We start from the raw sequence: 144,179 nt of genomic DNA on the forward strand, positions 1-144,179 counted from the left end.
CCAGAAGCCTCAGTATGCTGCAAACGTGTGAAGCAAGCTGGGAACCACGCCACGTAGTCGCACTCGTGCTTCCTACAGCCAACTGAGCGAGTTTGAGTGGAGCCAAATTGAGGCCTTGCGAGAGGAGATATGGTCGTTTAAGAGAATTACCACACCAGTTGGAGGTGCTGCGTCAGTTGTGCAACGATGCTTATATCTGTGGTCACGTGAATGTACACACATCCGTAGACGGGATTCGGGCCATGTAGGCAGCACAGACACCCGCCAGCAACCTCGTACTGTAAGTGCAGCAGGGCAGCACAGTTACCACAGCACAAATAAGAGGGGTTGTCAGCCCAGAGTTGTCAACATGAACTGTTGCGAAATGGTTATTTTTAGTGGGACTACGGGCACGCTCACCTCTAGCCCACCTTCCACTCATGTTACACCATCGACGACCAGTTCGACTGGTGCCATAAGAGCATCATTTGGAAGATGAAATAGCGCACCTTGTCTGAGGTGTGGATTTGATCTGTTATTCTGTTATTCTGCGCAACGGATTAATCTGAGATGTACCCTTTACCCTGTGGCTCCTGCAAGATGCAATTTCCACCCTCACACTACTTCAGAAGTCAGACAGACGCTCCTGACGTTCTAAAGAGAAATGCCTGAAAAACTTTCAGCAATAAATATCTTCTGGAGTCGTTCGCTGTAAGGAAATGACACAAAAATTCACAAAATTTCTTACGTTACTAGTGGGATACTTGGGTACTGGGGTAGTGCTAGTTAGTGTAAGAAAAACATGAAACTAACGAAAGTTATTATTTATTTTGCAAAAATTCTGAGAAATCACAATGGCACTTTTAGTTATGGATTGAACAAGTTATATCCTGGTTCTTTTCGGAATGTGAAGTTACCTCTCAAGGATAGGATTCGGTAATGAAATTTCTATACAAAGTTTAAGATAGTTGTTCACTTGGTAGAATGGCTGAGAGGCGCGCCTACTCAACTTGAATAATTATCCTTTAGAATTTTGCTAGGTACAGTCAAGGCTGTCGCGTGTGAAATGCAGTGAAGTGTACTGTTGTGGTGGAAATATGGGGCTCGCATAGCTGTAGCGCACAATACTGTAAGCTGCGATGACCGCTGTCTGCGCTGCTCGCTGCTGACAAATAAGATAACTCTCGTTCTATCTGGATTGACCTTCGCCAATCAAACTCTCCCTATGCCTTGATGAAGTCAAGGATTCCTATTCACCCCTAGTCTAACTACTGGCGTGGTACACTGGTCAGATAACCAGTCCACCCCGATGCCACTCAAAAATTCGCTCGCAGGCGTTTAACTATAACTCTGTCCGTTCACACCGCATAATAAGTGTGTCAGCCAACACAGTGAACAACACCTAATCGCAAGGACTCAATATAGAGTAGCACTTCGATTCACTCTTGACAGAGGTGCTCTCCCAGTGAAGTACTGAGGAGAGACTTGTTCCTCGCTCCAAGAGCGGCAACAGAACGGCGCCTCTCCACTCCAGACATGAAGGGGTACATCTTTCGGTCTCTTCCATTATTCCTTCAGCTCAAGGCGTCAGAAATATCGTCTGCCAATCAGCAATGTTCTTCTAAAATGGGGGAATGACATATCGTGTATGGCGACCAATCCGGAAACCTGTAGCATTGGCTTTTGGCGTTTGCTGTCTCCCTGTGGAAATCTCTGAAACTGCGTGCTATGGGTAAAGAATGCATAGGCTGGCCACTCCCACACAATGTAGCGTAATTTGCTTTTAAGCCAAACACAGGGTTGTTCCCCCCTTTCACTCGGGCCCACGCTGTCCGCTACACAGGCGGTCACTGGCCGACATAGGCTGGGTTGTCCTCTGAAAGGACCGGCCTCCTGGTGTGTGGTCTACCTCTCTCGAACTAAAAGCTCCTGACCGTCGTGTCTGGAATGTATGTGTGTACGCCAGCCTCAAGTATTTCAACCACGGTGCACTTGTTATTTGCATATCGTTTACATGAATTCATAGAACATTAACTTTATCTTATCGAGTTTGGGTTCGAATGAAGCGTCTTGATGTGCGGAATATGATTGTGAGGGCGGAATGTGTAAGCAATGCCGGCCGCGGTGGTCTCGCGGTTCTAGGTGCGCAGTCCGGAACCGCGCGACTGCTATGGTCGCACGTTCGAATCCTGCCTCGGGCATGGATGTGTGTGATGTCCTTAGGTTAGTTAGGTTTACGTCGTTCTAAGTTCTAGGGGACTGATGACCACAGCTGTTAAGTCCCATAGTGCTCAGAGCCATTTGAACCATTCGTAAGCAATGAAGGTCAGGAGACCACGATGCCTTACACTTCGTCTTCATTGATGAAAGAGGATTCTGCCTGCATGTAAGTGATGGTTGTATGACCGTATGACGTAGTCCTGGTAAGCCCTGTCTTGTAGAGTGCATTGGTCCAAGATACATTACCACACCCCAGCCCTTATGGTCTGGGATGCGATAAGCTACATTTTACATTCACTTTTCATATTTCTCGAGGGGCCACTAACCATACTATGGGACTAGAAACGATTCGTGCGACTCGTCAACCAACAACTCTTATAGAACTACGTGAACAGGTCGAGCAAGCGTGGCATAACGTATCTCAGGATAGTATTCATCATCTGTAGGAGCGACTAGATGCCAGAGTCAGCACCTGTGCTGCCGCCCTTGGAGGCTACACCGTGTATTAATACGGGTGTTTCAGCTTCGGTCAATACCCGGTACCTCAGAACCACTTGTTTTATTCAACTGTACGTGTAATCATTTCATATAGTTCATACGCACCCAATGAATCTTGGGCGAATTGTAAACTCCTTAAACAGTGCACTAATTTTTTTCCGGCCGTGTATTATTGGTCTCGCGCAGGAGTCTGCAGCTGTACACGACACCCGCGGCTCACTATGCCCCTTGCCCTTTATCTGTTTCATAGAGTCCGCATTCATATTACGTGAGACGCACATTCGCTATGTGGCCCAACTCTGCTGGCTGTGATGGCCGACGAGATCTTAATAGAATAAGGGACACACCCTAAACTTTGTATAAACTGAGCCCTCTGGCCCTATTTATTGGGTTTTACGACGTGTCTATTTCTACAGATACCTTAATACTACTGTCCCAGAGATTTGACATTCGAACCACGATACTGATCCCACCGTATTTAATTTCACGATGATATTCGAGGCAGTGATTGGCAACAGCTGATTTTTTTAGCTGTTTTAGTAGGATGTGTTGCTGATGGTTCGTGCATCCCTCCTCGACTGTTCTAGTGGTCTGACCCACGTAAGAGATGCTACATTTGCACAGTATAGGCACTCAACCGTATTTCAGAGAACTAGATTGTCTTTATCGTTCCAAAAAGACATTTATCATTGTTAAAGGGAGCGAAATATACTGATGTAATGCATCTACTGTTCTTTCGGGATACTGGGCCAGCATGAAGTAGATAAGCGATTAATGGCTCCTCTTTCTTTGCGATAGTCTCAACCTCTTTCTCAGGCATTCTTGATTTAGACTGCAGCGTCCGCTCAGTCTGACGCTCTGAGTACCTATTTCTTTGCTACGCTATTTGTAGATGATTTAATGCTTCGGCGAGGCTCGTATTGTGTTTCAGCTGTATGGACCAGAGTCTTTGTCATCAAAATTGTGTGGAAAGGATGGTGATGGCTCTACAACACACATTTCCTCCGAATAAAAACACAGTACATTTTCAATGATTAAAGACACATATAATGATAGCCATACATATTTTGTACGCCCTTCACTATTGTTTTTGTATTTAAGTGTAAATGAAATTTAATGAATCTTACAAATTTGTTGTAATATTTCATGTGACTTTAATTGTATGCAGTTAATATGTTAAGACTACGCTTTGGCCAGTCAGGAAAAGCTTAGTCTGTGCAAAATTTTTTAACGAGAATGTGACATGTGAAAGGAATCATTCGATGCGTGGAATCGGTAATGTAATGATATATGAACGAGGACGTGTGATTTAGTTGATGAAGAGAGTGGTAATTTCACAGAAAGGATGGCAGTTTCCCTTGTGATAAAAATCAGAAGGGTATTCGTGGAGGAGAGAATTTCGGTGGTAGGCCGGAAGAAGTAGTCTGAATACTGAGAAATGAGCGGAATGGAGACGATCCCAGAAAAGCATCGTAGCAACGGTATGGAGTAAAAGACGATGTTTCGAGTAGAAATACAGTTAGATATTTTCAAGGAATAAGAGGAGTCGCAAGAGGCGAGGATAACAAGAAAAGAAGACAGAAGAGCTAAAATTTCAAGGCAGTAGAATTTGATGATGGATCGACACCGAAGAACAGGATATCACCAAGACTTCAGATGTACGAGAGGAACTAGTCGCCATTACGAAACGCGATTATATGGAGAATTCGCTGAGTCAGTGTGCTGAATATTATCAGCATTACTTTGGTTGAGGAGAGACGGTGAACTACAGTAGCAAAATGGAAGGCGTTGGTATTCGAAAGAGTGTACTGTCAATACATTTGCTATTGTTTATCTTTATGATGCGAAGATCGAAGCGTAAGTTATTTTTTACAGTGATAATATTAATAAAACTCACACCACTCTGCTAAGATACCTTGTTGCATGGGAATATTGTTGGGGGTATTTCAGCCATAGCACAGCCCAGTTACATTGCCCTTTTACAAGAATTCAAAAGGTTTAGAGAGTGAGAGTTCTATGACAGGATGATGCAATGGAACGGCGATATGAACTATTTGGCATTTTTAAATTAATTTATTCAACCATGCCGGCCGGCGTGGCCGAGCGGTTCTAGGCGTCTGGAACCGCACGACCGCTACGGTCGCAGGTTCGAATCCTGCCTCTGGCATGGATGTCTGTGATGTCCTTAGGTTAGTTAGGTGTAAGTAGTTCTAATTTTTAGGAGAATGATGACCTCAGATGTTGAGTCCCATAGCCCTCAGAGCCATTAGAACTATTTCTTTTTATTTATCCATGAGACAGCACCATGCCAAATTGCCTTCTTCCTGTAGACCAATGAACATTATCCACACAATGACTCTAGCGATTGTCAGGTACAGTGCGAGCATCCCACGTGAATCGAGGAAAAACTGCTCTGATTTATCACAGGCACTGAATCCTGTTTCCTCACTAAACATTTGTCTCGCAACAGACTCTCCACGTGAACATTAACCGAAGTTAGACAAACGTAAATGACAGTGAAGATGAAATACAATTATCCAAAAGAATAATAGTTTGGAGAGATATATTTTATTTTGGGCTCAAACTTAAATTCTCTCGCCTTCACAAGTTGTTCTCAAGCTAGTTAAGCTGACCTTGAAAGCATACATGCTTTACTATGAAGTGCTAAATTGAGCAACTATTTCTGCACTTTAGGTAACGGACAATTTTGTAATTTCGAAATAGTTTTGCAAATAAATACATCTGCATTAGTTCAGGCTCATAAATATTCAGCGAAGGTCAACCTTATCTGGTATATCCACAATCACCCTCAATAGTACCGATATATTGATGAACAGCCCTGTTACGAACTTCAGTTAAATTATAAATTAAAGTCCAGATTGTTCAAGAAATGTTAGTAATTAAGTTACGTTTATACCTGTATACTCTTTTTTTTTTTTTTTTTTTGTCATCAGTCTACTGACTGGTTTGATGCGGCCCGCCACGAATTCCTTTCCTGTGCTAACCTCTTCATCTCAGAGTAGCACTTGCAACCTACGTCCTCAGTTATTTGCTTAACGTATTCCAATCTCTGTCTTCCTCTACAGTTTTTGCCCTCTACAGCTCCCTCTAGTACCATGGAAGTCATTCCCTCATGTATTAGCCGACGTCCTATCACCCTGTCCCTTCTAATTATCAGTGTTTTCCACATATTCCTTTCCTCTCCGATTCTGCGTAGAACCTCCTCATTCCTTACCTTATCAGTCCACCTAATTTTCAACATTCGTCTATAGCACCACATCTCAAATGCTTCGATTCTCTTCTGTTCCGGTTTTCCCACAGTCCATGTTTCACTACCATACAATGCTGTACTCCAGACGTACATCTTCAGAAATTTCTTCCTCAAATTAAGGCCGATATTTGATATTAGTAGACTTCTCTTGGTCAGAAATGCCTTTTTTGCCATAGCGAGTCTGCTTTTGATGTCCTCCTTGCTCCGTCCGTCATTGGTTATTTTACTGCCTAGGTAGCAGAATTCCTTAACTTCATTGACTTCGTGACCATCAGTCCTGATGTTAAGTTTCTCGCTGTTCTCATTTCTACTACTTCTCATTACCGTCGTCTTTCTCCGATTTCCTCTCAAACCATACTGTGTACTCATTAGACTGTTCATTCTGTTCAGCAGATCATTTAATTCTTCTTCACTTTCACCCAGGATAGCAATGTCATCAGCGAATGATATCATTGATATCCTTTCACCTTGTATTTTAATTCCACTCCTGAACCTTTCTTTCATTTCCATCATTGCTTCCTCGATGTACAGATTGAAGAGTAGGGGTGAAAGGCTACAGCCTTGTCTTACACCCTTCTTAATACGAGCACTTCGTTCTTGACCGTCCACTCTTATAATTCCCTCTTGGTTGTTGTACATATTGTATATGTACCCCTACTTTTTTCAGAATCTCGAACAGCTTGCACCATTTTATATTGTCGAACGCTTTTTCCAGGTCGACAAATCCTATGAAAGTGTCTTGATTTTTCTTTAGCCTTGCTTCCATTATTAGCCGTAACGTCAGAATTGCCTCTCTCGTCCCTTTACTTTTCATAAAGCCAAACTGATCGTCACCTAGCGCCTTCTCAATTTTCTTTTCCATTCTTCTGTATATTATTCTTGTAAGCAGCTTCGATGCATGAGCTGTTAAGCTGATTGTGCGATAATTCTCGCACTTGTCAGCTCTTGCCGTCTTCGGAATTTTGTGGATGATGCTTTTCCGAAAGTCAGTTGGTATATCGCCAGACTCATATATTCTACACACCAACGTGAATAGTCGTTTTGTTGCCACTTCCCCCAATGATTTTAGTAATTCTGATGGAATGTTATCTATCCCTTCTGCCTTATTTGACCGTAAGTCCTCCAAAGCTCTTTTAAATTCCGATCTAATACTGGATCCCCTATCTGTTCTAAATCGACTCCTGTTTCTTCTTCTATCACATCAGACAAAGCTTCACCCTCATAGAGGCTTTCAATGTATTCATTCCACCTATCTGCTCTCTCCTCTGCATTTAACAGTGCAATTCCTGTTTCACTCTTAATGTTACCACCGTTGCTTTTAATGTCACCAAAGGTTGTTTTGACTGACAATCATATCTTTTTCGATGTCTTCACATTTTTCCTGCAGCCATTTCGTCTTAGCTTCCCTGCACTTCCTATTTATTTCATTCCTCAGCGACTTGTATTTCTGTATTCCTGTTTTTCCCGGAACATGTTTGTACTTCCTCTTTTCATCAATCAACCGAAGTATTTCTTCTGTTACCCATGGTTTCTTCGCAGCTACCTTCTTTGTACCTATGTTTTCCTTCCCAACTTTTGTGATGGCCCTTTTTAGAGAAGTCCATTCCTCTTCAAGTGTACTGCCTACTGCGCTATTCCTTATTGCTGTATCTATAGCGTTAGAGAACTTCAAACGTATCTCGTCATTCCTTAGTACTTCCGTATCCCACTTCTTTGCGTATTGATTCTTCCTGACTAATGTGTTGAACTTCAGCCTACTCTTCATCACTACTATATTGTGATCTGAGTCTCTATCGGCTCCTGGGTACGCCTTACAATCCAGTATCTGATTTCGGAATCTCTGTCTGATCATGATGTAATCTAATTGAAATCTTCCCGTATCTCCCGGCCTTTTCCGAGTATACCTCCTCCTCTTGTGATTCTTGAACAGGGTATTCGCTATTACTAGCTGAAACTTGTTACAGAACTCAATTAGTCTTTCTCCTCTTTCATTCCGTGTCCCAAGCCCATATTCTCCTGTAACCTTTTGTTCTCTTATTTACGTACAATAAAGTCGTGCTAAATATCTTGAAGCACAACGATTCGGTTGAGTTCAGAGAAACAGTTGTCTTTCCAGGTAGTTATAGACAGTGTTTCAGAAGTGATTGTCAATAATTAACACATGGAAAGTACAGGCCAAAAGTAGCTAAAAAGCTCCAATAATCATGGGTCGACAAATACAATGGATTTTCTGTTGCGGTTCATCAGAGTTTAGTAATCTACGTAAAGTAGGTGTTCGAAATTTTGTCTAGGCGTCTGAATAGCAATATTAAACTCGTCTCCGAAATGAGTGCGAAATCTCTCAGGCAGTCATGGGGAATTCTGTAAATGCTGGAAGGCTGCTTCAATCCGGAACCGTAATTCCTAAAGTGAGCTGACCTCGGTAGCGTAAACGCGGCTTTTGACATGACCCCACGCACAGAAAACCATGGGATTTAGATACGTAGATCTTGGAGGTCATGGCACAGAAACTTTCTACCTGTACAATGTTGATCACACGTCCGAGTTACGAGCCGGCGCACTCGTAAATGAAAATGTGCGGGAGAACGGTCATGTATGAACCTTATGTTATGTTGTTGGTCCAGTGGGCCATCATCAAGCACATCTGGAAGTACAGTCCGCAAATACCGCATTTACTGCTGTCGTGTTACTCTCTGAGGTAGGAAGTGTGGTCCATTATACAGTCGTCGAGCAGTCCTGCCAAGACGTTCAGTGAATAACGCTGCTGATTTCGTGATATGTGTGTTGCATCAGGAGTGATATCAGCCCAGCTGTGACAGTTATGGTAGTTAGAAATGCCGTCACGGGTAAATCCAGCCTCATCTGTGGACAGAATACTGCTTACAAACAGGGGATTCAGGGTACATCGCTGTTGCACCCATTGGCAGATTTTCTCTCTAGGAGGGAAGTCTGCTTTGTTGAGGGCTTAGACTCGGTGGAGATGATAGGGACAGAGAACTTGCCGGGCCTGTACTTTCCATGTGTGAATTATTGACCATCACTTCTGAAATACCCTGTATAAGCATATGTCAATCTGAGATCATATTTATACTTCTTTAGACGTTAGTGTAAATACGTGCATGTGTGTGGCTTATGATGCCTGTCATAGACAAGAGCACTGCCGAGGCTGGCGACGTATAAATTCAGCAGAACCTTTCAAATGGTTCAAATGGCTCTGAGCACTATGGGACAACTTCTGAGGTCATCAGTCCCCTAGAACTTAGAAATTCTTAAACCTAACTAACCTAACGACATCACACACATCCATGCCCGTGCCAGGATTCGAACCTGCGACTGTAGCGGTCACGCGGATCCAGACTGTAGCGCCTACAACCGCTCGGCCGCTCCGGCCGGCGCAGAATCTTTATTCTCATGCTGAGTTATTTTAGTGTGAAACACATTGTTGTAGTAAGTGGTAGCAGGTAGTAATTCTAACAAACATTACAGTAATTCAGAAGTACGAAAATTTGGTGGAGTGTGGTTAAGCAATAATTTCAGTAGCAGTACATAATATAGGAATATTTTTATTAAATTTTAATCGTTTACAATCAGTAGTGAGAGAGACAGATAGTGGTCATTTTGAAGGGATTAAATGGTATTTCAGCGTAATTTATTCCAGAACTCACCACAGTATTCGACACGATGTTATTTTACCAGGCATGTAATAGCCAGTAATTATATATACAATGACAGGAAAAAAATGGCAGCATCAAAAAAATAATTGATGTAGAGTAATGAAATTTCGGAAAAACGTTTGTCTAGGTAACAGTTAAGTAAATCACATTGTAAGATCTCAGCTTAATGTAAGCATGAGATAAGTCTCTGCAAATGTAAAGTGCTTGTACATTAATAACCGCCAGAATGTTGAATTCAAGCATGCAAACGTGCATGAATTGTGTTGTGCAGGTGCCGGAACTTAGATTGTGGGACGGGGTTCCATGCCTGTTGCACTTGGTCGCTCGCTACAGGGACTGTTAATGCTGTTTGTGGATGATGCTGGTTTTGTCCTCCGGTAATGTCCCACATGTTCTTTATTGGGGACAGATCTGGCGATCGAACAGGTCAGGGAAACATGACCAATACTCTACAGAGAATGCTGGATTACAACAGCAGTATGCAGGCGAGTTTTTATCCCGTTGTAAAACACCCCCTGGAATGCTCTTCATGAATGGCATCACAACAGGTCGAATCACCTGACTGACGTACGAATTTGCAATCAGACCGCGTTGGATAACCATGAAAGTACTCCTACAGTCATACGAAATCTCAGCCCAGACCATAACTCCAGGTGTAGGTCCAGTGCGTCTAGCAAGCAGAGAGACTGGTTGCAGGCCGTCAACTTGCCTCCGTCTAACCAACACACGGCCATCACGCAGAACCATGTCTCATCAGAAAACACAGCACATCTCTATTTTGCCCTCCAGTGAGCTCTCGCTTGACGCCGTTGAAGTCACAAATGATTCTTGTTTGTGGTCAGTGGAGTGCAACGTGTATTGCGGTTCGCTCTGAGCTGCCCTTGAAGTAACCGACTTGTAACAATTCGTTGTGGTAAAGGGTGCCACCTGCAGCTCAAACTGCTGCTTAAGATGCAAGTACCACGCGCCAGAGCGAAGCACTAAACACGATGATCTTCCCTCTCGGTAGTGCCACGTAGCCTTCGGACCCTTGTCTTCTTGCTACCGAACATTCTAGTGGCCATCGGTGCCAGCAGTCATGTACTGCGGCTACATTCCTACCAATATCGCAGAAGGAACATCCAGCCTCTCGTAGCCGAATTACACGACCTCGTTCAAATTCGGTGAAGCGTTGTAGCCTTAAAGGCATTCTTGACTAACATCGTCTCACCACGCCCAGTCTCAAATGTATCTAACGCTCACGACCATAACAGCGTGTGTTTAAGGCAGCCCCGATTTTCATGCTCGTTCTGCCACTAATCGTGGCACTCGTATGCTACTGGCACGAAACCTGACTAGACAGCATCTTTCAGATGCAGAAAGATGTCTACAAAGTTCCGTTCCTGTCGCACAACTGCTCCTTCTTTTTCATCAGTGCGTACTTATTCACACTTTTTAACTGTAACTCGAGGCGTGGAGACATATACCTGTGAGCGTATGTATCCTACTTACACTGTGACACAGCGATGTCTATCTAGATATACATCTACACACATACTCCGCAAGCCACCTTACAGTGTACGGATTCTACAATAAAGACCACATATACAGGTTGTTTGTGCTATTTTGAGACAACTAAATATTTCGAAAATGACACAACGTACGATAAGAATGTCTTGGTCGAGATGTTAATATTAGTGAAGGGCACGTCTGTCTGTGTTACGTAACTGGCCACCTCCCAAAAATCCCTCGTGCCTGCGCAGGGTCAACTTCGTGTTACAAATGGGAACCGCCCCCGCCCTCCCATTCTTGCTGCAAATTCGGATACGTACGGTTTACTCAAACCCTTGTTTTCCATTCATTGTAGTTTGTATTGTCATCGACAAATATCAAGGGTGCCAGTTCTTGCAATTAAGAACCGACGCATCTGCTTCTACATATCATTTACAATGTAAACGTAAGTTTTTTTGTTGTTATGGTTGTTATTTATTTTTTCCAATCTCTGGTTAGACATTATATTTAGTGTGATAGTTTTCTGTTCGCATCGGAGCCGGCCGAAGTGGCCGCGCGGTTCTGACGCTGCCGTCTGAAACCACGAGACCGCTCCGGTCGCAGATTCGAATCCTGCCTCGGGCATGGATGTGTGTGATGTCCTTAGGTTGGTTAGGTTTAACTAGTTCTAAGTTCTAGGGGACTAATGACCTCAGCAGTTGAGTCCCATAGTGCTCAGAGCCATTTGAGCCATTTTGTTCGCATCGGGATGCTTGATTCCTGCCTCTCATCATTGGGTTCCTCATTTCGGTGAATATCTATGGCAGGTGCGCCAGTCACTATCACTTCACGGTCATATTACCTTAATACAATGGTTGTGGTCTGTATTACGCCGGTAGTAGCGTAGCGGCCAGCGCGAGAGTTAAGGCGGGAGCCACCCTGATAGCGGGGTTCGACGGTGGCCAGAGAAATCAAGCATTTCGATGGTTTGTGGACTCACAACAATGAACCCCGTAGGGAACAGAAAACTATGTTACCATACAAGTAGCGTATTTACCAGAAATGTCAATATTTAACTGTACAATTTGTACTGTACAATTACATTTGCTCCACTCAAGTAACATTTGAATATCAATATAAACCGTTAGAACACAAAGATTTACATTTACATCGCAAATGAAATGTAGAGTCAGATTCGTCCGTTCTTAACTGCAAAAGCAGGCACACTCAACATTTGCTGATTACAGTGCCATCTGCCACGCAGGAGAGGTGGTTAGCAGGTGTCCAGTTGTAGCACAGACAGATTTACTGACGTTAACTTCTCAGCAAGTGCACGTCGTTTTCGAGGTATTTAGATTTCTCAATTAAAATCAAACATCTGGTATATAACCTTCCAAAAGTTCATAATATTCAGAATTTTTTTAGGGTACAGTGTACTTGCCGACTTGAATATACGCCTGATTTTACAAGAAAAGCTAATAAAAATAATGAGAGAGAGATAATAACAATAAAATGTGAAGCAGAGGGAATGAAAAGAAAAATCGAATGGAAAAATTGAGAAATTTGGCATTCTTATAAAAAATATCTGGCGGCAACAAGCACAGAGCCAATTTTTAAGTAACTCGAAGGTCAAGTGTCAAGGGTACTCTAGGTCCAATTACCTTTGCATGCTAGCTTAAGGAGCGCCATGGATACTAAAATGGACGGTGTACTAAAGTATTTCTGCTTTCAGTACTTTCGGTGTGGTACTGAAAAAACAGTCTCCGTTATAGATGTAGCATCGTATCCAAAGAGAATTCGGCTTCGCAAACGGAGGCAAGCTGACGGTATAATAGATCTATTTACTTCACCTTCTATCCTGCCATCGGACCGTTCCCTGTCTCCATCGCACGTCACATTGTCGTATGTCATGTCCTCCAACGTCATATCCTCGTATCCTGGGTTTGTATGCTCTCTTTTCCCTTTGTTGCTTCGATCTACTATTGAAAGTTCATCATACGGAACTACATCCAAAGCTTCGATTTTTTCAGTAAGCTATTTAAAGCGGGTCGAGATTAATGTTAGACCTAATGTCTTTGGCGTTTATTTTTCTGAGAATGCTGCTGGAACTCAACACCGTAATGTCTCTGCACAGCCTGGACATTACACTGCTTGCCTGGACAGTTAAAAGACATTAGTCGTGCAAATAAAGATGGCCCCTAAAGTTCTGGAAAGGCACTGGATACCTAAATTATAATAGTGATGATATATTAAGCCTCTAAATCTCTCATCAACTGTAGAGCATTATTCATAACACCCTCTGAAGATTTCTCATGTATAAAGCCATATTAAGTGACATTCATTCCATTCCATTTTCGTTCCTGTGAAGGTAAAACCTCTTATTGAGCACTTTTCCAAATATTTGACTGTAAAAATTTACTAAGCAAGTGAACGTTCAAGATTCTGCTTGGACAGCGTCGTTATTCTCCATCATTTTCAGTGTTATGACTTCAGAACTCTATAAAACGCACCACATTGCTATGATGAGGAACGAGAAATTTAAATACATGAATGTGTTGCATTAGAAAGATTTGAATCTTCAGACACTTTCATCTAAAATGTCGGTAGTCCTAGATTGTCTGCTTCTTCTTTACGTTCTTGATAACAATTTAATAGAAGCCGGTAGACTAAGAAAACTGAAGGGAAAAACAATGAAATCCTACTTCTTTTTTTAGAAAAGGAAGAATAAATGAAACTTATTAGGTGCTATGTAGAAAGCACTAATATGACAATACGTCACGCTTATCGTTGATGCTGATATTGTAAGGTACTTGCAGAAGAACGAACTTTACGTAATAAATGAACTACTACTTGGAGCAGGGGCTCAGAAAGAATGAGCGTATTGCTGGGAACGAAAATGGAGGGCAGAGCGCCGTTCTCCACGTTATCGCCTTCTACGTCGTGGTCCAAATAAGAAACTCAATTGCAGCAGCTTCAACACCTGTTCACGAAACTCGCCGTAGATTGCACTGTTTTCTCCAGGAAATTGCTTCTGCTCCTCTGTTGTATGAGGAGGTGCTCTTTGGCGTTCTCACCGACAGGGCAATCTCTGAGTTACGTGTAACTGAGATTGAGTACACATCCTACCAGATGATTTATCTAACGTAATAATCTCCAAGGTATTGTTAAATATAAATTGCAACACAGCTGACACGAAAAAGCACCGAATGAGAACGATTCAAATCCGGTTCTAATATGATGGGAAGTAATGAATCACAATAGTATCAGACACAAACAACAGACTGTTCTGCATTCAGAACCTGTATATTTACGCCGTTTGACAGTTTTGTGATCATGAATAGACAGTTGCACTGAAATTTACTTTCAGTTACATTACCATGCATCTCACCATGCCGAGGCGGATGAACTTTTTCATTAGTGATGTAGGTCTGAGAGATAAATGTCCACCGTAGGTTTCCAAAAAATTGCTGAACGTTGCTGGCTTCTGCCAATAATGTATTGGTAATAATTACCCCATTAATCCACCCTTCATGCATTTCCTATAGTTAGAGTTTTTAAATATAACGAAGATTCATTAATTATAATATTTTCTTGAACAGACGATATAAAGCTTCATACTGTTTCCACAGCAGGAAAGCTTAAGCAGCAGATATGTCGTGCTATAAAGTGGAACAGCTGGCTACGTGCAAAAATATATTCGACGCAAATAAAGTGACGGAAAAAATAGCAACACCAAGAAAGAGTTGTGCTACATAAACGAAAGTTGTTAGGTGTGCATCTACATCTGGAAGTTGATGTCTATTCAAATTTCGTCCTAGTCGCACAACACAGGTGCTAGTAGCGCCTCTATGAGCATGCAAATCAGGTTTTCTTTAAATACACACTGTAACGGTCGTGAGTGTTACTCACCTTTAAAATTGGTCGTAGTTACTTCATGCTAGTCAAGAATTCCTTTAAGGCGACAAACACACCATTAACAACCTCTCACTGAATGTGAACGAGTTCGAGTAATAGGGTTACGAGAAGGTCGATTTCCCTTTTGCTATACTGCAGAAAGACTTGGCAGGAATGTAGCCACTGTCCATGATTGCTAGCAGCTATTATTACCAGAATGTACGGTCGCAAGAAGACCTGGTTTCGGACGGCCGCAAGGCACTACTAAGAATGAAGACCACCTTGTCCGATGTATGGCTTCGGTGCGTCGTAATGCATCTGCCGCAGCAATTTCAACAGAAGTTGGCAACACAGTGCCACAACGAACTGTTACAAATTGGTTACTTCAAAGGCAGCTCCGAGCCACACGCCCTGTAGCGTGCATTCCACTGATCCCAAACCACTGCCATTCGCTACTTCAGTAGTGTCTAGCAAGAGCTCAATGGGGTACAGGATGGAGATGTGTTTTCTAATGAAAGTTGTCTATGCCTCGGTGCCAGTAATGGCCGTGATCGGTTAGACGGAGGCCGTTATTTCTGGTCTGGGGTGTGATTTCATGACAGCAAGAACACTCTCCTGGTTATCCCACTCACCCTGATTGCAAATTTGGGTTTCAGTCTGGTGATTCGACTTGTGATGCCATTCATGAACTGCATTTTCAACAGGATAACGCTCGCCCACATACCGCTATTGCAAGCCCACATGCTCCACAGAGTGTCGACATGTTGTATTGGCCAGCTCGACCAGCAGATCCGTCTCCAGTCGAGCATATATGGGACATCATCGCACGATATCTCCAGCTTCATCGACAAACAGCATGGAATGACTGACCAAGTGCAACAACATGGAACACCATCCCACAAACTGACATCCGGCACGTGTACAACATAATGCAAGCGTGTCTGCTTGCTTACATTCAACATTTTGGTAGTTACACCTGTTATTAATGTACAAGCATTTCACATTTGCAATGGCTTTCATCACCTGTTCAAAAATGGTTCAAATGGCTCGAAGCACTATGGGACTTAACATCAGAGGTCATCAGACTTAGAACTACTTGAACCTAACTAACCTAAGGACATCACACACACCCATGCCAGAGACACAATTCAAACCTACTACCATAGCAACAGCGCGTTTCCGGACTGAAGTACCTAGAACCGCTCGGCCACTGCGGCCGGCTTCATCACCTGTGATATTGCTATGTGAATCATTTAAATATGTTACCTAGACAAATGTATTCCCGAAATTTCGTAACTCTTCATTAATTATTTTTTGGTGGTGTGATTTTTCCGTCAATGTGTAACAACGAAAATGCAGATAAAATCCCTTCTGCATCATCCAAAATTTTCGTCGTTTAATATCCGTTGATAACTTGGTTGTACTCCTGAATGTGTAAGCTTTATTACAAAAACTATATTTAATAATTAATCGATGTAATAGTGCATTTGTTTCTGACTGTACATAATTGATTGTAATTGTAATGAAAGTATTGTAAATTTCTGGTAATAGTCAAGGGAACTTTAATGAAAAGTATCGATAGCAACGACTAAATGGTAGTAGCTGTGCCGTTGTTTATCTTAGCGTATGGAGAATCTATGTCGCGTTGCGAGCAGCGAGAAGGCAGAGAAGCCTGAGTCATGAAAGAGTGCGAACGTGTTTGTTGTGCGCTCCTGCAGACGCTGTGTGCAGCTATGCTCGAGCCCATGTAGACGCGTCTGACTCATTAACCCGCGAATATGGAGCGAACGATAGGAGTGGACGGGCGGAGGAAATTGCAGTCCAACTATTGTCTGCCCCATAATTATCTGTCGCTCTGAAGACGACTCGGGGTTCTTGCCGAACGGCAACAGCAACAACAACAACGGCTGCTCAACATTGTCGTTCGCTACATTTTTCGTCGGCCGCACAACTACAACATCGTAGGACTTTTAAGTGAAAAACTGTAAACTTATGTAGGCATTAACTAGGAAAATTACCTTCACGAAGTGTGGCTAGCCTGAATAATAACCTGGAATAGTTCAAACTTGTAGGGCACCTGAGTAGTCATTTTCCTCAGACTGTATTACCAAGCAGGGTCCCTGTTCCTTTCCATGCAATCGCCGAGTGTCGAAAGAACATGAAAATTGATTAAGAATTTGCTGCCAGTTTTGTGTGTTTGCTAATGAACAGTTTCAGTCTAATTTTATGCCTCAGTAACTATTTATTCTTGTATCGCATGACAGAGGCTACTTAAAGTAAAGTAAAATTTCACTGACAAAACTAATGACTAAAGATACAGCACAAATTAAGAGTGCGCAATATTTCTTCTGTATTTACCTTAGCGAGTGAATTCTGCTGGCTTGGTATGTATTTACTGTTATTTTAAAAGTAAAATCAATTGCTGTTTGCTCAAAGTAAATTTAATTCAACTTTTCAATAGTCAAAAGTAAATAGCTTGCCTCTTTCTAAATTTTGCATTACGTTACGCTGAGGTAACTGAAAGTAATTTGTTTTACACAACAAAGTTCAAGTTAAGCCAGTCATTTATTGAACCAGTAACTCGATTTAATTTTACTTTCAATATTTATAATTTCAAAATTAGTAACTCAGTGCTTTCTGATTCATTTATTTTCTCGTCAGCTGTTGTGTTGTGGAAAAGCGTGACAACCTTCTGTTGCCTCGCCAGTGATTATTTCTTATATCTCTTTTGTCCCCTTCTTCCCCTCTGTGCCTTTCGTGAGTATTGCCCTATATTTCACTCATTCCAAAATTATCATCAGTATTTAGCTAAAATTTAGAATAGATTCTTCCTTCAGAAGAGTCTTTTGTACACTTCCGTCCCACTAACCGGTGTTATTTTCCTTCGGTAATGATAGCCTTACTCACCGTAAAATTTTATTAGGCATATGCGATCACGGTCAGTCATAGCGCAGTCCAGTAGGACGATTAGGAAGGGGAGGTTACAGCTGTAGGCTGGGTATAATCTGTAAGGCGGGTGCAAAACAGCCATTGCTTTAATTATTAATATCAATAACAATTCATTTTTATACAGAAGAACAATCATTCTCCGTTATATTGGTGTTCTCATTACGCAGTAATTTTTAAGTTTTACTGAATAATTGACGGGGATGCATTTGTCCGAAAATAAGCGGGACTGTAAGAAACCGTACGAAGTTAATTTTTGTATTCTACCAGGTGAATCAGTCGGCATTTAGACATTATCCAGACGAGACCTGACCGTTATCTACGTTAGTAAACATCTCGTAACATGACTGGTACATATCGGTTCTTGACCCTGTTTCAGTGAAGTTAGGTTTTACTTCATACAGAATGTGTGCATTACTGATTGTTTGGTGGTAGCTGATTGTTGCTCACGCAAATTCGCGGATTCCGGAACATCCCGTGTCTATCGTGGCGTTGCAGCAACAAGACTTTTCTCCAGTTGGGCAGCAATTCTGGGTTGGTTCGCAGAGCCTGCTTGGGCCATTATGAAGGTGCGGTTTCCGAAAGTTAATCACTGTAGTGCGATCGCAAAGATGCCTTAGCCCGAAAGTGCCTACCTGACATGTAGCTATTATCTTTTCAATCTGGATGTGAACAAGAATCCTGCCTCTCTCTTCCCTGCAACGTGAGAGATTTAGCTCCCTCCCAACAGTATTTCTGTTAATATTTTGTACTGCTTCCCCTTCTAAAGAATGTATGCGATATGTTCCCCAATAGTGGAAGACAGTTCAAAGTCATTATCAACCTAATTAACTGTACCAATACGTCATATCATGGAAACAAATGCAGTGTTGCGCTCTATTTTGAAACTTCGGGGCACGTTAAGGTTCGTCCCACTGGCTATAAGCTTGCTGCCTCCTCTCCAAACAGAGTTTTGGCTGAGGTTCGTTTCCTGAGAGTCACCCCATTCCTGATAGCAATGGCGCCCTAGCTATCGTCCCCTGCTTACTGTGCAGTCGGAAGATGTAAGCATCGCTTTTTGCTACCCAATGAGGTACAAGACTGGGGCTCCACCTTCATGCATGACACTTAGGTTTTTATTTATTTTATTCTCTTTCGCAAACCAGTTTCAGTGAAAATACTGCCATGTCAGTGAGTTTCCTCTTTATTCTTATTTGTTTTATGTCACAGCAGGATTTCTTACTTTTGTCCCATACATAACTGTAGCACTTTGGTCGTAACTCAAAACAGTCCGGCAAGAGGGCGATGGTGTCGCGGAAATAGTTGCGGTAAAGGGAATTAAAAAATGAAAGGAAAAGTGTGTTCCATCAAGGCGGACAAACAATCCCATATTGTCATTTTTATGCTTAATAGTTTGTTTGTCCGTCTTCGGAACGAAATACATTACCCATTCTGCGTATCAGGGATTCAACAGTTTGCTAGTAGGTTGTTGGAGGAATGTGGCATTAGAGGCCAGGAATGTGATGGAGTGGTTCGAGGAACACAATGGCGAGTATCAGTTGATGTGCTGGCCCTCCAACCCTCCAGATCTGAATCCGATCGAACACATCTGGGATGACTGAACGTGGCGTCAGAGTTCACATCGTCTCCTCCCCTCCCCCGGAATTTACGGGAGTTAGATTATTTGTGTGTGCAGATGTGGTGCCAGCACCCTCCAGCGACCAACCTGTGCCTCATTTCTTCCATGTCACGACGCGTCACCGCTGTTACCAGTGCCAAAGGTGGACACACCGGCTATTAGGCAGGAGGGCATACTGTAGTGGCTGATCATTGTATACAGCGTACAGAAATTATGCTGCAAGCGGTTCCCATATAATCATATGTCGGAGCACATAAGAACCGCCATGTCGGAACAACCTGTTACAGAGCATGAAGTGTATACATTTGGAAAAAAGTGGAAAAAAACTGCATCTACATAGTGAATTCAAATTGAACCCACAAACTATAGCAGGTTTACAGGGTATTTTGGCATGAAGAACCTCTGGTCTTCGTGACTCGTTATGTAGTAATTGCTTTTCGTTTGATTTGTCATCAAATTTGTGTTATACAGTAAATATCTGCACAGCAGTGTCTTGTTCGGAAACAAACTTTATCCTTTTAGTCATGATTCCTGCTATTGACAATAGTTCTCTCCACTTTACTCTTCACCTTGTGTTCTGTACTGCTCGCTTCGTACCCCCATTTTGCTTTTCGGGCAGTATTAGGCATCTATTAATGGAACAACACACCACTATGAATAGATTTACAGATGAAGAGTTGCACGATGTGGACCTCATCTTTGGTCTCATTGAATCCAGCAGAAGAGCGACACAACAGCACTTTAGTGAGGTATTCCCTCAGTAACGGAAGCCACGTGTTTTGTTTTCTGCGCTTTGATGGTTGCTTATTGCAGACTTTCTCAGTGCTATAAAGTTATTTTTAGAGAGCGAAAGGTAACTGGAATAACAAACCGAATAAACCTTAATGTCGTACTGTGTAGCGGCCATCAGAGATGATAGATCTATTACACAAAAATATTCAGAAAATATCCAGGAAGAAGAACTTCGAAAATCTGCGGGAGTTTGCTTCCACCTTTAGTAATGTTACTCTAAATTTCAGTGGTGAAGAAAAATTTAATTTTTGGTATGAAAATTATTAATGAAAATTTAAAAGCAAAACCCGATAACGAACGATAGGATTAAAAAAATGGTTCAAATGGCTCTGAGCACTATGGGACGCAACTGCTGAGGTCATGAGTCCCCTAGAACTTAGAACTAGTTAAACCTAACTAACCTAAGGACATCACAAACATCCATGCCCGAGGCAGGATTCGAACCTGCGACCGTAGCTGTCTTGCGGTTCCAGACTGCAGCGCCTTTAACCGCACGGCCACTTCGGCCGGCAACGATAGGATTAGCGAAGGAGGAAAAAGAAGTTATAATTTTGCCTCTTAGGCAAAGTTAGAACGTTGCTAATTAGCTCAACTGCGGAAGTCCAGCGTGACGGGACTCTGTGTTGTGAAACGTGATTATTTCACCATACCTCAATAAAGGTACCATTAACATTTGTAATCTGAAACTATTTTGTACTAACTTATTTTCTGTCTAATCGTTGCGGAATCCCAACGCAGTTTATGATCGAATTTAACACATGTCGACTTTGTGTGCGACAAGACGCAGTGAACTGCAGCGGTACTAGTGTGTTAGCTTGTAGTAGGGACACCACATTGTCTCGGCACAGAACCGCCAGCAAGTTCTATAGAGACTTTCTTCCCCATGACGCTAAATGGATAGGAAATTGATATAACGAAACGAGAAACAATGCATGTGAAGTAGTTTCAGGTACAATATTACAAAATGAAATTTCGAAGCATCAAATCTAAACGGACTTAGCACTTCTCTTCACAAAAGATACTCGTAATTAATAGTCACTCTCTAGAAATGCAAAAATTCGTCAGTACGAGTCAGAAATTCGGCCAGAGTGCACATATAAAACACAAGCATCAATTTCAGAATTAATAAAGGAAAATGTAGGAGCCAGGAAGAGGGAAGATAAATTTTGACCAGATTTTGAGGGGTAGAGATGCAGTAGAAAAATTTAAATCATCTAGTGTCACAGACGTATACAGTCACACAGAAAAAAACAGGCCAAATCAGAAAAAGAAGATTAATATCCTATGGACACATTCAAAGAATGATCCCGAACAGAGTACAGCAGATTAGAAGGCCTTGGAAGTAGTTCTGTTATAGAATATTTCTTTTCGTTTGTAGTGGACATTTTATTCTCAACTTCCATTTATAGAGGAAAAAAATTATTATTCTTGGAAAAAAGTAGTAATAAGTAGAGATGCAAAATTGTTAATGAGAGACATAACATTTAAATATTTTCAAAAAGTATTTGAAACTGGGTAATTGAAAGCATAGCGATGTGATTTTCTTACCTGTATGATGCTCTGAATTTTTAAATATTTATTCAATTTATAATCTTTAAGTAGACAATACCGTACAGCTAAAGCAATGCAGGCAATGTATGGATGAAAAAAAGCTACTGAATTTCATAAAGATATACATCGAAAAGACGGACATCGAATTATATGTAGAGAATGTGTATATCATTACCAAACAATTAAAGTCACATGTGAATGTGATAAAACTGTAAACAGACCTTATTTAGAAAGACATTTACAAACTGCTCTTCATAAAAAATCTTAGGACTGCTGGTGAATAATTTTCATTAACCATTTCATTTGATTTATTTTCTTACATTTACCTTCTATAAGAAGTTATACTAAATTAATTTTCTTACATTCACCTTTTATAAGAAATTATATTAAATTTATATTCTTACGTTCACCTTTCAAAAAATATTGTGAACTGGATCTGAAAAATATGTATTACAGTAGCTAAAGTTTGTATGTTCCGGCTAACTTTGGTGAACCTGCGAACGAACTCGTAAGTGAGCTAGTGAGCCAAAAGTGAGGCAGAACATACAAACTTCAGCTACTTAGGATGAGTCTCAAATTTGGGTCCGAATGACGTTTCGAGGAGAATGACATCCTACGACACTAAGCTTGCCCTATTCGCGTGCTAACTTCCTTTGTCTGAAACGTTCCTTTGCCTTGCAAATCGTGGCCTGGTGCCGCCACTGCTGGGCCCTTGGCCCCACGAATTGCCGTCACCAGCCCTAGAAATCGAATTATGTACGATAACTACCCTAAAGTGGTGAAGCGTTCATCGCCGTCAGAGCTCCTGTCGCTGTCTGGATTCGAACCAGACTGTGTCACGTACAAACAAGCACAATATCCCATTGAAAGGAGTATGAGATTCAGGTGATTGGCTGCCAGATTCATGATCCATGTAGTGGGAGGTAACGCTTATGTAAGGGTAGCTGGGATTCGTCGCCTGAGCGCAAACGCGTGTCCAGAAGGAAGCGGGCTTATGTTGTGAAGAGGTACTTCCCTGCGGGAATCGATCGAAGACACTTCCCTCCTAGCGACATCCCTGGCAAGAGTGACACAGGAGAATTTGGCGGTTAGGTTTTAAAAAGTGTTGCTGTCGACACAGGGAGCCCACAAAGTCGTCTCTCTGCGAACAGAGTTGTTATTTTATTACTCGAGTGACGATTCATTACATCTCAGTAGAGTCCGACCCACACTGTAGTGCTTCTGTACGGAAGAATACCCGAATCGAATTTCTGCTCCTTGTTAGTGAACAAACAGAAATTTTGACTCGTGCTCTGTCTTGTACCAAGGTAATTTTAGCTCTAGGGGTCTGCAGACGGCATATTACTGCTGTGTAGGCAGTGAATTGCAGGTGTGCCTCGTGCACCATCCTCTCAGCGGCCAATGCCTCAACGAGCAGATTATTGGTATAGTAAACTGCTGTCTACACTTGAATAGGTGATGTGCGCAGTCCAATTCAGCGGACAGGGAAACACTAATAGTAAATATGCTGAGTTCGATATGCTTGTCCACTGAGTTCTTTCTGAAAGCGCCAGTCAGGGTGAAGGTCTTCCGTTTCTCAGCGCTAATCAGTATCAGCCAACTCTGTGTCCATCTAATAATGGGAGACGCAGTCAAACGTATGTTCTGTCAATCTCTGAGGACAAAACATTTATGGTATCCGAGATGTGACTGATTCTACTAGCATCCTGATATGAATGAATGATTTGATGTGCTAAACTGAAGTGAAATGAAACCGTAACACGATACTTCTTTTTTTGTTTTAAATCCCTGGGTGTTTTTTTATCGATGATAAGGTAGTTTTAATCATGTGCATGGATGACAATTCCATTGCGTAGACAACATTAGGCAACCACACATAGAGGTACGTACGCTATATGTTACAAACACCTTGGGGGATAAAGTGTAACATTTTGAGGGGTAAAAAGAAAGGGGTTAATTGTGTTTCCATCACGAAACTAATTTACTTTTGAAAGATCATTTCTCTTAACATTTAGTGAACCGTCGTATTGATTACATAAGTTCCTAATATTTTTTTAATGTTACGATTAATGTGTGACACAATGTGGTGGGGATTACAGCCTTTGAAGCGAATGTATGAACAAGATATGCCCAACATGGTCCACTCATTAATCACATACTTTGTACCATGACAGTGAATTTAGGACATACACATGACATATGCTTAAATATCCCATGAAAATGCCTTCTCTATGCTGTAGATATTCCCGTGATAGACCAGAAACTACTTTATTGTTCACTTCAAAACAATAAACAAACTAACTGACAGCACAGAACAACAGTAACTATGTAATGGCTGCAACAATGCTGCTAGGGCCTACACTGCATTATATTATTATTATTCATTCATTTCATTCTTATCATTTTTGCTCTTATGGACAGTGTTTAACTCAAATATCTCATGATGACACAATTTTCACTTCTTTCCTTTCTTCCTTTTCCCTTCCCAAAATGTCTTCATCCTTTGACTATGCTCTTGTTTCCTTTGTTCCGTCCATAATGCTCCCGTCTTCCTCTTCTCATTTACCATAAATTTTGCGTTCCTAATTTTGTTCCTCAATTCCTTATTATTGTTAGTATTATATGTGGTAGTTGACAGTGAAAGCATTGGAGGCCTGAAGTATTCCAATTTCTGCCATTTCAGAAGTATGGATTCTAGTAATTAAGTGATTTACAAACCGAGCAACTGGTTCGTCACAATACACCAGTCACTACTCCTGAAGAACTGTGGTATCGTGTTGAAGCTTCATGGGCTGCTGTATCTGTACACGCCATCCAAGCTCTGTTTGACTCAATACCCAGGCGTACCAAGGCCGTTGTTACGGCCAGAGGTGGTTGTTCTGGGTACTGATTTCTCAGGATCTATGCACCCAAATTGCGTGAAAATGTATTCACATGTCAGTTCTAGTACGGTATATTTGTCCAATGAATACCCGTATATCATCTGCATTTCTTCTTGGTGTAGCAATTTTAATGGCCAGTAGTGAACAAACTGAAGTAACGAAGCAAAATTTGTACCAAGACTGAGATTATAATCCGGTCTCGGGGTTTGAAACTCGACCGTGGGACAAATTTTCATTCGTTGCTTCAGTACATCTACAGGGTGATTCCTGTTAACGTTTAAAAATGCCTGCAGCGATGTAGATGACGCTGAGACATGTAATTTAATATAAGAGACACGAAGCAGCAAAAGTCGGGAAACACACCAAAAGTGTGGATAGCAAATGTTGATCATGTGACGCCTTGAGATGACATAGCTCGCTCGCCACACTTGCAGCAGTTGGTGTTGTCGATCCTCCCCTATGCTGTAGGGGGCAGTGCTACACATCACTTCATTAGGGTACTCTGTATCCGTTCTTGTATTGTTCAATGTGATACGCTAGTGCTCGCAGTAGCCGCAATACAAGACTACGATAAATCGGTTTACAAGAAAACAGAGTAGGCTAGCGGAGCGGTTTGTAGCACTGTGTCCTACCAGTAAGGGTAGGATCGACAGGCCCAACTGCACGTTCGTCATCTGTTGACGTTACCTGTTCAAGACTTATCATCCATTTTTGGGTTGTTCGCCAACATTTGCGGCCCCATGTGTCTTAGGTTTTTGAACGTCAATAAGAATCACCATGAGAAAGAAGGTAAAAAGTACTTAGAGAGCTTTGAAATGTGGTGTTGGACGAGAATGGAAAAGATCAAGTGGACAGATCGCATAAAAATGACCATGTACTGCGTACAAATCTTCTGAGAAGGCCAACTGGATTGGACATGTACTTAGACACGATGTCATCGAAGGGAAACTCAGAGGAAACGCAGGACGAGGAAGAAGAAGAATTCAACATCTGGACGGCATGAACGATGGAAGGAGATACAACAGAGTCAAGGAAGAAGCTGAAGACAGGGAACAGTGGAATCAGAAATTCTCCGTAAGACGACATGGGTCTGCCAATAGGCAGAATACTACATAATAATATATGCATCATAGATGTTTGAGATTTGAGAAGTTTTCTCGAGGCGTATAGTTTCGTTTCTGCTCTTTTGCAGTCGCTGCTATCGGTAGGCGGACGGCTGGCACACAGGAGGTGCCCGCAGTGTGAGCGCGCAGGCCGGGACACACAGCGCAGAGCGCAGAGCGCCGGGCACACGGTCCCCGCAGACCGCAGGCCGCGGCTGCACCGGCCGAGCAGGCCAGCGGCCACCGCAGTGCGCCGCGGCGCGCGTGCCTCAGCCGCCGCGCCAGCCTTTCCTCGTGACGCCTGCGGTCTGCGGTGCAGTCGCTCTCGCAGGGGCGCCATCAGGGCGCACGCCACCACATCACAGTGATGGTACAAGTACCCCGAAGCAGCCTGTGTGTACTACTGATGTCGCAGTTCTAAGTGGGTGTCACTTTGAGTTTGGGTTTAGGATCTCTCTTTCTTCACTAATCCGTTTGCCGCTTGAATTTATCCATGTCGTGTGCAACATTTTGACGACTGTGACTGTATTGTAAGGTCATGAGATAATTTCTAGCCTGTAAGTTACCTGTTTACTAATTATTTATTTAGCGTATGGCTAATACAGACGTTGTTGTTCTGCTCTTCAGTACCGAGACTGGTTTGATGCAGCTCTCCATGCTACTCTATCCTGTGCAAGCTTCTTCATCTCCCAGTACCTACTGCAACCTACATCCTTCTGAATCTGCTTAGTGTATTCATCTCTTGGTCTCCCTCTACGATTTTTACCCTCCACGCTGCCCTCCAATACTAAATTGGTGATCCCTTGATGCCTCAAAACATGTCCTACCAACCGATCCCTTCTTCTAGTCAAGTTGTGTTGCATACTCCTCTTCTCCCCAATTCTATTCAATACTTCATCATTAGTTACGTGATCTACCCATCTAATCTTCAGCATTCTTCTGTAGCACCACATTTCGAAAGCTTCTATTCTCTTCTTGTCCAAACTATTTATCGTCCACGGTTCACTTTCATACAAATACTTTCAGAAACGACTTCCTGACACTTAAATCTGTACTCGAGGTTAACAAATTCCTCTTCTTCGGAAACGCTTTCCTTGCCATTGCCAGTCTACATTTTATATCGTCTCTACTTCGACCATCATCAGTTATTTTGCTCCCCAAATTGCAAAACTCCTTTACAACTTTACGTATCTCATTTCCTAATCTAATTCACTCAGCATCACCCGACTTAATTCGACTACATTCCATTATCCTTGTTTTGCTTTTGTTGATGTTCATCTTATATCCTCCTTTCAAGACACTGTTCATTCCGCTCAACTACTCTTCCAAGTCCTTTGCTGTCTCTGACAGAATTACAATGTCACTGGCGAACCTCAAAGTTTTTTATTTCTTCTCCATGGATTTTAATACCTACTCCGAATTTTTCTTTTGTTTCCTTTACTGCTTGCTTAATATACAAATTGAATAACATCGGGGAAAGGCTACAACCCTGTTTCGCTCCCTTCCCAACCACTGCTTCCCTTTCATGTCCCTCGACTCTTACAACTGCCATCTTTTTTCTGTACAAATTGTAAATAGCCTTTCGCTCCCTGTATTTTACCCCTTCCACCTTTAGAATTTGAAAGAGAGTATTCCATTCAACATTGTCAAAAGCTTTCTCTAAGTCTACAAATGCTAGGAACGTAGGTTTGCCTTTCCTTAATCTTTCTTCTAAGATAAGTCGTAGGGTCAGTATTGCCTCACGTGTTCCAACATTTCTACGGAATCCAAATTGATCTTTCCCGAGGTCGTCTTCTACCAGTTTTTCCATTCGTCTCTAAAGAATTCGCGTTAGTATTTTGCAGCTGTGATTTATTAAACTGACAGTTCGGTAATGTTCACATCTGTCAACACCTGCTTTCTTTGGGATTGGAATTATTATATTCTTCTTGAAGTCTGAGGGTATTTCGCCGGTCTCAAACATCTTGCTGACCAGATGGTAGAGTTTTGTCAGGACTGGCTCTCCCAAGGCTGTCAGTAGTTCTAATGGAATGTTATCTACTCCCGGGGCCTTGTTTCGTCTCAGGTCTTTCAGTGCTCTGGAAAACTCCTCACGCATATCAATACAGGCGTATCATGAAATTAAATTACATCTAAACATGTACCGGCTGATCAAAAAGTCAGTATAAACTTGAAAACTGAATAAATCCCGGAATAATATAGTTAGAGAGGTACAAATTGACACACATGCTTGGAATGACATTATTAGTACCAAAAAATAAATAAATAAATAAATACAAAAGTTCAAAAAATGTACGGCAGATGGCGCTTCATCTGATCAGAATAGCAATAATTAGCATAACAAAGTAAGACAAAGCAAAGATGATGTTCTTTACAGGATATGCTCAATATGTCCACCATCATTCCTCAACAACAGCTGTAGTCGAGGAATAATGTTGTGAACAGCACTGTAAAGCATCTTTGGAGTTATGATGAGGCATTGGCGTCGGAGGTTGTCTTTCAGCATCCCTAGAGATGTCCGTCGATCACGATACACTTGCGACTTCAGGTAACCCCAAAACCAATAATCGCACGGACTGAGGTCTCGGGACCTGGGAGGCCAAGCATGACGAAAGTGGCGGCTGAGCACACGATCATCACCAAACGACGCGTGCAAGAGATCTTTCGTGCGTCTAGCAATAATTAGTTTTTTTTTGTTCTAGTAAAATCTCATGTCATTCCAGGTATGTATGTCAATTTTTACCTCTCTATCTACATTATTCCGTGATTTATTAAGTTTTCAAATTTATACTGTCTTTTTGATCACCCGGTACATATGGACACACAAGAAACTTAAGTTTGTCTTTACGACTGAATATACAGTCCTTCAATCCAGGGCACTGCACCTGGAGTTGCTAGCAGGAAGTCCTCTTTGGCGCCGTGATAGGCTCGAATCCTACATTCGCTGACAGTGTGGTGAACAGTCTGGTATGGAGCCCCGCAGTCACAGGCTAGATCAAGCAGCTTCTTTCACTTAAAGAGAGCATCCCTGCATCGGCCATGGCCGGTACGGATTCTGTTGAGAGTAGTCTAGGTCTTGCGTGGTAGGTCGAATCCACTTGGAAGTTTAGCACCTGAGAAGATGTTATGCAGGTGCACATCTGTCACTGCTTCCCACCGACCTTTCCGTTCTTCAAGAGGTTTGAAATCCTTAGCAACCATGTCAGCAGCATCGCACAGAGTTGGATGGCGTGATTTCAGTCTCTTACAATTTAAAAGTGGCAGGTCGCTATGCACGAGTAGATTAGAATTCCTGGAGATCTTGTGGAATTTTGTCATAAGGGCAGTACATCTACGTAGATCAGGAGGCAGTATACCGGTTAACAGTGGAAGCCAATAAACTGGAGTAGATCTCATTGCGCCAGGTATTATGCACATTGTCATATTTCATTTATTTACTTTCTTTTCTATTCTATTTATTCTACTCTATTCTGTTTATTTATTTACTAATGTTTAATAAGCATGAAGCGTTTCGGCAGCGTGCTGCAATCGTCAGATGCGTTCCAGTCACATGAACATTATATGGTGTGATAGAAAAAAACAGAACAGATTTCACTTGCTTATTACAGACACACAATAAAAGATCGAAACACATTGCGCATGTCACTGGATACACGAAGGTTCAAAGTTCTGACACGGCTGCACTGTTCTTTCTTTCCAGCAAGAGAAATCATTTCGTATCTTGGAATTTGCGCGAAGTCAATCCTTCGTCAAAGTGCAACGTGCATTCCGCCATCGATTCGGCAACAAGTAGTGTGTAAGCTTAGGGACTGATCACCTTAGCACTTAGGTCCCATAAGATATAAAGAAAGGAGAGATGCGCTTAAACGGAACGCTCAGAAGCTCACAAGACGGGTAGGCCAGGAACTTCAATTTCCTTAAACAACGATGTGGCATGTTGTGAAACGACTCCTGAATACGAAACCTTACAAACTGCAGTTAGTGCAGAAAATGCATTCCGGCGAGTATAACAGAAGGTACATATTTTATCTTTCAGTTCTCTAGCATCTGGCACGGGACACTTTCTCCGAACAGCTCATCGTTTCGAACGAATCGACGTTTCATCTATCGGGTATAGGAAATGACCATTATGTAAGAATTTGGGTGGGATCACAAAATCCTGGAGTCGTCGTCCCAGTTCACCAGACCTCACATCTTCCGAATTTTTTCTATGCGGGTACATAAACGGCAGAGTTTTCGTCCCACCTACGGCAGTTATTCTTCAAGAGCTGACAAACTGAGTTGCTGAGGCTGTCGATTCAATAAACAGGGACGCAGTGATTCTCGTGCCAAATGAAACGGGCTACCGTTTCCATATTTCTAGAGCTATGCATGGTACTCGTACTGAATGTATGTAGCTGCGTGTGTGAGAAAATAAGACAATGACCCTTTATCTATGCAGTAAAATGCTCAATATCTCTCTACCTTCCATTGTTTGTCTGTTATAAACAATTTATATCTACATCTACATTTATACTCTTCAAGCTACCCAACGGTGTGTGGCGAAGGGCACTTTACGTATCACTGTCAGTACCTCCCTTTCCTGTTCGTCGCGCATGGTTCGCGGGAAGAACGACTGCCGCAAAGCCTCCGTGCGCGCTCGAATCTCTCTAATTTTACATTCGTGATCTCGTCAGGAGGTATAAGTAGGGGGAAGCAATATATTCGATACCTCATCCAGAAACGCACCCTCTCGAAACCTGGACAGCAAGCTACACCGCGATGCAGAGCGCCTCTCTTGCAGAGTCTGCCACTTGAGTTTACTAAACATCTCCGTAACGCTATCACGCTTACCAAATAACTCTGTGACGAAACGGGCCGCTCTTCTTTGGATCTTCTCTGTCTCCTCTGTCAACCCGACCTGGTACGGATCCCACACTGATGAGCAATACTCAAGTATAGGTCGAACGAGTGTTTTGTAAGCCACCTCCTTTGTTGATCGACTACATTTTCTAAGGACTCCCCCAACGAGTCTCAACCTGGCACCCGCCTTACCAACAATTAATTTTATATGATCATTCCACTTCAAATCGTTCCGTACGCATACACCCAGATATTTTACAGAAGTAACTGCTACCAGTGTTTGTTTCGCTATTATATAATCATACAATAAAGGATCCTTCTTTCTGTGTATTCGCAATACATTACATTTGTCTATGTTAAGGGTCAATTGCCACTCCCTGCACCAAGTGCCTATCCGCTGAAGATCTTCCTGCATTTCACTGCAATTTTCTAATGCTGCGACTTCTCTGTGTACTACAGCATCATCCGCGAAAAGCCCCATGCAACTTCCGACACTACCTATCAGGTCATTTACATATATTTTGAAAAGCAATGGTCCCATATCACTCCCCTGTGGCACGCCAGAGGTTACTTTGACGTCTGTAGACGTCTCTCCATCGAGAACAACATGCTGTGTTCTGTTTGCTGAATACTCTTCAATCCAGCTACAACTGTTCTGATATTCCGTAGGCACTTACTTTGTTTATCAGGCGACAGTGCGGAACTGTATCGAACGCCTTCCGGAAGTCAAGGAAAATTGCATCTACCTGGGAGCCTATATCTAATATTTTCTGGGTCTCAAGAACAAGAATAGCGAGTTGGGGCTCACACGATCGCTGTTCTTTCGTTTCGAATCACCCTGTTTTTATCTGATGTGTGATTATGTTTATTTTCTTTGTATTCCAGTGAAGTTAGTTACCAATATACCATTCTGTACAGGAAGATAAATACACTCCTGGAAATGGAAAAAAGAACACATTGACACCGGTGTGTCAGACCCACCATACTTGCTCCGGACACTGCGAGAGGGCTGTACAAGCAATGATCACACGCACGGCACAGCGGACACACCAGGAACCGCGGTGTTGGCCGTCGAATGGCGCTAGCTGCGCAGCACTTGTGCACCGCCGCCGTCAGTGTCAGCCAGTTTGCCGTGGCATACGCAGCTCCGTCGCAGTGTTTAACACTGGTAGCATGCCGCGACAGCGTGGACGTGAACCGTATGTGCAGCTGACGGACTTTGAGCGAGGGCGTATGGTGGGCATGCGGGAGGCCGGGTGGACGTACCGCCGAATTGCTCAACACGTGGGGCGTGAGGTCTCCACAGTACATCGATGTTGTCGCCAGTGGTCGGCGGAAGGTGCACGTGCCCGTCGACCTGGGACCGGACCGCAGCGACGCACGGATGCACGCCAAGACCGTAGGATCCTACGCAGTGCCGTAGGGGACCGCACCGCCACTTCCCAGCAAATTAGGGACACTGTTGCTCCTGGGGTATCGGCGAGGACCATTCGCAACCGTCTCCATGAAGCTGGGCTACGGTCCCGCACACCGTTAGGCCGTCTTCCGCTCACGCCCCAACATCGTGCAGCCCGCCTCCAGTGGTGTCGCGACAGGCGTGAATGGAGGGACGAATGGAGACGTGTCGTCTTCAGCGATGAGAGTCGCTTCTGCCTTGGTGCCAATGATGGTCGTATGCGTGTTTGGCGCCGTGCAGGTGAGCGCCACAATCAGGACTGCATACGACCAAGGCACACAGGGCCAACACCCGGCATCATGGTGTGGGGAGCGATCTCCTACACTGGCCGAACACCACTGGTGATCGTCGAGGGGACACTGAATTGTGCACGGTACATCCAAACCGTCATCGAACCCATCGTTCTACCATTCCCAGACCGGCAAGGGAACTTGCTGTTCCAACAGGACAACGCACGTCCGCATGTATCCCGTGCCACCCAACGTGCTCTAGAAGTTGTAAGTCAACTACCCTGGCCAGCAAGATCTCCGGATCTGTCCCCCATTGAGCATGTTTGGGACTGGATGAAGCGTCGTCTCACGCGGTCTGCACGTCCAGCACGAACGCTGGTCCAACTGAGGCGCCAGGTGGAAATGGCATGGCAAGCCGTTCCACAGGACTACATCCAGCATCTCTACGATCGTCTCCATGGGAGAATAGCAGCCTGCATTGCTGCGAAAGGTGGATATACACTGTACTAGTGCCGACATTGTGCATGCTCTGTTGCCTGTGTCTATGTGCCTGTGGTTCTGTCAGTGTGATCATGTGATGTATCTGACCCCAGGAATGTGTCAATAAAGTTTCCCCTTCCTGGGACAATGAATTCACGGTGTTCTTATTTCAATTTCCAGGAGTGTATATTTTAGTTTATATATTAAACGATGTTCTGTTTACATAATTCCATTAGTGAGTTTACTTAATTTTTTTTCTTTTTTTAAAAAAGAAATTAGTTGTCTGTTACACTGACCGCAGTGACAAACTCATCACAACTTAATACTTTCACATACAGATATTTACATCATCCCATAAGTGTTTATATTAGCAATCAACACTCTTTGGAATGATGTAGCCATGTGGACGTGAAAAAGTTAAGCTTTTATGTGTTAATGACTTGGCAGCATACTGCCGAAACATGTCATGTTTATTAAATATTATTAGAAAAGTGTCTGAAGCAATAGCAATTATTTTATAAATATATTTGCCAATTAATGAATATAGCCCAATAAACTATGTTGGAAAGCCCAAGGAAATTTGGAAATAATGGCTGCGCACAGCAGGACAAAAAATCTATTCACTCAAAATTCTCTGTTCAAGCAAATAATGTCATTTCAAACAATATTTTACTGTGAGGGGGGAAAATGGCAATATGAAGAGGGGCAAGGGATAATGAACACACAATTTCCTTGCATTAGGTTTAACATTTATTGTGTTTCTAGTTCACTTTTCTCAAACCACTCAGCAAGTATTAAAAACAAGGAAAAATTATCGTTATGGTTCTTTATAAGAGAGTGAGTGTGTGTGTGTGTGTGTGTGTGTGTGTGTGTGTGTGTGTGTGTGTGTGTGTGTGAGAGAGAGAGAGAGAGAGAGAGAGAGAGAGAGAGAGAGAGAGAGAGAGAGAGGTGGTAAACTTTCAACACCTATCAGCATTCGTAAATGGGGAACGAGCACGTATCTTATTCTATTATCAACGTACGACGATGAAGCGTGGCCAACACATTGAGTCACTAGAAATGTCGTTGTAATATCTCAAAATGCTGGAACGAAGTTTACGTAAATCGTCTGTGCTACAGACGTTCTTGCGAGATAATTCTCCCGGTAGCATTTACCGCTCACATCATAAGCTGTGGTCACCCAAATATATATTTGTTTTTTTCATTTTCCTCCTCTTTGAGTTCCATTATCCTGTGCCTTAACAACTTAACAACTAAAATTCCAGTACAGTTTATTATGACAGTCATATTGTAGTGAATATAGAAAATACAGTACATAAAGACTGAGTCCTGTTAGCTTCAGTGAAAATTCATATTGAAGATATAACCGTTGTTCTACTCCGGCTGCACACCATTAACATTTATTGTTCTCTGTCCGTCCAAAACTCTGCTAGCGAGATTTTATTTCTGGTGTACACACGACGTCAGCGCAGTAACTACAACTGCAGGTTGTGCTAACAACTGCACACAACCGATGTGCATTCGACCAGTGAGCTGTGAGCAGGCTATGTTAAGCAGTGGGCCTGTAGATGTAGTGTGTCAACGTCGTTGTGTCAGAAATCGCAGTGGAGTGACATCGCTAAATCAAATGTTCAAAACATATATACAGTGTTCAAAACATTTGTACAGTCATTTGCATACTTTAAGGTTAATTTGAAAAGGGTGGGATAGGACATGCCCCTGCTGTTGAAAGCATTGTGGCTTTTTCCTGAATTAACTTAGTGAAAACACTGGAAACTTAATATGAATCGATCAGGATAGCATCTCTTTCTTTTGTTTTGGAATGTAAATAAATATTGTTTTGGAACAAGAATAAAATCAGCCTTGTCAGTAAGATTATTTTAGTAAACTCTTTAACATTTTTAGATATATGTTGTACAGTTTCACTCCACGGGATAAATTGCTATATTGTGTCGAACTAGTGTGGCTTCTGATTCCTGAATTCGTTCCTTGTTTCCAATGTGGCAATCCACTCACGACTTGTTACTCTGTCATTCTTGCAGCCATGCACTTTGATTTTAGTGGTTTTAAATGTTATTTGTTTCAAATACTGTAACATTTCAACAAAACGCTAACTCTTTCGTGGTTGACGGGATACTCATGTTCCGCTAAAGTATGCAGTTTTGTGCGTTGGTACATCTCATATCTATCTAGAGCTAGCACGTAACGAAATGATCCAGGAACAGGGGGAAAAATACTATGGACTACAGGGAGGATATATAGAAGACTACATGCGATCAAATGTTGCGGCGTGTGTTTATAGTCTGCATCTTCTCCATTCCAAAAATGTCTGAAGTAACTAATTAAGTTTTACGAGCTTGCTGCGCACTTCTGGTGGAAAATACTCGTAGGTCCGCAACTGGTTTTATAATTGAAATAAATGGTTGTAGATCGGTCATAAGTTACAATGAGAAGTTTTTTTTTAAATTTCTTGATGGTCACTAGTTTCGCAAACCTGTTTCAAACCATCCTATGAAAAAAATTATCATTAACATCACAGTTTTTATCGATCGATGCACGGTTTGTAATACAAATGTAAGGTGTACACATTTATCCTGGTTATTTAGTTTTTCAGGTTGCTTTACTAGTTACGTACGGTACCACAAGTACGACAAATACAGACGAAAGCTCATGTACAAAAACTTCCGCTGCAATGACAATCAAAGCTGCTCTATGGCCGGTTCAACAAAGGTAAGTAGACCACATAGTACTGAAATTAGAGAACTGGTGTGCTAGGCCGCTGGTAGCACCCCACGCAGAATATAAAACGTTTACTGTCCAAACAATACATTCTTTTTCTTTTTTTCATTGACTTGGTATAGACTTAAAAACTCTACAGTGCCAATGACTCTTTTTCTGAGACCACTCATTGGTCTCTAGTGAGTCGAATTACACCAAAGTGCTATGCATTACGTCATGAGATCACGTCACCTGCAAAAGACACTGTAGTTGCATGAGTTACACTCAGTAATTATACTGTTTGGGTTACACATAACTTATGGCCAGTCCCTCAAAAATTACACGTCTGCATTATAACTCAAAACCAAAATGTGCAGTAGCTCTTATCCAAAATAAAATAACCTACCAATTTAAAAGGTGAATCCCCCCTAAACAGACCATCTCTACAGAAATTCATTAATTTATATTCAGTCGTCTAACGGTGAAGTAAAGTAACTTAATTTCTTATAAAAATAGTAAAACCGTTATACATACAGTGATCAAAAATTATATTTTATTATGATAACTTAAAGCCACAGCGCGCGGCGTTATGCTGAAAGACTAAAAAGCGTAATGAAACATCCCGTATACAGTAAATCACGTTAGACAACCCATTTTATAACAGATTTATATGCGCCCAGGGAAAACGTAAAGCTTTTAAAGAAACAAGGATAGCGGTTAAAGCACAGGACTCTTGTCTACGGAGCTACTAAGAGAACAGGATGTTAGCAAAAGTGATGAAATGCGCCTTATAGACGGAATGAATTGCAAAGTACGTAAGAATATAGCAGTAACAATAAGATCAGCTAAATGTCTACATCAGCGGTTATTTTTGAACGAGAATATTGGAATAGTGTTGCAGTTCTTAGCAAAAAATGACATAAAGCAAGTGGTTAAAGACCCCTCTAGATATTATCACGTGGCCCTTTAAAAAAAAGTGGAGGAGACGCAATTCCTACTACTCCCCATGGAGAAATGTAGGGTGAACAGTATGGACCTCAAATTACCATCTTTCAAGGCATAGATAATATTGCATAAAGAGAACATGAGTTAGCGTATCATTGTTAATGGTAGTGATGTACCCATGGCAAAATTGAATGCCGGCCGCGGTGGTCTAGTGGTTCTAGGCGCGCAGTCCGGAACCGCGGGACTGCTACGGTCGCAGGTTCGAATCCTGCCTCGGGCATGGATGTGTGTGAGTTGCAGTTCTTAGCAAAAAATGACATAAAGCAAGTGGTTAAAGACCCCTCCTTAGGTTAGTTAGGTTTAAGTAGTTCTAAGTTCTAGGGGACTGATGACCACAGAAGTTGAGTCCCATTGTGCTCAGAGCCATTTTTGAACCAAAATTGAATGAGTTACTTTTGAAAAAACATCTTAAAAATGAGGATAAGTTCCAAATAAACTATAGTGTGGCGAATAGCGCTGTTTTTGCTTGTGACACGAAGGAAATTTAACTCTCAGAGGATATGGTACTAGTATCAGTTGATATAGTTAATTTCTATACCAACGTTTCCTTTGAAGGCACATTTAAAGTTATAAAAGAAAATTTATTGCATAACTACGCCACGGGGAAAGGGAAAATAATACAGCTTATGGACCTTTCGCAATTTACCTAGAGTTACAACATTTTTGAATTCGATGGGGGCTTGAAGCAGCAGACAGATGGTTTACCGATGGGCAGTTGCCTTTCACGCTTGCTAGTGGACATTTTTATTAATGATTTAGAGTCAAGGGTATTTTCCCAGCAACGCATAATTCGCAAACACAATGATTTTCCATAAACGCTAAATGGATAGCACATTCCTTGCAGTAAAGGGAGGACAGGGGCAGGTAGAAACTGTGCATAGTGTATTTAACCAACAGTATGAGAATATTAAACATACTTTCGATAGTGAAAAAGATAATAAAATTAACTTTCTGCTCCTAATTGTGAAGCGAACGAGGAGTAAATTTTTTCGATTTTTGGGAAACACACCCAAACAGATGTAATAACTAATAATGATTCTAATTATCCAGTGCAGCCAAAGAAAGCCTTTATCCACGCCTTGGTGGGAAGGATGAACATAATCCCGTTAGAGTAACGTGAAATTTGTAAAGAGCTTTAGCTGCCAAAGCAGACTGCGGTGCCGAATAATACAGAAGTAGCTTACTCCACAGATATATGAAAAACATAGACAAGATCCCACGTAGTGAAGATAAAAAGTTCTTGAATTTACAGTACCTTGGGCTTATGTCTCTAAAACTAACATCACATTTCCGGAAAAAATTTCAAATGGCATTCCGTATAAGGGGTTCCCCACATGCGTAGATTGAGGCACAGACTGTAACATCACATTTCCGGAAAAAATTTCAAATAGCATTCCGTGTAAGGGGTTCGCCACATGCATAGATTGAGGCACAGACTGAGCAATGGGATTCATAAGGGTAACGCTCGAAAATTTGAGGCGTCTAAGGCTTATAAGATGAAGTACAGATCCTCTGATGAATTTTATGTAGGCCAGACGGGCACATCCTTGTCAATTAGGTTCAGAGAGCATGTTAGTAGTAACAACAGAATGGCGTTTGGCCTGCATGTAAGGAATGAAGGGCACGAAGCGGGGACGATACAAGAAACGGTGGAAGTGCTGCATGCTGCTCCTAAGCACCTGCAGCTGGACATTCTTGAGGAATTATAAACTTACAGGAATAAAATCAAAGAAGCAGATAGTATTAAAAGAGCAGATAAGTTTTAATTATGACGGGTCTTTTGCTCTGTTTAATCAATAGCTGCATTTACTAACATTTTGGGAAGGAGATACCAATTCCTGGTATGGAGTATGTACTGCTACCGTAAACGGATTGTAAGCACTTGGTTACCGTATGTTACGGCACAATGACATCACGTATTTTACGTCGTTTTTTACCTGTTTCGCACCATTGGCGCTTATATAAAATTTCAATTATTTTGCAGTGTTAGCAGCATGGCTCCCTCTTTTAGAATATCGAAGAAAAGTTGCATAGCCCATTAGTTGATGTAACTATTGTCCCTTACGATGCTTTAGGGACTAAAATGTACTTTCTACAGCCAACTTCCGATTTCATGTAACTGGTGGACATCATGTGTTGCTCATTCGCCTGTTAATAGTTTGTCTAATGTGGTTTTTATTTGATTTGCATCTAATGGGTTACTGAACTTCAGAGTTTAGTTGATGTTGTATTTTAAGTGATTGTAAAGAAATTGTAATCATTCCTGATATTAGTTGGTTTTGCTTGTCGGCGATTTACATGGCGATCTGATTATTATAACCTTCAGTTAATTTGGTCTTCCTGCGCGTTTGCGCACACAATTGTTTTCGATCCTGTAGTAATGAAATTGTAAACGTTTTTGCTTGTTGGAAGAATGAATGTAAAAACTGTCATTATTGTGGTTTCTAATCTTTAATTTATAAACCTCTTCTCTCAGGCAGTCGAGAACTGTATGCAAATTAATGTCAACTGCGAGACGATTTCCCATGGGTAACTTTCGTTTCGTTAGGTACTATATTTTATTTAAGGACAATGTATAGTAGTATGACAGTTGAGTGTAGTCTATGGTACGGCATTGAGAAATGTTCTGTTATTTTTATGGTGTATTTTAAAGATTGTTAAATAATGCAATTTTTGCTCATTTATCCGTTAGTCTGCCAATCGGCGGTTTTATCGTAACTTATTGCGCTTTAACACGAGGGTCTGATCTCGCTCCAGTTTGCACTGACGATCTCAGCTGAGTTTTATAATATGAAGTATAATCTGTAAAAATAAAAGAATTATTATTTTTATAATGAACCTTAAAAAATGTGTTTATCTCATTCCTTATGGTTTTTCCAATCGGCAGTGCTTAATGTTTCAATATTGATTGTACTGTCGTACTAGTTCCGCTATGGATTTAATTTATAACAAAAATAATGGTAATTGTTTCTCATTAGAACAGTATGTAAAACCATGAAATTCTGTTGTAAAATGGCTTGTCTAAGGGTGGCCTACTGTATACACGTTGTTTGAATCTACTTCTTAGTCTTTGAGCATAATCCCGCACTTTGCGGCTTTAGGTTATTATAATTAAATGTAATTTTTCTTCACTGTATGTAAATCTGCTTTACTATGTTCTATGTAAAAATGAGACCTTGTCTCCTCAGTAGAGGACTCAATATAAATTAATGAATTACTCTTGAGATGATCTGCTTAGGGGCAGTCTTCCTGTAAACTGGTAGGTTTCTTGTTTTTGGAGAAGGGCTGCCACACGTTTTTGGATTGGAGTGAAGGTAAAGAAACGCAACTTTTTAGGGACTGGCCATAACTTATGTGTAACGCACGAAGGGGTAACTATTGGGCGTAGCTCATGCAACAGTAGAGTCTTCTAAAGGTGACGTCATCTCATGACGTAAGGTATAGCGTTTTTGTTTAATTCGACGCACTGGAGACCAGTGAGCGGTCTTAACAAAAGAATCTTTGGGATTTTAGGGTTTTTAAGTCTATATTAAGTTTATAAAAAGAATGAAAGAGAATCTATTGTTTGATGGGGAAATACTTCGTATTCGATATACGCTGCGGTCTGCGGCCACTAGAGTTTTACCTGGAAACTACTGACGTCTCTGCACACCAGTTCTCTGATGTTCGTCCTATGTGGTCAAATTACAATTGTTGAGTCGTCCACAGTGCCGCTTTGATCATCACTGCAGGGGTAGTTTTCGTACACAGGCTATGGCCTATATTTGTCTCACTTACGATACCGTATGTTACTAGTAAAGCAACCTGAAAAACTAAGTTACTAACACAAATTTGTATACATCATATATATATTACTGTACCGTAACTGTATTGAAAATCTTTACCCCTTTTGTATAAAATTGTAATGTTAACTGTAATTTTCTTCATAGAATGGTTCGAAAATTGACAAAGGTGCCAGAAACTAGCCACCTTCAAGAAATAAAAAATATATACTTCTCAATGCAACTTATATCAGAGCTGCAACATTTGTATTAATTACGTTTTATTACACATCACAGACAGTTTTGAAACATTACTACACACTTCAGTAATTACGCTAGTTTGTGCATTATTTGTATCTAGTGGAACAAGCACGCCACAGAAAACTACATAGAATGTAGAAAACGCTTGTGTGTGGTGTGTTAAAGCAATCTTCAAATGTTATGTTGGAAACTTATGTGCGATACTCCACGTTTTTCGTTTTCACAAGAATAATAGAGACTTTTTTCTTCTTTACATAATGGCCACCCTTATAAAATCATTCTAAAATTAAGAATTTAGCACTGAAAATCCTAGCTTCACATGAGAACATGGATCTAGTTAGGTTTATGGGACACATGTAACCCACTTCAACTATTTTCAAAATAGGTCAACTTAAAATTCTTTTAGTAGACAAAGTGTACTATTTATCATGAAGGAAACATGTTCCAACCTTTTATTTTTCAATAATCCTAGATAAATTTTTACCATGAAAGGATTATGGTGAACGATATATTTGCGTTTGAGGTAGAAATGTTGGTACTCGTATACAAACTGAATGGCGGGGGTAGACAACTTTATCACGAATTACAGAACGACACAATAAGAAAGCGGCGGAGCAAGCGTAACGGGCAGCTTTGGCCAAGAAAACATTCCTTTACTCAAAATGCAATACCCGCTTTCAATCTTCAAGGAGTGCTGGCTTCGGCAACGAATTCTCACTCCCTTTTCTTTTCACCTTGGCAAGAAATACTCATTACGTCTTTTCTTAGAACCCTGATGGAGGCCGCGAAAGAAAGAGCCGTAGTCAGCAGCGCGGGTCGGAGGAAGGGAACCGCGGAACCGAAATGCGTCGCCCTATTGTGAGATGTAAACAAAACAGTAATGATCTATCCGGAGACGGCGAGCAGGTCTTAAAATTTAAGTCTTGCGGTGGGAGGTGCGGTGTTGGCGCCGCTATCGACCGCCTCACCCGCGGCGGAGGAGGTGAGGAGGGTACGCTAGAGGTCGTCGACACCGTCGACAGCTGCGGCGCCGGCGAAGCTGGAGGAAGCAGCCCTCAGCAGCGACGCGCGTGGGAGGTAGGCCGGTCCGCGCTACAGACGCCGCCACTTGCCGCGTAGCAGCGGAATGAGGGAGCCACCAGCCAGCTGGCGGACCGACTCCATCCGCTCCGGCGAGTTTTTTATGGCGCCGTCAGGCTTTACAGATTTCTCATTTCTTCTCGACCATCTTCCGAAAGTGCTGCTACCTACCGCTCATTAATATGAAGCTCAAGTCAAGACCTTAAAAGTTTAGCTCCGAGATGATGAAATATCGGACGCGGATCGAAAGAGACTCTTGCGTATATGTTTTCCGAGAGCTTACGCTCACCAGGATTCAATTGGTTTTCAATTACATTTTCTATTTGAAGTTACTACAGGAAATCATAGAGATTTGACTTGAGCAAGGTGGTGCAGTCGCAGGTTCGAATCCTGCCTCAGGCATGGATGTGTGTAGTGTTCTTAGGTTAGTTTGGTTTAAGTAGTTCTACGTTCTAGGGGACTGATGACCTCAGAAGTTAAATCCCATAGTGCTGAGAGCCATTTGAACCATTTGGTGCAGTCATTGAGGCATAGATGTATTAACGAAGAACACAGTGGAATCCTGGTCGACTGATTCACATCTAATTGCTTGAGGTGAATTCTAATATTGTTCCATAATAAGAATAGTTATCTATTGTGAATAATATTGTCTAAATTTTTTAATAGGTTACCTAGACATACAACCTGTGTACTAAAATATTAGGTGTGTTTGTTCCCTACTGTTTGGATACGACTCATTCCATAAAATGTAATATAACACATTTTAATACTTATCCTTTGTTTAGATTACGTTCACCTGTACTATATGGCGAATGCTATCTTCTTACAGTCAAAATAAGAACATTGCACTCTTAATGCATATGTAATATTAACGTTTACAACACATTTGATGTTTGAATTGGCGTGACATCTCCTAACATTACAGTGAGTCCACGTTCAGCTACTTACGCTATGAGATGTACCACAGTAAGCCAAAACCGTTGTTACGTATTTGCTACGTAACCTGAGTTATGTGCACGCAATTGGGGATTTCCAGACGACTTGTCTTGGCCAAAGATTCTATGCGCTGGCAGAATCTTCAGTTGCCAAGGTCTGGTTTTTTGTTACTGGTGGAAGCTAATCAATTGCTACATGACGATTGTCTAATAAGGCGGAAACAGTTTTCTAAAAAAAAAAAAGCAAAAAAGAAAGAGAGATAGAGATAGAGAGAAGTTAGCGAAATTTGTTTTGCTTTTCCGCCCTAAGTATGAAATCGTTCAACAATGAAATTCCGGAAGAGTTCATTGATAATATCTAGACGTATGATGGCCGAAATAAAACGGATTCGCTCCCAGCAAGGCGACACAGAACCTACCTAAAAAGGCCTTACACATGTATAAAAAAGCAACTTCCAATTACATAAATACGAGTCAGGGAATAATTTAAAGTTGAAACCCTGCCTGAAGGCAAAAAGCTCTTAGGTGAGGGGCAATATGCATTTCAGCCAACTGAACGAAACTGTTTACAGAAGAAATGGGAAGACTCAATATATGCTCAACAAATACATCTAGAATGGCGTTCAGTAATCATTCATGAGGGGGGAAAGCAAAGCATGAAAACTTACGCCACGAAAATGGTCTCTCACTTTTGGGAAATTAACATGGAAAATTAACACTGTGACAATAATTATTAACTTCGATACACGTTCCTCACACGAACGTTTTATTGCCTGTAACTCATTTGCAGCCCAACTTGCTCTATGAGGGCCTGTAATTTTCCCGTTATCCTCGTCGTAAGCGTTCAATCACTTGAGACCACAGACACTACCAGTGCCTTATGTCATGGTTACAGATACAGGAAATTATAACATTGTTATAAATAAGCTTGAAAGCTTATATTGGAGACAAGTCCCTTTGTGCCTCAGAACGCAGTAAAAAAAAGGGAAGACTGAAAATAAGATGTTTTGGCATTTGATCATTATCAGAATCATTATAACAGCCATAGTCGATATCCGCTGGTAGAATCTTATTTAGGCTTTAACACATGTTTCGGTCAACAGCGCGTAGCTCCTGCGCTCTTCATAATGTACCTGAATTTAAGAAGCAAGGAAAGTGGTTCAATGAGGTTTAGGGACGAATTTTAAGAACTAACAAATGGTTCATGGAAGAGATTGGACTGAAAGATGTAATTGTGATTATTACGTAAATGACATGGAGGTGGGAGGACGTATAGTCAGGTAAATGGATGGTAGAAAAAGGATATTTTTTGCTGAATTCCTCGTGATAAGAAAAGGGACCGTAAACAATATTACACTAAGATCACATCACAGTGATAAAAGATTCTGCAAGAGTTATACTTACGTTACAAAGGTCAAGCCAATTTTACGGTCATTCAGTTTCTAGTATTAAATCTGGTCTTACAATTTTGCGTACTCCACTCGAGGGTGGTGTTATTAATGTCTTGGAAGAGCTGTAGATCTTTCGTGCGGTAAATCTCCAGATCAAACATTTAATTCTTAAACTGAATTAGGGAGTAAAGCTATTTGGGCTAACTGATTATTTAAATGAATAGCCTGATTCATTGGCCACCCCACCCCCTCCTTTACCTCCTATTCCTTGGTGCCTTTACTAGGGCTCTTTTTCTTTTTGAAAGTTTTTTTCTAATTTATTTGTTTTTAAGATTTTTCAACTCTAAATGCTACGTTTACAAACGGCTCACAACAGGTTCTAGGCTTTTCTCTCTACGCATATAAGTTATTAACCTCACGTTTACTATCTTTATTAATATACCTGGTTCCTAACCGTTTCCTTACAGTTTATCGGACGCTATTTATGCTTCCGTGAATGCACTGCTTCCGTCGGCGCCTATGTTTTGATATCCTGTCTGATTGTGTATGGCAGTCGCAGCGTTCGTCCCGGCACGGCTTCATCTGATGTACTGTTCGCTTCGTCTTTTCTCCCTTCCTCCTCCCCTCTTTCTGGTGTTTTTATTATATTTGCTCTCGTCACATTTGTTCATAAATTCCAGTTCCATTGCCGCCTTTTGATCCATGATTATCGCTTTTTCCAAAATTTCCCAAATTTTAAAAGAAGGATTGTAATCGGATTGTAAAGAGACTTGGCCGCTGTAATGTAAGTATTCCGTCTTGTGGACTCTTTATCACTGCGATACCGTCATTGCCTGATAGTGTTTGTGGTCGCTTTCTTCCTTTTATTCAGATTTGCACCTAATGATGCAACACAAATTACTAAGCTGGTCATGCCTTTAATAAAGGATTTACAACAGCTGCAGCGGTATTTGCTCAACACGCAAAGGTTTGGCTGTGGGTGGCAGTCCTAATAACTGTTTTGTTTTAGAATACTACCTAATTGTATATTCCATTTTCCTCTAATTCCTCTTTTTGATTGTCGTATTCCTGGGATTTAAAACAGTAACTGACGTCAGTGCTTCACACGGTATTGTAATTAACTCATTGTTGTTCCAGTTTAATGATGTTAAAACTACTTATGGAGTGCCGAAAATAATATTGGTGATATGGAATTTGATTACCTCACGTTTCTTTCAGTTCCGACTTTCTGTCTAAACTAAATGAAGTGTGATGGAAACTGTAGCATTCACGTACAAGTTTACATTGAGAAATATAGTGGCTTGTCATCATACATCAGATGCACTTTAGGTCACACATTGCTGCATAAGAAATGTGATTACAAATCGAAGTTATTTTTAAAGCTAAAAGCAGAGCGACATCTATTTCCACTCTACACTAAATAGAGGTATTCTGCACTATGCTGCTGTGGAGGCCGCAGACACAGAAGTTCATAGAACCTAGGATATACTCATATGTAGTGTCTGTAGCGACAAAGCATTACTCAGAAAACATCCGTTACTGGTAGCAATATATAAACCGTTGTCTAAGAAATGAGAAATTACGAATCAGTTTAATAATGTTGCACACAGTCACTGACGAGCCTGAAAGGAAAATGTGATGTTAAAAGATAAGAACATATCCGTTTAACGCGATTCTGTATTGGAGTAGCCAGCCGGGGTGACCGAGCGGTTCTAGGCGCTACAGTCTGGAACACGCGACCGCTACGGTCGCAGGTTCGAATCCTGCCTCGGGCATGGATGTGTGTGATGTCCTTAGGTTGGTTAGGTTTAAGTAGTTCTAAGTTCTGGGGGACTGATGACCGTAGAAGTTAATCCCCATAGTGCTCAGAGCCATTTGAACCTTTTTTTTATTGGAGTAAATCATAGCATCTCATTATGAATAAAACATAAAACTCTTTCCCTTATAGAGAAATCTGCGGCTTGAACACGTGTTTTCATTATTTGGATCAATTTAAGTTTATGTCATTCAACTAACCATATGTTTTTATGAAGATATCTTCACAATTTTCCTTTTAAGTTTCGCACTGCTGTTTCCGATACCAAGCCAAGAAACATCACATATAAATGAATCCATTCACCATCATTTCGTAATTTTTTGCTACAGTCAACAATTTCAATTCCCCTGTACAGAGAGTAGTTCATTCTCAGTAGGGCATTTTTCTTGCCTGTCTCTGTGGACAGCAGGGACCTGAAATGTTGGATTTTGCGTGTAACCTTCAATGTGTTCTACGTGTTACTGTGTTCAGCTGCACTCACTCTCACATTCCCCTTAGATAATTGCACCGTTAATTGTTCACTATGACGAACAGGCGTTGTAGCGCATGCAACACTGCACAATTTTTGTTTTGTTTTTAGGTGATTATGAGACGAAAAGTATATGTTGTGTGATTCGTAGAGATGTAATGTAACACTTGCGAAGCAGCGTACTTTAGGATCCCATTTCTTTATCTAGTTGCCTGGCTAACGCAAAACATTTAAATTAGCAGTTATTCTTTACACGAGATTTAAGTGTTCGTCCAAGAGTTAATTCTCCACCAACACATACAAAGTAAGATTTCATATTCACACAGGTTCACGGCACTGAAGAATACCTGGTAAGGAATCCTGCAAAGTAGCCGTCACTGGCTGAATATCAGGCGTTGCTCGGGCATGTACGTATTCCAATATTCTGTTTGCCCGCCTCTTTCCCGCCCACCCATCTCTGTAAATATCCTCCACCCTCTTCTGTCCATGTGCTCCTTCCCTCTGTGTCCACCCCCTCCTCCCCCAAATATGGGTCCATCTCTTCCTTTCCCTTTCATGTTTCACCATCTCCCCCTCTCCCACCGATCTCTGCCCATCAGCCCCCTCCCGGTAGGAGGTTGGTGGTTCTTGCTTCCCACAGTATTTCTTTCCAGTCAATGACATGTGTAGCAAGTTTGGTTGAATTAGAACCAGGGGTTTAGAAGGAGCATTTTACCTGCAACTTCATCCGTGTACACACAAGTCACATATATTTGAAATACATATAACATGTTTTACAAATATTGTTAAAAGTATTTCACGTACATCTCTAGGGAATACCGAACTGCAGTTTCATTTTCACGCAGCTCAATGTGTATGAAGCTTTATCTCCTGAATTATGTTTCGTATAACGATATAATTTTGCAGGTATATTCAGCAGAATATTTGGATGCTGTCTGCGAAATGGGTTGGGAATCTGCTAAACTATGTGTAGCGCAATGATATATTTTTGCAGTACATCCAGTGGCATATATGGATACTGTTTGCCAAAGTTGTTGCGAGTAGAGTTAATAATAAACATGTAGTAAATTAAAACATTATGCCTGGTGTGGTAGTTTTACTACATGAATAATGGAAAGGTATAAGCGGTAAACTTTCTTCCTATCAACATTTTGTGGCGGATGTTAGAGAGAAAAAATTTTGTAACATCGTTTCTATTCAATGAAGAACAAAGAACACTATAGATAGGCTACAGTAGATTGTACATTATGCTGTGCACAATAATTGTGTTCTGTATGTTTGACGCCCAGACTTATTTCCACGGAGCCGGTACGTAAACATACGAGCAACGTTCACTTTAGAGAAGATGTTAAAAGCGATCACCTTGCATTTGCAAACACTCCGCCAGTCACTGGATCTTACTTTGCTGGACGCTAAGCAACACACTTGCATCCACCATTGCCGAAGCGGCATGCACGGGAGCTATTAGGTCGTGAAAATTAATGGTGGAGTATCATAAATATGTTCCTTTAATTGTCCCCACAAATAAAAACTATCGGATTAAGGTCCGAGGAACGGGAAGGGTAGAATTCTAGATCTCCACGACCTATCCGTTTCCCTGAAAACGCTTCCTTTATATAGTTGCGCACATTCGTTCCGAATTGTGGCGGGGCACAGTCATGCTGAAACCATAGCTGTCGGCGAACACCAAGTGGAACATTTTCTGATGCATCACGTAAAGTATTGCAAAGAAACGTACGGTATAGGATCGCGTTCAACTTGACCAGCATTAGGTAACGGCCCAAAATCACTCCTCCCACGATTCTGGTCCACAGGTTTATGCCAAAGTATACGTGACAGCCACGTTCACGGGTGACATGTTGGTTGTGTGAATGTTGTGAATGTTGAAAATACTTTCACGAGTGAAGCGAATGTTGTGAATGTTGAAAATACTTTCAAGAGTGAAGCGAGATTCGTCAGTCCATATCGAGTTATTCATAAAATGTTCTTTATCTTCCACTTGGTCCAAAAGCCATTCGCAAAACTGTACTCGTCGAATGCGGTCTTGTAGTCGCTGGTGTTGAGTTAACGTGTAGTGATATGAATGCAATTATTCCTCTTGCAACCGTTCAACAACCAGTGTTTGAGATATCAGGGACTGCCTTTCAAAATCACGGATACTCCGTCGGAGAGGCTAGTGAAGAGTTTCAAGAATTGCGCCCTCCGGTTGTGGGGTATGTCTAGTCCTTGGATGACTGCTGCCCATTACTTTTAGGCGGTGAATACCGGTTCCCCGAAGGTGTTACTCCACGCAACGAAAAACATTCTCACCGGGATGGCGCCTTTGAGAGTACTGAGAAGAACACGCACGAGCAACAGCAGAAGTGTGGTTATCAGACGCACCCAGCACCAAAAGCATACCACCGTATTCATCGTTGGTGTTCTCCGTTGTGAAGAGACGTCTAACAAATAAAAAAATAAAACAAAATAAACCTGACCAGAATTCGAACCACAGCTGCATTGTGGATGTGGGTTTGATGTCCCACCAGTCTACTCAGTGAGCTACGACGGCTGGTTCGGTAGTGCGGTGTGGTATATGTTGCTCTGTACACTCTGGAAAGAATGGAAAAGAAAATTGAGAATGCGCTAGGTGACGATCATTTTGGCTTTAGGAAAAGTAAAGGGACGAGAGAGGCAATTCTGACGTTACGGCAATAATGGAAGCAAGGCTAAAGAAAAATCAAGACACTTTCATAGGATTTGTCGACCTGGAAAAAGCGTACGACAATATAAAATGGTGCAAGCTGTTCGAGATTCTGAAAAAAGTAGGGGTAAGCTATAGGGAGAGACGGGTCATATACAATATGTACAACAACCAAGAGGGAATAATAAGAGTGGACGATCAAGAACGAAGTGATCGTATTGGGAAGGGTGTAAGACAAGGCTGTAGCCTTTCGCCCCTACTCTTCAATCTGTACATCGAGGAAGCAATGATGGAAATAAAAGAAAGGTTCAGGAGTGGAATTAAAATACAAGGTGAAAGGATATCAATGATACGATTCGCTGATGACATTGCTATCCTGAGTGAAAGTGAATAAGAATTAAATGATCTGCTGAACGGAATGAACAGTCTAATGAGTACACAGTATGGTTTGAGAGTGAATCGGAGAAACACGAAGGTAATGAGAAGTAGTAGAAATGAGAACAGCGAGAAACTTAACATCAGGATTGATGGTCATGAAGTCAATGAAGTTAAGGAATTCTGCTACCTAGGCAGTAAAATAACCAATGACGGACGGAGCAAGGAGGACAACAAAAGCAGACTCGCTATGGCAAAAAATGCATTTCTGGCCAAGAGAAGTCTACTAATATCAAATACCGGCCTTAATTTGAGGAAGAAATTTCTGAAGATGTACGTCTGGAGTACAGCATTGTATGGTTGTGAAACATGGACTGTGGGAAAACCGGAACAGGAGAGAATCGAAGCATTTGAGATGTAGTGTTATAGACGAATGTTGAAAATTAGGTGGACTGATACGGTAAGGAATGAGGAGGTTCTACGCAGAATCGGAGAGGAAAGGAATATGTGGAAAACACTGATGAGGAGAAGGGACAGGATGATAGGACATCTGCTAAGACATGAGGGAATGACTTCCGTGGTGCTAGAGGGAGCTGTAGAGGGCAAAAACTGTAGAGGAAGACAGACATTGGAATACGTCAAGCAAATAATTGAGGCCGTAGGTTGCAAGTGCTACTCTGAGATGAAGAGGTTAGCACAGGAACGGAATTCGTGGCGGGCCGCATCAAACCAGTCAGTAGACTGATGACAAAAAAAAAAAAAAAAACTCTGGTGCGCTGCGCGATGTGGCAGTGTCACCAGCTCCTCGTTTTCAAAATGCAGGCTATCTGATTTTGCTAGGCCGGCCGGAGTGGCCGAGCAGTTCTAGGCGCTACAGTCTGGAATCGCGCGACCGCTACGGTCGCAGGTTCGAATCCCGCCTCGGGCATGGATGTGTGTGATGTCCTTAGGTTAGTTAGGTTTAAGTAGTTCTAGGTTCTAGGGGACTGATGACCTCAGATTCTAAGTCCCATAGTACTCAGGGCCATTTGATTTTGCTAGATAAGCTTTTATCTTGAATCTTGATGAGTATCACATTCCTATCTCCAAGTGTGGCATTCTTTCTTCAGCCTATATCGTCTGGCTATTTGCCGGGTCGTGATCTGCGATACTTTTTCATCACCGCTCCTACCCCTTTGAGAGGTAGGACGTTCTTATCCTCATAGCAGTTCAATTGACAAAGTATAGGATAACTGTATGATGTTTGGTAGAAACAGATTCATTGGCTTAAAAGGAGATAAGGTCCAAACAGTTTTATAAACTGTATGGACTTCAGAACTAAATGTTCTGGATGGAGATTCCTAGTAAATATTGTCTTTGTGCGGCGTTGCAGGGTTATAATTCGCGTAACTGCTTATTGCTTGTTTCGTCATACTGTCAGCCACAGAAGTTCCACCTACCTCAGTACGGCGTCTGGTCACCAACCCGTTTCTCTGCAACGCAGACACTGTTCTGACGATTTTAAAATCAGCGTCGAAGAAAAACATCGTTATCACAGTCCGCATTAACTCTGTAGCTAAATGTCATGTAAATGTCCTATAAAACTTTCGGGTGGAGGGTGATTGTTTCACCTCTTAGAAAAATGTCAAAATTCGGCAAATAGTTCTTTATTTGCTTTAGATGCCAAATCAAACAGGTGCCATCAGCCCGCATTTAAAACTAACAGCTAATATCACTGTCCTCATCTCACAGTTCATACCATCTAGTACACACGCAAGACCTCCAGAAATGTACCAAAGTTCAATCCGAATTGTTACGCGATTTTCACAGTTTATACTCAGCTACAACGTGAGTTTTACATTCGGTCAATTTCAGTGGATTTCTTTAAGAGAAGTTGCTCGTCATATATTCCATAAACGATTACGAAATATGCCACGCGGAATTCTTCACAAAGGTGGAGAGTTCACAAGCGTTTATCTCTCCAACTAATTCCTTCACAAAGCTCAAAGTTTCACACTCTGTCCGTAAATGCATCTGCTTTCACAGCTATATAAACCGAAAGTGAAATAACCGTACCTTCTTCATTTTGCATGTAACACATTCGGACACATTCTACATGCCCTGCGCTTCCAACAGCGAGACGAAGACTGCCTCAATGCTGTTGCTCACAGCCCATATACTACTTGATAGAGCGCGAGGAAGACTTCACTCTGATTGGTTTATCAAATGAACAGCCAATCAGATCAATCTTTCAAAATCTTATTCGCGCCTAAACTGTTTTACTCCAATCAACATTCACATATGCATTTACGTCATTTTATGCTGCAGATATTAATAAAATGTTCCACCAAACCAAACCAAACGACAACTAATCTTGAAAAATAACTTTATAAAAACATTACTCTACAAAATCTATTCTGGCTGCCTTCTTACAAAAAGAAGCACTTTTGGACATACGTCGTCAGCAAGTAAGGGGAATTACAGCTTTCGTCGCAACAGCAGGAGATAATATTGAATCTTTACGTATGTCCCGCATACACACTCTCATTTACTCTCATTGATTTACACAACAAAACAAATAGTTATTAAATGAATATTAATTCTTACTGAATTCTCTATTACGAAAACGAAAAATAGTGAACGTTATTTAAGGATAAAAATTCAAGCATACTGACCTAACATTTTGTAAACCTCAGAAATGATTCTAACTGATACCAAAGGACAAACTGTTATGCATCAGAACTGGCGTTAATGTGACTAGTGTCGGTTTTTGGTATTTTTGGTAATTTTCTCTAACCTTGATAGTATCCCAGCCAGAAAGCTGAGATTTTGCAGCCAGACTGTTTTTAATAAAAAAGGGCTAAATATAAACTTTTTTCGAAATTGAATAAGATTTAGTATAGTTTATTTAAATTCTTAAGGGCTTGAATATACTGTCGCTGGAACTGACACACGTAGCGCTTCCCACAACCGTTCCAGCGACAGGTTCGAGTGAATCACGCTGAGATACAAGCAACTGTCACCGCCACCGACTCCAAAGCTACGATCCCGCACTGCAAGGTAGCTTACTGCAATAAAATGCTATTGCGGTTTGACTCGCGACATTACAATTGGTTTTATGCAAAAAATAGTGTAATTGAGTCTGGTATCACCGCGACAAATGTCACTGCAGTGTAGGACACGTGTTGAAACCGCACCGCCGTCGCTATTTCGTCACCGCTGGATCATCGCGACACAGCCGCGACAACATTCGTCCATCATATAATCGCTTCTGTAAGGGAAACGCCTTAAAAGCAGCGGCGTCGGCGCTCCGCTTTTGCCATCTCAGAGTGAGGAATGGTTAACTGTTCTCAACAGCAAGTTAACTGAAGGAACTTCATCGTGGGGTATATTAAACGTATTCGAAGTTGCGAATATGGAGAACCATCAGCGGCATAACGGAACGGCAACAGTGCAAATTTGGGCCGAACCGGTGCTCGAACCAGAACTTACGCTTATCGGGAGCGATCGCCCTACAATCAGGCTATCCGAGCACGACTCACGGCCAGATCCAAACTTCCATATTTCGTCAGCCACGTGTCTACAACCTTTACTCTTACATCCGTTATGTATATTCTCAATTTATTTGAAGGTTGCTTGCCTGGTGTCGGAGGCTAATTACGATACTGCAGTGCCTGTTGTTATTCCGGATTGTGATACAATGTCCCTTCGGACATCCATACATGTCCGAAAGAACATTGCATCGTAGTTGGGAATAACACGGGAACTGCAATGTCGGCCGCGAGAGTAGAAACCGGAGGGAGATGAGCAGTGCGGGGGAAGAAGCCGCCACCCTCTCGCAGGTCGCAGGGCTGGTAGTCTACACCTGCGACTTGTATTTCTGCAGAAGCACTACTAACGTATGGTCAGAGTGATCGTCGATCGCCTGAGGTGTCGTGCGAATGGTTCTCGAATCCGTTCACGCACCAGGATTATTAGTGCCCTCATTCATTTCGAATTACAGTAGAAAACAACAAGCAAGCAAGGAAAGCGGAGTATTGCCAACCGGGTGTACTTTGACCCCCTTGGTTACTTCGACTACACATCCACTAAAAGCTTCATAGGTCTCTGCTGGCTTGCCGGCCGGAGTGGCCGCGCGGTTCTGGGCGCTACAGTCTGGAGCCGAGCGGCCGCTACGGTCGCAGGTTCGAATCCTGCCTCGGGAATGGATGTGTGTGATGTCCTTAGGTTAGTTAGGTTTAATTAGTTCTAAGCTCTAGGCGACTGATGACCTCAGAAGTCAAGTCGCATAGTGCTCAGAGCCTTTTGCACCATTTTTCTCTGCTGGCTCTCAGTTACATATTTACCATATTGTTTGGTGGTAAAGTTACATCAATATACGCTAAAAGGCGCCAGGTAGTGCCGGTTTTCTAGCGCAGCAGTTGGCGAACCTATTTAGACTTATAGCTATTCAGGAAAAAGTGTGCTAAAATCAGATTGTGCAAACCCATCGATATCATTCACCTGCAAAGCGATCGGTGTTTTCAACTACATCGTGTACGTTACTCAGTTAATTCTGAAAACATACCACTACATCTACATCTACATCTACATCTACATTTATACTCCGCAAGCCACCCAACGGTGAGTGGCGGAGGGCACTTTACGTGCCACTGTCATTACTTCTCTTTTCTGTTCCGGTCGCGTATGGTTCGCGGGAAGAACGACTGCCGGAAAGCCTCCGTGCGCGATCGAATCTGTCCAGTTTTACATTCGTGATCTCCTCGGGAGCTATAAGTAGGGGGAAGCAATATATTCGATACCTCATCCAGAAACGCACCCTCTCGAAACCTGGACAGCAAGCTACACCGCGATGCAGAGCGCCTCTCTTGCAGAGTCTGCCACTTGAGTTTACTAAACATCTCCGTAACGCTATCACGCTTACCAAATAACCCTGTGACGAAACGGGCCGCTCTTCTTTGGATCTTCTCTGTCTCCTCTGTCAACCCGACCTGGTACGGATCCCACACTGATGAGCAATACTCAAGCATAGGTCGAACGAGTGTTTTGTAAGCCACCTCCTTTGTTGATGTACTACATTTTCTAAGGACTCCCCCAACGAGTCTCAACCTGGCACTCGCCTTACCAACAATTGATTTTATATGATCATTCCACTTCAAATCGTTCCGTACGCATACACCCAGATATTTTACAGAAGTAACTGCTACCAGTGTTTGTTCCGCTATCATATAATCATACAATAAAGGATCCTTCTTTCTATGTATTCGCAATAGATTACATTTGTCTATGTTAAGGGTCAGTTGCCACTCCCTGCACCAAGTGCCTATCCGCTGCAGATCTTCCTGCATTTCACTGCAATTTTCTAATACTGCAGCTTCTCTGTATACTACTAATCCGCGAAAAGCCGCACGGAACTTCCGACACTATCTACTAAGTCATTTATATATACTGTGAAAAGCAATGGTCCCATAACACTCCCCTGTGGCACGCCAGAGGTTACTTTACCGTCTGTAGACGTCTCTCGATTGAGAACAACGTTCTGTGTTCTGTTTGCTAAAAAATCTTCAATCCAGGCACACAGCTGGTCTGATATTCCGTAGGCTCTTACTTTGTTTATCAGGCGACAGTGCGGAACTGTATCGAACGCCTTCCGGAAGTCAAGGAAAATAGCATCTACCTGGGAGCCTGTATCTAATATTTTCTGGGTCTCATGAACAAATAAAGCGAGTTGGGTCTCACACGATCACTGTTTCCGGAATACATGTTGATTCCTACAGAGCAGATTCTGAGTTTCCAGAAACGACATGATATGCGATCAAAAAACATGTTCTAAAATTCTACAACATATCGACGTCAGAGATATAGACCTATAGTTTTGTGCATCTGCTCGGAGACCCTTCTTGAACACTGGGACTACCTGTGCTCTTTTCGAATCATTTGGAACCTTCCGTTCCTCCAGAGACTTTTGGTACACGGCTGTCAGAAGGGGTGAAAGTTCTTTCACGTACTCTGTGTAGTTTCTTGTTCACATGCGACCATATTACGATTTCTGGAGTCACGTTCATTATTTATCTTTTTTGGGGTTACTTTGACAACTAGTCATCGCTACCCCAGAAATATATACACACAATTTATTAAACAATGTTGACGCTAATGACAGTGTGGAACTAAGAGATACATACATTACCCCTTGGTATAGAAACGAATGCTCATTTGTAGTTATTAATGTGCCTACAACTAAGAAACATAAATGATAGTCACATATTGGTCAAACTGTATGGTGTTGACATTCAGGCAGTGATTCGGATACACTATATATGTCAAATATCTATAGTAACAAGGAAAAAAGTTTGTTGGGCCACAATTTCCAGATATTGTTTCGATAAATGAAGAAGAAATAACATTAATTCTAGTTGCAGTGGATGTTTCGAAAGGAGGATTGAGGTCTAAGACGGAGGAAACTGAAGCTATTATGCTCAGCTATATTTGCAGCTACGTGTGTAATACGCCACCTTAGTATCTTTCATTATATTTATAATTTCAATGATGGATCACACTATTCGCTTGAAGTACCACACTAGTTTTTTCTTTTATGAAGCTTAATAAAGCACTTAAGTAACATTAGATTAATTTATTTAGTTGTGTGTGGTCAAAATTTCAGTGTTTAACATTAACCACAAATGGAATAGTAGCTGACAGTTTGACCAAATACATTTTTTCCATTACTTCCTCTGCATTTTCGAAAATATACTGTACTAATTAGTGTGCAGTCGTTTCATAGAAGCCCCTCCGTCCACTAACATAAATATCACCGAAGTTAAAAAATAGGTGTAATAATCATATTTGAGTCTAAAAATCGGTGAAAGTATACCCAGTGTACGGTACACTAACAATTCTGTAACACTTACGAAGCAAGTGCTCTCTGAGGCTGTCGTCTCAGAAACGAGGTAACTGAGGCCCAAATTTGACAGGCATCTACCGCAACCATAATTCCAATACCCGGCGCCTAAAACCGCTACGTTATAGTATCCGAACTATTCCACGTCTACATTTTATCATTTGTTCCTACTATACAGATGTTTTTAAGTGCAGTACAGATACAAAAATAAATAGGAGTTAGAAATCAAATGAATTACAATTTCTCTCTACTTAGATGCTGGAGACCACAGGACCTCCGTATCAGGCTATGCAGAAGATATTCCCGGGAAAAGCTCCGAGATTTTGACGGTAGGATTCGGTTTAACCCCTTTAGAGATCGATACATATAGTTCTCTATAACCCGTTGTAAAGGAGTTTCGAGGGTGGCTACTGTTAAATAACTATTTCGTTGGATTTATTATATTTGTGTTTGATAGAAACTAAGTTATAAGAATTTTACGAAAGAAAAAAAAAACATTATAGAGAGCGTGTAGATTGGTATTTTATCAGACTTTAAGGTTTTTTTATGTCTTAAAGTATCTTGCACCCAGTGTTTTGTTTGTGCGTGGGCGTATCTCCACGAGACGCTCAGTATTTCACACCAATAAATAATAGCTGAGGGAGAGTAGAAAACAACTCTATTAGAGCCGATAAAGGGCGCTGGCGGCGTTATGGCAGCCACCATAAATTATGACCGATACAGGGCTGAAACCTCCCCACAGCGCTCTTATACTGAAGCCGCGCCCAGTGTAAGACGCCAGTACTTCCCGGAGATTTCCCTCCAGGCAAGTGGCGGCTGTGCTCACACACCTTTCGTGTACTCTTATATAAAGCACATAGTTACTCATTTTCATTCCTCGTCGTTCACACATTTAGTATTTTATCTGTAAATTTTTACAATGTATTTGTGCTGCTACTGTCAGTGCTCAATAAATTTCACATAAATCTTCCCTGTTTTCAAGGTGAGTAAGAACCAAAGAAAACAATATTGTGCAGTCTGACTATTGGCTGGTATGGTTTGCACAGACGCCAACATTTAAATGCAACGGAATATTCCTTAGACCCGTCTCGTTGTTTATTACGAGGGTAGCCCAGAAAGAAATGCACCGCATTTTTTTCAGCAATTCCTTATTGAACATAATCAGAATTACACACACGAAAGGACGGTGTTTTATCTACACACCCTATTTTTTCACGTCATCTCCACCCCGTTCGATGGTCTTCCTCCAGTGCGAAACAAGGGCGTGTATCCCTGTCGGTACCAATCTTTGTACTGGTGGCGCGGCCAATGCTTCACTGTGTGAATCGCCTCCTCATCGTCCTCAAAATGTCTTCCACGAATGGCATCCTTTAATGGCCCGAGCAAGTGGAAGTTCGAGGGGGCTAGGTCAGATCTGTAGGGTGCGTGGGGTAACATGTCCAACGATGTTTTGTGATGTGTTCCACAGTTCTCAGACTTGTGTGAGGCCGAGAGTTATCGTGTTGCAGCAAAACATCTCCTGGGTTACTGTGGCGCCGAAGTCGTCAGAAGCGCGTCTTGAATTTTTTTAATGAGTTGTCATATGCTCCTAAATTAATGGTACCACCTCTTGGCATCACATAAATGAGAATCACAGCTTCACAGTCCCAGAACACGGTGATAATGACCTTACCCGCGGAAGCATTTGCTTTGAATTTTAACTTCTGTCAGGAGTGGGAATGGCGCCATTTCATGGACAGTCGCTTTGTTTCGGGCTCAAAACGGCGAACCCAGGTTTCATCACCCGTCACAATCCGGCACAAGAAGCCGCCCCCCCCCCCCCCCCGCCCCCCTCAGCATCAAAATGTTGCAACAAATCAAGACAAATGTTTTATCTGTAAGATTTGTGATCCACCGTTAGACACCGCGGGACCCATCTTGCACACACTTTTGAATAACCAAGAGTGCAGATAATTGCATCCACACTTCCTTTTCTCATTGACAGATGCAGCGCCAACTACCGAGTCGTAATGCATCTGTCCTCGCGAATGACAACATCAGCTCGCTGCAACACGTCAGGTGTGACAGCCGTGGATAGTCTCCCCGACTGGTGCAAATCGTGGAGCTCCGCCAAACCGCCTTCTGATGATCTCAGTCTCCGTGCCCAGCGATTAACGATGCTTCTGCCGACAGCAGATGCTCCATAGACTTCGCACAAGCGTTTGTGAATATCCCCCATAGTTTCTTTCTCTGCAGTGGGAAATTCAATGACGGCACGTTGCTTGTAACGTACTTCACCTACAGACGGCATTTTGAAACAGCCCTCTATCTACGCTATCTGTCGGAAGTGACGGAAACTTGGCACGCTCACTCAGGAGGCTTCACATAATACATACATTACTGTCTGGACAACCCTCGTATGTCATGCCTTCTGAACTATGTGTCGTACAGTGATATAATTTCGCATGTCTCCAAAATGTGTCTCGAATACATTTAGTTCAAAAATGTTCAAATGTGTGTGAAATCTTATGGGACTTAACTGCGAAGGTCATCAGTCCCTAAGCTTACACACTACTTAACCTAAATTATCCTAAGGACAAACACACACACCCATGCCCGAGGGAGGACTCGAACCTCCGCCGGGACCAGCCGCACAGTTCTTGGCTGCAGCGCCTGAGACCGCTCGGCTAATCCTGCGCGGCAATACATTTAGTAGTAAAGAAGTAATGAACTGCAACGTTATTCCACATGAGGTACTTTTACTGGATGATCGGCGGAAAAGTAGTAAGCGGGAAACATTTTTCCTTCCATCATTTTTTGGGGGTTGTCAGCAAGAAAATATTTCTTAATGGTTTGTGTAGAGTTTGTTTCAAATCGCTAAGTGCTCTCATTCTCAAATACTGGATGAATTAAGTCTGCGAATTCACGCGTCTCAGGCTACGCTGCGTTTTCAAGCTCACCTTCACTCCTTTGATAGGTTGTTGACTCCTACCCCAATATCGATTAGGTTATGTGTGTACCAAGTTTTCTTGAAATCGGTACTGTGGTTTTGGGTGCAGGTGCGGAACACACACACACACACACACACACACACACACACACACACACACACACACATCAGCTTTTATAACATGTATGCTGTTTTAAAGAAGTTTGGGGAAGCATGAGCGTAGACTTGTGATGTTTAATTGCTACATACGGCGAACTTAAACGTTATGAAAACGCAATTATGTTGTTATCATCTTATCTTAATGTTACTAATGGCTCTGTTTTTATGTAGGAGTATGGGAATCAGTATATGGTCTTCCTTCATTTTTATTACTCTGAGCAGTGCGTAACAAATGTGTTATTGGAACAACTTATATTTCCCTGATAACAGTTACGGTCCTTGTACACACAATAAAGAAAAATAATACTTGATTCCTTCTCTTCTTAATACAACTTTCTTCTCATAGATAATATAGATCACATATATGGTGTACCTATCCCCAAAGATCTATCATTGACTTTCGGTCGTAGGTTGTTGCTGCACACATTTCAGTGCTCACTCACACTAGTAGTTGGCTTGGCTGCGTACTACAGTTTGTACTGTAACAAATACCACGCTTGCAGCTTTTAAGCAAGGTAGGGTGGTGTACCATTTTATTATATGTAGTTAACAACTATCGCCTACTTACTGAATTTTTTCCTGTATCTGTATAGAGAGTATAATTTCTATTTTACTTCACTGTATTTCAGGTCAACCGGTACAGTCTGTTCATGAAATGGAAATGGAAATGCCGTGTGGCTAGGGCCTCCCGTCGGGCACACTGTTCGCCTAGTGCACCTTTTTCGAGTTGACGCCACTTCGGCGACTTGGGTGTCGATGGGGATGAAATGATGATCAGAAGGACAACGCAACACGCAGTCCCTGAGCGAAGAAAATCTCCGACCCAGCCGGGAATCGAACCCGGGCCGTTAGGTATGACATTCCGTCGCGCCGATCACTCAACTACCAGAGGCGGACTTCAGTAAATAATATGACTGTAACCTAAAACAGCCATCTGCTTTGACTGACAAAGTTACGTTGACTACACTGTTACTACCTCAGCAGACAGCCAGACAGCTGCACTGCTACAATTTTTTTTTTTTTTTTGTCATCAGTCTACTGACTGGTTTGATGCGGCCCGCCACGAATTCCTTTCCTGTGCTATCCTCTTCATCTCAGAGTAGCACTTGCAACCTACGTTCTCAGTTATTTGCTTGGCGTATTCCAATCTCTGTCATCCTCTACAGTTTTTGCCCTCTACAGCTTCCTCTAGTACCATGGAAGTCATTCCCTCATGTCTTAGCAGATTTCCTATCATCCTGTCCCTTCTCCTTATCAGTGTTTTCCACATATTCCTTTCCTCTCCGATTCTGCATAGAACCTCCTCATTCCTTACCTTATCAGTCCACCTAATTTTCAACATTCGCCTATAGCACCACATCTCAAATGCTTCGAATCTCTCCTCTTCTGGTTTTCCCACAGTCCATGTTTCACTACCATACAGTGCTGTACTCCAGACGTGCATCCTCAGAAATTTCTTCCTCAAATTAAGGCCGGTATTTGATATTAGTAGACTTCTCTTGGCCAGAAACGCCTTTTTTGCCACAGCGAGTCTGCTTTTGATGTCCTCCTTGCTCCGTTCGTCATTGGTTATTTTACTGCCTAGGTAGCAGAATTCCTTAACTTCATTGACTTCGTGACCATCAATCCTGATGTTAAGTTTCTCGCTGTTCTCATTTCTACTACTTCTCATTACCTTCGTCTTTCTCCGATTCACTCTCAAACCATACTGTGTACTCATTAGACTGTTCATTCCGTTCAGCAGATCATTTAATTCTTATTCACTTTCACTCAGGATAGCAATGTCATCAGCGAATCGTATCATTGATATCCTTTCACCTTGTATTTTAATTCCACTTCTGAACCTTTCTCTTATTTCCACCATTGCTTCCTCGATGTACAGATTGAAGAGTAGGGGTGAAAGGCTACAGCCTTGTCTTACACCCTTCTTAATACGAGCACTTCGTTCTTGATCGTCCACTCTTATTATTCCCTCTTGGTTGTTGTACATATTGTATATGACCCGTCTCTCTCTATAGCTTACCCCTACTTTTTTCAGAGTCTCGAACAGCTTGCACCATTTTATATTGTCGAACGCTTTTTCCAGGTCGACAAATCCTATGAAAGTGTCTTGATTTTTCTTTAGCCTTGCTTCCATTATTAGCCGTAACGTCAGAATTGCCTCTCTCGTCCCTTTACTTTTCCTAAAGCCAAACTGATCGTCACCTAGCGCATTCTCAATTTTCTTTTCCATTCTTCTGTATATTATTCTTGTAAGCAGCTCCGATGCATGAGCTGTTAAGCTGATTGTGCGATAATTCTCGCACTTGTCAGCTCTTGCCGTCTTTGGAATTGTGTGGATGATGCTTTTCCTAAAGTCAGATGGTATATCGCCAGAATCATATATTCTACACACCAACGTGAATAGTCGTTTTGTTGCCACTTCCCCCAATGATTTTAGAAATTCTGATGGAATGTTATCTATCCCTTTTGCCTTATTTGACCGTAAGTCCTCCAAAGTTCTTTTAAATTCCGATTCTAACACTGGATCCCCCATCTCTTCTAAATCGAATCCTGTTTCTTTTTCTATCACATCAGACAAATCTTCACCCTCGTAGAGGCTTTCAATGTATTCTTTCCACCTATCTGCTCTCTCCTCTGCATTTAACAGTGGAATTCCCGTTGCACTCTTAATGTTACCACCGTTGCTTTTAATGTCACCAAAGGTTGTTTTGACTTTCCTGTATGCTGAGTCTGTCCTTCCGACAATCATATCTTTTTCGATGTCTTCACATTTTTCTTGCAGCCATTTCGTCTTAGCTTCCCTGCACTTCCTATTTATTTCGTTCCTCAGCGACTTGTATTTCTGTATTCCTGATTTTCCCGGAACATGTTTGTACTTCCTCCTTTCATCAATCAACTGAAGTATTTCTTCTGTTACCCATGGTTTCTTCGCAGCTACCGTCTTTGTACCTATGTTTTCCTTCCCAACTTCTGTGATGGCCCTTTTTAGAGATATCCATACCTCTTCAACTGTACTGCCTACTGCGCTATTCCTTATTGCTGTATATATAGCGTTAGAGAACTTCAAACGTATCTCGTCATTCCTTAGTACTTGCGTATCCCACTTTGTTGCGTATTGATTCTTCCTGACTAATGTGTTGAACTTCAGCCTACTCTTCATCACTACTATATTATGATCTGAGTCTATATCTGCTCCTGGGTACGACTTACAATCCAGTATCTGATTTCGGAATCTCTGTCTGACCATGATGCAATCTAATTGGAATCTTCCCGTATCTCCCGGCCTTTTCCAAGTATACCTCCTCCTCTTGTGATTATTGAACAGGGTATTCGCTATTACTAGCTGAAACTTGTTACAGAACTCAATTAGTCTTTCTCCTCTTTCATTCTGCTACCACACATAAGTCAAATTCAACATACACATTCACTCACTCATTCGTATAGGTGATAATGGGAGGAAGGAAAATTGGGAGCACCGAAAGTAGATAATGTACATAGGATTATATGCTTACTGGAAAAACTGATTCTTTAATGTAATTGTGTACCACTGATTGGGGACAAACACGAAGCACAAAAGTAAATTACTAATAACTGAGCGTCACAGGACGAAATACAAGTTAAATACTATGAAACGAAACTAACGGAGACGTGTCATTATTTCTTTTTAAAACTATTGCCATGTTTGTGATTTCCAAGGCTTCCAACTAACAAACAGTGGTATGTCTTCTCACATATAGCCTGCTCTTCCGCCGCGGTTTCTTCCGTACATGTTCCATAATCCGGGTACTATTCGTTCCGTATATGTTCGATGATCCTGGTACTGGTGGATTTTATTATCGTTTCACAATAGACCTTTCCACATATATGCGGTATGTAATATATTCTCTACATTGTGGTCCCTTCTTTACTCGGTATGTGGTATATTCTCTACATTGTGGTTCCTTCTTTGCGATTCTGAGACACTTTTTGATATTCTTTGTCGGATTGTAGATAGTCTTGGCGCCATGTTTATGCAAATATACGGCCGATACTGTCCGTTATCCATGGGATGTATCACAAAAAGATATCTCTTCTTCCGACAGGTCACTTCACCGAGTGTCAGGTTTGATGACTACTCTACAGAATCCGTTATACGTGTTGCATCTCGACTCCGAGACGTTGCGACTCACACAATCGTCTTGCGCCCTTTGTGAATGTATTAGTCATTTCTTTTTTCTGGCTCGGATAACGATTTGAAAGTTTTTGTAGGAATGAATTCATATGTGCCAGTGTTCGACACACGATGTGCCCCAGATCTCACCACTTTTAGTAACTTCTGCGTCTGTAAAGGGCATCTATTGCTGCTGTTCTGCCTCCATGATAAATTTAAGCAGTGCGAAATGGCCGAGCGTTTTCAGGCGTCATGTCGTGGATTGCGTGTGCTCGTCCCGCCGGAAGTTCGAGTCCTCCCTTGGGCACGTGTGCGTGCGCGCGCGCGAGCGCGTTTTATGTGTGTGTTTGTGTTTGTGTGTGTGTGTGTGTGTGTGTGTGTGTGTGTGTGTGTGTGTGTGTGTGTCTGTGTGTCTGTGTCTGTGTGTGTGTGTGCTCTTATAATAAGTTAGTTTAAGTAGTGCGTAAGTCTAGGGACCGATGACTTCAGTAGTTTGGTCCCTTAGGAATTTACACACATTTGAACATTTTTGATAAATGTAATGTTGGCATGGAGACTTTTCAGATGTTGGATTTAGACACCGAGCTGTTCTTGACAATGGTTCCAAGCGAGGAATGTATTGTCGACGTTCCTGTGCCACCCACTAAGTTTACAAGGTGTCAGGTCTGGCAATCGTCTTTAGAAGTACGCCATTAAAAATTGTCCACCGCCAGAACAAGGCGACTACTCATGACAACGCCTTACAGTTGCTCACAGAAATCGCCACTCCACATAAAGCAGATGTCAGAATATGCCTGAAACAAATTGGTGACATCTTGCACGAAATGAGCCGTTATGATCCAGAGAGTTATAAATAAAACAACATCAAAGCTAACCTGGATGTTGTTCGGCACAAGTTTTAGTTTATTCAACTTCTCAATCAAATGTCATGAGTTCCTTATCTACCTGTCAGTCTTCCTCACGTAGGGGAGAAGAAGAGAGGTCAACTGTTCTGTCGGCTTCTGTCGGTGAACCAGGACCACTTACGATCGGTTTTAATGACAAGTCACATGTATGGCTTTCTGGTAACCTATACAGCAAGGGTGGTAACACTTCCGTGTTGCACGCCTTCCACTCTACATCGCCAAGAGAGAAAATGCCTTGATTAACTACTGATTCGTTTTCCATGTGACACACTACGTCATATATTCGCATAGATTTCTGTATGTCGTTGAATGTAGTAGGTCAAGCATCTTCTGTTCAGAATGTTCGGCCTTTATAACACTAATTGCATTTCTCATGTCGGCAGACACAACCAATATGCTGTTGTCGGGTTAGGGTTCTTGATAACTTGTGACTCTTATCTTTTCGGGTTACAAGCTGGTAGTTTTATTCAACGCAGTATTCTAGCGGTTTCAGTGAGCATTTGCTGGAATTTTTCGGAAGGAACGTCTGTATGGCTCTTCGGTGTTAGCAGTGATATCATCCCTTGGAAGACTTCTGTAAATGATTGCGAAATTATCTCTTTTTGAAGAAAAAGGTCGTGCAAACATGTCCGATATCTCGCGTACCGGCAGCCCGCACACAGCTATGACTCTGCACGCAGCTACAACTCCTGCCGTGTAGGAACGTGCGGACACTCTCATTCGAGGTGATCGAAAAATGACAGCCAAACACCTCGCTGCTCAACTTGACATCTCTGTTGGTAGAGCTGACACACTAGTCCACCAGTTGGGCTATTCAAAGCTGTGTGCCCGCTGGCTTCCTCGCCACCTAACATAAGACCATGAAGAACAATGAAGGACAATCTGCGCGGAATTGCTTGCGCGTTACGAGGCTGATGGTGACAATTTTTTATGCCATTATTGATGCAACACGATGGTGGCTCCTACATCGACCAGTACAGTGGTATCATACGGGCATACAGGCCCTCCCATTAATGTAGCTTAAGGTCTTCGTATAGAACGGAGATTATGTTGAAAAACAGGGTTTTGTAGCCAAAAGAGTGGGTAATAATATGACGTATTGGAATCGAATAAAACCAACCTGCGGTTCTAGGCGTTACAGTCTGGAACCGCGCGACCGCTTCGGTCGCATTTTCGAATCCTGCCTCGGGCATGGATGTGTGTGATGTCCTTTGGTTAGTTAGATTTAAGTAGTTCTAAGTTCTAGGGGACTGATGCCCTCAGAAGGTAAGTCCCATAGTGCTCAGAACCATTTGAACCAAAACCAACCTGCTATCAGACGAAATGTGTTGCGGTGCCTATTGAACGCCCGTCGTAGTTGAGCAATAGACCGAGTTACACAAACTTAATGAATACTTTTCCACTAATACAGAATTTTACAGTTCAAATGGAAATTATGGTCGTATCTGCAGTAGAAAGGATGTGGTTTGCACCTCGAATAACTTTTGGATCACCTATTCGATTTCTCGAATTCGGGAGGACGACGGTTCAGTCCCGTGTCCAGCCATCCTGATTTACGTTTTCCGTGATTTCCCTAAATCGCTCCAGGCAAATGCTGGGATGGTTCCTTCGAAAGGGCACGGCCGACTTCCTTCCCCGTCCTTTCCTAGTCCGATGAGACCGATGACCTCGCTGTCTGGTCTCCTCCCCAAAAACAACCCAACCCAACCCAACCTATTCGATTTCGAATATACGCCACCGATCAGCTCACTCAGAAGATGCTCGAAAGGTATACGTCTGAAGTATCGGGTGAAGAACTATGGTTATGTAATGGGTCATTCATTCGTCACGAAAGTTTAAAATATTTGTATTCTTATTTCACGTAGACGAATAAGGAACAGGGGATCAAGAAAGCAGCGCGGGATTAGCCGAGCGGTCTGGGCGCTACAGTCATGGACTGTGCGGCTGATACCGGCGGAGGTTCGAGTCCTCCCTCGGGCATGGGTATGTGTATGTTTGTCCTTAGGATAATTTAGGTTAAGTAGTGTGTAAGCTTAGGGACTGATAACCTTAGCAATTAAGTCCCATAAGATTTCACACACATTTGAACACGTTTGTTTTTTTTTTTTTTTTTTTTTTTTTTTTTTTTTTTTTTTTTTTTTTTGCTCAAGAAACAAAGACGACTGTGTATTTTTGACTTCTTAATCAATGAGATCACGGACTTCGGCAGTTATTACTCCATAATAACAAATTTAAGTGAAACAAAATCAGTTATATAACTCTTATATAATCACATAAGAAATTACTCTCTTGAAATCGAAATGAAGAGTTTTGGGCAATACTTCTTACTGTTTGAATAGCATGCACAGAAATTTAAGTCGCTCTCCAAGAAAAATTACAGTATCGAGATGAGACGCAAAATCACGCTTAAGAGGTAGATTTGACGAAGTTAAAATCGATTTTTTGTAATAAGGAGAGTGTCTCAATGGTATCTTCCTTCGCAACTCCTAGTCACACCTAAAAAGAGTAGTTGCTGCTGTGGGCTTCATTCTGAAGACTGGTTTGATGCAGCTCTCCATGATAGTCTAGACTGTGCAAACTTCTTCATCTCTGCAAAACTATTGCAGCCTACAGCCATTTCAACCAGCTTGCTACACTTAAGCCCAGCTCTCTCTCTAAAATTGTTAACCTTCCTTCCATTGTAAAACTGTAGATTATTTGGTGCCTCAGGCTGTATCCTTTTAACTATTCCTTCAAGCCATGCCATACATTTATTTTTATCGATTGGACTCAATATCTCGTCATCAGTTATTCGAACTATCCTTTTAATCTTCAGTAACATACCTGAACTTATCTCATACGAATTTGATATTCTGCCGCAAAAGTTCCACTTAAAAACCTAAGGTGAGGCTTGAACATTTGTGATTAATTAATTTACAAAAACGTTGTTTTGTGAGACATGATCGCTATCCCTCCACGTCAACACAAATTAATAATATCTCTGAGCGGTCAAAAGTCATTCGCGGTGAAAACGTTGGGCGCCTCACGCTTTACGTCAGAGATTCCATACAGCCAAGTGGTTCTTGTAAGACAGCGCCTGAGGACAGGCGGAGGGAATGTGCCGGACAGGGCAGGCGTCTGCAAGACGAACAAGAGGGTCCCCTGGCCACTCTAGCCCAGAGAGACAGTTATTAAGAGCCTGAAGGCGGGCTGGGGTGTGGGGTGGAATGGGGGTAAATCCAGGCAGGGCTGGCACTCTGCCCGCGCCCTAGCCTGGCCCCTGCTCTGTGATTAAATGGCCCCTAGTGCAGTGTTACCCCTGTCTCCATAAGAGGCTCTGACCGCTTGCCACACACGGTTAATCGCTATCCAAAAGTGTGTCCAAGACAATACGTGTGCGTTCCAGTCATTCAGATCATACACTAGAGATATCTGTGTAGAGAGCCTACTGTAATGAACGTGTCACCAATTTCAAATTCAAGTTGTCACATGTCTTCAGTATAATACTGTTTGTTTACATATTGCAATGGACCGAAACGTTACACTTGTTTCCTCTTTTTTGCACATTTATTTATTAGTAACAGCTGCGAACAAAAGCTGAAATACGTCGAAGGAGGAAAAATTAATTTTTATTTTTAAACACCTCGAAGGTTTAATTATAATGATGCAACTAGTACGTGACAGACAGGTAGGTGATGTGTAGTGTATTTGAAAATACCTGTACTCAGTGTAATAAACAATTAACGTCGTAGAGCTAATTATTGTCAGTGCCTGGCCATATATTTATGAGATAACTGTTAATAAATTCTATAGTGTGGAGGTATACTGTCAGTCGGTCCGTTGAATAAAGTACATATAAACGTTTCCAGAAGTTTTCACCTGCATATAATTTTTATATATGAGAGTATGCGTCACTACTTCCGCATTGTACAGATTTACAAAGCACTGTGATTATATCAAAGCAGTTTCAATAAGAAACAGCAGTGCTAATACAATGTCCAGTCACATTAATGTGAGCATCTATTAAATGCCTGAATAACCGCCTTTTGTTGCCCAGACCGCTGCGAAACTTGGAGGAAGAGCCCATGAGTTTCTGGAAGGTACCAGCAGGAATGTGGAGCCACTTCATGTCCAGTGACGTGGACAACTGCTCGAGGTTTTCCAGTTGAGGATTAATGATGCGAACAGCGCAATCGAAGTGGACCTGCAGATTCTCGACAAAGTTCAAATCTGGGGAGTTTTTTGGACAGAGTATGGTAAACTCATTCTGATATTCTCCCAACCACGAACGTACCCTGTGAGCTGTGTGAAACGTTGCATTGTCCTGCTGGTAGATGCCATCGTACCGAGGAAGAGTAAGCTGCATGTAGGGATTATTCGTGCATCCATACTGACTGCTTTCCATTGGCGACGAAGGCTGGAATTCGCACGCCAGTGCTGCAACTGATCGTCCAGTGACTGGCAACAGGTGGATCAGACTTTATGTTTCATTAGCCTGGAGCGCCTTAAATCAAATACACTGCAACAACAGCCGGAAATGTCCAGGTCAGAGGAGGGAGCGTTATGGTCTGCAGAACATTTTCGTGGCGTTTCCTGGCTGATCTCGTCATTATGGAAAGCAGACTGGATCAACAAAAGTATGCATCTACCCTTATGGCCCATCCCTACATGCAGCTTGTTTTTCTCAGTACGATGGCATCTACCAGTAGGGCAACGCAACGTATCACACAGTGAACAAGGCGCCTGTTGTGGATGCCCATACGCAGCAACCATCACTGAACGGTCGTTGAGGTTCCTTTGGTTCATATGGACAGTCAGTTGCTCGACAGCTGGACTTCCATCCATCCGTACAAATCTCCGTAGCAGTCGTACACGACTGTCATCTGTGACCGACCTATGGTGCACCATAGTTTCCTCTGCGCCGGTTTTGGATTGCGCTGTTTTCTTACGCACGATGTTCTTTAACTCCGGCGGCCCGTGGACAGTTTACAGACTCAGCCGTTTCGAAAATGCTTCCATCCTTGGTCCGAGGGCCAATGATCACGCCGTTTTGAAAGTCAGATAAACCGCTGCGTTTCCGCAATACGAAAACGACCGTACTGTTTTTTACTCCCCACCCCCGAAATGCTTCATATACCCCTTGCAGCTAGTGTTGTCACCGGCCGCCTGTGAATCGTTACTGCACATTGCCATCGACCATAGACGGTGACCGAGCGAGGTGGCACACTGGACTCGCATTCGGAAGGACGACGGTTCAATCCCGCGTCCGGCCATCTTCATTTAGGTTTTCCGTGATTTCTCTATATCACTTCAGGCAAATGCCGGGATGGTTCCTTTGAAAGGGCAGGGCCGATTTCCTTCCCCATCCTTCCCTAACTCGAGCTTGTGCTCCGTCTCTAATGACCTCCTTGTCGATGGGACGTTAAACACTAATCTCCTCCTCCTCCTCCTCATAGACGGTGGCCACGTTAATGTGACTGGATCGTGTATTTATCACTTGGTGAATAAGTATACCAGAGGTATTTGGAAAATAAGGTCCGATTTGGCGCTAAATGGAAACCACTGTGAAAATCTGATGAAGCTCTGCACAAGATGTATTTGGCAGTGTCTCTAGTATGCCTATCGATCGCATGACATCGCTCTTTTCAGTTCTGACCGCATAATGAGCACATAGAGCTGCCTATAACAACAGTGTCTCCCGTCAAGTATGTGGATCCTCTGAGAGGTTTCACCTGCAGATATGCAGCCGAAGTAACAGAAATGGCATGCGTTTCTTTCTTCAAGACAATTCTCAGCCGCATTCTGCGGGGAGAGTGAAGATGCTCCCGCAACGTTTTCGATGGGAAGTGTTTGATCACGCACAATACAGCCCTCTATTAGCTCTCTCTGGTTTCATCATTTCTCACATGAATCGCTGGCTACGAAGACAACATTGTGGCACAGACAACAAGCTGTAGACTAGTGTAGAGAATTGGTGGAAAGCACAGGCGGCTGATTTCTGTGACGACGGGACTAGAAAGTTTGTACAACTCTATGATAAATGTCTAAGTCGGAGCGGCGACTGTTTAGAGAGGTAGCTGGAATGTGTGGCGAACTGTTGCGAACAAAAAAAATTTGGTTTCCACTGAGGTTTAAGTTTCGCTGTCGATCGGACCTTACTTTCCGAACAGCCCTCGTATATGTTTATTATTTTAGTTTCCCTAAGCAGATTACACAATAGTTACTAGGAACTAGAAACAGACGCCGTCTTCAAATTTGCTTAATGATCTTATCGCTCCATGTGTCTAGAGTGACATTCACCTACTTGTGCTTAATGCCAGTTTTACTATTGACAACAGTCTGTAATGGACTAATATTTTCGATCTACAACAGAAGTATGGGGCATCGCAGTTTCCCACTTGTTTGAGGGCTACTAACTGCATGACCTGAAAATGCACCTGTAACGCTGCGAAACAGGTAGCGTTGCCAATAAAGGACTACAAAACAGTGGATACGGTTTGAAAAGGCTTTACTCACTTTGAATCCCATCAGTACATAACACCTGTTTTAATAAAAACGCTTTGAAGATTCTTAAGTATTTATAAAGAAGAAGACTTTAATCCATGAAAATACTTAATTGTTTATATAAATGGTTTTCGATCTTTTTCGGGATGTTTTCCCTTTGATGAATTACTGAACCATTTAGAATTTCCGCCATAGCATATTTTGTTAAACAGAGATTTGAAATAACGAAACGCATTTGTTAGGTCTTAATATTGCTAAAATACAGATCCGGACCTTATAGCAGCCATAGTGGAATAACCCTAGAATCAACAAGATGAGCCATAACGACTTCGACGAAATCTACGTGGGAATCAATTCAAGATAAGTGCCAAATTAATGACTTCTTTACAGTGACCTCATTATCTCGATTCTGACGATATCATTCACAGTCAATAGTTTTGTTGTTGCCCGATAAAGTGAACATATGCTGCGTGAGCAACATTATTAATCTGATTTCTAATCTACTTTGTTAGTGGTGGTATTGTTAGGATTTGGGCGGTGGGTACACCCGTCTTCCAATAGCAAAAAAAAAAAAAAAAAAAAAAATAGTAGCGCTTGACATGTGGCACTTGTGGCTAACAAGTGAAATATCTTTCATTTATTTTAAAGCTGTAAGAGAAGTTCATTCTAGATATCGAGTGAAAAATTTTAAGATTTCTACGAAATGTACATGAAACACTCACAGCAGTTTTGAACAGAACATGACCAAACGTGATGTAATTACGTTCAAAATATGCAGAGCTCTTACGGGTTAACTTGAAGTTGTAACGTGGGCATGTCATTTTTGAAAGCATTGTATGTTGGCCAAAAAATTTTGTTCTGTCATCTGAATACTCACTCCGTGGATAATCCTACACTGTAATCCCTACAGCAGATGTCACGTACGTGTCGAATAACAGATTTTGTCATAAGAAAACGTTTCTACCATATTTATTCGTCAGGATGTGAGTAGTCAGTTTAAAATCATCCGATAAATTATGTTTTCGACAAAGTTGCTTTTTGTCAGGATCGTAAGATGTTACATAAATGATCACATTATTGGCTTCACCAGGGCTATCTGCATACAGCCGTCGTGAGAATATTCGTAAAAAGTTTCATCCTGGAATAAAGATAATGACCTTTCTTTTATAAATACAGACTACCTTTGCTTGCTGCAATATACCATTAACTTCCCTAGCACGTTACATCTGTTGTACTGAAGACATCATTGGCGAATATTCAGTAGAAAAATACATTTTTTTTTAGATAGTGCCATGGGACACGGAAATTGCCACAATGCGGGGGTATGGTGGCAGGAGTACCTGACCGATACAGTTATCCGTACCATAGATGCAATCACCTCGGATCAGTACCTGTGAAAAATCTTGGCAAATGTGTGGTGGATACGGGGGAGGAGGTGGGGGACCTGAAGCGAGGCTGTCACCCACCCACTCTCCCCACAGCCATGAGTGTGTTTTCTTTCTTGTGGCTTTACTTAGCATCAACAACTTCATCAACTTCTATCGATATCTACGGAACGGAATTATGACTTCTGAGATCACTAAAACATGAGATAAAAGAAACATGACTTAAACAAGATTATGATTACCAAATACCTGAACGGTTTTAAGCCTGGAACATTGAAGAGGTGAAAATGACACATTGTCACTAAAAAGGAGTAAATTTTACTGCTCCGTATTTTATTCGAAGGAACTCACAATTTATATAGGAAATATAATCGTAGTTGCGAATACTAAATACCCCAGCTATACGAATGTAAGAGAATGACGACAATGAAAAATGGTGCCGAAATGGGATTTAAACTGAACCGCTTTGGCTATTCATGCACGAGCGACGAAGCTGCTCAAAGATGGTTCAAATGGCTCTAAGCACTATGAGACTTAACATCTGTGGTCATCAGTCCCCTAGACTTATAACTACTTAAAGCTAACTAACCTAAGGACATCACAGCCGGCTGGAGTGGCTGAGCGGTTCTAGGCGCTACAGTCTGGAACCGCGCTGCCACTACGGTCGCAAGTTCGAATCCTGCCTCGGGCATGGATGTTTGTGATGTCCTTAGGTTAGTTAGGTTTAAGTAGTCCTAAGATCTAGGGGACTGATGACCTCAGAAGTTAAGTCCCAGACTGCTCAGAGCCATTTGAACCATTTTTTAAGGACATCACACACATCCATGCCCGAGGCAGGATTCGAACCTGCGACAATTGCAGTCGCGCGGTTCCGGACTAAAGCGCCTAGAACTGCTCGGCCAAAACTGCCGGCACTGCTCCTGCGTCACAGCCTGTACTTTTACTCATATTATGTAATTACCGTACAGGGAAGGACATTTTAATTGACAGTCACTGCCTGGTGTCGACAGGTAAATACGAAGCAGTGTTGAAAAGAACGACACAAAAAGAACGACGCAAGCATCGTTCTTCTTAACAACACAGGCTCTACAATATCGTATCATAATTCATGATTTAGTTAATTACAAATATAATGTCTGCAGTCACCTGCCACATGCAGAATAAATACAAAACATTCTTTTTAACACCCGATACTGGCAATACCAGATTGGCGGGAACCGCGAATTGGTACCAACTGCAATCGTAAGTTGTACGAGGGTTTAGTAATCTAGGACTGATGCTTTAGACTTTACAGTATCTCATAATTTAATTGTAGTGATGTAACTACAGAACGACAATATATGTCGGCAAGTGGAGGCAATAGGGTGCCCTTGGACCCCTCCGCTGGCATCTGGAACACAGAGTTGTTATTCATATACTGAGTGAATAACCTTCTATTCTATGCGATATAGTGTTTTTTGTGTCTCATATTCAATTAACTTCTTACATCAAGATATGTTTCGAAGCAGACCTAGTAATTTATATGGGAAATAAGAATTATAAAGAATGCAACCTCCCCCCCCCCCCTCCACTCTTCGGAAACATTTTTTGAACGCACATCACTACATCTAATACATAAGTTGGATATATTTGCAATAGCGTAAGAACAGCAGGTGGCTGTGTCCTGACCAATCACCGAGCGTGTGTTTGTTTACTTGAAGGTAAATCGACAAACAGAGTCTGTGAAACTTTCAAATCGCTTCGTCACACTGACAGCAAGAAGGGCGCTGCAGTACTTTAGCGTGACTGAGTTTGTGTTGTATGTCCAATTCACCAGAGATAATATTTCAAGGTAAGTTATTTTATTTATATTTTGGGAGATTAGCAGGTTATTAAATAATTGTGTTATTTAATCATGTTAACCTTACATAACAATGCACCGCCCATTCAATATTAAGGTTAGGAGGTTATCACTTAAATAAACCAGAAGTAGTGTGTTTCCAGAGGCCTTGTAAATGCATTAAGAATGAGAGCAAGTGTCCAGAAGGCAGATTCGTTGAGGAAAAAAACACATTAAGAGCGGAAATGTGAGTTTATATGTACTTTACTGTATAAAGTAATGTTCGTAAACCGAACGAGAAATATTTCATTACCCACTTAATTACAGGAATGTAATTACCATGTCCACAGAGCCTGCTGCACGGGGGAAGGGAAATGCGACAATGAAGCAGTCATATAGTTTGATACATCAGAACCTTATAATTTTGATTTCGATTCATATCTCATTTTTGTCATAACTACAACGAGCTGCCGTTTCTTTTCTTGATGTGCCACACTTGCAAATCATCCCTTATAATACGCAATTTAAAGAGCATTTCTTGAGATCATCCGGGAAACAGAAAAAAATGATGACATGCTGAAGTAAACTGAAAACTGTTGAATACGGTGAAATCACGTAAATCCAGTATGACAGACCTCTTCATCTTCCATAAGTCAAAAGCAGGATAGATTATTCAATGGGATGTTATGGAGGTGAATTCTTCCGCAGTGCTGGCAACATTTGCAGCTCACGTTACTGTCTGATCATTTGCTGTGATGGAAATGAAGCAAAGAAGTAATAACGTGAAAGTGAGTTACAGCAGAGCTCATGTTTAAATTTGGTACTTCATTGTAGCCGTCAGAATGAAATGAAATTAAATTAATGCTACGCTCAAGATCAAACAGTGCACTGCGTAAAGGCGAGTGCAGTGCCATTTAGTATCAGGTTGTGTAGGTTGGCAAGCATGGTGGCAAGTATCACGAAAATTCCCAAATTCTGTCGACGAATTATGAGCAGTACTAGGGGGCATTGCCTCAAGAAAAGTTGGACAAGCTATATTGCATGGTCACTATTAACAGTATCGATCGCTGCCATCTTCAGATCTGTTACATACAATCAGTTGTGTAACCAACTAAGTTCAGTTGGCTGAAGCAAAATCTATAACAAGCCTGGTGATACATAATAAAAATAAAAATAAAAAATTTAAATGAATAACGATCATCCATACCAGCCCCAGATATCATAAAATATTCTGATGCAGGTACCAACGTCAAATTGGGCATGTCGGTACCTATTAAGTGCCGTTGATGACATGGTATTTTTACAAATAACTGAGGCTAGCAGTGGGAACTATAGCTACGGAACGTGAGTAATCAGTATCGCAAGTTTATCAGTTAATTACTCTACACTTACGGTTAAGGTGTAATTGTTTTGTCATGCTAGAAGGTTTCGATTTATAAATGTGATTTTATTTTTTAGCTTTTTATGTGGGTTATCACACAATAGTATGTTCTACTTTGCCAGGCTAGGAGCTACCCTTTGTTACCACATGTATCTTTTATGTGGATTTAAGTATGGATCTGATTCCACACATTGCAGATACGTACATGTTTTATTGACAGACGCTCATTTTGCCACGTGAAATAAATTTAATTAATTACTACGTAATCTGCATATTAACTATTACATTTGCGATACTGGTTACTCATGTACTCTAGCTATAGGGTCCTCTGCTGGCCTCAGTTATTTGTATAAATACCAGATGCATTCGTGTCATCATCAGCACTTACTATGTACCAACATTTATAATTTGACATTGATACCTATATCAGAATTTTTCATGGTATTATGGCTGGTATTTTTTTAATTATTTTTCTTATGTGTCATCAAGCCTGTTATATTTTGCTTCAGCAAATTTAACTTGGTTGGTTACACCACCACCATTGTTTGTAACAGATCTAGAGATGACACAAGCCGAAACCAGTAATTGTGAAGTGTAAAAGTTTGTGTGATAAAGACGGACCTTTGAAACAAAGCAGTGAACCTTAGCGTACAAAGTAAGAAATTAGCTAAGTTACTTCACGCGAACATTTACGTATGATGTGGATGTATGCTTCGGTGCTACATGAGTGTGAAGGAAAAGGATATGGTGCGTGACATGTCCACTACTTTCACTTAGTTAAATAAGATTTTCGATATGAGATAATTAAAAACAAAAACAGCGAGTTACATATGAATAGTGGTACGGCAATCTTACTTTTTTTTTAACCCACAAAACATCAAACTAGAAGATTAAGTCATAGAAACACAGCTCACGACACTACAATCACACTCTTCAACTTACCCTACCAAGCTTATCAGTCACTGAAAAAAGTAATCAACTGAATGCCGTACTAATACCTTCAAAATTAATATCTATCTTATTGTAAGAAATAAAAAATTGCGGTGATATGTTTTCTTTAACATCATCTGGAATATTACCAAAGTCAGTCCGTGGAATTTTTAAACATTTCATTCTATGTAATTTCTCATTTTTCATGCGCTAGAAAACATATAACACTCCTATAAAATCACCTTACTTAGATTACTTTCATTCTTTTAATTTAACATAAAATGTTTGTGATTATTTAAGGCCTGCAATGTCACAACATTTCAACACCGAACATTTAACATTTTTATTGCCACTTCTTAGGAACTACCTTGGAGCCAACAGCTCAGAAATTATCTCCGCAAGCATGAATTGAACCAGTTTTTGAAAGGAAAGTAGCAAAACTGGAATCACTCAATTAAAACCTTGACGCAAGTGTTGAAGATGAGTTAGACATACAGGAACCTAGCTCTCATTTCACTTCTAGTGTTACGACAGTGTTAACATCAGTAAGAATTTATATTTCCTCGTTTTTGACAGAAGTATTTTAAGCGACGCTAATCTATTTGAAATATTAAGCCGTATATGAGTAACTAGACGGAGAAAGAAAGCATTTGAAGTGGAACCATCATTTAATATTGAGTTCAGAGGCCCTAAAACTCGTAATTTACGGAGCGATTTACATCAACATCAATAAGCATTATAGGTGGCCAAGCTCGTTCATCTTTGCAAATTAGTTCACTGTTGATAGTCCCTTTTTTGGAAAGGTTCATTTTTACTCATTCACCGTTCCTTTTTTATCTAATTGCGTACTGTACTGATTTCGGATAGATTTAACGAAAAAAATATGAAATAGCCCAAGGATTACTTCAGCGTGATAAGTTCATTGATTTCCTTATGTAGAAAGGTTGTTTGCTTCGACTTCCTCAGCTGCAGGTGTTGTCAGAACGCTTCACATAAGTCAGGTGATGTGACAGGCCGGTGACCGTTATCCAGGCAGAGAGAGCCCAGGCAAGCTGAACGGAAGTACGAATTACGATGTTTACAACCCGGTATGTAAAACCCAATCATCATTCACTATAGAGAGAAGCTCGTAGTCGTAGCAACAAGAAGTCTTTATTTTCAATTCATTTACGGAAAAACAGGTATTTGTGTAATCCGTCAGACCAACATTAACAGTTTTCTTTTACAGTTTGCGGGTGTGTAAATCAACAAGAGGTACTCATTCTTCTTTCTCTACGATCCGAGGTCACGAGCAATTCGTTTTATTGTGCAAAGAAACAAAACGAAGATGTAACATAAAAAAATATCCAAATGTCAAAAATAAGATCCTGCCCTAGTGACATGTTTCAGCTTTGGAAGAAATGCAAAATCCCAAGTTCTATGCGAAGTTTTCTACACTACAATAAAGAAAGATTAAAACTTATCTTAAAAACTAGTCTTGCAATAAATCAGATGAAACCAAAAAATCGACGAGTAAAAAAACAAAAGTCTCCTTTTGGTAATAGTATCTCCTGCAGTTGATAAAAACGACGAAGAAAGAAATAGGTTTCTTTGTTTTCTGCTGAGAAAACGTCTTTATTACATGTAACTTAATTTTTATATAGACATCACGCAAAGGTTTAAGTGAAGAGGGGAACGAGTGACTACCCGAAAAATAACCAGACGGTTGCAGCAACGAGACCAGCCACAACTGTTCCAGGAACGAGGACATGCCGCAAATGTTCCTGGAACAAGGACCGGCCACTACCGTTTCTGGAATACGGACCGACTATTCTGTGAATGTGAACAGGCCATGACCGTTCCAGGAACGAGGACCGGCCACAACCCTTCCCGGAATGATACCGGCTGCGACCAAAGAGAATGCTGAACAACCGTCCCTTGGAACTCGTTTCTTGGTCCTTCTCTTCACTTTGGTGAACTACCCACCTCCAATAATAAAAATGGTTCAAATGGCTCTGAGCACTATAGGACTTAACATCTCAGGTCATCAGTCCCCTAGAACTTAGAACTACTTAAACCTAACTAACCTAAGGACATCACAAACATCCATGCCCGAGGCAGGATTCGAACCTGCGACCATAGCGGCCGCGCGGTTCCAGACTGAAGCGCCTAGAACCGCTCGGCCACCTGCGGCCACCTCCAATAATAATAACAATTTATCTACTACAGTGCTTTCATTCCCATTCACTTGTTTCAGAATTTTCACAGATACAACTCGTGATCCAGTTCTAAGCGTTGAACATCTACATCTACATCTACGTGATTAGTCTGCTATTCACAATAAAGTTCCTGACAGAGGGTTCAATGAACCACCTTCAAGCTGTCTCCACTCTCGAACGGCACGCGGGAAAAACGAGCACTTAAATTTTTCCGTGCGAGCCCTGATTTCTCTTATTTTATCGTGATGATCATTTCTCTCTATGTAGGTGGATGCCAACAGAATGTTTTCGCAATCGGAGGAGAAAACTGGTGATAGAAATTTCATGAGAAGATGCCGTCGCAACGAAAAACGCCTTTGTTTTAATGATTGCCACTTCAAGTCACGTATCATGTCTGTGACACTATCCCACCTAATTCGCGATAATACAAAACGAGCTGCCCTTTTTTGTACTTTTTCGATGTCATCCGTTAGTCCCACCTGATGCGGATCCCACACCACACAGCAGTACTCCAGAATAGTGCGGACAAGCGTGGTGTAAGCAGTCTCTTTAGAAGACCTGTTGCATCTTCTAAGTGTTCTGCCAATGAATCTCAGTGTTTGGTTTGCTCTACCCACAATATATGTGATCGTTCCAACTTAGGTTATTTGTAATTGTAATCCCTAAGTATTTAGTTGAATTTACAGCCTTCAGATTTGTGTGATTTATCGCGTAATAAAAAATTTACTGATTTCTTTTAGTACTCATGTGAATAACTTCACACTTATCCTTATTCAGGGTCAATTGCCACTTTTCGCACCATACAGATATCTTATCCAAATCATTTTGCAAGTCGTTTTGATCATCTGATGACTTTACAAGACGGTAAATGACAGTATCATCTGCAAACAATCTAAGACGGTTACTCAGATTGTCTCCTACGTCATTAATATAGATCATGAACAATAGAGGGCCTATAACACTTCCTTGGGGAACGCCGGATATTACTCGATGACTTTCCGTCTATCACTACGAACTGTGACCTTTCTGACAGGAAATTACGAATCTAGTCGCACAACTGAGGCGATACTCCGTAGGCACGCAGTTTGGTTAGAAGACGCTTGCGAGGAACGGTGTCGAGAGCCTTCTGGAAATCTAAAAATATGGAATCAATTTGACATCCCCTGTAGATAGCACTTATTGCTTAATGAGTATAAAGAGCTAGTTGTGTTTCACAAGAACGATATTTTCTGAATCCGTGCTGACTGTATGTCAATAAATAGTTTTCTTCGAGGTACTTCATAATGTTCGAATACAGTATATGTTCTAAAACCCTACTGCAAATCGACGTTAGTGATATAGACCTGAAATTCAGTGGATTACCCCTACTTCCCTTTTTGGGTATTGGTGCGACCTGAGCAATTTTCCAGTCTTTAGGTACGGATCCTGGTACGGAACCTGACTGGTATACAATCTGGACCGGAGGCCTTGCCTTTATTAAGTGATTTAAGCTGTTTCGTTGCCAGTGGTTCAAATGGCTCTGAGCACTATGGGACTTAACTTCTGAGATCATCAGTCCCCTAGAACTTAGAACTACTTAAACCTAAGTAACCTAAGGACATCACACACATCCATGCCGAGGCAGGATTCGAACCTGCAACCGTAGCGGTCGCGTGGTTCCAGACTGTAGCGCCTAGAACCGCTTGGCCACTCCGGCCGGCTGTTTCGTTACACCAAGGATATCTACTTCTATGTTTCTCATCTTAACAGTTGTTCTTGATTGGAATTCAGGAATATTTATGTCTTCTTGTTTGGTGAGGGAGTTTCGGAAAACCGTGTTTAATAACTCTGCTTTAGTGGTACTGTCATCAGTGACTGCACCGTTGTTATCGCGCAGTGAAGGTATTGATTGCGTCTTCCCACTGGTGTGCTTTATGTATGACCAGAATCTCTTTGGATTTTCAGCCATATTTCGAGACAGAATTTCGTTGTGGAAATTATTAAAAGCATCTCGCATTGAAGTACGCGCCATATTTCTAACTTCTGTAAAACTTTACCAATTTTCGAGATTTTGGTTTTAAATTTGGCATGTTGAAACAGTTCATGATAGTGCAGCTGCTAATATTCTGGCATACTGATCTGGGTGACCTTCTCCTAGTTAGACAGAACTGAACACGCTCCCCCCCCCCCCCCCCCCCCCCAGAAGAAAAAAATTATCGATGCCAATAATGATTACTGAAAAGGGAAAGCAACCTTCTCAGTAGTTGCAGAGACAACAATATAGATGATTGATTTGATCTTATAACATTAATCAACATGGTCTTGATTTGTTGATACTGAATTGTGTCGGGGCTAAGTGAATTCGAACGTGGGGACATTGTTGGTGCCTGTATGGTGAACGCTTCCGTAGCCAGCGTAGCGTACGCTTCCTTGATAGTGGTAGCCGATGTGTTCGGTGGTTCAAGACGTACCGCATCCAAGATTTATACCGCACACAGGGAAATCTGAAAAAGATCGATCTCTAAGTAGCACAGCTAAAAACTGTGAGTTGAGTGATCGTGACAGACGGGTTGTTGAAGATACTTGTGACGAAAAATGAGAGGACGACAACTGCAAAATCACTGCATAGCTGAATGTCGCTCTCTGTAACTCTGTCAGCACCAAAACAACACGAATGGAGCTGCATGAGCTGAAAACTGCAGAACGAGCTGGAATTGAAAATCCAGATGCCAGTAACAGAAAAACATGGTGCCAAAGTCATAAAAACTGTACTACAGAGCAATGGAAGAAAGACACTTGTTTCATACGGTTTCCAACCTCTGGCCCAATATACGTCGTAAGAGTTGAGCATGGAGGGGGTTCGGTAATGAGTTTGGCCGTTGTGGTGTTCCATGGATCCCATGGTTACTCTGCAAGATCGCATTACTGCGAAGGATTATGTGACCATTTTGGATGATCTGACACTCCCCGTGGTATAATGTGTTTTTCCTGATTGGTGATACTGTGCTCCGAGACGACAGGTCCCCTGTTTACACAGCTCGTCTGGTCTTGATCCGGTTGTCTGAGCACGATGATAAAGTGTCGCATATCTCCTGGTCTCAACAGTCACCAGACCTCAATGTTATTGAGCCTTTGTAATCTACTTCGGATAGAAGAGTGCTTCATCGCTACCCATCTCAATAATCGGTGGACGGCCGCTGTGGCCGAGCGGCTCTAGGCTCTTCATTCCGGAACCGCGCGCCTGCTATGGTCGCAAGTTCGAATCCTGCCTCGGTCTTGGATGTGTGTGGTGTCCTTGGGTTAGTTTTGTTTAAGTAGTTTAAGTCTAGGGAACTGATGACCTCAGATGTTAAGTCCCATAGTGCTTCGAGCCATTTGAACCATAATCAGGAAGAATGGTATAAGATCCCCTTTAAAACGATATAGGACCTGTATTTATCCATTCTGATCATCGGAAGCTGTTTTGAGTGCGAACGGGTCTCCTCCACAGTATTAGGTATGGTAACATGTTCTTGGTCTTTCTGTATTTCGTCCAATCCTGTACACAAACCGCTTTGCTCCGCTTTCCGCCATTCACAGCGTACCTTCTGCTGCCTTGATTGACTCACTCTCTCCAGTTCCCGCTTTGGCGGCCAACATCAGCCCAAAACGGCGGATTCCGCTCCCTTCCAGCTTCTGTATCCCGATTCACAGCCGGCCGCGGTGGTCTAGCGGTTCTAGGCGCGCAGTCCGGAACCGTGCGGCTGCTACGGTCGCAGGTTCGAATCCTACCTCGGGCATGGATGTGTGTGATGTCCTTAGGTTAGTAAGGTTTAAGTAGTTCTAAGTTCTAGGGGACTGATGACCACAGTAGTTAAGTCCATAGTGCTCAGAGCCATTTGAACCATTTTTGAGCCGATTCACATTCTTGGCGTTCACTCTATTAATTTGTCTCATAAACACCCATAGAGACGCACTCGCCTGCTGCCTTGCTCGGTCCTCCCGTATGATATCGCGGTATACTATTTTTAACAGGAAAGTAATACTATGCAACGGCTAACCCATGTTCATTTAGAGTTTACAAGTAGCCTCGCAGTTCCTGGAGCAGCTGTGGTTTTGTAACACCGCGGGTGTCCCATACACTTCGTAAGCAAACACAGGCATCGTCGGGTAAAATCTGCTGAGTCCGACGTTCCCCGGATGCGCCTGAGCACGAAGGCAAGCCTGCGTTTTGGGTTCCCTTCCAACCAAAGGAATTTCCGTTTCGTGCTTACCGGTATCTTCAGATTAAAGCCTCACCGAATGAGCCGTCGCAGTAGTTACGTAGAAACGAACAGGTTTACACCATGTAGACTAGCACAGAAATATGCTTCAGCCTGATTACTGCAACAACAAATAACTTATAAGTTAGAATTTTTTACATAAGGAAAACGCTACTTGGAGTTACTCGCCTGACGTGTCAACATCTGCTTTGTTTCTTTGTTTTTCATTTACGAAAATTCAACACAATTTCACTTCGAATTCTTTCGGTTTTTTTTCACACTATACTAGTTCACTGGAACTAAATAGGCTCATATGAAGTATATTGTATTTAGTAATAACTTATATCTTTCATTACTCCTCGAACTCTGAGTCTTTGTGCGTGGACCAATGGAAAGGACACTACGTCTACTTCTTCGTTATTCATCTTGGTATAATTCGTTTGTCACCATCTCCAAGTGGAAGAAGGTTTAAAAAAACAGTACATAATAGTTTTTATTTTTTATAATATATTAAAAAATATCAAAGGTATTTTTGTGAGCCTACTTCGTCAATTAGATTTTGTATTGTTAAAAGTGTCCGTATACAATTGTCCACTGACTTGGAAGCTTAATTTTTTTATACTGAGAAGAGGACATATATCTGAGTATCTTACATGTTTCAACTTCATTCCTCTGCCAGTTTCTGAGAAAAGAGGATCTTAACAGAATCACTGACAGGGGGATGGACGGACAACATACGATACTATAAGGGTTCCGCTTTTACCGGGTCGAGCGTGGAGCCCTAACACGTATTGAACACCGATAGTTCCCTTCTCCCATTAAAAGTTTGCCAGATGCCATTTTCCTATCTTATTTTCTGCAGCCTACCTTATTTGTACATTTAAATTACAAAGAAGCAATTGAAGTACGTTGCCATAGAAAGTTTTTGATTGTCCACTTCTGAAATCTTCCGTATTTTACTCTCTTCATTGTTTTGCAGTTTCAGAAACATCATCTTCAATGTCATGACAGTATTTCTTACTAGCAGAGCTTCTTGATTGGAAGACAAATTCCTTTTCTTTGCGTTTTACTTCCTTTTTTCGATCACATTCATGGATGATTGATTTCCATTGCAGATACACTCCTGGCCACTAAAATTGCTACACCAAGAAGAAATGCAGATGTTAAACGGGTATTCATTGGACAGATATATTGTACTAGAACTGGCATGTGATTACATTTTCACGCAATTTGGGTGCATAGATCCTGAGAAATCAGTACCCAGAACAACCACCTCTCGCCGTAATAACGGCCTTGATGCGTCTGGGCATTGACTCAAACAGGGCTTGGATAGCCTGTACAGATATAGCTGCCCATGCAGCTTCAACACGATACCACAGTTCATCAAGAGTAGTGATTGGCGTATTGTCACGAGCCAGTTGCTCGCCCACCATTGACCAGACGTTTTCAATTGGTGAGAGATCTGGAGACTGTGCTGGGCATGGCAGCAGTCGAACATTTTCTGTATCCAGAAAGGCCCATACAGGACCTGCAACATGCGGTCGTGCATTATCCTGCTGAAATGTAGGATTTCGCAGGGATTGAATGAAGGCTAGAGTGCGAACAAGAGGTGACCGAGACGTGTAACCAATGGCACCCCATACCATCAAGCCGGGTGATACACCAGTAGGGCGATGACAAATACACGCTTCCAATGTGCGTTCACCGCGATGTCGCCAAACACGGATGCGACCCTCATGATGCTGTAAACAGAACCTGGATTCATCCGAAAAAATGACGTTTTGCCATTCGTGCACCCATGTTCGTCGTTGAGTACACCATCGCAGGCGCGCCTGTCTGTGATGCAGCGTCAAGGGTAACCGCAGCCATGGCCTCCGAGCTGATAGTCCATGCTGCTGCAAACGTCGTCGAACTCTTCGTGTAGATGGTTCTTGTCTTGCAAACGTCCCCATCTGTTAACTCAGGGATCGAGACGTGATTGCACGATCCGTTACAGCCATGCGGATACGATGCTTGTCATCTTGACTGCTAGTGATACGAGGCCATTGGGATCCAGCACGGTGTTCCGTATTACCCTCCTGAACAGTCATTGGATCTCGGCAAACGCGAGCAGCAATGTCGCGATACGATAAACCCGCAATCGCGATAGGCTGCAATCCGATCTTTATCAAAATCGGAAACGTGATGGTACGCATTTCTCCTCCTTACACGAGGCATCACAACAACGTTTCACCAGGCAAAGCCGGTCAACTGCTGTTTGTGTATGAGAAATAGGTTGGAAACTTTCCTCATGTCAGCACGTTGTAGGTGTCGCCACCGGCGCCAACCTTGTGTGAATGCTCTGAAAAGCTAATCATTTGCATATCACAGCATCTTCTTCCTGTCGGTTAAATTTCGCGTCTGTAGCACGTCATCTTCGTGGTGTAGCAATTTTAATGGCCAGTAGTGTGTTTAACACTGCAACATCAAGAAGGTGATGTACAACAAACGTCAAATTGCATGAAGTGCACTTGGAAATCCAAATGAATAGTATTTCAAAGTAACCGACGGTACGTATTTTCTGAACCTAGGGTGATTTAGTGATGATGTTACAAACTTCCAGGTATGATGGAGGAGGGTGAATGTAAAGGACCCTAGTACGAAATCGAGCGAGTTGATAGGCATCAGCGAAAATGTACTCGAATTACGCTTTAGGCTCCCGCAGCGATCAGAATAAAATCCCCAACTTTTGCACCCTGATCGTGATGTACAGAATTCCCGCTCAGTACTCGCAAATACACTCAGATAATTTCGCCTGTTGATGGATTAGTAACGGCGCTCGTAGCTTGATGTCAAAGTAGTCATCTCCTTTACTTGCACAAGTTTCACAAGCTGCTACATATACAACAGTTGTTCAGGATGGGTTCCCCCAGCGTCAGTGCACAAAGTTCTGTCGTACCCAGTATCGTTTGCCGGCCGCGGTGGTCTAGCGGTTCTGGCGCTGCAGTCCGGAACCGCGGGACTGCTACGGTCGCAGGTTCGAATCCTGCCTAGGGCATGGGTGTGTGTGATGTCCTTAGGTTAGTTAGGTTTAAGTAGATCTAAGTTCTAGGGGACTTATGACCTAAGATGTTGAGTCCCATAGTGCTCAGAGCCATTTTTGAACCAGTATCGTTTGAAAAGTGTCGCGAGCAGTGAAAACTCTCGCCAGGACAAACTCTTCCTTTTCGAGAGGCGACTCGTACAAAATATCTTGTACATGCCCCCACATGAACAAGTCAGTGGTGTGAGAGCACGTGAGAGCACGGAGTAGGATTATCTCTGCCTGTCCACTTTTCAGGGAATGACTGGCGCAGGTTTTCCCGAAAGCTTAGTCCAAAATGAGACTGCACTCCACATTCGTTGGTGAGTAACAAGTGGGATATGTTACAGAAACCTGGTACTTTCATCATAAGTGTATCGTGGGATTCCCCTCCGCCAAAACACGCATCTCCCGTATCTGGTGAAACAGATTTCATCTGTGAAAAGTAAATGAGGATGACAGTAAGGCGCGGCAGGGACCATAAACTGAACACGAACAAGTTCCGAAGTCAGTAGCAGTCAAAGAAAGCACTTCTTTCTGAACGGAAGAGATGTAGCTACATTTCCCGTAATACTCGCCACGTAGGACGCTGTGAAACGTTCATTTCACGTGTAAATGATCGAGGGCTGACAGCAGGCACCTCGTCCACGTGAGCAACCACTGCGTCTTCTATGGCGGGAGTCTGTGTAGTTCGTCGCACTACCCGGTCGTTTTACAGTGGTACCAACTGCCCCGTTACATTTTTCGTTGGGGCAGTCTTGGAAACACCGGCTGAGCCAGATGTTTTGTAGGCGTTATTTGGTCCTGTACAACCTTCCCGCTTCTCTACTGCTTCCATTTTTTCGGCCATACACGAAAACGACGTCCAAGTTCCGTCACTGGGTATAGCTCCATTTGGTAAGTCGTGATCGACGCTAGTGCTTCGACTTGTAAACACAGATTGCAGTCTACTACAGTACAGACAGTGTACGCCAGGATAGTTCGTGTAAGTACACAGTACTCCATGTGCTTTGGATTGGTTGCGTTATTATCCCAGCCTCTACACCTAACAAGGGGACCTCCCCATCGCACCCCCCTCAGATTTAGTTATAAGTTGGCACAGTGGATAGGCCTTGATAAACTAAACACAGATCAATTCAGAAAACAGGAAGAAGTTGTGTGGAACTGTGAAAAAATAAGCAAAATATACAAACTGAGTAGTCCATGGGCCACATAAGCAACATAATGGAGAAGGTGAACTTAGGAGCGCCGTGGTCCCGTGGTAGCGTGAGCAGCTGCAGAACGAGAGGTCCTTGGTTCGAGTCTTCCCTCGACTGAAAATTGTACTTTCTTTATTTTTGCATAGTTATTATCTGTCCGTTCGTTCATTGACATCTCTGTTCACTGTAATAAATTTAGTGTCTGTGTTTTGCGACCGCATCGCAAAACCGTGCGATTAGTAGACGAAAGGACGTGCCTCTCCAATGGGAACAGAAAACATTTGATCGCAAGGTCACAGGTCAATCGATTCCTCCACAGGAAAACACATCTGACGTATTCTATACGACACTGGTGACGGCATGTGCGTCACATGACAGGAATATGTTGTCGACCCACCTAACTTGTACACTTGGCGAATGGGTAAAAAGATTCTTATACCTTGCCCGATTTAGATTTTCTTGTGGATGTGATAATCACTCCCAAAAGAGTGATGAAAACATAAGAGTTTGTGACATAAACTGAAAATAAAAAGTTAACTCGATGGAAGATTTGAACCAAGGACCTTTCATTCCACAACTGCTCACGTTACCACGAGACCACGGCGTTCGTGCGTTCCCATCGTCCTTAATATCGCCTATCTTCCCTTGAACTACTCAGTTTGTATATTTTGCTTATTTTTTCAGTTCCACACAACTTCTTCCTGTTTTCTCAATTGATCTGTGTTCAGTTTTTCAAGGCCTATCCACTGTGCAAACTTATAACTAAATCTGAGGGGGGTGCGATGGGGAGGTTTCCTTGTAAGTGCTCGTCGGGATTGCCTACCTTACAATCTTGACAACATCAGTACTTGTCTCCCAACGTCAAACGTACCCGAACAGTTTTCGCTTGCAACTTTCTACTCGATCGTTTCCGGACCAGAGACCCTCGCCTCAGGTTGATGCATTTACGCATCATGATCATCATCCCTGGAAGTTTGTGACATCGCCACGGGATCGCCCTGTATAAATAAAGATTAAAATTTTTTTGAATGTGTGAATTCCCAAGGGACCAAACTGCTGAAGTCATCGGTCCGTAGACTTACACACTACTAAAACTAGCTTAAAATAACTGACGCTAAGGACAACACATACACCCATGCCCGAAGGAGGACTTGAACCTCCGGCGGGAGTAGTCACGAAATTCGTCACAAGGCGCCTCTAACCGCGCGGCCAAACCACGCGGATAAATAAAGATTACGTAGTAGGTTTCTTGTTCAGAAATCACTTCGGGATGTTGGCCTTCTGTGAGAAGATGGTGTTATACCCACAAATTTTATCATTTAGTCGTCCTACTGTACTGTGTATGTATAAGAAGTAGAACATCATTATTTGATATTCCTCCTGGTGTTTCAGTTTTCATGGCCGGCAATGTATTTATCTTCTACTACTGTTTCTCTCTCGGTTTGCTTTTTTATGAATTCGTTGTTCTGCTTTCCAAAGATGAACTTTATTTTTTGAATACGTTCTATATCTTCTCCGTCAGGTAAGCTGCTCGTTCCATCAGACATTGCAATCTTACCTTTCTCGCTTTCTCCCAGAAGGGCTAGATGGTCTGCTAACATTAACGTTGCCGTCTATCGCGCCAGCACTTTTGTTAGTGACCTCTGACTTTTCTGTCCGTACTAAAGTACTCATGGTTAGTGGTCATTTATACGTGTGCTATAATGCAGAAATGCCTATTACTAATCACCGAATGTGCACTCACACGTCAGGTCCTTCAGTGATTCCTCAAGGTAATCAGTATCTCTTGTGAACTGCAATTTTATTATTATTATTACTTTCTTTTCGAGAACATCCATGTCTGCAAAGTCGTAGGATTTCTTCCGACAATTAGATGATGTGTTTCTAATGAGATTGATCTAAGCCATAGATTACCGCGACATCTAGCAAAGGTTTTATAGATTATATCTCATATGATGATCAATACGGAGTGTCGTTAATAGGAGGTTCTCAAGTTTTTGTGGAACTTCTTGTAACGTGGTAAAAGATTGGATCAATGAAAGTATCACTGTCCCATCAATCACACTTGTACCAAAGCTTTTGTTCGAAATATCTGCTACATAATGCAAGAACACAAATACATTATGCTTAAAGTGCAAGTTTACTTTCATGTGAAGTCTGTTGCAAAAATATACTGCCAGTAGATATGCTTTCAGTCTGTTAACTGACGGTACGGAACTACAGCGCCTTTCAGCATGATCGGAATTATTATTTCACAACTGTGATAACAATCCTGTAAGGCAAGTGCTTCGCTTACCTGCTGCAATGATACAATCTCAGAATATATTTTCCAATGAAACGAAAATAACACAGCGTAACAGCCCTTTTTTCCAGAAACTATGTGTGGTCTGGGCATGGCCTACTTCTCGTTTAGCTCTGCGATAGCAATATGAAATACCTGTCAAAAGTTTTTTAATTTTCCGCGTGCCATGAGGTGGAACAAAAGTAAACAGTAACAGAGGAAAAACAAACAAAACGGCCCGAACATGCGTGACAGCCAGGGGACTACGCCGGCGCTGCGGCAGAGTTGATGGCTCTTTGCTGATACGGCGGGGCACCACGTCCGCAGGTCGTACTTTCCAAACTGCACGTTTCAATTTTTTTTTAACAACATCGCAGCGCACAGTGCCTCAGGTATTTCGAACATCTCACAGACTACATGAGAACTGAAACCTTTATCCTACCCAGTGGGTATGTACAAATTTGTGGATGCTTTAGAGTTCAGCCAGTTATTTTGTTTTGGAAAAAAAAACGACATTCCGTTTGAGAATTCACTTATTGTACTTTCTTTTTATTTTCGACGCAGTCAGTTTTTGGCACTATGTAAGAGAAAAAACAGACATGCATTTCTAATATGCAGACTACCGACATGTATTAACGTGATCACCGCCCATTCCAATCCTCCTCTACGTCAGAAGCATCCATAACTTCATCCTACGATACATAGACTAATTCGGCTTACCCTCTGCCAACTGGCAGTGAAAAAAGAATTAGACATATTAAGACAGGTCGCCCTTGCAAATGAATATTACCTAGACAATGTGAACACCACGTACAGCACAATTAAAAGGAATATAAAGAAGAGAAGTAAATGACATGTACAGGCGGAATCCAGTAAGGTCAAATACCCCAACATGAAATATATGGCAAACCTCAGACAGAATGGAGCACATATTTCGGGGACAGGAAGTTAAAATATCGATCAGGTCATCAGATAATACAAGAACACGTGTACGTCATAACTGTCCACATAGCAATAATAAATACGGAAAATATGGGGTCTATAAAATATCACATGCTGACTACAAGACAGCCTATACCCGTGAGAGAAGCGGGTATTTTGACTCGAGATGCTGAGAGTACACGTACAGCAGAAACAAAACAGCATTAGGCTTACATATGCAAAGTAAGACATAATATCGGTAGCACTGACGAACAATTATGAATTTTGCGTAATGATGAAAAAGTAAACGGTTACAAATTTTAGAAGAAATTGTGGTTTGCTTCACGAAATGCAACGACGGTGCAGCGGGGCGGGTTATGATATTTTTCGTTCGTCGTATCCTCAACATTGAATGTCCACCTACCTCAGTATGGCGTCCGCTCGCTGTCCCTGTTCTCTGCAAGCGTAGATACTTACTAGACGACGAAAAAGCAGCGTTACAGAGAGACATTGCCTAATATCTATCCTGCAAAGTCCACGTAAACTCTAGTAGTATTTCAGTTCCTACAATCTCTCATTTAACGGGTTTTCGTGCTGTAATATGATGCACTGGACTGAAATGAACGTCCTACAATTTTCAGACTTGTAAAATTTATTGCTTAATAACAAGACTTTATGCGCTACCAAGTCCCCATTTAGTGAAGAACTATTCTATCATTCTTAATGCTTAGTCAAACAACAAACGTCACATGTAAAGCAGCCAGAATTTTACACAAGTCCGACCCGATTGAGGAATCGATCTCACAGTCACATATACGCTACTATAAATGAGGTTCACATTCGGTCCTTTTCAGTAGGTTTCTTTAATTGGAACTGCTCACCAAATACTCCATAAATGATTAACAGAATACACCACGCGGAATGTTAACAAAGGCCGAATGTTCACACGCTCGTAACTTTCCAACAAAACAACCCAAAAACTCCAAAATTTCATCAAACTGTCCGTAATTGCAACGTCTCGTTTTAAACGCGCGGCACTCAATAATTCTTCAGCTTACGCATAATAAACACCGAGACATTCAACATTATATTTGCGCGTCCGAAGCTTGCGAGCGACTGTCTCGAGACTCTCTCACTCACAGCATATCTAACTAACTGTGCGAGGGAACTACTTAATTCTGATTGACTAATCGGTCTGACGGACCAATCAGAATGACCTTTCGAGATCATTCTCGCGGAAAAACTCGCCTAAGCCAATCACTGTTCAGAAAGTAATTTACGTCATCCAAAAATGCAAATACTAACACAATGTTTAATAAAACGAAACGAAATAAAATAAATCTTGAAAATAATTTCGAAAACCATTGCACTTTGAACTAATATTCTGGTGCCTTCTTACAAAAGCAATCACCCCTAGACATACGTCATCAGCAATGTGGTAAAATTACATCTTTCTCAGGTTCCAACTACGTAATGTTGTATATTATATAGCCCGCATCTCGTGGTCGTGCGGTAGCGTTCTTGCTTCCCACGCTCGGGTTCCCGGGTTCGATTCCCGGCGGGGTCAGGGATTTTCTCTGCCTCGTGATGGCTGCGTGTTGTGTGATGTCCTTAGGTTACTTAGGTTTAAGTAGTTCTAAGTTCTAGGGGACTGATGACCATAGATGTTAAGTCCCATAGTGCTCAGAGCCATTTTTTGTATATTATATAGTATTGAATTTTTTCGTGTGTCCCACATACACACTATCACTCAGTCTCATGTATTCACACAACAACATAATAAACAGACACAAATTTTTTCTGAATTTTTACCTATAAAATGAAAAGTAATTTAAGTTTTGAAAATATAGATCCAAATAAATTTATTGGCTACCATGAGAAGTCTGTTAATGATTTCAAATGATAACAAAAGACAAACTTCTATTGTTTCTAACTGGCTTTTTCACTCTGAGTGTCAGTTTTGGAGGGGGGGGGGTTAGGCAATTTTTTGAATCTCCGAAACTATAATATGTACAACTTTGAATTTGGAGAAGATCCTCTTCTGAATAACAAAAATTAGTATACAAAGTTTGAACATAGTTGGTTAATATTTAGTATTTTGTTATTTAGATTCGTAAGGGGTATGAATATACGGTCGTTCTAAGTGACACAGGAGCCCATTCTCGTGCTGGCTAGTAGCGACGGATCTGCTTATGAGTCGTGGCTAAGACACAAGTTTGCAGTCTCCTGTACGTTCACTGGGCTCCACGTCTAGGAGGAGGAGATTAGTGTTTAACGTCCCGTCGACAACGAGGTCATTAGAGACGGAGCACAAGCTCGGGTGAGGGAAGGATGGGGAAGGAAATCGGCCGTGCCCTTTCAAAGGAACCATCGCGGCATTTGCCTGAAGCGATTTAGGGAAATCACGGAAAACCTAAATCCGGATGGCCGGAGACGGGATTGAACCGTCGTCATCCCGAATGCGAGTCCAGTGTGCTAACCACTGCGCCACCTCGCTCGGTCTCCACGTCTAGGTATCTTACTGCAATAAATATTATCCCATAATAACTTGCGACGTCACAACGTAGATAAGCTCCTCGACGAGCAGAATGAGTTTGCCACTAATGTACATTCTAATATTTACGAAAACCTATTAAGATGACGTAGTCGCCATGCCGTAGAAACATGCTCCAGCCGACGACGGGGCCTTCCAGCGAACGAGTGCCGCACTGTGCCGTCCAGGCCGCTTCTGCACTTCCTAACATCTGCCCAGCTAACGTAAACACCTCGCTGCTGGAGGAAGACTGTCAGCCAGGTAATGTAAAATCCGTCCACAGGCCCTGGTGGACCCAGCGGTGCCGACTGGCCACAATGTCATCCTCAACCCACAGACGTCACCAGATGCGGATATGGAGCGGCATTTGGTCAGCACACTGCTCTTCTGACCACAGCTGCAGCTTCTCAGTCAAGTAGCTCCTCAGTTTGCCTCACAGGGCTGAGTGCACAACGCTCGCCAACAGCACTCGGCAGACCGGACGGTCACCTATCCAAGTGCTAGCCCAGCCCGAAAGCGCTTAACTTCAGTGATGTGACGAGAACCGCTGTTACCATTGCGGTAAGACCGTTGTGCGCCATGTAGAACAGAGTATTAAGCTGGTAATCCATTTCCTGTCATCTCTTCTAAGTCACGTGCAGAGGCATAAACGTGTAGCAACTTGAAATGCAGCGCCATATGACACCATAAAAATGTACCGTTAGAATTTATTGTTTTAACGATCTGTATTCTAGTTTCATATTTTATGAATAACCCATTGAAATATTATGTAATCTTCTTCTTTTCTTTTACTGGAGCCTTTATCCTGGAGTCGAGCAGGGTCGGCATGATTAGGGGCGTATTTGGCAAGTTTAATTTTAAGGGGTGGCCGGATTCCCTCCCTGCCGCCACCCCATACCCCCCGGAATGGAATTGGTGTACTCGAGCTGTGTGCGTGTAGTGTAATCCATGGAATAGTGCGAATGTGTTCAGATGTCTGCGAGTCATGTAACTGAAATGGGGACCAGCCCGGTATTCACCTAGGGGGATGTGGAACGCCTAAAAGCCACATCCAGGCTAGCCGGCACACAGGTCTTCGTCGTTAATCAGCTGGGCGGATTCGATCCGGGGCCGGCGCGCCTACCCAAGTCCAGGAAGCAGAGCAATAGCGCTCTCGGCTAACCTGGCGGATCATAAGAACATCATGTAATATTTGTGATACATAACTTTTTTTACGAATTAAGAATGTCTTATAGAGCATGCATGCATCTAGCGCAAAGAGAAGAAAAAGCACACTTAGTCGGTTGGATATAATTTCCTGCTTTCCGATTTTGTGTTTAGCTCTCAACGCAAGAACATTTCTTCACCATATGCCGCCCACAGCATCCAAAGATGGCCATTATAGGCTATAAGCGTGTTATGAAAATGGATTGTATCAAAAATAGAAAAAAAACTTAATTACTTTGTTGCCTTAATATGAGTGCTGTCGTTTACCTTGCTTCTCTAACACGTTTTTTTGAACCAAAAGATTAAAGAAGAAAGTTTGGCAAATTGCAATGCAGTGGTAGTCTGTCACAGCACACTGTTTCGCGAAGTTATCTTTTCGACCGAAAACGAGACAAAATTTCGAATGAAATTTGGCTTTGCTTATGTGACTGGTTAATTCATTCCTGTGATGGGGTAGTAGAGAGGGGTAGGATGCTCTTCCGCCACACGTATTCCTTTAAGAAAGGGTTTCTGGCTCAAAATCTGCCTTGAGTACCAACTTCGTAAACAGAGGCATTTCGTCACCGTCACTAGTAACTTAAGAATTTTACATCGAGGAAACAAGGGGCAAACTTACGCATCCTGCAGGAGGTAGAAATTATGAGATCCATTAGTCGTTTTCCACAACAAACCATGAATGGACAGTCGTAGTTAAGACATCGCAGCATTTAAGCTAGCTTCGACTGCCTGAGTTAGCTGACGTCATATTCTGTACTTTCTTCACGTGGCACCCTTTGTTCCTCCTCGGCCTTTCCATTTTCCTCACCTCACCATTCCACCTACAATGCATCCGCCTTATTAATTTAGGTTTTCCACGTCTTACTTTCAAATAGGTTTTGAAAATTATTATAAATTTTCTTAAATTTTATGTCCTATTAATACGTATCTAAATTCACTAATTTTAACTGTCAGAGCGAAGAATTTCTTTAAAGCTGTTTTACAAAACAATAATTTTTAGAATTTCAGTGTATTTAAATTTTTTTAAGGTTTTAAGATTTATTCAGTAGACTCTGCCGGCAGATCTGTGTCGTTGCCGTCACTATCATATTGATGTTCTATTAATTGTTTTACAAAAGTTTTCGTACTTTTTTCCAATATTCCTTGTTCTCATTCACCATTCGTGTCATCGCCAGAGGACCACCAATCATTCGGTCGAGCCCACGCATCATCAGCGAATGCGCGAGCGGCTCACAGGCAAGCCGTTTACTTCCTTATTGTCAGTATGATACGGCTGCGTCACCTGTGCGCGGTTCCGCAAAGATCGAAGAAGCGGTAATTGCGCTTTTCAGGTTCTGCTTTTCCGATAATAGCTATTCACCCGACGATTTTGTCTACGTGGAACATCCCTCCATTTTGTGGCAACCACTTCTTGGTTTTTCATTCTGGCCCAAAATTAGGTCTAAATAGTTTTCATTTATTTTCTCCTCACCAATGCATCACTATGACACGACTTATATAGGACCCATCCACTATACTGGAACCCAGCTGTTTTCTTCTATGACATACCGTCTTTTAGAGATGTTGTATTCTCACGGACAAAGAATGTTGGGTAAAAAGATTCCGAGTTTTTCCGCTCTAATGTTTTAGTCACGTAAATACTAACATTTGGACATTCTCATGTAAAAGTTTTTGTTTTTACCTTTTTTTTAAATTAAAATCTTAAAATTTACCTTACCGGTGTATATCCAAGGGTTGTAATTCCTTCTGGATTTATTGTTATACAGAAGTTCAAGTGAAGATGTGGCTTTTAATGCCATGCAACCGAAAGTGATCCAATAATAAAGGACTAAATACAGCTGAAGCGTTAATTAATACCCAAGAAGATATTTCTCCAAGCCTAGAGCACTAAAGAGCGGAAAATGTCACATTGTCACTGAACCAACTACTCCAAATTTTATTCAAAGGAAATCAGTACTTATAGGTCGTGCACCCGTTAGTTACAATTATTAGATCTCCAATGATATGTTACATGCAAGATAAGTACAGAAGTCCTGTTATATACACTATGATGACAATTTCACTGCTCAACATGTTATTTGAAAAGAAGTTATGGTTTATGTAATGCATTAGTTACAAATTACTGTAATTATAATAACCCCAGGAGTATTTTACACACAAAACGAGTAGACAGACTTCTGCTATAGATACTATTATTACAATCTAAGGACGACCTAGCTCAGTCTTCGACGGTCCCCCAAGGATTCTTCTTCCCCTTTCTGTTTCCCCGTTTGCTACTTCAAAGTCTGGGTCTACATCAGACTCATCTCTACATACAACATTATTTTCAAGAGAATCTTAAAAGCGGTACCTTGTTCGTTTTAAGTACTTTTCTAGGGAGATTGTGGAAATATTCCTCGACAGATAAATTTAGTGAATCGGCGATGGTTATTTAATCCAAACTTCCTATATTTATTCAATATAAGTCAACCAATTTTCACCAAATCAAGTGTGTGCTATGGGCTATGGCTTTAACCTTATTTGGAAGGAGAATATTTGATTTAATTATAAGCGTAAGGACAATGGTCGCAACGGGTCTGCTGATCATTAGGATTAAGGTCGGGGGGGGGGGGGGGGGGGGGTTGGCAAACTGCTCTTATGTGGGAGGGGAGTTTCAATGAACTGACGAGTGCAGATAGACATCAGTATGACATCTTTATTACAAGAAAAGCGTAAACAAAGTCTTGCTTAAATATAAAGAAAATGAAGTGGCTATTTCCGCTCATTCAGATACTATTGAACTAACTTTGCGGTGGGAAGGAAAGACTGATTCAGCGGTCTGTTCTCTCCAGGATGACGAGGAACAAAAGGAGTGACGGTAAGGGGTCTGATTGTTGTTACTAAATAGTTACGCTAATATTTTTACAAGAGAATAGGATTACCACCAAGCACTCACCACTAATGTAGACTAAACAGAGTAAGGGATAAATGTCACAATAACAAAGTTTCGATGTGTCCTTCCCATCGAAAATTAAGTAACTCATGTGAATATCCGTCATAATGACACTCGGTTAAGCGGAGAAAATATAATCACTGCTAGGCTAAGAAGTTGCTACGGAATTAGCAGTACTCAAATCCAACCGCTCGCCACGTGATCACCTGTTCTAACACAAAGGACTACGAGTCCATTTCGTGAGAGGAACTTACCTCGAGATGCGTGTCACAAGAAAAAGAGTAAGGAGTAACTGCTGAAGGTGATACTGCAACTTCGAGAACGAGTATTTTTACCTTAATATGACCCATAGTTGACCTCGTACTCGTAATGGACAAAGGTCGGATGCCAAGTCCAACATTACTAACGAATCATCGAATTTCCTAAACAAAATTGATTAGAAACGAAAAGAAAAGCGCTAGCCGCCCGGACGACGGAAAGTGGATCGTGATTCATCAGAAGACGGTCAGAGTTTCGTCGGTGAGGTAACTATGCCGCGTTAAAAGGCAGTGAAGTTAAGCTTCGGAGTTGGCACTACAACTTGTGAGATTAGGAAGGGGGACAACTTTGGCCCCTACATAGCATTCTAACTGGTCCCACATGCTCCCTATAACAAGGATCAACGAGGGAAAAGGGAAGACGTCATGGCTGCTCCAGGAAGACTGATAAATTGAGTTCACAAACAACGAAAAATATCCTGCGCCCATCTTCTCTCACTGAGCAGCGTAATGTTGCCATACAAAACTGTGTAGCCACTGCAATTGTAAAACGATGAAAGAATCGGAAAATAATAAAATATGAATGGCGTGTAGTGAAATAGAATGAAATGCACGTCATTCAACCTTCCACGTCACTATATTCTCAGTTGTCTGTGTTTTTATCAGCTTCTTCAAGAACATCACTCAGTATGCTAGTGTCAAAATCAAACCCAGGACCATCTATATTATGCTAATACGAGATTAGCCAAGAAGAGATTAGCAATGAAGTGGTACAAAGTGATATGAACTAACACTCTTCTATGACATCTTGATATTTCACCTAAGATGCCACACTAACAATAAAATAAACTCTAAGTGATAAAACTAATATACCAGGTACTAGAAAACGGGCACACCATTAGTAAACATGCGTAATATTTACCACAAGGGCACCAGTAGCATGAAACCGACGGAGTCAGACAGTAAATAATTCAGTCCTTATTAACAACAACATTTACCATGAAGGTATTCAAGAACACGTTTCGCTCATTGGTCTAGATTAGCGGGAACGGTGATGATTTATCAACTGCAATCGCAAACTTTAAGTGAATTTAGTAATCTAGGATTAAAACACAGTGTGCCTCAAAAACGTTCACCAGCTCTCACAAGACTACATTTTCTACAAGCGTTAAACCCTGGGGTATATTTTAATTCACACATCGAAAGTTGGACAAACTCTATGGCTTGACGACAGCTCTAAGTTTCCAGTTCAAGTAGTTGTGAGTGGAGGTCTACCTCGTTTAGTTGGCTGTCTCGCTTATTCGTGACCAAAGTGCTTCAAATCTAGAGTGCGAGGACACGGAAATAAAAGGCGTTTTCGTTCTCCGTTTCAACAAGGGCAGTTCAGTTAAAACTGTGTAGTGTGATTTTTGCCGAGTGTATGGTCCTGCAGCTTCTGCCGTTCAGACTATTCTACGATGAAGCCACCCATTTCAAGACAGTGGTCGTTAGAGAAAGGCGAAATCGTTAGTTTTCTGCTGCGCGTTCGTTCAAGGCGAAGAGATCATGTATGAAAGTTTTGTACGCTGTCTACATAAGAGTACCCGTTGCGCCAGCCGAAGATTAGCTACCACTCGTGTGTCTGCTGGTGTATTCCGAGGTTACGTTTTTCCTTCATACCAAACAGGATTAAGTTGATGCAAATGCTTCTTGACCATGGTACACAAAAACATGCAGTGTTTTTTGAATGTATTCAGAGTATTGAGAAGGAATATAGTAAGTTAATTTCAAGTGTAGTGTTTAGTATTGGAAAGGACGAGAAAGTCAGCCAACCATTTGCGTAACACAGGTTTATTAGAACCCTTGACCTAGGTTTCGACAGTTATAGAAGTTACACATCCGTTACAAAAGGTTCAAGCAAAACAGAAATAACAAATGCGGATAAAATACCATAGCCAAGAGTACGTATTTACTTTTTACATATTGAGTTACGAATGTACTTTGGAATACAGCCATCTGGCTCTTGTCGTCAACAAATTCAGCTCAAGAACAACAAAAAACAAGTAATGGTAAATAGATATCGTCAGTGTGAACTTAATGAATAAAACTTGTGAACTGATGTGCTAAATTCTTAAGTTACGGTAACTTACGTATAGAGGGCACTACGTGCGTGCGTGTAAGAAATGAGCAATTAAACATGCCGAGTGGCTTACATAACATCTATTAAGAAAATAAAATTACTCGTGATTAGGCGCGCGCAATTAATGCTCTAACTATGTAAAATAAAATAATGACATCTTAAAATAATTGTAAAAATAGGATTTCTTCCTTGCCGTATGACAATTGGACTGTAATCTAAACATCTAGCGCTCGATAAGTGACATAAGGAAGTGTATTTGAGGAAGAGTGACAACCTCGATACAGTACGCACAGCAAGCAAGCAGCTATTATGTGCCCTTGATCAACGTGCCGAGTAAATTCTTATTCCTAAGCTACAGTGCTCGTTAAAGATAAAATCGTCTCTATTAGCTAAATGTTTCATATCTTAGCTTCCTCCAATAAATGTCCCACAGCCATTTCTTTACAGTTTGTTATAATTTCTCGAAAAGAGTTAAAATTTAACAAAATGTTCTGCGTAGCTGGAATTATGTACTTTATGACCTCCTTTGCTCACCATGGTCTCTCCTAACTTCGAATGCTCTTCCAGTTTCTCCTATATAGTATCTTGGACAACTATAATAAAGTATTTTGTAAGCATCTAAAGTTGTGAAAGGATTTTCTTTTACTGCAAGTGTGTGAACAAAATTTTTCTTTGAACTATTACTGGTGCAGAATGTGACATCATAGCCACATTTTATTGTTAACAGACAGCTAATCCTGTATCATATATTATCTAAAGAAGGTACTAACATAAACTTTTCGTTTATCCCTTTTCCCTTTCTTGTACCATTGCCAAGCACTGAAAACTTTTAGCCATTTATTTTTTAAGTTTTACTAATGAGGTTACATTTCATTTAAGTGGAATGGTAAACCGCCTTTGGGTTATCTTAAAATTACCTCAAGATGATATATTCAGTTTGGTAATGGAAAGTATTAAGCACACATACTAGGAAATAAACACGTACAATTTTTCATGCTGTTATATCACCAAGTAACTCCAAGAAAACTGGCCAGATTAGAAATTTTAGTAACAACGAGAAAGGCCACAAAAACGAACAACATTATTTCTTTAAAACATTCACAGTTCAAACATTAAGTTATATACCAATTCTTTTGTCAATGCAACATTTTCCAAAACAGCTCTTGCAGAGTAACCACTGCATCCAACATTCAAAACGTGTTCCCTTCTCAAACAGATATCAAATGTCATACAGAGGGTATTATGCGATTCAGTGATCTAAAATACACATAAAAAGCAATTATAAAAATTTTTTAAAACAGTTTGGCCAATATTTGCAATACCAGAGCGCGCTTGCATTCAGCACTCTGGCTTCCCCCACGACCGCCCTGTTCCAAACAGGCGCGTGAGTGAGACGGCTACAGCATAGCCAACTTCACACAAGCCAGAGTCTTCAATGTCGCACAGCTGTCAAATAGACATCCGGCTATCCAGAACAGACATCTTGTTGCACAGTAAAAACAAAACTGTTTTACTTTGTAACAAGTGCAGCTGCATGTTTATAGCATGCACACAAGAACGAATCACCTATTATCTCATATTTAAATAGCTATGAATCAGTTTTAACAAGTGTCTTAAAATGTAATACATGGAAACAGGGAACAGTACAGAAATCAGATACACAGAAGGATGTGTGGTTTACTCATTAATTAGTGTGTAAGCTTATTTGTCATTCGCTGACATAGAAACCTTCTTTCCTTCCAGTCTGGGCAAGCTGTGCAGTGACTAGGGTAGATGTAAAGCTTCCTGGGACAGGTTAAATGCTAGCTGCAATGAAGTCGATAATTCGATTGGAAATGGAAATATCGCGTGGCTAGGGCCTCCTGTCGGGTAGACCGTTCGCCTAGTGCTAGTCTTTCGGGTTGACGCCACTTCGGCGACTTGCGTGTCGATGGTGATGAAAGGATGATGATAAGGACAACACAACACCCTGTCCCTGACGGAGAAAATCTCCGACCCCAGCGGGAATCGTACCCGGCGCATTAGGTACGACATTCCGTCGCGCTGACCACTCAGCTAACAGGGGCGGACATTCAATTGTAATACTGGCATTTAATTTTGATATTACCCATAACTGACAAAAATTACAAAAATGTGAGGTTTTTTTTTTACTACCCACGCACTCCTGAGAATGGCACATTAACTAATTTGCAATTACGTGCCCCAATTACCGGCAGCTACGTTGATGAATACTTGGCACCTCGTAAGGATAACTACAAGATCAAGAATACTGGATAAGTTGTTGGAAGTGATTAAGCGTTGGTGAAAATTTCGCTTCTGAGCACACAGAGAGCCTTAAGAGCAGAACTCTGCATGGAACGCGCGTTGGTGCAATGCTGCGATACAGACCGTTTATCTCCCGCGCTGAACCTCGTTGTGTAGACCTAAAAAAATGCGCAATCCTACACCTATAGTGGAGGCAATCACTCAAACTGGTCCTATGTTGAAGATACCGATAATTCGGATGGCTGTGCCGTCTGCGAATCACAGCACACCCAGTCTGAGGTAATCTTAATTGAAAGTTGCTTCTCAAACTTCCACCCCACAGGACAGCACAAATCCTGCAAGTTATAAATCAGATGCCAACTTTCTTTTGACAAAACCCGTAAATCCAATACGAGAAAAATCCCTCTTGCACTACTCTGCACCGAGGAACAACTCGCGTCTCAGATCTCGCGGGATGCGTCCTAACTCGCCGACGTCCAAGTCGAAGTCCGCTCCTTCGAAGACTATGGCCAAGACGCCGTCTCCAAGTCCGTACCGCTCTATGGCTGAAGGCGAAGTCCTCTTTCTCCACAATTCTCCCATCTTCCATGGGTACGAAAACGCGGTGGAAGAATACTCAGTTTCGGCCAATGTCGAACTCTCTAACATCGCCGAAATCACTCCAACGCCATTTTTGAGATTCTACCTCATAATCGTGTAGATCGTGTCGTCCTTAGGCAACCGAAATTCCTGTCTTCGACCCGTGCTGCCCAGCACAGGTGGCTCCGGATGCCGGGCTTCCGCCAAAGGCGCCGTTTCCGGTAATCGCTACCTGCCGGCCAATGCGGCCGGGCTAGGTATAAGGCCAGTTGCAGACTTTATATTCTACAATTGTAACTTCGACACTTTTCACCAACGCTTAAAGTTAGTAACTTCATCATGCAGACACGCAAGGAATACTCCTCGAAAGTGTCTCACATTCATCATAAGTCAATGAAGTCATAACGTGATGCCCTTGCCAGTCCCGTTATTATTAATACTAATGTTGACAAGCTAACGTGTGAGTGCCCAAATCCTGGCACCTTACAAGTGCACGAACAAATCACTACTACTCTTCCGATTTAAATGTCCAAGAGTGGAATTTTGAAGTAGAGAAAACTTATTATACACATGAAAACATAATATTGTGATGCTGTACAGGGCAGCATGACCAATATGTAATCACACGTTACGAAACAAGTTTTCCACTCCAATAATTGTGGAATGTTACAGTAACTTGCTATAATGTATTAAATTAAATGTGCATTAAGTGGTTTGTAATGTTATTACACAACTGCTTAATGTATTAGAATTTCAATGTAATTTTCCTCAGTGTTTACTGTATAGGGCAATAACATTTCTATTTTGATCATAAGCTGTTTTGACAGATTTCCTGGTGTCTGTAAATCTGTTTGCAATTACTCAATGCGAAGGTTCACAAATTAGGAAATTAGGAAAGAAGGTGCCAATGGAATACAACTTCCCTTTTAGGAACTCCTTTGACAGATTTGTGGTAGGAAAAATTTCACTCAGGGTAGTTTAACATTACTATAATATTTGTGTTTTCCTTACACCATACTTTATAAATCAGTAGACTCATTAGGCAAAAACCAGAATCAGATGTGTAAGAGCAAAACATGAAATTACTTGGTTATAGGATTTCAGCGCAAATAAAATAATATCACTTTGTAACTAAATTTTTAGTTTCTATGAAATACATTAAGATTCCTATTTTTATTTGATATTTTTCTACTGTATGCTATCTTTGTTTGTTTGGTACAATTATTCAGCAGAATATTGGAAACTGTGTTGGCTATATCTTCTTATATTTCACTGAGGGCATCACCAAACAAACATGTATAATGAAGAAAGACGTTTAAGATAGTGTCTGATAAAACTATTTCAAAATTAAATTTAGAATCTGCTTTTGGTTACACATTTTTAAAAAGTACGAATCTTAGGAATTTGATATCATTACACAGACAATGCTCCAAGCCAGTTGGCATGATTTTAAAACTGCTGAGTATGGAAAATTTAAGCCACCCTTATTGAGAACGGCAAAATGAAGCCTACAGCATTCACTTGAGTTTACATATGGAACATAAGTTTCACAAGACCTTTTTTGTAAAGCCTTCTATGCTACATAATCACAAATGTAATCAAAAATAGGATTAGTTATACAATTTTTGTTCATTACTTTGGTATGTGAATCTTCAAATTCTGAGTCTGCTACAAAACTGCAGTCATCCACTTCAACAAAATCAAACTGAACCTTTCTAAAATCACCTTGAAGTGTCTGGTGGTTGAAGGAAATACTTTCATAAAGTGAAGATTATAAACCAAGTAACCTCTTGACATTATCTTTTCTTTCATATTTTACAACCTGGGTGTACGAGATGTGATAATTTTCTCTAGACAGTTGTCTGTACAATCCAAGTCTTGCTTCTAAATTAACAGTCTGAAACTTTCCAGTCATAAATACTGCATTTAGAAATACTTAAAACATAACTGAATAATGCAAAGAACAACTTCATTAGTTTGGACAGTGCTTGCCTTGAAAGGAATGAACCTTTTACCTTTAATGACTGCCACCTGCTTAACAATATTTAAAATTTTCCAAAAACTGTAGCCTAGAATCATTACAAACAATATGGTGAACTCGATTTCTCACATTGACTGCCGTCTAACAGTCTGTAGTTATTCGTACAAACTGGGCTGCTCCCTCACGCTGCACTTCAAAACATATCAAAGCAGCAACCGTAATCTCACGAAAAACTTTGGCTGCCAAGATTAAATTTTGTTTTTCAATGGCATTGGGATACACAACTTCGTAATTGAGCTTTGTAGCTGCTTTTATATTCGCCCTACATTCTGTTCTGTATAAGTACACCACATCAGGAAACTTAGCTTCTAAAACCTGTTCAAAATACTGATCAAATGAGGGGAATATCAATGCCTTGTCTGCTGCTTCTAAGTTTCCCAATTGTTTTTTCTGTTCTTAAACAGGTACACAGTGTTGTACATGGCATATATGACGTTATCCTTACTGTGAAAAGAAAAATGGAAGTAATAATTGCTTCCAGAGTTTTTTGTCAGTATCGTGTACAAGTTTATATTTAGGGCATTGTTATATTATACTTATGACTTTAAGTCTACAAGGCATTACAAGTTGTAAAACAGCAAGTGCTTTTTTCATGTACCTCTTATCCAGACACATTTTTTCACTGGATGCAATGAAACAATTTCTTCCATGCTCCGTAATGTAGATGACACCTTAGAAGGTAGAATTGTTGCAGCTTTAGTACTTAATGAATTCTTAACAATACGAATTAAAGCACCTCCCTTAAATTGAAACTTCGGGTAATATAAATCTGATCCAATTCTAAAATACAAATGTTTTCCTTTTCAGGCAATCTGGCTGCTACAGTCTTAAAAAAATGTCAATTCCTGGACTTATTTCCTACTGAAATGTTTACAGAAGTAATAAGTTTTTGTATTTGCGTTGGGTGTGTTAGTTTTATAAGACAGTTTGAAGGAAGAGCACCGTATGCTGCACTGGCATGTTCAAATATATAGGAAAAGAACAGCAACATATTGACCAAGTACCTTTTCTGGTTCGTACCAAGTGACGAATTCTGTTCACACAAGAAATTGAGACAAGTGCTGTTTCCATTGTCACATGTAAAATTTTGTTACAAATAAGCAACACAGTCTTTTAGTTTTATAACAAAATCATGCTACAACTTTCACTACACACGTCTGTAGAATGTTCTCTAACTATGACCAATGAGTTATTTTCAAGTTTAGAGGCGCTATTCATTTCAGACTGTAGGCATTTAATTGTTAATCTTGACGCTAACTTGGATTTTTGGAATGCCTTCCACTGATATCCTGCAGAAACATAAAGAATCGTTTATTACAGCATGGCACCAAATGTCACTTCTCACAGTTCTACCTATATTTTCACACAAATATGTAATACCTTCAATAAAATCTTCTGCAGATCACTCTTCATTTCTCTTACGAAGATCTTCCTCTTGCTTTCGTTTTCTTTCATCTGGATTTTTTCTAGAGTCATATTTAAGATGTTTGCTGTGGACATGCTTGTGAAAATGACAAAAAATTTGAAAAAAATTCTAGTTCTATAGAAAAGAGCATTTCATGTGGATTTCAAAAAAGGAAAGTTTATGAGCATTATCCTTTTCTGTTCATTCTAAAATTGAGGCTGAAAGTAATGCTGCACAGGGGCCATACCCATTTGTCAGTGTGAAGTGCGTCAGAATACGTGATGCATTATTTTGTTCTTCCATTTTTTCCGCCGTTAGTTACGGATCGTTAACACAGGTGTATTCTAGAAGGCACTAACTCCCGGAACCAAAGTACAGGCATGTCTAGAAGGTTATGGTTCGACTTTAAACAAAGATCTGAGAATATGTGATTTTGCAATTTCATACGCATGTGGTTTTGTAGTTACTGTGTGTTGCTTTATTTCTGTGTGTGGGTTACCTGTGCTACAAATGCCGAAAGTAAAGAAATTTAGCCCCAAACCGAAGTTTAGCGGCAACCAGGTTTCTAACATAACCGAATAATACACATCAGTTGCTTCAAAAGTCGCTCACGGAAACTGTGTCTATAGGCAGTCCTTCTAGATGTAGACTTTCCCTTTCTGAATGTAATAAGAACAAGCCTAGTAGTATTTGGAGCAGTAATAGCTACGGAAATATTATTGTGAACCTACATATGCTATCAAGACTTTTGAACAGTGCTGTGAAACGTAAGTACCGCAATTGTAAAGATAGTATTGACGTTTCTGATGACATTTCAGCAAGGAATGGTCTTTCAAGTCGGTTAGTGAGTGCTTATAACTCGTGTAAGATGCACAGTGATACTATGACATCGTCAGTAACTGATAGTCGACATTACAGTGTAGATATTCAGTATGCTTATGCAGTGCGATGGATTGGAATGGGAAGGACAGCTGCCCAGACTTCTTGTGCAGTGATGGATTTGCCTCCACCTCGACTGAGGTTTGACAGATACAATAAATTAATAAATAATGCTTTATGAGGTGTAAATGAACATTCAATGAAAAGAGCAGCAGAAGAAGCAGTAACCTTGTCTGAGAATACAGACGTTGTAGCAGCAATTAATGGATCTTGGCAGAAGAGAGGTCATATTTCTCTGAATCGGGTTATTATAACTGCCACATTTATTGAAAGTGGTAAGACACTAAATTATAAGTGTCTAACAAAGCACTGCCAGGATTATTCAAGTAAATTTATGGGCACCCAAGTTTGTGTAAAGAACTCTGAAGGTCCAAGGGAAAGGAAAGGAGTTCTAAATATTTTTAGAAGATCAGAGGTCACTCGTGGTGTGAGGTATGTAGGCTACCTAGTGGATGGGGACTGTAAAGGACACACTACTGTTATTAATGACAGACCATATGGGGACACTCTGATAGAAAAGCTTGAATGTGGTGGGCATGTACAAAAACGAATGGGAGCTCAGCTCAGAAAATTATGTAAAGACATCAGTGGAGAAAAACTGTCAGACAGAAAACACATAGGTGGCCCAGGTCGTCTTACAAAAAGTGAAATCGATTCCTTGATTCAATATTTTGGACTAGTAATAAGTAGAAATGTAGGATATTTAGAGAAAATGAGACGAGCTGTTTGGGCAACACGGTTTCACAGAGTGTCAACAGATGAAACCCCTCAGCATGGTTTGTGTGCAAAGGGGGAAGATTCGTGGTGCAAGTACTGGTTGACAATATGCTACAGGCATACAGTATATCCCCTCAAGCATTCCTTACCCGCTTGCTGTAATGGAGGCAATTAGACCCATACATAGGGATCTGGCAAATGAAACCTACTTAGGAAATGTATGCATGGTATCTCTCACAATGAAAATGAAAGCTTCAATAGCTGTATATGGGAGACAATACCAAAAACTGTATTTGTTGGGCTGACAGTGCTGAAGACTGATGTAATGGATGCAATAATAACATTCAATGATGGTGTAATTTCAGCGATCAATGTTACGAACAAATTGAACATCAAGATGGTAACGAATATGGCTTCAGCTCTAACTGCTATTGTTAAGCGTCGGGTAACCGAAGCAGAGACAGCTTCAGAAGCTGCTACCAAGGAGACAAGGATAAAGAAAAGAATGAAAAGAAAGAGCATGGAGGATAAGGAAACAGAAGGTCTAAACGAGCGTAGTGGTAAGTTAACAAATCTGTAAATCCTCTTTTGGGATTTACCGAAAACTTGAATTTTCATATTCAGGTACACTTTTCTTCTAAATGACTGAATTTAAAATCACAAAAATTGGTACAGATATTTACACTACTGGCCATTAAAATTGCGGCACCAAGAAGAAATGCAGATGATAAACGGGTATTCATTGGACAAATATATTATACTAGAACTGACATGTGATTATATTTTCACGCAATATCGGTGCATAGATCCTGAGAAATCAGTACCTAGAACAACCACCTTTGGCCGCAATAACGGCCTTGATACGCCTGGGCTTTGAGTCAAACAGAGCTTGGATGGCGTGTACAGGTACAGATGCCCATGCAGATTCAACACGACACCACAGTTCATCAAAAGTAGTGACTGGCGTATTGTGACGAGCCAGTTGCCCGACCACCATTGACCAGACGTTTTCAGTTGGTGAGAGATCTGGTGAATATGCTGGCCAGGGCAGCAGTCGATCGTTTTCTGTATCCAGAAAGGCCCGTACAGGACTTGCAACATGCGGTCGTGCATTATCCTGCTGAAATGTAGGATTTCGCAGGGATCGAATGAGGGGTAGAGCCACGGGTCGTAACACATTTGAAATGTAACGTCCACTGTTGAAAGTGCCGTCAATGCGAACAAGAAGTGAGCGAGACGTGTAACCAATGGCACCCCACACCATCACGCCGGGTGATACGCCAGTATAGCGATGATGAATACACGCTTCCAATGTGCGTTCACCGCGATGTCGCCAAATACGGATGCGACCATGATGACGCTGTAAACAGAACCTGGATTCATCCGAAAAAATGACGTTTTGCCATTCGTGCACCCGGGTTCGTCGCTGAGTACACCATCGCAGGCGCTCCTTTCTGTGAATTCAGCGTCAAGGGTAACCGCAGCCATGGTCTCCGAGCTGAGAGTCCATGCTGCTGCAAACGTCGTCGAACTGTTGTGCACATGGTTGTTCTTGCAAACGTGTCCCCATGTGTTGACTCAGGGATCGAGACGTGACTGCCCGATCCGTTACAGCCATGCGGATAAGATGACTGTCATCTCGACTGCTCGTGATAAGAGGCCGTTGGGATCCAACATGACGTTCCGTATTACCCTCCTGAACCCACTGCTGTTTGTGTATGAGAATCGGTTGGAAGCTTTCCTCATGTCAGCACGTTGTAGGTGTCGCCACCGGCGCCAACCTTGTGTGAATGTTCCGAAAAGCTAATCATTTGCATATCACAGCATCTTCTTCCTGTCGGTTATATTTTGCGTCTGTAGCACGTCGTCTTCGTGGTGTAGCAATTTTAATGGCGAGTAGTGTACAATGACCTCCTCTACCTCCCTTGCCTACTATTACCTGAAAAATTTATAACATGATGATGATGTCGGTGATAGTTGAGTTACATTTTTAAATATTTTTGTTGTACTAAAATAAATTATTTATCTTTTTCACAGATCAGCATCAGTGAAGGAAGTTGGAGGTATAAAACTGCTATGTGAATGTTGTCTGTACTCAGACTCTTTTCTCGAAGCTGTGCTGTCTGCGGTTCGAAAGGAAATGTTACCGCAGTGAAATACTGTTCCATTTTGTTGTCAGTACCAAAATATAATAAATATCTCAATGACTTTTTGGGAAATAGTTTGGCTAATGACCCTAATTGTGTGTAATAATTTTGAGCTACCTCTCATTTGTAGATCAATTGCACTATGAGGGTGAAGATAATGCTAAAAATGCAGACCTTTCAGGGGCGTGTCCCCTTAAATAATGTGATAGATTGGCGAAAATTCTTTGGTCGAGCTCTTGGGTATTCCTTCTCGCTTCCTAGGATATCTTTAAACTTATCACAGTTTATTACATCCCATTCTTCGATATGCTTCGTGCAGACTACTGGTCTCTTGGAAGGTAAACAGTCTCTTCATAGAACGACTTTTAACCACCTACAGTGCATATGAGTAACTGTTGCGAACCATAAGGTCTTGATATAGATTTGATCGGCACTAGACTGGTAACTTCTTGTGCACCCTGGGGCACATCACTTGTCTGGCATGCAAAATATGTCATCAAATTAATGGTAATATACGTTTCCTATCGATAAAAAACTACTCTTCACTAACATGTCTACCATGAAGCTTCACCCTATGCATGACAGTTACATTTCGTTTCTATAGAAATGCAACAGCCGACAAACTCACCTTTATAAACAAACCAGCGATCTTTCAAGGTCTAGACAAAAAAATTCAACAAAAGCAGCAGATCTCACAGCGAACGAGCTAAACATCCTCAGTGTACACAGAACACCATCAGTTCAGTAGGCCGTCTCCACAGCATCGCTGCTTCTCATGGCTACAGCTATATTCCGAAGACTGCGAATGCGGTAAACGTAAAAAGAAGTGCTTGCAACGCAGCGCAACTACTAACAGACGAATATTGCAGGATACCTTAACAGGCAGCGTTGTATCACATGTGTTTATTTTCAACTATTCATTTCTCTGTCACAGCAATAACTTTCATTACTTGATTAAATAAATACATTAGGTAGTGTTAATACGCTGAGTAAAACTACAAAGAGCTGTAAAAAGAGGCTCTTAACATAAAGTTGTGATGTTTTACACATTTCAGTTCTAAAATATGTAATATATCTGGAACTGTGGCTCATGATACATTCAAACATACGGCGTTATGCAGGTTGAAAGCTGATAAACCAGAACATTTGCACACGTGTATTGGGCCAAAGACTAAAGTAACCTTAGCGGCTTGTCTACACAGCCGAGGATATTACTCTTGTGGTACATTGCACAAAAATCTTGTAGATTCCTGCGACAAACGAGTCACTGAACTTTGTGCTACCGTGTACTTCTGTCGGCTAAAGCTGGAATTACAATTACGAGCAACTTAAATTGTTAAGACCACATAGATAATACTGTGGGGAAGGCGAAACAAAGACTGCGCTTTATTGGCAGAACACTTAGAAGGGGCGACAAACCCACTAAAGAGACAGCCTACACTTCATTTGTCCGTCCTCTGCTGGAATATTGGTGCGCGGTGTGGGATCCTTACCAGGTAGGATTGACGGAGGACATCGAAAAAATGCAAAGGACGGCTGCTCGTTTCGTGTTATCGCGCAATAGGGGTGAGAGGGTCACTGAAATGATATGCGAGTTGGGGTGGCAGCCACTAAAACAAAGGCGGTTTTCTTTGCGGCGAGATCTATTTACGAAATTTTAATCATCAACTTTCTCTTCCGAATGCGAAAATATTTTGTTGACACCCACCTACGTACGGAGAAATGATCATAATAATAAAATAAGAGAAATAAGAGCTTGAACGGAAAGATTTAAGTGTTCCTTTTTCCCACGCGCCATTCGAGAGTGGAATGGTAGAGAAGTAGTATGAAAATGGTTCGATGAACACTCTACCAGGCACTTCAGTGTGAATTGCAGAGTAACCATGTAGATGTAGATGCAAAATTTTTTGGAATCTCTTTCAAAGCTCGTAATGAAATGTTTCAATTGCTGATTCGTAGGCAGTATTATCACTTTTTTTGGCATCAGTATTGTCCGCCATTTCTGTTACCTAATGACTCTCCTCTCTCATTAAGACGCTTAATGATTTCAGATAATTGGTGATGTCGACCAATCCTTAACTCAGTTTTTCCCTACTGACAGTAGTCAGTTCATCCAGCATTCACTGTCGTTCGTCAGAATACAATTGCATCATATCGCCTTCGTGGCTGGTGTTGTAATGATGATCCAATAAGTGCTTTTCCAGCTTCCAATAGTGCGATGGCATATTAAGCACAGTGTATGGCCGTTAACTGATACGAAAGATAAGGCAGTTGCCATGCGGCACTGAATGATGTAGCTTTGCCCTTTTCATTTTTTAGACAAGTGTGTAGACGCCGTAGATTTCCAAATACAGAATGTACATCTGATGTGGTGCAAGTAGCGTTGTCAACAAACACTTCTGCGTCTGACAGGCCGACTGCTTTGCTCCAGTGGCTCCAGACATGTCTTGAAGTAGCATAAGGGACTGAAACCTCTTACAATCTAAAATAACGGAACACTTCAAACGAAAGCCCCTTGATAAAAGACAATGAGACATTTTGTGGAATGTAATTTGAAAACCAAGTGACGGTGTTAGAACAGATCTTAAATCAGAGAGCACCCGTTGTATAAAACTTTAACCCTTGACCATGTCTTAAATCAACAGGGTTTTACCGATATTTGGCCAAAAAACAGAAATTAAAAAAACAAAAATTTGCTTGAAATATGACCTGAAAAGCACCTAGAGTGAAATGAATCAGAGACTAGGCAAATTGATCTACAATTAAACAGAATATTAATCTAAGTCAGGAGCAAAGTTATAAAAATTTATTTCCCCTTTAAAACAAATTAAAACATTTAAAAACACTTGTTGTTGTGGTCTTCAGTCCTGAGACTGGTTTGATGCAACTCTCCATGCTATTCTATCCTGTGCAAACTTCTTCATCTCCCTGTACCTACTGCAACCTACATCCTTCTGAATCTGCTTGGTGTATTCATCTCGTAGTCTCCCTCTACGATTTTTACCCTCCACGCTGCCCTCCAATACTAAATTGGTGACCCCTTGATGCCTCAGAACATGTCCTACCCACCGATCCCTTCTTATAGCTAAGTTGTGCCACAAACTTCTCTTCTCCCCAATCCTCTTCAACACCTCCTCATTAGATATGTGATCTACCCATCTAATCTTCAGCATTCTACTGTAGCACCACATTTCGAAAGCTTCTATTCTCTTCTTGTCTAAACTATTTATCGTCCATGTTTCACTTCCATACATGGCTACACTCCATACAAATACTTCGAGAAACGATTTCCTGACACTTAAATCTATACTCGATGTTAACAAATATCTCTTCTTCAGAAACGCTTTCCTTGCCATTGCCAGTCTACATTTTATATCCTCTCTACTTCGAGCATCATCAGTTATTTTGCTCCCCAAATAGCAAAACTCCTTTACTACTTTAAGTGTCTCATTTCCTAATCTAATTCCCTCAGCATCACCCGACTTAATTCGACTTCATTCCATTATCCTCGTTTTGCTTTTGTTGATGTTCATTTTATACCCTCCTTTCATGACACTGTCCATTCCGTTCAACTGCTCTTCCAAGTCCTTTGCTGTCTCTTACAGAATTACAATGTCATCGGCGAACCTCAAAGTTTTCATTTCTTCTCCATGGATTTTAATACCTACTCCGAATTTTTCTTTTGTTTACTTCATTGCTTGCTCAATATACAGATTGAATAACATCAGGGAGAGTCTACAACCCTGTCTCACTCCATTCCCAACCACTGCTTCCCTTTCATGCCCTTTAACTCTTATAACTGCCATCTTTTTTCTGTACAAATTGTAAATAGCCTTTCGCTCCCTGTATTTTACCCCTGCCACCTTTAGAATTTGAAAGAGAGTATTCCAGTCAACATTGTCAAAAGCTTTCTCTAAGTCTACAAGTGCTAGAAACGTAGGTTTGCCTTTCCTTAATCTAGCCTCTAAGATAAGTCGCAGGGTCAGTACTGCCTCACGTGTTCCAATATTTCTACAGAATCCAAACTGATCTTCCCCGAGGTCGGCTTCTACTAGTTTTTCAATTCGTCTGTAAAGAATTCGCGTTAGTATTTTGCAGCCGTGACTTATTAAACTGATAGTTCGGTAATTTTCACATCTGTCAACACCTGCTATCTTTGGGATTGGAGTTATTATATTCTTCTTGAAGTCTCAGGGTATTTCGCCGGTCTCATACATATTGCTCACCAGATGGTAGAGTTTTGTCAGACTGGCTCTCCCAAGGCCGTCCGTAGTTCTAATGGAATGTTGTCTACTCCCGGGGCCTTGTTTCGACTCAGGTCTATCAGTGCTCTGTAAAACTCATCACGCAGTATCATATCTCCCATTTCATCTTCATCTACATCCTCTTCCATTTCCATAATATTGTCCTCATGTACATCGCTCTTGTATAGACCCTCTACATACTCCTTCCACCTTTCTGCTTTCCCTTCTTTGCTTAGAACTGGGTTTCCATCTGAGCTCTTGATATTCATACAAGTCGTTCTCTTATCTCCAAAGGTCTCTTTAATTTTCCTGTAGGCGGTATCTATCTTACCCCTAGTGAGATAGGCCTCTACATCATTACATTTATCCTCTAGCCATCCCTGCTTAGCCATTTTGCACTTCCTGTCGATCTCATTTTTGAGACGTTTGTATTCCTTTTTGCCTGCTTCATTTACTGCGTTTTTATATTTTCTCCTTTGATCAATTAAATTCAATATTTCTTCTGTTACCCAAGGATTTCTACTAGCCCTTGTGTTTTTACCTACTTGATCCTCTGCTGCCTTTACCACTTCATAACCACTTCATAACTACTTCATAACCAATAGATTATGGTCAGAGTCCACATCTGCCCCTGGAAATGTCTTACAATTTAAAACCTGGTTCCTAAATCTCTGTCTTACCATTATATGATCTATCTGAAATCTGTCAGTATCTCCAGGCTTTTTCCATGTATACAACCTTCATTTATGATTCTTGAACCAAATGTTAGCTATGATTAAGTTGTGCTCTGTGCAAAATTCTACCAGGTGGGTTCCTCTTTCATATCTTACCTCCAATCCATATTCACCTACTACGTTTCCTTCTCTCCCTTTTCCCACTACCGAATTCCAGTCACCGATGACTATTAAATTTTCGCCTCCCTTCACTACCTGAATAATTTCTTTTACTTCGTCATACATTTCTTCAATTTCTTCGTCATCTGCAGAGCTAGTTGCATATAAACTTGTATTACTGTAATAGGTGTGAGCTTCGTGTCTATCTAGGCCACAATAATGCGTTCACTATGCTGTTTGTAGTAGCTTACTGGCATTCCTATTTTTTTATTCATTATTAAACTTACTCCTGCATTACCCCTATTTGACTTTGTATTTATAACCCTGTATTCGCCTGACCAAAAGTCTTGTTCCTCCTGCCACCGAACTTCACTAATTCCCACTATATCTAACTTTAACCTATCCATTTCCCTTTTTAAATGTTCTAACCTACCTGCCCAATTAAGGGATCTGATATTTCACGCTCCGATCCGTAGAACGCCAGTTTTCTTTCTCCTGATAACGACGTCCTTTTGAGTAGTCCCCGCCTGGAGATCCGAATGGGGGACTATTTTACCACTGGAATATTTTACCCAAGAGGACGCCATCATCATTAACCATACAGTAAAGCTGCATGCCCTCGGGAAAAATTACGGCTGTAGTTTCCCCTTGCTTTCAACCGTTCGCAGTACCAGCACAGCAAGGCTGTTTTGGTTAGTGTTACAAGGCCAGATCAGTCAATCATCCAGACTGTTGCTTCTGCAACTACTGCAAAGGCTGCTGCCCCTCTTCAGGAACCACACGTTTGAAATAGGTCACCAATAACAAAAAAAAGACTACTCAAAATATTTAACGCCACTGAACCAGAATTAAATATGGAAGAAATCGGTGAACAATCTACCAGCACAATGCACCACTCATAACATACAACTTTAACAGAAACGCTCCCAAACACCGTAAAGTATTAAACAGAATTAATCAATAGAGTACATTAATACCGTAAGCTGACAAGTATCTGTAAATCTCATCGTTTATTGTTTTCTGTTCTTCCTGCTTCTCATACTGTGAAAATCCACAAGCAATATGAAAGAATCGAACCAAAGTAGCATATCACACATGCTGTACTTGTTGCCCCTGTTGGCCTGTAGATAATTGATAGAGCACATTCAGTAGTGCATACACGGTTCGTAATCTCGACAGAAAATTAGCTGGCCTACCAAGCGTGACATTTTCACACCAATCCTCTATTTAGATTCGACACATAACATGAAATTCCACTTTAGTTTCGGGCAAAACTGCGAACACATATAATAAACGATGTCAACGAGCTTCCATACAAGGTAACATTGTACCGACCACACAGCGTGAAGTCCATCTGTGAACAGCTCTTCCACTGTACCACAGACACAGTACCTCATTCATTCGCTGGAGGTGACAAGACCATGAGCCAGTCTACCTACGGCACTTTGTAGCCTCATAGCTGTCGTCTAGTGTGACACCAGCATATTCGTTGCCTAGAGTCACGGCCTCATTATCCTTGGTTGTCGATATCTGACTGTTCAACCACAACTTAAGGAGATGAAGAACAGAAGAAAATCATACAACAGTCGAGCACTAGTGAGACCCTTCAAAACATGGCGTGTTTTGTGCTGTTTCCTGAGAAAAGATTTAAGGCACGTGCTTTGTTGAGGAAAAGACTGTTAAATATGCCACGTTCCTGGATTTGTTTGAAATCTGGCTTCCTCTACAACTGCAGGAACATACCGAAAATTAAATTTCCAACGTCACGGAGTGCCACCGTTCTGGCAGCTACATGTGGGGTATTTCTTAACAATGAGCAGCCTCAACAATGGATCAGCCATAGAAACTGTGTAGATCTCCCAATGCACAATTGGCCTCCAAGGTCATCTTACCCAGGTAGGCAAATGTGTTATTGTACTTTGGTTGGGAGTGGTGTGTGTGGGGAGGGGAGGGGGGAGGGGCGGATTGGCGACTGGCTGTGTGAGACTCCATCTTTGTGCTTCCCCTTCGAGTAACTTTGTGTCAATTGTGATGAGGCATAGCAACAGAACTGAATACTGTGTTAAAATATGTAAAGGACATACTCTCCTAATATCAGATTCATATTTCGAAAATAAAAAGTTTTTAGTGCCATATGTATGTTAAAATTTACTCCGACTTTCATTCATACACAAGATATAGCCTAGTGAAATCGGACTCATGTTTTCGCAAACACATTTTATAGAAAATACATATAATGGGTCATTACTGTTGGGTAACACCTGTTCGTTGCAACAGAGTGATATATTTCATTATTTTTTAATGAAACAGTACCTTAGCTCATATTATGTATGTTTATTTTAACGATGTTTAATTAAACTAAGATTACACTGTGATTTTGCTCGTACATGTTTACATTGGTAAGAAAAAAGACAACAATTCTTTACATGTACACAAAGTACACTGAGGGATCACTCATGTTATGAAAAACGGCGTGCCCACTCGAGGTTAAAACAATAGTATATGTTGTGATATTACTCTATTAATGACCGGTTTCGATGTCATGTAGAAGTCATTTTCGGAAAATGAGCATCATCTGGCTGCTGTTGGCGGCTTCTCAGCTGTCGTTAATAAAGTAATATTGCGATCTAGACTGCTGTCTTAATATAATATATTGTATTGTGTTGTATGAAACCAGGGACCTAGAAACGGTGGAGAGTATTCATCCCGCTGTAGCTCTCAGTGGTTCACAACCCCACAGCAGGCCACTGCAATCCACCCATCCCACCGTCGCCCCACAACGAACTCAGGGTTATTGTGCTGTTCGGCCCCCAGTGGACCCCTCCGGGAACGTGTCATACCAGACGGTTGTAACCCCAAATGTTTGCGTGGTAGAGTAATTATGGTGTATGCGTACATGGAAACGGAATAAGAGAAACCAGGAGATGGAAAACAGGCTTGCCGGCACACCGGACATCGACACTCACCACCGAGAGGGTTCGCGCCGGGGACTAGCAAGCCTTCGCCCTCGGGACGCAGCGCGTCATACCGTGCAGCTTGCCGGGCGGGAACGCAATATATGAAAATATGCGAACTTGAGGTTGGTATGATGACTCATTTGGTGATATCTGTAAAGTTTCTGCAGACGACCTTGCAGTTGACGCCATTGTTAGTCGAATGTAGCCAACGGTCTTAGGTTTGAGGAGTAGCTTTGTGTTTAATGGTTGGGAGGAACAGAATTGTGAAGAGGGTTGTGGAAGTAGGAAATGGATAAGGAGGAGCATTTAAAATCTTGATATTAGAGGGTAGTATTATGAGGACAGCAGTTTGAGAAAGATAATATCGTGCTTCATAGGGATCCGAGTGCAGTATTACAAGTACGATGCGTGCGCTACTTTGCGTAGTGTGTAACTAACGTCACATAGGGTATGTTTGTGGGAGAAAAAAGTATGCGTCGTTTTAGGAGTGCGTTGTGATCGCGCTTATTTCGAATACGGAATGGGGGACCAGTTTGATTTGTTGAAGGTTTTGGCGTCGCTATTTCTATACCTAGGAAATGTAAGTGAGGATATGACTTTAGATAAACTTGTAACTACAAAGCGGGAAAAGAGAGTGGATTGGAAAACAAGAGGACCTAAAACATTATATTTAAATCAAATAGATAGTGAATTTCGGAGGTGAAGTATTAACTGGATAGAAGTAGGGAAAGGAGTGAGAGATGGCTGCTGATCAATCTATACTCAGAAAATGTGACTGACCACTGACCACTAACTGTAAGGGATAAGAGTTGGAGGAAGAAGACTATGGTGTTTGAGGTTTGCAGACTACGTGGTCCTTCTAACGGAATATAGTGGATGCCATTGATGCTAAAGAAATGGTTAATGAGTGCAAATCAAGAAAACAATAACAATTTTAGTGGCACTTGGTGGAAATAAAAGGGCAAAGATAAATCCGAGTGGAGAATTACTAGAACAAGCGCAAAGTGTTACGTACCTAGGAAGCACGATGTAAGCGCAGATATTAAAACCAGGACAGCAGTGGTGAGAGAGGCACTTTGTATGAAAAGAAGAACTGTCTGTAGCAATGTGGAAAAACATACGAGGAAAAGACTAACAAAATGTAGGGAATGTATTGCCGTGTGGTGTTGAAACTTGGACATTGAGAAAGACAGACAGAGCAAGGGTGGAGGCTTTTAAGACGTGGACATGACGGTGGATGGAAAGAATAAGTCGGATGGATAAAGTGAATAAAATGAGGAGGTGCTGTGAAGAGTGTCAAAACAATGACAGTATTGAATGTAATGGAAAGAAGGAAAAGAAATGGCACTGGTATAATGTAGGAAGCGCACGGGTACAGAAGGACTGCACCCGTAAAACTAGCTTTGGAGGGGTATGTGGCACTGAAAATGAGGGAGGAAGAGATTTCAGATCGTGATTTTTATGATGGACAGCAGCACATACAGCAACATAAAGAAGGAAGCAATGGATCGCTGGAAATGGAGACGCAAAGGACATATTAATGTAACAGAAGACTGGTGCTGATGATGCAATAGTGAGGCCTTTGTGTAGCTTCTCACATGTAATTGCCTGCACTCCAGAAAACAAGCAGTGATATTGTGGCGAGCCACAAAAGAAAAATAAATGCATATTTAAGTGAAAACATATAGTAAAAGAGAAGAATCTTGTCAAACTTTGTGGGCACGTTTGGCGATATTCTATTTATAAGACTGCTTCATTGTAATGGAAAGAATAAGATGACGTAAGAAGTCCATTGCTATGCCTTCGACGGGTGCCACAAGCGCTGTGTTCCGTATTTCACTGGAATCAGTAACTCCGGTAGCCGCAAGCACAGCGGTCCGTGCCTCAGACTCCGGCAGTAGACATTGTTGCATCATTCAGCACTTTATTTCCGTGTGTCAGTGGCGTCTGCTCACAGAGCTCTGCACATCTCAGACTGAAGACTTGCAGAGTGACAGCAACAGCAGAGCGTCGACTGACAAAATCAGATACTATTGCTCGACTTCAGTATTTGCAACTGGCTATTGCAATCTTTCCACGAAGAAGAGATTGATCCTGAATTGATCTTCTTGCTGGTGAAGTATGCCTGCATTTATGGTGGTACATAGTTTTGGACAACAGTCGACCTTGAGGCGCTAAACTCCTTATCAGAAACTCTGCATGATGTGAAAACAGTATTGTGGTGTTGCGATGAGATGGGGTTTGTCTGCCCTGAAGTGACGAATGATGTGGTTCAACCTGAAAAACCTGTTCAAAAGACAGGCTGCACTATTCGAACGGTTATAGCACTTCTTTCTGTAACTACTATACCATAACCTCAAAGCAGGAGGCAGTTTGTAAAATGGAACTATTTTGTTAGAGTAATCATGCTATAAAGCAACAGAGCAGTGATACCCTCTGAGAGTAACTTTGTTTTGTTGACCGTGATATACCTAACGGAGGTAGCGTATCGGAAGCGAAAGTCAGAAATACGTCAATATTTAAACAGTAATAAATGATATTTAACCTATCCACACTGTTTAAAGGATAAAGATAACGGTCGCCAGCCTAATTAGGCAAGAGTATGATTGACATCCTTGTTCAATAAAATAAATATGAGTAACTTTAACGGACAAACACAACCTATACTTTGCCACACGCGAGTGCAATGAACTCTGACACCTGCATATGTTAACGCTAAGGTCAGAGCAGCTACAGCAGAACAAACTATTTACATAAATATAACAGATAACAATACACACTATTACTTTCAGGGCTTATTCAAACTGAATGGTCTTTATAACATTACTATTAATATTCACTGTAGAATCATGAATTGGACATAGGTTCAGTATTACCTTTCAAACATTTTCATACCTGACAAAAAATTGTAAATGTAGTTTACTGCAAAATTATGAACTGATCATAGGTTAAGTTTCCTTCAGCTAATTACTTTTCTACTTAGAATGAAAGTTAAATGTATTTCACTAACAAAATATTTCTCACTGTCTTTTGAATAAAGAAGTTATTGTTTTCATAAATAGCGGTCTTTCTATTAGTTGTTATTTAACATGAGCATAAAGGATAACCTGTGGATGCTATTATACTATTAATATGCACTTTCAATACCCAAAAGAAACAAGTGCTTACTAAGCATGAGTATATAACTATCCACAATTGCTGTTTTCCACTTTTACTACAGTGATACACAAAATTAACATATTTGTAAGATATTGACTCACCTTTTGCGATTTACAACAGGCAGCAATGTGATCATTTACTAAGCAAAACTTTATAAGCCTCAGTCTTAAGAAATTTTAATTTTGAAGTTGGCAACAACATATTAATAAGCAGTTTTAATAGGAAAATTATTTTCAGGAAGCATCATTTACTTTAACTTACTCTCTTGCCACATTAACTTTAACTTTCTTTTTACTATGTTCAAGAGACATTAATTAGTAAAACACTGGGCTTTAATGTTATTTCAGTAAGGACACTCGGTAATCACTTTAGTTCAAACGGAGAGGAACCTGAGATGTGTTATGATAAGGAAAAAAAATCGGGGTAGGTACATAAATTCAATTATAAAATCAGGGTAGGTACATAAATTCACTTATAAATCCAACAAGCTAATCCTTCACTGTACATTACTATAGTGTACCATTACAGTGATTCCGCAATGTGGTGGCTATCGCGTGTTGTTAGATGGATTTGCAGGTAGAATTGCTGGACTCTGACGTTTCTTGGTGGCGATGATAGATGCCAATTTCAGAATAATTCCAGCTCGTTGTCCATCCATCCGAGGCATTGGAAAACGTCAGTAAAAGCCTCTCTTGGAACAAGCACAATATACAACTTTTACATGAGCAGTTCACAGTTTGGTAGCTCGTCCCCGACTGACTCCTGGTTCCACCTTTTCTACCTAGACCAACCACAATTTGCGCGGGCTACTCAGTTCCGTTCCCTAGGGGAACCACAACACCTTTTACATATGACGTAACTGAGAAACCTAAGTGAAGGTCAGCAGTTTACATAACAGAGAACAAACATTTTAAATAAAACAGAACCTTTGCATATATTGACATTTCTAAAAAAAATTGTTTAAACAAACTCCAAATATATACAGTAAGTTTTGTCTCCCTCCAATTGGGACACAGAATTTAAATGACAGATACACTACATTGCATAGAATCAAATCATGACATTAAATTTTTTACACTTACTTGACACTTTCGCGGAAAACTGTGCAGTATGCTGTTGCATCCATTTTCAGTAAGCTACCACAAGAATTCAAAAATCTTAGCACTAATCCACGCGCTTTTAAATAAGAGAGTTTCCTCGTAGGTCACTCCTATTCTATCGAGGAGTTCCTTGAAAACTTAAGCTGATTCCTATGTTATATTGTCGATTGCGTTTACTCAAACTTATAGCTTGTCTTTTTGTGGGTCCCTAAAAATTTTATATTATATGTTATTACTTTTATGTTGTAATTTCATGTACTGACACATTCCATGACATTGGAGATTTTCTCCTCATTTTGGTCCTATGGAAGGAGACGTGTAAAATAAAAATATGGTAGTAGCAGGTTGCGTGCAATGTTCTGTTTCCTGCTGCAAAGACTGTTCTTTCTCGTAGGTCTAACGAAAGCTACTGTATGTGTGGTATCTTTCGCAGAATGAGGTTCCATGGCAAAATTGGTCCCACGAGGAAATCACAAGTAATCAAATTCGCAGCCAGACGCAGCGCCGAACGAGCGAAGTCGACGTGGACACACTCTCAAGCGTTCCATACACCACCGCTGCAACATGATTACTCACGTCAAAGCTGAAAGCCATTCAGCCAGTCTGCAACCATCAATGAACACGACAGCACCGTCTCACTACAGCCAGCAGTGCAAGATTTGTGTTACACAGAACCTTGTAGCAAAGTTTATGGTCATTTGAACGGGTGGGTAGCAAAGTTTATAGTCATTTGACCGGGTGGTTATAGTTAAACTTTCCGTATTTAACACGTTATAACGTGGAAGCTAATTACCGAACGAACACCAAACTTGGTAGCATTAATGTTAAGGACATGGGGAATTTAAATAATGCAGAATTAGTTCAATTGAAACAATTTTAATTTACTGCTACAATTTTAATTTACTGCTACTGCTGCAGAATTGCATCCTGCACAACAGTACGAAGCATGTTGGTAGGTGTCCTGGCTACCTCTCTTGATATGCTGCGCTTCAAATCAGCACATGTGTGAATCTTCCACTGGTAAACCCTGTCCTTCAGGTAGCCCCACAACCAGAAATCACAGGGTGATCGTGCGGCCAAGCATTTGGAAACGATCGACTGATAATTCTATCGTTCGCAAATGTGTTTCGGAGCAGCAGTAAACTTCACGAGCGATGTTGAATAAGCCTCATCTTGCATGTAAACTGTTGAGTTCAATGCGCATCTCTACTGTAGGACATGCTGGCGAAGAACATCGCAATAACCCTGGCCAGCCACACTGCACTCCTTTGGTCCTTGATCGTCAACCTGTTCAAAAAAGAATGGGCCAATGATGAACGTAGCCGTGACACGTTCACCACACAGAGGAACTTTATGCACACTGACTGGAGGTCAAGATCCCCACACCCGACAAAAGCACCTTCCGTACAGTGTACCACGGTATGTTCAACTGCAGTGACACTGCACGCGCACTGCCTAACGATCAAGAATTCCACGAAGTGTTGTCTGCCACAGCAATAGCGATTTCATCAACCACCTGAGGTGCAAACGGTCGTCGACCTCTTCCCGTAGTTATGCCCAGTTCTCCAGTTGATTCGAACTTCTTCATCATACTCCACAAAGCAGGTGGAGAAAGAGGACCCTTCTGCAATCCTTTCAGCAGGCGATATTCTCGAAATTCAGCTGCAACATTACTGTTGTTTCGACAATAGAGCATCACTAATAATACCCTGCTCCTTTTGTCCATACTCATGTTGACACGTCAGCAAGTGCACTGCGACTGGCCAGTTGTGTACGATGACTCATGACACCTGGTGGCCGTAGTTGAAACTGGACGGTGGTGCTGTGACTCATGGAAATCATCCACCCCATACACTAGACCAGGGCCGCACAAGGCGCATGCACCGGTGCATCGCACAGTGCAGAGTGCAGAAGACGGCTGCGCTATGTTGACGACGGTGCAGACCTCCCACTCCTCGGCTTTGCGCAACAGCGCTGCCTCTCACTTCCTTAGCTTGTGTCGCTCGCGCCGCCTGTCTCGACCTGTTTCAAAGCTTTTACCCTGTTGTCTTCGTCATTGCCAAATACTAATGTACGCTAGGTGGAGAGCTTAGTTTGGTGTACCGGTACAAAAGAGATTTATATAATAACGTAATGGTAACAATTTTAAATTTGGTTTCAACACAAATGTATCTTCCTATGTGCTCTTTATTTTATTTGCAATTATGCTACTAAGATCTGGAACAAGAGATTGACTGACAGCAATTCTGAGAGAATTTCGTAAATTACAATTGGAAATACTCGCACGCAATCCAGTTTTTGTAGAAGACAAAACAGAAAAAAACCTTTCACATACACAAGTGGAACCAAACATAGAAATAATCTTCGCTGCTTCTCTGTGTAACTTGGGAAATTCTTCCTTCGGCAAATTCTGGTAGAATTGGAGCAAACCTTTTGTATTGTAAAACACATCCTTTCGGTGAACACCGCTTTAAAAATCAATTAGTTTGAAATGGAAATCTGAAGGCGCACTTTCAATATCCACCGAAAACGGTTTCACAAAAACATCGAGATTTGGCTGCAGGTAGGTAATTTCCTGAAACAACAACAAAGCCAATGTTAATAAATGAAAGTAATGTGAGCCGTTGTTTCCAAGTACTAAAAAGCGATAGATTTTCATAAACATGTAATGTGTACTATTGGTTTTAATGTAATGTTACAATTGCATGTGTAAAGCAATCTGCTTTATTTAGCTGTATGCTACGTATATACCGGCATATTACCTGGAATCGGTCGTTAAACGCATTTTCAAGGGATTGTAGCACCTCGACGTATTTTTCAAAGCGCGCTCCTTCCTGCACAGATGCTGTCCAACAAAAACATAGTACCGTTTTGATTAGAGCGGTTATAAAAATCAGGCTGTTTTAATAAAAGTACAATTTATATCTCGCTTACCTAGTTAAGGAAAGTGTTGCGTATTTTTCTCTGAAGCCCGGCCGGTGTGGCCGTGCGGTTCTAAGCACTTCAGTTTGGAACCGCGTGACCGCTACGGTCGCAGGTTCGAATCCTGCCTCGGGCATGGATGTGTGTGATGTCCTTAGGTTAGTTAGCTTTAAGTAGTTCTAAGTTCTAGGGGACTGATGACCTCAGTCGTTAAGTCCCATAGTGCTCAGAGCCATTTGAACCATTTTTTTTTCTCTGAAATGTTGTTTTTGAGGATCTTCAGTTTATACTGGAAAGCGTTTGTTTTGCTGATCATATCGTTGATGAGATTGTTTTCTTTTTGGAGTTTCAGACTTAAATCATTTAGGAGAGCCATAATGTCTGCTAAAAACCCTAAATCAGCTACCCATTCAAGGTCGTGAAAAAGTGGCTCCGGACGTCCTTTGCTCTCCAAAAACTGAGCCACAGTGTGGCGTAAGCGAAAAATTCGGGAAACCACTTTCCCTTTGCTCAGCCAGCGCACCTCAGCGTGGTAGGGAATATCTGGATACTCCTCTTCAAAGTAAATCAAAAATTCTTTGAATTGACGATGAGTGAGTCCACGAGAACGAATATAGTTCACGATATGCACCACTACCTTCATCACATCTTGAAGACCGATAACTTTCGCACAAAGAGCATCTTGGTGTGCAAAACAATGAACGGAAGGTAAATTCGGCATGTTAAGTTTTTTCCACAGTAGGCCAATAAACCCTTTTGCTTTACCGCACATTGCTGGTGCCCCGTCTGTGGTTACGGAAAACAGCTTTTCCCAAGGGAGTCCTGTTCCTTCGGCTGCCATTTCAACAGCTGCTAAAATATCCGCCCCTGTAACAGTGTCCTTCAACGAAATCATATCCAGGAGCTCTTCCGTTACATGTAGGTCGTCGTCTACGCCACGCAAAAATATTGCTAACTGAGCCGTGTCGTTAATATCCGTGGACTCATCAAGTGCGATGGAGTACGCTAGGAAGTTTTCAATTTTGGCTGCCAGTTGTTCATGCAAATTCTCAGCAATTTCGTTGATTCTCCGATGTATTGTCATTCTGGAAAGTGGTATTCTGCTGTACGCGGGAACTAATGTGGGATTCATTGTCTCTACTGCTTCCAACATAATGTTTTTTATTAATGGCCCGTCCATAAATGGCCTCCCAGTTCTTGCTCAACATAGAGCAACTTTGTAACTAGCTCTGAGAGTCCTTTTGCAACACCCTAAAGTAAAGAAAAAAAGATATGTTAGAAATAATTTGTGCGAAAACGAAAACTAAGGAATCTAAACAAATGTCATTTCGTTTCGCATGACCTTTAACCAAAATATACATGCTAAAGTACTTGCAACAAACCTCGTTTGTAGATACAGAATTCTCTTCTGCAAGAGATTGCAACTTCCGTAGTTCTTCCTCTCTGGCATCCCCTGTTATATCACTATACTTTTCTGAATGCAATTTGCTGCAGTGCCTTTCAATAGACGATTTTCTGACACACGTAATTAGTGTACCGCAGATAAGACATTTGGCTTTATCGTCACAACGCACAAAGAAGTAGGAGAGTTCCCATTCCGGTTTAAATTGACTTTCGGTAATTTTCCCTCTTTTTGGAGCAGATGGTTCCACTATTCCGGTAATTGTCTTTCGATTACGTATTCCAATGTTGACTAAGCCGTCTGGCAGCGCATACAGCGTCGGCCTCACCTAGCAAGCCGAGTTGAGGCGAAGTATGCCGAGTTGAACCGATGCACTGTGCAGGCACTCGCTGCACCTCGTTTTGCACGCGTGCGGTTTTCCGTGTTTGTGCGGCCCTGCACTAGACGTTAATACTACAAAGTTTTGCACTCGTACGGTAATTATTTTCCGCACTATAACGTGTTAAATGGGGAAAGTTTAATTATAACCACCCAGTACTTTGAGAGAGGAGAGTACTATCTTGTGCTGTAACAAGTGGTACGTTAGCGTTCAGTCGCAATAACAAACATGGACGACATTCCTGTGGGCATTGGTTGTTTCTACGTCAACTATTTCATCTTGTTCACATTATAAGAAAGTGATCTAATATTTTGTGTGCGTTGTATTATGCAATCGGTGTCCTCCAGAATTAATTCTAAGAACCCATCACAGTGCTGAAGAGTGTATTTTCGTCTGCCACAACAGCATGAAACAAGTTTATGACTAAACGTTTAGTGTACATCCTCATTTTGATAGGGTTCCGCCTAATGCAATACACCTTCCCAGTTTCTTTTTACCCAGGCATGTTTTAGCACTTTTTATACTATCTTCAGTGGGTCATTTTATTTATTGTGAATGTATAATCGTTGTAAAACACTATACATCATTTGTTTACAGTTGAGATATGTATTAACGACCTCATACACTGTATGTTGTTTGTTACATTATGTCTAAAGTTTGTAACGTTCTCTGGCAGCACGCATCTAAAGTGAAAGTTAAAAGAACATTTCGGTGTATAATGCTCACTGTAACAAATAATTTATGTGTATTTCTGTTAACTGATTTTCGAAAGGACATTTAATTTGTGAGGAAAAGTATAATTACGAAGTTTGCTATTATAAATGATTATTCAAAGAGTCTGAAATACTATCTATGGCGGAGGATGTGAAAACCGCCTCAGAAGAAACGATATGTAATGAGAAATGACAAAGACTGTAGAAGAATTAGTTAAGATATAAATAAGCAGTATATTGTAATAGAATCGCTTGTCTTCTGCACGGACTGAATGGGAGAGGAACCCGTGACGTTGCATTAGGCTCTTATGTAGTGTTCATTTGTCATATGTCGATGATCGACGCCATTTGTAGCTGGGATTGTAAAAGGTGTGTAAAGATTTTAGTTGTTTCTGTTAAAATATATTTATCTAGTAAAATATGTTTGTCACAATTACTGCAAAGTCCGCAACGGACATTACCCATTTTATTTAAGAAATTTCAGCATTCTTTTGGATATCGCTGGCGGTGCGGAGCTGCGCCGCGAGCGAGCAGTCTGCAGCAGCGGCAGATTTAAATATACGATCGCAATAACGACCACATCCTAAAAAGGGTTCAGGTCGAGGTGAACGAAAATAGTAACGTGTTTCTTTTCACAGCATTCCGGACGCAGAATAAAAGGAGGTAGTAGATTTTATCTTATGCATTCAGAGATGGATACAAGCTGCAGCTTTTGTAAATTTTCATTCAAAAAGTGATAAATTCTGAACATATCGTAAAGTGTATTTAAAAGTGGATTATTTTTCAGGAGAGCTTAGCAATATAAAAGAAAACATTTTCATGTAGTAAAGGTAGTCTTATGCTTCAAAGCTAGGCGGGGTATATCCAGTTAAACAAAAATCCACTGCAACGTGAAAATGTTTGCTAAGTTCGATGGACAATAATATTTTCATTCTTGCACAAACAGCTTTAGTACTTGAATAAAAGTAAAACTTGAATCATTTTTTTGGAATATTCAAAGAAATTCATTTTTAGTAAGCTGCAACAGAATATTTCATACGAAAAGTAATAATCACAGATGGAAAATTTATTGCAACCTTTCATTTCTCATGTCCATCCATGTATATGTTAAGTTCAATCCCAGCGGTTTCCCAATCAAATTAAACGCAAAAAGCAAAGAAAGTTTAAAACCAGACGGTCAGCTCCCGAATAATAAAAACAGACAGAATCTCATTAAAAGTTCTACTTAGAGCTTAATTGGTAAAAGAGTGGATATGTGCATTAGTTTACTTACATTACATTAAGCTATTGGTTCTTATAATCAAAAACACCTTTTAATATTGTCACAGACGCCTTGTTGGTGTGTACTCTTGCATTTGCTTGGATGAAAAAGCGGCAGGTGTTTTCTTTGGTTGATAGTTCTGCAAAGAAAATTTTGTAATATACTGTTCACATCAATTATCAGGAGTTACGCTTTTGTGGAAAAAATCGGTCTAATAATTGGTGTACCTGCTTTCACATCATGTGGAGACTCTTGATTTAATTGGTGAGGATTTTCAGCACCTCATTGTCGATTGCGATATTCTCGCAGTACATTCGAAGCCCATTCATGGCAATTTCGGCTAAAACTGATAAACTGCCTACCAATGTTCTCATCGATGAGGAGATCATTAGAGGCGGTGCACAAGCTAGGACTGTATGGGAAAGGAAATTAGCTGCGTTATTTCTAGGAATCCTTCCTATAATTCACATTAAGCATTTAACGGAAATCGTTGAATCAACCGCTTTCCTCCCGAATAACGTACTACTTCACAACTCGATCGGTGTCCACCTCTGAAGAACGGGCTCGTATTCGGTGATAGGGAGGACCCTGCTCCCCGAGTAACGCAACAGCTTGTGTTGAACGACGGTAAGTCATATGACGGATGTCTCTCGTAACTACAACTTGTCAAGTTAACTGTTGTTCATAAGCGCGAAGAGTAATTTGATCACGGTGATAGACGCCTCCCACCAGCTATCGAAAGAGCGTAGCGTGAATAATAACTCTGATGACTTTATAATCATTCGTCTCACTACTTCGACAGAGGCAGACTCGTCCAAATAATCTCTTTCCATCAACGGCAATTTTTTTCACGTTCATCGGCGACCAACCGACCATTAAACTACACGTGAGGACGTTTCGCTAGCAGTTCATACATGTTTCCGTTTCCGCTGCTCTTGTTTCGAAATTAATCACGAGCTCGAACTACACTGCACTGCCGTAAACTGACAGTTGGTAACGGCGGTGTGTCACGTGACATAAAAAATGAACCGAGCTCTCATTAATCATTGGGAAACATTAGCGGCACTTAAGCGCTGCAGCTTGTAGCTGTCGACTTTCCATGTACGTTATAACTTGTGGTTTCTGATTAAGTCACTGTGGTTACGACACAATAGCGTCAAAAGTAAACAACCAGTCGGTACGTATGTTTTTCAGTTCTGCATTGTAGTAAAGCAGTTCACAAATAATACCCACATCGAATGAGGCTGATCGTTTGACATAATGTTTTTTGCTGGTCGTCAACGGAATGCACGCTACTATAAAAAATTAAAATTGTGTGCCTGGCAGGCATTCAAAATTGCCCTTTCAGGGTCAGTGTACTAGCAACTTCACCATTCGTGATGCATGCACGACAAGAAGCATATGACCTAGGAATGTAATGTCCTAGGCGTGTGAAACATTTTTTGTAGCTGATATTATAGAATTTCCCACACGGTATAACGGGAAAAAGTAAAATAACATCAAATGTTTTTTTATTTCAGTCTTTGATCACAATATGAATTCTTTAGACGATGACCGGTTTCAGTCCGTAATGATCATCCTCAGATCTTTTTTACACCATGTCCTAAAGTGATAAGGCCATAATGGCATCGTCAAAACATATAAATATAATCAGCATAGCATCGTCATATAGATCTAAAATAAGGTGCAGAATAGGCCACATCGTCCACACAGTCATTATTGCAACTCAAATAACATCCATTGAAATCTATGGAGTAGGTGCTACTGCCTCTCATACGCTTGGCGAATTCAGAATTTTTACCACGACCTTTAGTTTCACCCAGTCCTCTCACTACAATACCAAAGGCTACTGTGATACCTATCCCTAGAAACTATCTTTCATTTCAGTCGTAGGCAGATGCCGAGACTGTATCACGTTGCTGAACATCCACTTTGTCTACTTTATTTTGAGGTCTGTTCTGCCTCAAAAGAGAGTCCAGGCTACGAAGTGGGTTGTTGTTTGAGGAACAGTGTCACACCCAGCACTGTTTGTGTTGGCAGCTGATCAATAGGGAAAGTAAAGGCATGTGTTTCATCCTATTCCTGAGCTGCCTCTTGTCACTCCAAGCAAAGAGAAATTCACGAGGGAAGCTGCTTAATCGATTCTACGAGAGCGGTTTTATTTAGTCGTAACTGGACACTGGGCTCTTGATTCCGTAATATATTCAGCGATGCTTGGAGGATGATAGTTACCGTTTGCAAACTGTTGATAAGTGACGCAAGTGAGATGCTGTATATGGAGCTCGCTGTGCTCCATAGAGGATGTTGTCTCCAACCCAACAGAGTCAGGTGTCGGTACAGAAGCAGATACAAAGGGCTTTTGTGTGCTAGCTTTAAAGTTTGTTGCTTGTAGAAATAGACATAAAATATTTTTGTTTGCTAGGAGTCTGACCCATCCAAGCGCATTCTGATCCTTCACAGTTGCGATATCCTCTCAAAATCAAAACGCTAGGCGATATGGTGTATTCAACTTTCTCTGATGTTTTTAGAATAATTTCTGCGTTATTTAGAGAATGTGATGCTTTTGTCGAGAAATGAGTTTACGCTCTGTATTTTTGAGGTAGAATGTTCGACGTGTCGTCTGTCTGAATTCTTTTTATTTGAAAATAGGGTATTTCCTCATTGTACTGTGCAGCCGTACAAAATTTATTTACTTCATCTGTTAGGAATCCGTGTTTCCCATTGTAGCTTCCTCTCTATACGCAGTGATGCGAGGAAATTTTTGGCTCTCAAACCACTCCAAAGGGTCTGAAATGCAAGGCCTGACTTTTAACCGTATACAACTTGCATTACATTGACACGGCAGAATAGGGTAGTTTAGTACTCACACAACTGAAGAAGTTTAAGAAATACCTGCCTCTTAATGTTTTTCTACTAAGGCACTGAAAGAGCAGTGATCAGGTAGCAACATATGCTGTAGAGTGGAAGTGACTGGAGGTAGAGGGTACGCAAATGTAATGCAGTTTATTAGTATGAGTACAAAACGTTAAATAAACAATTTGCAAAAGAAATTAACTAAAACAAGCACAGTAATCACAAAACTTTAAGTAGTCACTATTCAGTAAGGTCCCGAAGGAAGAGAGAAAAAATTTTAGTGACTCCCATATCAATTCCTATAACGGAACAACAGTAGAATTCAAACACTCTTCAGTATACATTGTAAACAATTCATTATATACTTGAATTCTAGCCCAGTTTCATGAAATATTCCAAAGAAAAAGAACGGTCTGCAGGCTGTGGCTAATCCATGTCCCCACAATATTCTTTCTTCGAGGAGTCCAACTCCTGCAGAACATCTGCGATGTTTGGAGAGTCAGCGATGAGGTATGGTGGAAGAAAAGCTATGTGGACGTGATTGCGTAGATGACCTGGCAGAGCATAGGCAAAGATCCACGGTTCAAGTCCTGACCCAGACAATAGTTTAATTTGCTAGGTGGTTTTAAAAAGAATAGACCTGGAAAGAATGAAATGATAACTTAAATTTCATAACATTGTTTCCGAAATTAATTCTTTGACTTCGATTTCCATGTGTATAAATCTGTTACCAAATAGGGACATGAAAATTTGTCCCGGGACGGGACTTGAAACCGGATTTCCTGCTTAGCACTAGTGGTAGCCGCAACAACATTGGCTACCTATGCACGCTCCTGGACCGACGCAAACCTCCCCATTGTAGTTCACTACATTCGTCACCCAATGCTCATAACATTGCTTGGGATCCCGCATTAAGGCGACTGAGGCAACGAGGAATCGAGACTACTGTAGTTATGAAAGTACGCACGTCCGGGCTTGTAATACTCACATACTGTTGACGATCCACAGTTATACGAAATATTTTCGAAATTCATTCACTGATTGCGAATTCCTTGACATCAACAGTATTCAGTGTAGATTCACCACCCAACAGTGACATACCGAATATTCATATGTAACTGTTGGGTAGTGAATCTATACCTAGTACAGTTGATGTCAAGGATTCCCAGTCAGCGAATTAATTTTGGAAGTTCGCACAAACGTGAACTGTCAACAGCTTCTGCCCTTTCAGAGATGCGTTTAAGGCATAACATTGTCTTCACGATTAAAATTAAAATTGAACGCAAAAAATTAAATCAAGATGTAAGTGCATTTGCATTATATATATACGTATTAACAAATAGTACGTAGTCGTGTTTGCAGTAGCATCTGTGCTACTCCCTATGAGTAAGCAGTCGGCTGTATAGCGCACAGAGTCGTAACAAATCTTGCTCACGCTTCAGCCTAACTCTGTTCAGGCTTCAAGAGGGCTAAACTGTACCAAAGGGTCGTTATCGGACACTGTAACGCTTGATAGTTTCCATGGGGAGGCCCGTGGGCAGGGAACGCGGCAAAAGTGGCAGTCGCTGTCCGTGCACTCCAGCTCCAGACTTTTCGGGAACTTAAACTCTCCTCCGTGCATTCTGCGCCGCTACCTGTGTGTTGTTAGCCAGTAGTCGCCCATCGTCTTCCAAGGCCCCGGCTCCAGGTTTCGACTCTGAAAAGTCACCTACAACTTCATCAACGCACCACTCTGTTGCTTTAAACATGGGTCATATTTAGGAACACTCCAGAGACATGAGGGCTTTACATGGTTCAACATGTCAGCTATCATCTATGGGATGAGCTAAATGCCCCGTCGTTGAGTGAACTCCAAGCGTCTTTGTTAATAAAGTGAAAGATGAACTTCTTCCTTGCGGCCCATGACTGGCTAATCGGATCCGACCGACCGCCGTGTCATCCTCTGAGCAAGTCGTCATTGGGTGCAGTACGGAGGAAGGGGCAAGAGGTCGGCACGCCGCTCTCCCCGTCGCTGGCCGGTTCCCTCAACTTGGAATCGTTGCGAATCAGAAGAGTAGCTCCTCAGTTGGCCTCAAGAGACTGACTGCAGCCATTACCATTTCTCCCATCGTGGAAAAATGCCTGGCGGTGCCGAGAATCGGACCCGCGTACTTCTGACGGCAAGTCAGCCGCGCAGACCGCTCAGCTACGGTAGCGGGCGGTAATTAAGAAGTGCATCAGCATTGGTTTCAAACGTCTTTAGTGCCTTTGGAATCCATTCACGACGTTTCGTAACCACTATGGGAATGAAAATATACACATAAATTAAAATAGCTCTTTTCAATGCTGCACATTACGGTTTTTCATTCATCTTGAGCACCCAGACGCGTTTCGCCTTAATTACAGGGCATCTTCAGTTGGTGTCCTGAAACATTACACGATTTTTTCGTTTGCTTATATGGGTTATCATTCGCAAATACAGGTTATAGGTTTGAAACAGCCCCTCGAGGTTATAATAAAATGTAAAAGTGCGTACAGTACAGCGTCTAATTAATTATTTGGAAGCCGAGCAGCTTAGTATCATGTCGCAAACTCCTTGAAAGTTTGCAGTTTTCCTCTTGGTCACTGTTTCCAAAATACAGGGTGTCCCAAAACGAATGATCCGATTTTAAATACAATTATTTATTAGGAAGAAGGGTTCAACGCCAACAAACTGCATACTATTCAGAGTAAACAGGAGGCCAAGAGTGTAAAACCTGATATCGCGGTCCTGCACGCCCTAGCCAACGTTGAGGCACGTTGGCATTGAGGAAACTGCGCACGTTGTTGTGCCAGTGCGGTGGTGCTCCATCTTGTGATAGGTGAAATGGTCAGAGTCACGACGTGGAGATTTAAAGGGGCTCAGCTCAAATGCTCGTCGGATTTGTTCCACTGTGTGTTCAGGAACGCGTGGCCAGCCAAGATTTTTGCCTTTGAAGAGGCACCCTGTTTCTTTAAACTGTTAATACCACCGTCGAATGTTCTTTAGTGATGGTGGTTTAGCACGAAATTGAATATGAAACGCCCGCTGAACTGCGATCACTGATTGAGTAACACAATACGCCTTCTGTTGCGCGGTCGCCATATTGCGCTAGATTGGCTGCACGCTCCAGGTCAGCGCTCGTAGCGACATCTAGCGGATTTTTTTCTGAAACTCAAGACATGTAGCACTGTTTCAGTTGCCTAGTGACATTTGTCTCAATATTATTACGTGTTAAAATCGGGTCATTCTTTTTGGGACACCCTATATATTACTTTAACTGTCATTTTATATGTCTAGAGCACCATTTGTTGCTTTCTCAGATTTTCCTTTCGATTGTTTCTTCTGTGACTATGCGTATATGTGTGTGTGTGTGTGTGTGTGTGTGTGTGTGTGTGTGTACCTATTTTTCTATGTACATTTACACGCTCTGGAGGGAAATCGGTTCAAATGGTTCTGAGCACTATGGGACTTAACTTCTGAGGTCATCAGTCCCCTAGAACTTAGAACTACTTAAACCTAACTAACCTAAGGACATCACACACATCCATGCCCGAGGCAGGATTCGAACCTGCGATCGTAGCGGTCGCGCGGTTCCAGACTGTAGCGCGTAGAACCGCTCGGCCACCCTGGCCGGCAGGGAAATGGGATTTGCGATTATCTATTGAGATTTCTGTGTATTGTGTGATCAGTGAGTGTAAATAGCGAGTAGTTATTCGTATACACTTGGTCGTTTAGTAGTATTTTCCTTTCAACCATTGTTGTGTATATGTGGCAATTTTCTTGTATGGTTAGGAGATGTCTTTCATTATTTATTCTAACTACTGCACGTCTCTATTTCTTGTAAGAGATTTGTGATTATTTTCTATTACATGTTCTGCGAAAGTTGAGTTGCCTCTCCCATATTTCCAAGCTCTGATAAGTTCTTTGTGTTGAATGTTCTGCTGGTTTGCCCTATATACCTCCCATATAATAGACAGTAATCCAAACAGATGATCACTAATCCCATTTCTCTTCTATGTAAATATATGTAGGAAAAATAACTACATACACAAATACACGCACACGTTACATCAGCGTACATACAGTCACAGAAAAACCAATAGAAAGGAAAGCCAGAGAGAGGAACGAATGACTCTCTAGACACAGAAAATGACAATTAAAGTGCTGTATTTGTAAACCGTGACCAAAAGGAATACCGCAAACTTTCAAGCAGTTTGCCACAAGAGACAAAGCCGTTTAGCTTCCAAATAATTTATTAGGTGCTGACCTGTAAGTACTTTTCCATTACATTATAAAAACCTCGCGAAACTTGTTAAAATCTATAACCTTTATGTACAAATTTTAACCTATATTTGCAAACGAAAAAGTCGTATAACATTTCGGGACACGCACTGACGATGACTTGTAACTGAGGCGAAACGCATCTAGTTGCTCAAGATAAATGAAAAAAATGTGCAGCATGCAAAAGGCGTTTTTCTCTTGAACTCCCATAACTTATATAAAACTGCTGCGAAAATGGCCGGCACAAGAAACTTGTTAAAGTTGATGCTATGGTTATACGCTTTCAACGTGAGAATGGAGACACATGTCCGTGGCTATCGGAAGTGTATTTTGCACATTCACGAGGAATTTCACACACGAGAAAAATAAAAGTTAAGTACATCAGAATTTTCCATATCATGTTGTAACTTTAGAAGTTGCAAGTGATGCAAGAAAAAGCGGAAAAATGCTCTTGTCGGAGCACAAAAAATGGCAAATATGTTCCCTTTATTAAATGACTGGTTGAAAAAAGGAGCGTTAGGTGCTAGCTACTTCATTCTATCTTCCTCAGAAACTTAAGTAGTTTCGTAAAAATGTATGCGAACATATTCAGGCTCATTTTGTCATGCAACTCACCCCCACTCCCACAAGATGCCATAGCTGTAATTCGCTCACATCCACTAATACAAATCCATCGCTGTAAGCGTCCATTGCCCATTCACACCCAGTTGCCCATCCTCATTCATTCGACCCAACTCATTGTCATTATCTCTTTGTGGCTCTCCAACTGTCACTGTCTCCTGTCTTTCAGCCACAGTGTCCTTCACTCTGTCCTACTACTACGGTCTCCTCTTAGTGTCTCTCTCCTGTTCTCTCTTACTGTTACTATCTCATTCATTCATTCCTTACCATTGATGCTGTCACTATCTCTCTCTTTCTTGCTGTCACTGTCATAGATTCTCTCTCATTATGACAGGCTCTCACCCACTTGCACTTTCTCCCTTTCTTCATTCCTCTCCCACTGGCACTGTCTCTTTCACTCCTTTTTTTAGTAGTGTTCTCTCGCTGTCTACTGTATACCATTGTCACTGTCTGTCTCTCTTTCTCTCACACTGTCATTGTCTCCTTGGTTCTTTCTTTAAACAACCACTGGCTACTGTCTTCCAGTATTTACTACTTTCCGGTCTCGCCACTGTTTCCTTCTCTCTCAGAACAAAAAATCGCGCGAGTGGATTCCCATGCCAATATTTTTACGAAAATTTTTTAAGAATGGTGGGTAAGGTAGAATGAGAGACCTGGTACCCCACTTTTCAGTCAATCTTTTAATTAAGAGGCGCTTATTCGCCTTTTCTGTGCTGCGATGGGAGCATTTTTTGCAGTTTCATTTTTTTCCCTGCATGTCACCAAGAAAAAAGATTCTTGATGTGTCAGTAAAATTTTGATAGTTCACTTACGTGAAAATAACGCAAAACTAATTTTATGCTTCAGGCCTGATTTTATGTGCACAACATTTTTGTTTATGCTTCTCTACAAAAGCGTGGATTTCCCAAAATCCTTCAGCAGATAACGGAAACACTTTATATTATATATTTAAGTGCCTATTTCACGAGCACGAGTAGGGTAATTTTAAACCTCTGTAAATCAAAAACGGATAAAGATATCTAGAAAGTTATCAAGGCTGTTCGAGACCGGAATCTTGAAAATGCATCGTAAAAATTACAACCATTTGCTACGGATAGCCGTCTTAGAATCCGCGACTGGGCTTTGGCTCGCTTTTGACAGGGAAAAAATTCTCAAAAACTTTTCTTTGAGGGTGGGGAGGGTTTCTCAGGAATCGCATATCGATTTTACGCATATGCACCATTTATTCATTCATAGACGGGTACACCCGTCAGGTTAATTAAATGGTGGGTTTATCACTGATATACCAGACATCAAACAATTTATTTGCGTTTTACGTGCGTATTTTACGTGTAAGTGTAGGGCAACTTTGAACCACTGTATCTGGAAAAGAGATAAACATATTACGAAAATTTTTTTCTATATTTTTCGAAAGCTGGGTCTTATTAACATACCGTAAAATTTTCAGCCATTTGCTGTGCATACCCGTCTTGGAATCATGGGCTGGGTTTTAATCCACTGGACTGTTTCAAAGAATCGCCCATGAACTAATGATTCCCCTAGAAGTCCCATCAAGCCCACGGTAGACCACATCCAAAGAAAGAGGACCAACCGATTAGTTCCATTTGCCTAACGTGGAGGACGCGTGTAATATTCATGCTTTGACACTATACTGAAGGGTAGTGACGCTAAGGCGATCCTTCTGCTGGGAATACAAACGGTTCCTAGCCAAAGGGCTATCCAAAACAGTTGACCCTATCTCCCTATCCCCATTGAAACCGACGTATGAACACCCGAAAATCCTGTTTCTAAGCACGGTATTTTGGAACGTGTTGGTAAACAATGTTGTTGTATACATACCTACAAAAAACAACAGTCCAAGTAGCATTTATATTATTTCTACTGGAGGTAACCAGTTTCAGTTTTAATAACCATCATCAGACCGAGGTTTCATGTCATATGAGGAGCCGCTGCCAGCAGCTGCTCTGTAATATCACTTCTTTTCACGAAACATCAGTCACCAACTTTCTCCTTCGAATGCGCAGATATTTCATTGACGTAGACGTACAGGTGGAGAAATAATATGAAAAAGAAAGAACTCTTCCTGATGTCTACAACATTATATTTATTTGGTCACGAACCGGCTTCCGGCTTCTCAGGCCATCTTCAGGTGACAATTGAATGTCAAAAACAGAGATAAACATGATGTGCGACCTACACAGATATTATTTGTGCAGAACATATAAAAGTAACAAATTGATTAGCCATTAACTGACAAAGGGAGAAAAAAGTTTTTATGTGAAGGCACATATAACAAATTACAAGAAAAAAATGAATTAAAGTCAGGGCCTACTATTTGTGACGAAAATTTAATTTAAGAAGGGGGGAAATGTTATATTAAGTTTTCGTTACAAATAATAGAATCACACTATAAAATCATCTTATTTCTCATCATTTGTTACATGTATCTCCACACAAAAACTTTTTTATTCCTTTTTCAGTTAATGTAATTATTGTAATATTTTCACCTGAGAAGGCAAAGGACGGTTCATGACCAAATAAATGTAATTTTGCAGAATATTAGGAACTGTATTTTCTTTTTATTGTTATTATCATATTCTACCAAGCACCGATGGAAAATTCAGTTCATGTTATATGGAGATATTGCCATAGTAATAAAATAACAAACATCAGAGTTTACACAGAAAAATTTAGGTGTTCATTTCCACTACGTGCTATTCGAGAGTGGAACGATTGGGAAATAGTCTGAAAGTTCTAAAGATGTTCATCAAATAGTTGTCTTTCTGCTAGACTGAGCTGCCCAAACCAGGCCTGTGCATCAGCTTGTTCTGTTCAACTGCAGGCAAGTTCTGTATTCTGTATAAAATACATGTCTGACCATCAGCTGTTTTTACTTTAAATCCACATGCGGACCAGTTTCAGTCATGGCCCATCTTCACGGATACTATACAAAGATGCAAATAATTGTATTTAGTATACAAGAAATGTTGACAGTCCTTTTTCAAAGAAGTGGATAATATACATGCATACTTACAGGCCTAAAATGGTATAAGCCACCACATAATGTTCGTCATTACTTAAATAATGTGTAGAGCATGTCTCAATATCAACATACGAAGCAGTTTAATATGTAAACAGAAAACAAAGTTGTTATCTTCAAGTCTCGATGTTACAGTACAAGGTAGAATACACTATAAAACCCCAAAGTTACACAGTAACATATTCCTTGCATGTCTGTAAAAAAACGTCAGTTATATACGTAACGAAAATTGCTTCTGTAACATTGAATCGAGCTAAAATGGCGTTCAGAAATAGGTTGATATGTCACTCAGCATTCATATGCATCTAAGTTATAGTAGTAAAAGATTACTGTCAAATATCGACTATATTTAAAGGAAAACACCATATGCAAATTAAGTTTCATTATAGCGCTTAATTAAAAGCGTGGTATATCAGTAATTCCAGTATCATGCAGAAGGGGAGGGGGATAAATAACCACATCATTACAAACCATGTGAAGAAATTGGCTTTAGGGGATATTCGCAACACATGTATATAATAGTAAAGTGATGAGAAACAATCTTTAACCACTGTAAGACTGGCTGAAAGGCATTACAGGCTCATCCATTAAGTATATATTTTGAGAAAAATACAGAAAAAATCATCACAGGACAAGTGATCTAAACAAAACTCGTACTTGCATATGTACAAACTTAAAAACAGTAAATTGGAATGTAGGCCTTGGGCTACAGGTGACTTATTTAACTTATCAATACAGAATGGTGATGTACATAATAGAATTGGACAATAAACAGTTTTAAGTAATGTTAAACACTCAGTAATACTACATTTAACTATTATTATATTTGACTTGGACTTCTGGTCAATAAGATGCCTTTGCCTGAAGTATGTTCTTACTCCCGAGATGAGGCTCTCATTTTAATGAGCAACAGATCATAGATTCATTTTTTACTTAAAACTGTTTATTGTCCAACGCTACTATGTAGGTAACCATCATGTATTGATATATTAGATAAGTCACCTGTAGCCCGAGGTCTACATTCCTATTTAATGTTTTTAACTCTGTACATATTCAAGTATGTATTTTGTTTAGCAATAACATTTCTTAATTCTGTGAAGATTTTTTCCATACGTCTCTCAAAATATATACTTAATGGCTGACCCTCTAGCGATTTTTAGCTAAAGTTCTGCATGGTTAAAGAATGTTACTCGTCACTACCACTATAATATACAAGAGTTGTCAATATTCTTTAAAGCTACATTTGGGCGCATGGTTTCTTATGCTGCGGTTAGTTATCCCCCTACCCTTTTGTTTAATACTGGAATTACTGACATACTAGGCTTCTAATGAAATCGATATTTGACAGTAACTGCTCACACTATAACTTAGATGCATATGACTGTTGAGGGACGTTTCAACTCATTTCTGAACACTATTGTAGCTTGTTTCAATGTTACAGAAGCGATTTCCATTATGTTTAAGACAAAATTGACGACGCTTTATATACATTTCATCAAATGTATGCAATGAATATGATACTGAGTAACATTAACATTCTAAATGTTTTATACCTTTTATTGTAACACCGATGTTTGGAGATAGCAACTTTGTTTTCTGTTTACATATGAAACTGTACCAAAGATGTTCATTAAATATAGTCCAACCTTTACCTTAACAGGTAACTTGTCATTGAGATATTGTTATACCTTATGACGAAAACACTTTTTAAAGATGTTTGACCAACTCCTCAAAATTTTGTACAATGTAATACTTATAGTCCTGAACTTCTCTTGTACAGCTCCATGTTCATTTAGTAGTAGTATGTCTAAGAACCCTTTAAGAATTCAAGTATATTTTGCACTTCTTGGAAAATAACTTGTAACATTTCCTGTATACTACATATAATTATTTGTATCAAATGGTTCACATGGCTCTGAGCACTATGGGACTTAGCTTCTGAGGTCATCAGTCCCCTAGAGCTTAGAACTAATTAAACCTAACTAACCTAAGGACATCACACACATCCATCCCCAAGGCAGGATTCGAACCTGCGACCGTAGCGGTCGCGCGGTTCCAGACTGTAGCGCCTAGAGCCACTCGGCCACTCCGGCCGGCGATTTGTATCTTTGGATACTATCCGTGAAGATGGCCCATGACTGGATTTAAAACGAAAAAAGCTGATAGTCAAACATGCATTTTATACATTACTTGATGACCATTTATACTCACCTTCCAGAAACGTTCCGACTTGCTATGGGCAACTGATGTTTCCTGCTACTTGGTACTTGTTGGAGCTGAATTTGTGGGGTAGTGGGGGATACTTGGATTGATGCTACTTTCCGATGGACATTCTTATGCTACAATCTATGAGAATGACCGTGAGACAATAGGTATTGACTCCAATGCTTTCATGTCTGTTAATGTACCTTGAGTCGCGTCCAGACTTAACTTCCACTGTTCCGAGGGATGGATCTTGTTTCAAACTCGTGGTACATTATTAATATTTTACTTGCCATTTGTGAGGTGTGCGTAAGGGCTTCAACATGCTGACACTATTTTAATATTGTTTAAAGTAGTCTGATGTGTATATACACTCCTGGAAATGGAAAAAAGAACACATTGACACCGGTGTGTCAGACCCACCATACTTGCTCCGGACACTGCGAGAGGGCTGTACAAGCAATGATCACACGCACGGCACAGCGGACACACCAGGAACCGCGGTGTTGGCCGTCGAATGGCGCTAGCTGCGCAGCATTTGTGCACCGCCGCCGTCAGTGTCAGCCAGTTTGCCGTGGCATACGGAGCTCCATCGCAGTCTTTAACACTGGTAGCATACCGCGACAGCGTGGACGTGAACCGTATGTGCAGCTGACGGACTTTGAGCGAGGGTGTATAGTGGGCATGCGGGAGGCAGGGTGGACGTACCGCCGAATTGCTCAACACGTGGGGCGTGAGGTCTCCACAGTACATCGATGTTGTCGCCAGTGGTCGGCGGAAGGTGCACGTGCCCGTCGACCTGGGACCGGACCGCAGCGACGCACGGATGCACGCCAAGACCGTAGGATCCTACGCAGTGCCGTAGGGGACCGCACCGCCACTTCCCAGCAAATTAGGGACACTGTTGCTCCTGGGGTATCGGCGAGGACCATTCGCAACCGTCTCCATGAAGCTGGGCTACGGTCCCGCACACCGTTAGGCCGTCTTCCGCTCACGCCCCAACATCGTGCAGCCCGCCTCCAGTGGTGTCGCGACAGGCGTGAATGGAGGAACGAATGGAGACGTGTCGTCTTCAGCGATGAGAGTCGCTTCTGCCTTGGTGCCAATGATGGTCGTATGCGTGTTTGGCGCCGTGCAGGTGAGCGCCACAATCAGGACTGCATACGACCGAGGCACACAGGGCCAACACCCGGCATCATGGTGTGGGGAGCGATCTCCTACACTGGCCGTACACCACTGGTGATCGTCGAGGGGACACTGAATAGTGCACTGTACATCCAAACCGTCATCGAACCCATCGTTCTACCATTCCTAGACCGGCAAGGGAACTTGCTGTTCCAACAGGACAATGCACGTCCGCATGTATCCCGTGCCACCCAACGTGCTCTAGAAGGTGTAAGTCAACTACCCTGGCCAGCAAGATCTCCGGATATGTCCCCCATTGAGCATGTTTGGGACTGGATGAAGCGTCGTCTCTCGCGGTCTGCACGTCCAGCACGAACGCTGGTCCAACTGAGGCGCCAGGTGGAAATGGCATGGCAAGCCGTTCCACAGGACTACATCCAGCATCTCTACGATCGTCTCCATGGGAGAATAGCAGCCTGCATTGCTGCGAAAGGTGGATATACACTGTACTAGTGCCGACATTGTGCATGCTCTGTTGCCTGTGTCTATGTGCCTGTGGTTCTGTCAGTGTGATCATGTGATGTATCTGACCCCAGGAATGTGTCAATAAAGTTTCCCCTTCCTGGGACAATGAATTCACGGTGTTCTTATTTCAATTTCCAGGAGTGTAGTTCTGTTTTCTTCTTGTTTTCATATATTACAGACATCACGGGGCAAACGAATATTTCTTTGTCGTTGGTCATTGATTTGCTTGTGAATAATCAAGAACTTCGTTGTAGCACTTTTGATTTGTTTTCTTCCTCCATTCATTTATGAAATCTGTACAATATGTGCCCGCATCTCGTGGTCGTGCGGTAGCGTTCTCGCTTCCCACGCCCGGGTTCCCGGGTTCGATTCCCGGCGGGGTCAGGGATTTTCTCTGCCTCGTGATGGCTGGGTGTTGTGTGATGTCCTTAGGTTAGTTAGGTTTAAGTAGTTCTAAGTTCTAGGGGACTGATGACCATAGATGTTAAGTCCCATAGTGCTCACAGCCACTTTTTTTGTACAATATGTAGATGATAGAAGCACTCTTACATTCATTATTGCGACAGTACTTGATTTGTGCATGAGCTTTAAAGTGCATTTTGCATTTAGCGGATTACCAGTCAACGTGAAAGCAACTGCTATCATCATGAATATCCCAAATTCTTTGGGTGCATTTACACTTGTAGGTGAGACTGCTTTGCGGAGAGTACGTGACTTTCTGCTGTTCACAAATACGTTCGATGTACCTGTTATATTCTATGTCTTTTGTGTACGGATTTTAGGTTCACGGTGTGAGGCTGTACATCCTTACTGTACGTGACCTGCCTCCTCAATCATGCTGGTTCAGTACCATGTATAACAGTGCCATTAGTCGTGCAAGCATCTATCCTCGCCCCGTTTCTTACTCTCTGCGCTGTGAAGGCATCTCCTAAATCTACACCTGCATCTACACTCCGCAAGCTACGTTACGGTGTGTGGCAGAGAGTGCTTTGTGTAGAAGTGTCTCTTCGCTCTTTTCCTGTTCCAGTCGTGTACGCTTCGCGGGCTGAATAACTGCTGTTGAGTCTCTGTGTGGGCTCGAATATAACTTTATCTTATTGGTCCTTTAGCGAGATATACTGGG

Source organism: Schistocerca serialis, chromosome 1 (assembly GCF_023864345.2).
Source record: "Schistocerca serialis cubense isolate TAMUIC-IGC-003099 chromosome 1, iqSchSeri2.2, whole genome shotgun sequence".
NCBI lineage: Eukaryota > Metazoa > Arthropoda > Insecta > Orthoptera > Acrididae > Schistocerca > Schistocerca serialis.